The 118,044-nt window shown below is 37.7% G+C and overlaps 1 protein-coding gene, 1 long non-coding RNA gene and 1 pseudogene across 13 annotated transcripts; 2 read left to right on the forward strand and 1 right to left on the reverse strand.

Annotated features, from left to right (window-relative positions):
* Window positions 1–21,925: 21,925 nt before the first annotated feature.
* LOC129518674 (dnaJ homolog subfamily B member 6-like) lies at window positions 21,926–23,496 on the forward strand (annotated as a pseudogene).
* An 8,564-nt stretch (window positions 23,497–32,060) lies between these two features.
* Window positions 32,061–84,798, reverse strand: LOC129517763 (uncharacterized). 12 transcript variants are annotated; one of them, XR_008666101.1, is made up of 7 exons: window positions 84,582–84,798; window positions 74,628–74,767; window positions 73,834–74,012; window positions 42,867–42,987; window positions 42,358–42,493; window positions 37,788–40,815; window positions 32,061–35,790 (listed from the first exon to the last, which is right to left on the reverse strand). It is a non-coding gene; the product is annotated as an uncharacterized LOC129517763 (long non-coding RNA). The 12 variants fall into 12 exon arrangements; XR_008666097.1 differs by having other exon boundaries at window positions 32,061–34,877; window positions 35,655–40,815; XR_008666102.1 differs by having other exon boundaries at window positions 32,061–35,332; window positions 35,655–40,815.
* An 8,130-nt stretch (window positions 84,799–92,928) lies between these two features.
* On the forward strand, window positions 92,929–93,444 carry ZCCHC13 (zinc finger CCHC-type containing 13). The gene has a single exon (XM_055338778.1). The coding sequence runs from the start codon at window positions 92,929–92,931 to the stop codon at window positions 93,442–93,444; it is 516 nt and encodes a 171-aa protein (XP_055194753.1).
* Window positions 93,445–118,044: the final 24,600 nt, after the last annotated feature.

The following is a 118,044-nucleotide window of genomic DNA, read 5'->3' on the forward strand; positions in this document are numbered from 1 at the left end:
CATTTTCAGAGAAAATATTCACAAAACACTAATATGTTACTGGACTTGTGCCTAAAATACATAAATGACCTTTAAACTCAACAATCAAAATGCAAACCATATAGTTAGAAATTGGGGCAAAAGACATGTAAAAGCATTTTACTGATAAGGCTAGAGAAATGTTACTAAGGACACGGAAAGATACTGAAAATTGTTAGCAATTAGGGAAATCTGAACTAATACCATGATGACATAAAATTACATACTTCTTACAAAAGTTAAAATATATAAAATTAACCATACAAAATTCTGATGAAGATGTGGAGAAACTGTAACTCATACATCTCTGATGGGTATATCACATTGTATATCCACTCTTTAGAAACCACTTTAGAAGTTTCTTTTAAAACTGAACACACAGTAACACTCAATAATTGCAGTCATGGGTTTTTATCTAGAGAAATGAAAAGTACCTACCCAAAAGCCTATATTTAAATATTTACAACAGTTTTATTTGGAATACTCACAAGTCAATTTACATTTCCTTCAACAGGTGAATGGTTAAATTTTGTGGTACATCCATACCATGGAATACTACTCAGCAATAAAAAAGAATGAAATATTGACATACACCAAAAATTGGATATTTCTCAGGGGTAGTCTAATGAAGGAAACACTTGTTTCAAATGCTCACATATGCATGATTACTTAATAAAATTATTCAGATGGAAACATTATTGTCATCTGTTAGGTATGGCAGAGGGTATTGGTGAGTGTGATTATAAAGGAGTAGCACGAGGGATATCTTTGCAATAATGGGATAGTTCTGAATTTAGATTGCTGTGGTGGCTACACCAATCTCCATATGAAATAAAATAGCATGGAATTATACACAAATTTTGTATTAATATTGATTTTCTGGATTTGATATTGTACTATAGTTTTGCTAAAATTTTAATTGGGAAAACTAGATGAGAGGTATGAATAACTTTCAATACTGTCTTTGCAATATTATGTGTCTGCATGATTATTTAAATATAACTTGTTAAAAATATAAATCACCCAGAAGAAAAAGAATACTCACTTTAAATAGAATAACAAAGTTATGTTACAAGTAATAGGAAGATAAATTATAAACCTTGTGAACATGAATCAAAAGAAGGATGGCATGACAAGACTTGAGAACAGAGAAAATTACTTATGTTATTCCTAAATTTGGTTGCAGCTAACTGCAGGTTTTCAACATACATGAAACAAAAAATCAAAATAGAAATAGATCCAAAATTATTCTAGGAGACTTTAACTATACTCTCATTATTCATTAATTTATTATCTTTTTTTTCATTTGCTGTCTCATTTTTCTTTATTAAAACATATAGACAGAAAATATAATGGATGTGGAAGTCTGAACACTATCAATCAACTTGACTTAAATGACATTTATGGAATACTCCATTCCACAACAGTAGATTGCAGATTCATTCACTTGAAACATTCAGCAGTATTCACCATATGCCTGACCAAAAGAAAATCTGATCAAATGTAATATAGTCATAGAAAGCATTATTTGTGTCAATAATGGAATTAAGGTAGAATTCAATAACAGAAACATATAATAATTACCACAACATTTGGAAAGTAACCAATCAACCAAAAGCTGATTGGTTTAAGAAATTTCAGTGCAAATTAGAAAATATTTTGTACCAAATGAAAAGGAAATATGATATCAAAACTGGGATGTTTCTAACATAGAACTTGGAGATTTTTAACATTGAGTGCTTATATTGGAATTACAGAAAGGTTTTAAATCAATTGAAACTTTCCTTTGAAAAAGCTAGAAAAAACAAAATGATATGGCAAACAACAGTAATGAATAATAAATATGAGAGCAAAGACCAAGAAGTTGGGAAGTGGGAAACACTGAAGGGAAATTGGTAAAAGCATAAGTTTTTAAAATCATTAATTTGATAAGCTACTAGCCAAAATCTGCAAGAGACAATACAAAATTATTCTAATTAGGAGTAAAAGAGGCGACATTACTAATACCCAAAAAACATTAAAAAATATTAAAACACTATTACAACGCTCCAAAGAACAGAAAATCTAAATAAGTCCATATTAATGAAAGCACTTAAATTTATAGTTAAATAACCTTTCAGCTTCAAAATTCTGGTGGAAAGTCAATGACCTAAATTAGGTGAGAGACATAGTGTGTCCATGAATTGGAAGACTCAGTGTAGTAAGGACGCCAGTTTTCCCCAATTTGATCAGTAGAATAAACAGTATTCTAAACACAATCTCAGAAGTTAGTACAGTGCCCTCCTACTAAGTTGTGTTCGATATTTTTGTATGGTTCAGTAATGAAATCAATGACAAAATGAAAATACAGGGCAGCCTGGGTGGCTCAGTGGTTCAGCGCTGCCTTCCGCCCAGGGCCTGATCCTGGAAACCTGGGGTGGAGTCCCACGTCAGGCTCCCTGCATGGGGCCTGCTTCTCCCTCTGCCTGTGTCTCTGCCTCTCTCTCTGTCTCTGTGTTTCTCATGAATGAATGAATAAATAAATAAATAAAATCTTTTTTAAAAAAGAAAATACATTATAAGTAAACCTTTTATGTAGAACCTATTTTTAAGTTTGAGGCTTCATTGTACATCAGTTTTTCATTTGTTGAATTAATATGTGAGATTTTAGTTTTTAAAAAATTCAATGCAGGGTATCATATGATTATAAAATATATTTAATTGTATTCAGTATCATGACCTAATACCATATATGTTTCATACATATATTTTAAAATTTTATATATTCTATTATACATTTTCTTATTTGTTTACCAGAATGTTTTTTTATTTCTCTATGTTCCCATTGCGGATGTATTTTTTAAATGGAGGATAGATGAGAAGTAATATGTAGTGACTACCATGAGATTAATTTTATGTGTTTTGGGGACTTTTGCTAAACTCCATAAAGTTGCTGCCTCAGCATCCATTTTGTATGGCCAAGAGTCTGCAGGAACCTTGACTGACACTAGTCCTCCCAAGAATGCATGCCCTAGATAACAGCCCATAGAGTTACAACTAAATATAAGTTCCTGATATGACTACCTCAACTGCCCTTTTGATGAGCGTTCTCCCCATCATCCAGAGCCTTCCCCTTGTGCACCTTATATAACACCTCCAAGAAACTGACCAAAACCCTGCTCTTTTTGGTTTGCATTGCCTAATCTGGCCGTAGCCTGAGAACCCCAAAGCACTCTACCTGAAGATCCTAATAAAGGCATGTGCCCCAGCTCCTTCCCTGCTGTCTCTGCCTGCACCCTTCCTGGAACTCTCCTGTGTGGCCCCTTGAGGATGCTATGTACCTCCACCAGGACCTGTGAATAACAAAGTTATCTATTTTACTTCCCCTGGCAGTCTTTTGTTGAGCTGTGAATCACCATTTGACAACCTGCAGTTCTTAACAAATGTTAATTTAACAAAGTTACAGCAGGCTTCAACTTGACTGGGCTAAGTGATGCCCATATAGCTGTTAAAACATTTTTTTCTGAGTGTGGCTGTGAGAGTGTAACCAGAAGAGATTAATATTTGAATGAGTAGGCTACATAATATCTTACAACTCTGTGGATGGGCACCATCCAATCTGTTGAGGGAGTGAATAGAACAGAAAGGCAAAGGAATGCTATGCTCTAACTTTGAAACCAATAATACATTATATGTTAATGATTTTAATTTAAATAATAATAATAATAAAGGCAAAGGAATTCTCTCTCCTTCTCTCAGACATTTGTACAAATGTATACATTTTATGCAGTTGCTTTAAATGCAGCCCTTATAAGCATATGTTTAGCTGTTTGGGACTTGCCTGATCTGCATGCTTTGTAAAGCTGCACTTGTAAATTTGGCCACAGATAAGATAAACCCTGTGCTATAAATGACTCCAAGCCACTGCTGCCCTGTGGAGTCTTGCCCAGCAAGAGTCCCATCTTGCTGCTGAGTGGTATTACATAGACAGTAAGACCCTTTTCCTATTCCCTTATTTCTTTGAAGTTTCTTTGCCTCCTCGTCTTCTGAGTGGTGAGACTCTGAAAGGTCCTATGCTGTAAGGAACTAACCCATTCCCTATTCTTCATAGAAATCTATAAAGTACCACCTGAACAAAGCTCGTGGTATGCTACTGCCACCTTGTGGTCACATATTTTTCCTAGTTTGGCCAGAGACTTCCAAACTCACTACAGAAACTGATTCTGCTTGTAAATGTTGTCTCCTTCTCTATAAAGATCATTTCAGAAGTAGAACAGATAATTGTCAAGAACTATTTCTAGAATCCATTTGAAGAGGCTATGACCTATTCTAATAATATTTTATTAGCACTGGAAACTATTACCATCTAGTATATTTTTCAGGACTACTCTTAAAAGTTTAATCTTTTTTTCTTTATAAGAGGGTTTATGAAATATCTACTGTGATGTAACAAACATTTCCCCAAAATGTAGTGGCTTAAGAGAACAAACACTAATTACATAGTTCGTAGGAGTTAGAAATTTGGGTGTAGCTTAACTGGTATTTCTGGCACAGCATCTCTTGGGCTATTGAAAATAGGGAGTCTGCTCAGACTACAATTATCTTGAAGGTTTGACTATTTGTAAGATTAACTTATAGAATTGTTCAATCACATTAAAGGTCAGCAGGTTTGGCTGAGATAGAGCATTGAGGGCACTGGCCTACTCCTGGAGAGAAGGCAGGCAAACAACCTGGAGGCAGACAGCATGGAAACAGCTATATGAAGAAGACCTGGGGCACACAGAGGGTAGATTATTTGTTCTCCCAGTGCATCCCTGAGAGGCAATATTTACAGAGACACTTCTCCAGGGACTAGGGAGCTGGTTAGCACCATTTCCCTCCGTTGCTCCTCAGGATAAACACAGAGCCATCTGTGGGAAGCATTGCAATTCTGACACTGGCTGCCTAACTTGCTTAAACCAAGCCCCACATACCTGCACCCTGATTGGACTGCCCTTCTTGGTCAAGCTTGCCTCAGTCCCAGTGTGGTGGGATCCTTTCCCAGGAGACCCTGCCTGTAACACACCTCCCAACCAGAGAGTTCTACAGGGCTTCAGTTCTAGTGGAAGTAATTTCAGGTCTCATGTAACAAGCGGGCCAGAGCACACCAACTTAAAACTTGCTGCATTCAGGCCAAGGACTAAATACTGGCCCACTGCAGGCAAGAGATCTTCTGCAGATGACTGGTCTGAAAGATATAGCAGCCAAAATACAATACCAGAGTGCACACAGCACACAATAGAGACATTTCTTGAAGCTCCAGGCCATGGACACTACATGACCTCTTCATAAAGCCATTACTCTCAGGGACAGTAAGCAAAACTGGCATTTCTAACACAGAGAAGAAGGCAGACACTTAGACAAATGCCAAGATGGAGGAATTCATTCCAAATGAAAGAACAAGATAAGGCTACAGCCAGGAGTCTAAATGAAACAAATATAAGTACCATGCCTGATGGAGAAGTTAAAGCATTAGGATTCACTGGGCTTGAGAAAGAATGGAAGACCCTTACCACAGAGATAAAAGAGTTAAAAAAGAATCAGTCAGAAATGAAGAATGTAATAAACAAGATTAGAAATAGATTGGTTGCAATGAACAGCAGGCTGGAAGAAGCAGAGGAAAGAATTAGTGACCAAGAAGACAAAAGAATTAAAATCAATGAAGTTGAACAAAAGAGAGAAGTTATGGAACACATGAGACTAGACTTAGGGAACTCAATGACTCCATCAAACATAATAACATTCATATTATGGGAGTCCCAAAAGAAGAAGAGAGAAACAAGGGTCAGAGAATTTCTTTATTTGAGGAAATCATAACTGAAAACTTCCCTAATCTGGGGAAAGAAAAGACATCCAGATTCAGGAGGCACGGAGAACTCCCATCAAACTAAACAACAGCAGGCCAACACCAAGATATATTGTAATTAAATTTGCAAAATACAGTGATAAAAAATCTCAAAAGCAGCAGCACAACAGTCCTTAACTTACAAGGGAATACCCATAATACTAGCTGGAGATCTCACAACACAAACTTGGCAAGCCAGAAGAAAGTGGCATGATATATTCAACATGCTGAATGGGAATAATCTGCAGTCAAGAATACTCTATCTGGCAAGGTCATCATTTGGAATAGAAGGAGAAAGAGATTCCCAGACAAATGAACAATAAAAGAATTCATCACCATTAAACCAGCCCTGCAAGAAATATTAAAGGAGACTCTCTGAGTGGGAAAGAAAGACCCAAAGTGACAAAGACAAGAAAATGTCAGAGAAAATCTCCAGAAACAATGAAATAACAGGTAATACAATGGCACTAAATTAATATCTATCAATAATCACTCTGAATATAAATGGACTAAATGCTCCAGTCAAAAGACATAAGGTTTCAGAATGGATTTATAAAAAAAAAACCTTTATATGCTGCTTATAAGAGACTCATTTTAGACCTAAAGACACCTGCCAATTGAAATGAGAGGATGAAGAAATATTTACCACACAGAACGATGGCAAAAGGAATAGCAATACTTATACTGGAAAAATTGGACTTTAAAACTAAGACTATAACAAGAGATAAAGGGTACTATATTATGATATAGTATATATAAAGGGGACAATCCAATATGGTCTAACAATTTTAATTATTTATGCACCCAAAATGGGAGACCCAAATATATAAAAACAGTTAATAATAAACATGAAGGAACTCATTCATAATATCATAATAGTAAAGGACTTTAACACCCTACTAACATTGATGGGCAGATCATCACAAAAAATCAGCCAGGAAACAAAGGATTTTAATGACACACTGGACCAGATGGACTTAACAGATATATTCAGAACATTCCATCCTAAAACAGAATACACATTCTTTTCAAGTGCACATGGGACATTCTCCAGAATAGATCACATATTAGGTCAGAAATCAGACCTCAACAAATACAAAAAGGTTGAGATCATACCAGGCAACTTTTCTGATCACAACACTATGAAACTTGAAGTCAACCAGAAGAAAAAATTTGGGAAGACCAAAAATAAATGGAGGTTAAACAACATGCTACTAAGCAATGAATGGGTCAACCAGGAAATCAAAGAAGAAATTTTAAAATACATGGAAGCAAATGAACATGAAAACACAGTGGTACAAAACCTTTGGGATACTGCAAAAGCAGTCCTAAGAGGGAAGTATATAGCAAACAGGCCTACTTCAAGAAACAAGAAAAATCTTAACCTAACACTATATCTAAAGGAGCTATAAAAAGAACAACAAACAAAGCGTAAAGCCAGCAGGAGCGAAATAATAAAGATTAGAGCAGAAATAAATGATATAGAAACTAAACACACAATAGAAAAGATTAATGAAACTAGGAGCTAGTACATGGAGAAAAATAATAAAAGTGATTGACCGCTAAAAACTTGATAAACCTCAAGCTAGCTAGACTTATCAGAAAGAGAAAGGATCCAAGTAAATAAAATCATAAAGGAGAAAGGAGAAAGAAAAACCAACACCACAGAAATACAAAAAAAGAGAGAGAGAGAATATTATGAAAAAATATATGCCAATGAACTGGCGAACCTAGAAGAAATGGATAAATTCCTAGAAACATATAAAATACCTAAAGTGAGGGGAGCCTGGGTGGCTTGGTTGGTTGGGCATCTGCCTTTGGCTCAGGTCATGATCCTGGGATCCTAGGATCCTGGGATCAAATCCCCCATTAGGCTCCCTACTCCATGGGGAGCCTGCTTCTCCCATTCCTGCTCCTCCTGCTTGTTTTCTCTCTCTCTGAAATAAATAAGTATATATATATATATATATATAAATCCTAAACTGAAAGAGGAAGAAATGGAAAACTTGAAAAGACCAATAACCAGTGAAGAAATTGAATCAGTAATCAAAAATCTCCCAACAAACCAAATTCCAGGGCCAGAGAGCCTCACAGGTGAATTCTACCAAACATTTAAAGAATAGTTAGTGCTTTTTCAAACTATTCCAAAAACCAGAAAAGGAAGTAAAACTTCCAAATTCATTCTATAAGGCCAGCATTACCCTGATACCAAAACCAGATAAAAACATGCCTAGCTGGTTCTTTCATTCATTTCATATGAATAGCATATGACTCTTGATCTCAGGGTCATGAGTTTGAGCCCCACATTGGATATAGAGATTACTAAAAAATAAATAACCTAAAAAAAACAGAAAAAGACTCCACTAGAAAAGAGAACTACAATCAATATTCCTGATGAACATGGACGCAAAATTTCTCAATGAAATTCTAGCAAATTGAATCCAACAGTAAAAAGAATCATTCACTGGGATCAAGTGGGATTTATTCCTGGGTTGCAAGGGTGGTTCAGTATTTGCAAATTAATCAACATGATACACTACATTAATAAAAGAAAGGTAAGAACCATATGACCCTTTAAATAGATTCAGAAAAAGCATTTGACAAAATACAACGTCCATTCATGATATAAATACCCTCAATAAAATAAGTTTAGAGGGAATATACCTAACAAAGCCTATTTATGAAAAACACACACCTAGTATCATCCTCAATGGGGAAAGCTGAGAACCTTTCCTCTATGGTCAGGAACAAGATAGGTAAGTCCACTCTTACCAGTGTTATTTAACATGGTACTGGAGGTCCTAGCCATAGCAATCAGACAAGAAGAAGAAGAAGAAGTAAAAAGCATCCAAATCAGCAAGAAGTCAAACTCACTATTTGCAGATGACATAATACTCTATATAGAAAACCCAAAAGACTCCAATAAAATTTTGGTAAATCTGATACATGAATTCAGTAAAATCACAGGATATAAAATCAATATACAGAAATCTGTTACATTTTTATATACCAATAATGAAGCAGCAGAAATAGAAATCAAATAACCAATTCTATTTATAATTGCACCAAAAACCATAAGATACCTACAAATAAACCTAACCAGAGGTGAAAGATCTGTACTCTGAAAACTATAGAACACTTATAAAAGAAAGTAAAAATGACACAAAGAAATGGAAAAACATTCTGTGCTCATGGATTTGAAGAATAAATATTATGAAAATGTCTATACTACCCAAAGCAATCTACACATTGATTGCAATCCCTAACAAAATACCAGTAGCATGTTTCACAGAGCTAGAACAAACAATTCTAAAATCTGTATGGAACCACAAAAGACCCCCAAGTAGCCAAAGCAATCTTTAAAAAGAAAGGCAAAGCTGGAGGCATCACAATTCTGGACTTCAAGTTGTATTACAAATACTGTGGTGATCAAAACAGTATGGTACTGGCACAAAAACAGATACATAGATCAACAGAACAGAACAGAAAATCCAGAATAAACCCACAATTATGACAAAACAGGAAAGAATATCCGATGGGAAAAAGATAGCCTTTTCAACAAATGGTATTGGGAAAACTAGATAGCAACATGCAAAAGAATGAAACTGGACCACTTACTTACACCACATACAAAAATACATTCAAAATGGATTGAAGACCTAAATATGAGATCTGCAACCACTTTTTTTCTGTCTTTGAGGTTACATTAGGATGGGACATTAGGTCCCTAATGTTTTAGGGACCCTCTTGCAGTTTTGGTGGGAATGCAAACTGGTGCAGTCACTCTGGAAAACACTATGGAGGTTCCTCAAAAAGTTAAAAATAGAACTGCTATTGTGATCCAGCAATTGCACTACTAGTTATTTACCCAAAGAATAAAAAAATACTAATTCAAAGGGATATATGCACCCCAATACTCATTATAGCTTTATCTACAATAGCTAAGCTGTGGAAACAGTTTGACCAAAGAGTGGGTAAAGAAGATGTGATGTGTGTGTGTGTGTGTGTGTGAATATTAACTATAAAAAGTAATGAAATCTTGCCATTTGCAATGACATGGATGGAGCTAGAGAGTATTATGCTAAGCAAAATAAGTCAAACAAAGAAAGGCAAATAGTATGTGATTTCACTCATATGTGGAATTTAAGAAACAAATGAGCAAATGGGGGTGGGAATGAGAGAAAGAGATGTGGTACACGAAGAAACAGAATCTTAACTATTGAGAACAAACTGATGGTGACCAGAGGGGAGGTGGGTGAGAGAATGAGTTAAATAGGTGGTGGGGATAAGGAGTGTACTTGTTGTGATGAGCACTGAGTATTGTATGGAAATATTGAATCACTAAATTGTACAACTGAAACTAATAAAAAGATAAAGTAGAAAAAATAAGAAAAAAAAGAAAACTCATCTATATGCTGCCTGCAAAAGATTCACTTCAGATCTGAAGACACACAGAATAAAAGTGAAGGAATAGAAAACCATACATCATGCAAATGGAAGCAAAAAAATAATCGGGGTAGCATTACTTATATCAGACAAAATAGACTTTAAAACAAAGACTGTAGCAAGAGAGAAAGGTGGTACATGATGATAAAGAGATCAGATGAAGAACGGAGTATAACAATTATAAATATCTATGCAAGAAGCATGGGGACACCATGATAGATTTAAAAAATGTGAACAAACATAAAAGTAGAAATTCACAGTAATATAATAATAGTAGTGGATATTAACACCCTACTTACATCAATGGACAGATCATCCAGACAGAAAATCAGTAAGGAAAATGAGGCTTTGAACAACACATTAGAACAGAATGACCTCATAGATATATACAGAACATTGAATAAAAATACAGAGGAATACACATTCATTTCAAGTGCACATGGAACAGTTTCCAGAAGAAATCATATGTTAGGCAACAGAACAATTATCAAGTAATTTTAAAAGATTGAAATCATATCAAGCATCCTTTCTGACCACAGCAGTTTGAAACTAGAAATCAATTGCAAGAAAAAATCTGGAAGGAACACAGATATATGAAGGCTAAACAAAATGCTATTAAACAATGAATAGGTGAACCAACAAATCAAAGAAGAAATTTTAAAAATTTCTTAGACAGGGATCCCTGGGTGGCGCAGCGGTTTGGCGCCTGCCTTTGGCCCAGGGCGCGATCCTGGAGACCCGGGATCGAATCACACGTGGGGCTCCCGGTGCATGGAGCCTGCTTCTCCCTCTGCCTGTGTCTCTGCCTCTCTCTCTCTCTCTGTAACTATCATAAAACAAATAAAAATTTAAAAAAAAATTTCTTAGACAAAAGGAAGTGAAAACACAATGGTCAAAACCTTTAGGATGCAAAGAGAAGCAGTTTTAAAAAGGAAGTTTATAGCAATATAGACCTAGTTCAAGGAACAAGAAAAATCTCCAATAAACAACCTAATGTTAAACCTCAAGGAGATAGAAAAAAGAATGAACAGGGGCACTGGGATAGTTCAGTCAGTTGGACATCTGATCCTTGGTTTTGGCTCAGGTCATAATCTCGGGTTTCATGGGATTGAGCTCTATGTTGGGCTTTGTGCTGGGGGGGGGAGAGTCGGATTGAGATTCTCTTCCTCTGCTCCTCCCCCATTCTTTTTCTCTCTCCCTCTCCCTAAATATTTATTTTAAAAATAAATCTTTTAAAAAATAAACAAAGGCCAAAGGTAGTAAAGGAAATAATAAAGATTTGAGCAGAAATAAACTAGAGACAAAGAAAAATGGAAAAGATCAATGAAACCAAGAGCCAGTTATTTGGAATGATAAAATTGAGAACTCTTTAGCCAGACTTACCAAGAAAAAATGAGAGATGATTCAAATAAAATCAGAAATTAAGGATAAATAACAACCAACGCCACAGAAACAAAGGATTTTAAGAGAATATTATAAAAAACTATATGCCAAAAAAAATTGGACAAGGAAGAAATGAATAGATTCCTAGAAACACAACCTCACAAAACTGAAACAGGGAAAATAGAAAATTTGAACAGGACCAGATGAAATTCTAAGACCAGAATTTGGTGAATGCTGCCATACACTTAAAAAGTTTATACAGGAGGGAGGGGCAAGATGGCGGAAGAGCAGGGTCCCCAAATCGCCTGTCCCCACCAAATTACCTAGATAACCTTCAAACAATCCTGAAAATTTACGAATTCGGCCTGAGATGTAAAGAGAGACCAGCTGGAATGCTACAGTGAGAAGAGTCCGCGCTTCTATCAAGGTAGGAAGACGGGAAAAAGAAATAAAGGAACAAAAGGCCTCCGAGGGGGAGGGGCCCCGCGAGGAGCCGGGCTGAGGCTGGGGCGAGTGTCCCCAGGACAGGAGAGCCCCGACCCGGAGGAGCAGGAGCTGCACCAACCTTCCCGGGCGGAAAGGGGCTCGCAGGGAGTTGGAGCAGGACCCAGGAGGGCGGGGATGCCCTCGGGCTCCCGGGGACACTAACAGACACCTGCGAGCGCAGGAGAGTGCTCCGAGCTCCCTAAGGGCTGCAGCGCGCACGGCGGGACCGGAGCAGCTGGGAGGGGCTCGGGCGGCGGCTCCGCGGAGGGGCCTGCGGGGCGGGAGCGCGAATCCAACAGCGCAGGCCCCGGAGCACAGGGCGCCGGGACACAGCCCAGGATCCCGCCTCCCCCGGGACAGGCAGAGGCCGGGAGGGCCCAGGACAGCGAGGACGCTCCTGCCCGGAGCTGAGCAGATCAGCGGCCCCGCCCCGGAGCCTCCAGGCCCTGCGGACGGAGAGCCGAGAGCCCCGAGCCCCGTAGTTCCTGCGGAGGCTAAATCCAGGCTTCCAGAGTTGCCATAGCAACTGCTGCTGTTCCTCCTGGGGCCCCATGGGGTAAACAACCCCCGCTGAGCCCGGCAGCAGGCAGGGGCAGAGCAGCTCCCCCAAGTGCTAACACCTGAAAATCAGCACAGCAGGCCCCTCCCCCAGAAGACCAGCTAGACGGACCAGTGATACTCCCCCGTGTTCCAATACAACTTGTTTTTGGCCACTCTGCACTGAGCAAAATGACTAGAAGGAAAACCTCACCTCAAAAGAAAGAATCAGAAACAGCCCTCTCTCCCACAGAGTTACAAAATCTGGATTACACTTCAATGTCAGAAAGCCAATTCAGAAGCACTATTCTACAGCTACTGGTGGCTCTAGAAAAAAGCATTAAGGACTCACGAGACTTCATGACTGCAGAATTTAGATCCAATCAGGCAGAAATTAAAAATCAATTGAATGAGATGCAATCCAAACTAGAAGTCCTAACGACGAGGGTTAACGAGGTGGAAGAACGAGTGAGTGACATAGAAGACAAGTTAATGGCAAAGAGGGAAACTGAGGAAAAAAGAGACAATCAATTAAGGGACCATGAAGACAGATTAAGGCAAATAAATGACAGTCTAAGGAAGAAAAACCTACGTTTAATTGGGGTTCCCGAGGGCGCCGAAAGGGCCAGAGGGCCAGAATATGTATTTGAACAAATCCTAGCTGAAAACTTTCCCAATCTGGGAAGGGAAACAGGCATTCAGATCCAGGAAATAGAGAGATCCCCCCCCTAAAATCAATAAAAACCGTTCAACACCTCGACATCTAATAGTGAAGCTTGCAAATTCCAAAGATAAAGAGAAGATCCTTAAAGCAGCAAGAGACAAGAAGTCCCTGACTTTCATGGGGAGGAATATTAGGGTAACAGCAGACCTCTCCACAGAGACGTGGCAGGCCAGAAAGGGCTGGCAGGGTATATTCAGGGTCCTACATGAGAAGAACATGCAACCAAGAATACTTTATCCAGCAAGGCTCTCATTCAGAATGGAAGGAGAGATAAAGAGCTTCCAAGACAGGCAGGAACTGAAAGAATATGTGACCTCCAAACCAGCTCTGCAGGAAATTTTAAGGGGGACTCTTAAAACTCCCCTTTAAGAAGAAGTTCAGTGGAACAATCCACAAAAACAAGGACTAAATAGATATCATGATGACACTAAACTCATATCTGTCAATAGTAACTCTGAACGTGAATGGGCTTAATGACCCCATCAAAAGGCGCAGGGTTTCAGACTGGATAAAAAAGCAGGACCCATCTATTTGCTGTCTACAAGAGACTCATTTTAGACAGAAGGACACCTACAACCTGAAAATAAAAGGTTGGAGAACCATTTACCATTCAAATGGTTCTCAAAATATACCCTAAAAACTATAGAACACTTCTGAAAGAAATTGAGGAAGACACAAAGAGATGGAAAAATATTCCATGCTCATGGATTGGCAGAATTAATATTGTGAAAATGTCAATGTTACCCAGGGCAATTTACACGTATAATGCAATCCCTATCAAAATACCATGGACTTTCTTCAGAGACTTAGAACAAATTATTTTAAGATTTGTGTGGAATCAGAAAAGACCCCAAACAGCCAGGGGAATTTTAAAAAAGAAAACCATATCTGGGGGCATCACAATGCCAGATTTCAGGTTGTACTACAAAGCTGTGGTCATCAAGACAGTGTGGTACTGGCACAAAAACAGACATATAGATCAATGGAACAGAATAGAGAACCCAGAAGTGGACCCTGAACTTTATGGTCAACTAATATTCGATAAAGGAGGAAAGACTATCCATTGGAAGAAAGACAGTCTCTTCAATAAATGGTGCTGGGAAAATTGGACATCCACATGCAGAAGAATGAAACTGGACCACTCTCTTGCACCATACACAAAGATAAACTCAAAATAGATGAAAGATCTAAATGTGAGACAAGATTCCATCAAAATCCCAGAGGAGAACTCAGGCAACACCCTTTTTGAACTTGGCCACAGTAACCGGAGAAGGACAGTGTATGTTCTCATTCATTTGGGGAATATGAATAATAGTGAAAGGGAATATAAGGGAAGGGAGAAGAAATGTGTGAGAAATATCAGAAAGGGAGACAGAACATAAAGACTTCTAACTCTGGGAAATGAACTAGGGGTGGTGGAGGGGGAGGAGGGTGGGGGGTGGGGGTGAATGGGTGACGGGCACTGAGGGGTACACTTGACGGGATGAGCACTGGGTGTTATTCTGTATGTTGGTAAATTGAACACCAATAAAAATTAATTTATAAAAAAAAAGTTTATACATATTCTTCTCAAAGTATTCCAAGATAGAAAAGGAAGGAAAACTTCCAAATTTATATGAAGACATTACTCTGAATTCAACAATACATTAAAAAATCCTCTCCCACAATCAAGTAGGATTTATTCCAGGGACACCAAGGTGGTTCAACATTTGCATATCAATCAATATAATACATCATCTTCATTATATATATACCACATCTTTCTTATCCATTCGTTTATTGATGGACATTTAGACTGCTTCCCTATCTTGGCTATTAAAAATAATGGTGTAATAAACATAGGGGTGCATATATCATTTTGAATTTGTTTAATGAATCAGCAGAAAGAGAAATTAAGAAAACTCCTTTTTACAATTGCGCAAAAATAATAAAATACCTAGGAATAAACTTAACCATGGAAGTGAAAGATCTGTCTCTGGAAACTATAAAACACTGATAAAAGAAATTGAAGGGACACCTGAGTGGCTCAGTGGTTGAGCATCTGCCTTTGGTTCAGGGCATAATCCCAGAGTCCTGGGATCGAGTCCCACATCGGGCTTCCTGCATGGAGCCTGCTTCTCCCTCTGCCTATGTCTCTGCCTCTCTCTGTGTCTCTCATGAATAAATAAAATATTAAAAAAAAAGAAATTAAAGATGACATCAACAAATGGAAAGACAAATGCTCATGGGTTGGAAGAACAAATATTGTAAAAATGTCTATACTATCCAAAGCAATCTACACATTTAATGGAATCTCTATCAAAATACCAAGAGAAAAAAAAAACCAACAGCATTTTTCATAGAACTAGAAGAAACAATCCTAATATTTGTATGGAATCACAAATACCCCAAATAGCTAGGGCAATCTTGAAAAACAAACAGAAACCCACGGGCAGCCTGAGTGGCTCAACGGTTTAGCGCCGCCTTCAGCCCAGGGTGTGATCCTGGAGACTGGGGATGGAGTCCCACCTCAGGCTCCCTGCAGGGAGCCCTGCTTCTCCCTCTGCCTGTGTCTCTGCCTCTCTGTCTTTCTCTGTGTCTGTCGTGAATAAATAAAATATTAAAAAAAGAAGGAAAAACAAACCCAGAAGTATTGTAATTCCAGATTTCAACTCATATAACAAAGCTGTAGTAATCAAAAGAATATGGTACTGGCATAAAATAGACTCATAGATCAATGGAATGGAATATAAATCCCAGATATAAACCAGTGATTATATGATTAATTCATCTTCAACAATGGAGGCAAGAATATGCAATGGGAAAAAAGACAGTTGCTTCAACAAATGGTGCCCCAGGAAAACTGGACAGTTACATGTAGAAGAAGGAAATTAGACCGCTTTCTTACGTCATACACAAAAGTAAACTCAAAATGAATTAAATACCTAAATGTGAGACCTGAAATCATGAAGTCCTAGAAGAGAGCACAGGCAGTAAGTTCTCAGACATTGGCCATAACAACATCTTTATAGGTATGACTTCTGATGCAAGGAAAACAAAAGTGAAAATAAACTATTGGGACTGCATAAAAATAAAGCTTTTTGACAATAAAGGAAACAATGAACAAAACTAAAAGAAAACCTACTGGGGCACCTGGGTGGCTCACTTGGTTAAGCATCAACTTTTGATTTCGGCTTGGGTCATGATCTCAGGGTACTGGAAATGAGCCCTGCATCAGGCCCCCCTGCTCAGTGCGGAGTCTGCTTGTCTCCCTCTTTCTTTTAAATAAATAAATAAATCTTTTAAGAAAGGATTAGTATCCAAAATATATAAAGAACTTATACAAGTCAACACAAAATATACAAATAATCCAAGTAAAAACATGTACAGACATATCTCCAAAGAAGACATACAGATGGCCAAAAAACACAGAAAAGATGCTCAACAACACTATCATCCATGAAATCAAATCAAAAGCACAATGAGGTGTCACTTCACACCTGTCAGAATGGCTAAAATGAAACACAAGAAACAAGTGTTGGCAAGAATATGGAGAAAGGGGAACAGTGATGCACTGTTGGTGGGAATGCAAACTGGTGCAGCCACTATGGAAAACAGTATAGTAGTTCCTCAATAAGTTAATAATACTATTACCATATGATCCAGTAATCACCAGGTTTTTTATTTTTTTTATTTTTTTTAAACTTCTTTTTTATTTATTTATTTATGATAGTCACACACACAGAGAGAGAGAGAGAGGCAGAGACACAGGCAGAGGGAGAAGCAGGCTCCATGCACCGGGAGCCTGATGTGGGATTCGATCCCGGGTCTCCAGGATCGTGCCCTGGGCCAAAGGCAGGCGCAAAACCGCTGCGCCACCCAGGGATCCCACCAGGTTTTTTTTAAAAGATTTTTTAAATTTATTTATTCATAGAGACACACACACAGAGAGAGAGAAAGAGAGAGAGGCAGAGACACAGGCAGAGGGAGAAGCAGGCACCATGCAGAGAGCCTGACGTGGGACTTGATCCAGGGTCTCCAGGATCATGCCCTAGGCTGCAGGTGGCTCTAAACCGCTGCCCCACCAGGGCTGCCCAATCACCAGGTTTTTACACAAATATGAAAACACTGAGTCAAAGTGATATATGCATCCTATGTTTATTGCAGTATTATTTGCAATAGCCAAACTATGAAAGCAGCCCACATGTCTATGGATTGATGAATGGATAAAGAAGATGGAATACTATTCAGCTATAAAATTAATGAAATCCTGCCATTGGCAACAACATGGATGTATCTAAATGGTATAATGCTAAGTCAAATAAGCTAGTCAGAGAAAGACAAATACCATTTGATTTCATTCATATGTAGAATTTAAGAAAAATCAAACAAATGAACAAAGGGAAGAAAAAAGAGAGAGAAACCAAAAAGAAAGAAAAAAAAACAAAACTCAGAGAGAATAAACAGATGGTTAACAGAAGGGAGGTGGGTTGGGGGATGGGGGAAATAGATGGAGGGGATTAAGAGTACACTTCTGCTCCAAAGAAGACATATAGATGGCTAACAGACACATGAAAAGATGCTCAACATCACTTATCATCAGGGAAATACAAATCAAAACTACAATGAGATACCACCTCACATGTGTCAGAATGGCTCAAATGAACAACACAGGAAATAACAGATATGGTGAGGATGTAGAGAAAGGGGAACTCTCTTACGCTGTTGGTAGGTAGGAATGCAAACTGGTGCAGCCACTGTGGAAAATAGCATGGAGGTTCCTCAAAAAGTTAAAAGATAAAAATAGAGCTATCCTACGACCCAGCAATTGCACTACTAGGATACAAAAATACTGATTTGAATGGGCACACGCACCCTAATGTTTACAGCAGCAATGTCCAAATAGCCAAAATATGAAGAGTCTAAAAGTCTATCAACCAATGAATGGGTAAAGAAGTGTTGTGTATATATGTACTATATTAACATTACTCAGCCATAAAAAGAGTGAAATCTTGCCATTTGCAACTATGTGGATGAAGCTAGAGAGCATTATGCTAAGTGAAATAAGTTAGAGAAAGACAAATACAATATGATTTCACTTATATGTAGAATTTAAGAAACAAAACAAATGAGCAAAGGGGAAAAAAGAGAGGCAAACCAAGAATAGACTCCTAACTATAAAGAACAAACTGATGATTACTAGAAGGGAGGAGGGTGGGAGGGATGGGTTAAATAGGTGATGGGGATTAAGGAGTGCATTTGTTCTGATGAGCACTGGGTGTCATATGTAAGTGTTGAATCACTAAATTGTACACCTGAAATTAATATAATTAACATACTAACTGTATATTAACTGTAATTTAAATAAAAACTAAAAAATTGCTACCATTTGTCCTCATACAACACTATCAAAATATCATTGAATATATTCCTTATGCTGTAACTTTTATTCCTCTCTCTCTGTGTGTGTGTGTGTGTGTGTGTGTGTGTGTAGTAAATAATATATGTATGGTAAATAATGCTACAATAAACAAAGAGGTGTATATATCTTTTCAAATTAGTGTTTTAATTTAATTTCAGTAAATACCCAGTAGTGGTATTATTGGATCATATAGTATTTCTATTTTTAATTTTTTGAGGAAACTTCACACTGTTTTTCCACAGTGGATGTACCAATTGACATTTCCACATCTTTGGCAACATTTGTTATTTCTTGTTTGTTTGATTCCAGCCATTCTGATGGGCATGAAGTGATATCTCATTGTGGTTTTGATTTGCATTTCCCTGATGATCAGTGATGGTGAACATCTTTTCATGTGTTTGTTGGGCATCTATATGAGGAGGATGTAACAATTACCCTCCTAATAACAGAGCCTTCAAAATATATCAAGCAAAAATCAACAGAATTGAAGGGAGAAACAATTCTTCAATAAGAACTTTCTATAATGAGGCAATGAAACGCCGGGACACCTGCAACCCGATGTTTCTAGCAGCCATGTCCACAATAGCCAAACTGTGGAAGGAGCCTCGGTGCCCATCGAAAGATGAATGGATAAAGAAGATGTGGTTTATGTATACAATGGAATATTACTCAGCCATTAGAAACGACAAATACCCACCATTTGCTTCAACGTGGATGGAACTGGAGGGTATTATGCTGAGTGAAGTAAGTCAATCGGAGAAAGACAAACAGTGTATGTTCTCATTCATTTGGGGAATATGAATAATAGTGAAAGGGAATATAGGGGAAGGGAGAAGAAATGTGTGGGAGATATCAGAAAGGGAGACAGAACATAAAGACTCCTAACTCTGGGAAATGAACTAGGGGTGGTGGAAGGGGAGGAGGGCGGGGGGTGGGGGTGAATGGGTGACGGGCACGGAGGGGGACACTTGACGGGATGAGCACTGGGTGTTATTCTGTATGTTGGTAAATTGAACACCAATAAAAATTAATTTATTAAAAAAAAGAACTTTCTATAATGGATAGAGCAACCAAACAGAAGATAAGAAAGAGAAGACTCAAACAACTCACTGGACCAAATAAAACTAACACACATATAAAGTACACTCAACTCAAGAATAGGAGAATAAGCATTTTCTCATAGGCACATGGAATATTCTCCAGGATAGAGTACATAGTAAACCACAAAACAAGTTTCAATTGATGTACAAAGATGGATATGATATAAAACATATTAATTGACCACGACAGGATAAAGTTAGAAATCAATAACAGAAGAAACTAGAAAATACATAAATATGTTAAACAACATAAACAATCAATAGGTCAAAGAAGCATTTACAAGGGAAATTAAAAAATACCTAGAGACAAGAGTAAATGAAAACAAGATATATCAAAACAATGGGATGAAGACAAAACAGTTCTCAGAGGGAAATTTATAGCTGTGAATGTCTACATCAAAAAAGAATTAAGATCTCAAATCAATAATCTTATTTCAACCCGAAAGGGACCAGAAAAGGAAGACTGAACTAGCCCAAAGTTAATAGGAAAAAGGAAATAATAAAGATTAAAGTGATGATAAACAAAATAAAGACTGATAAAATAAATGAAATCAAAAGATGATTCTTTGAAAAGTAAAACAAAATCACCAAATGGTTAGCTAGACTAAGAAAAAGAAGACACAAATAACTAAAATGAGAAATGAAAGTGGCAACATTACTACTGACTTTAACAAAATTAAATGAATTGTTAGAAAAATGTTGAATCACTAAATTGTACACTTGAAACTAATATAATTAACATACTATATATTAACTGGAATTAAAAATTGTACATCAACAAATTAGATGACAGAAGAATGGACAAATTCCTTGAAATACACAACTTACTTAAACTAACTCAAGAAGAAATAGAAAATCTCAATAGACCCATAACAAGTAACTGAATAACTAACGTAAAACCCTCCAGCAAAATAAAATCCTGAATTACATGGCTTCACTGGTGATTTCTCTAAACATTTAAAGAAGATATAATACCAGTACTTTTAGAACTCTTTCAAAAAATTAAGAGAAGAGGACACTTCCTACCTTATTCCATAAGGCCAGCATTACTCTGATCCCATGTCAAATAATAACATTACAAGAGGAGCACCTGGGTGGCTCAGTGGGTTGGGTGTGTGACTGTTGGTTTCAGCTCAGGTCATAATCTCAGGGTTGTGGGATCATGGGTTTCCTTGCTCAGCAGGGAGTCTGCTGGAAATCCTCTCCCTTCCCCTCCCTCTGCCCTTCCCCTCATCTCTCAAATAAATAAATAATTTAAAAAAAACACCACAAGAAAGAAAGTTACAAATCAATATCCTTTATGAATATAGATGCAAAAGTATTCAACAAAATATTAGTGAACCAAATCCAGTAGCATGTTAAAAGGATCACTCACCATGACCAAGTGGAATTTATCTCAGCTATGCAAGGGTGTTTCAACATAAGGAAATCAAGGTAAGATATCGCATGGGTAGAGCAAAAGAAGAAATCCTGATGATCATCTTAATTGATTCAGGAAAGGCATTTGACAAAGTCCAACACACTTTCATGATATACACTCTCAGAAAAGTAGTAGAGGGGAAATTTCTCAATGTAAGAAAGGGGACTTACGAGAATCTCACAATTAACATATTCAGTGGTGAAACAATGAAAACTATACTCCTAATGTCACTAGGAAGACAAAAATGCCCATCGTCACCATTTGCAATTCGATGTTTTACCAGAAGTACTAGTCAGAGCTATTAGATAAGAAAAAAGGAAAGGGCATCAGAATTGGAAATAAAGGAGCAAAACTACCTATATTCATAGATTATATGATCCAATTTTTAGAAAATCCCAAAGAATCCACTAGAAAGCTACTAGAACCAAAAGTCAAATTCTTAAAAGTTGCAGGGTACAAATCAACACATAAAAATAATTTGTATTTCTGTACGCCAGCAACAAACATTCCAAAAATGAAGAATGCAGTTCCATTCATAATATTTTAAAATATTAGATCTAAAGGGAGTAAAGCAGAAGAAGCTGTGGCCTCTGATACTGTCATCAGAGCAGCTGTGCCAGAACCGAAGGGAGACCCAGGCTGCCACCCCATTATTCCTCTTTTCTGCTAATTGCTCCTGCATATTCAGACTCATTCCAACAGCCTGTTAAAGCATATGAATTACTATGATGTTCTTAGGCATGCAGAGACACGCTTCAGCCAAGAATAATAAGAAGGCATATTGGATACTGGCACTGAAATGGCATCCAGATAAAAATCCCAAGAATAAAGAAGCAACAGAGAGAAAATTCAAACAGGTGGCTGAGGCATATAAAGTGTTAACAGATTCTTAAAAATGAGACATCTATGACAAATATGCAAAGAAAGATTAAATTATGGAGGTAGAAATGTAAGAAGTCTTTTTGGCAGTCTGCTTCAGTTTGGCTTAATGTTCCATAATCCAGATGACTTTTCAGGGAATTTTGTGGTGGAAGACCCCTGTTTTCATCTGGCTTCCTCAGAAACACTTTTGAAGACTTTTCTGGGAATCAAAAGAGCCCCCTCACTGTAGGAGCAGGAGATAAGGCACAGGGTTGTTTTTCTCTGCCTTCAGTGGATTTTTGCTTTTTGGAGGTGAGTTTTTTCTCTTTTGATTCAAGATTTACTTCCTTTGTTTTACTAGGTCAGAAATGGGGGTGGGGGGCTCACTTCATTTTCTTCCATGTCATTTGGTGGTAGTGGGATGAGCAACTTTAAATCTATCAGCTTCTGGGATCCCTGGGTGGCGCAGCGGTTTAGCGCCTGCCTTTGGCCCAGGGCGCGATCCTGGAGACCCGGGATCGAATCCCACATCGGGCTCCCGGTGCATGGAACCTGCTTCTCCCTCTGCCTGTGTCTCTGCCTTTCTCTCTCTCTCTCTCTCTCTGTGACTATCATAAATAAATAAAAATTAAAAAAAATCTATCAGCTTCTACTAAAATGGCTCATGGCAGAGAAATTACTACAAAGAGAATTGTCAAAAATGCTCAAGAAAAAGAAAGAGGATCAGCTGAAGTTCTTAACAATAAATGGCAAGAAGCAGTGGCTATACTTGGGTAACACGCAATTCAATGCATGCAGTTAACAGAAATGTTAAACTATAATAAGCACCATTTGAGGATTAACAGGAACATTAAAAAAAAGATTTCAAAAGAATTCAACTCTCAGTATAAGTGCACCTCATCTAAAGTTTTTATGAACAGCTCAACAGAGCCCCTAATTGTCATAGACTTTTGGGTTTATTGTTGAGATGATAGTAGCATTTTTTTAATCTTTGAAATTGTTGTAAATCTCTATATGTACTTTGCTTTTTGATTCATGAACACCAGCACAGACCTGCTTTTCCACTGTGTTTCAAATGTGAGCTAAGTAGTGCCAGTGTTCTACTTAATAGTGCCAGGATGAATCTTCCATAAAAATAATTTCACTTATTTTTAGTATTTAGTAGTGAAAAATATTAATTTATTAATGGTAATGCAAGTCTGGCTTAATGTAAATTGAGGATTTTTCTAGTTGCGTGTGAATACTGGCAACTTAGCAAGTTTTGACAGTTGTTTAAATATTTAACATTAAGCTTACGTTTAAAAAAGTGAAACTGGTAAACTAAGTCTTTGTCATTTGCTTAAAAAAAGAAATTTTAATGTGTTTGGTGCATACTTTCCTAAATGAGACCTGTAAAAAAATAAAAAATTAAATCATTAGGAGTAAATCTAGCCAAGGAGGCAAAAGACTTGTACACTAACTATGAAACGTTGCTGAATGAAATTAAAGAAGACCTAAATAATTGCAAAGACATCTTGTGTTTATGGATTGAAAGACTTAATATTATTAAGATGAGAATACTACCCAAGATAATCTACAGATTCAATGTAATCAATATCAAAATTTCCATGACTCTCTTTGTAGAAATAGAAAAACCTATCCTAAAATTCATATAAAATCTCAGGAGACCCATGTTAGTCCAAACAATCTAGAAAGAAATGAATAAATTCAGAGGACTCAGAATTCTGAACTTCCAAACTTACTACAAAGCTACGGTAAGTAAAACAGTATGGTAGAGTTATTATGGACAGACATATAGAACAATGGGATAGGACAAAAATCCCAGAAATAAACTCTCACATATATGATTAATTCATTTTTTACAAAGCTGCCAAGACCATTCAGTGAGAGAAAAGACAGTTTTCACAAATGTGCTTTAAAAACTGGATATTTACAAATAAAAGAAAAAAATTAGATCTTTAACTTACAACATATACACAAATTAACTCAAAAATGCATGAAAGACCTAAAATTATAAGGTAAAACTACAAAACTCTTAGAAGAAAACCCTGCAGAAAATCCTGATAACATCGGATCTGGTGATTTCATGGATGTGATACCAAACACACAAGAAACGAATGAAAGAACAAATTGGATTTCATGAAAATTAGGAAATTTTGTACAACAAAGGATGCTATCAAGAAACCAGAAAAACAACCTTTAAACCATATATCTGATAAGAGATTAGTATCCAGGATATTTAAAGAACACCTAAAATTCGGGATCCCTGGGTGGCGCAGCGGTTTGGCGCCTGCCTTTGGCCCAGGGCGCGATCCTGGAGACCCGGGATCGAATCCCACGTCGGGCTTCCGGTGCATGGAGCCTGCTTGTGTCTCTGCCTCTCTCTCTCTCTCTGTGTGTGTGTGACTGTCATAAATAAATAAAAAAAATTTAAAAAAAAGAACACCTAAAATTCAACAACAAAAAGACAACCCAATTCAAAATTGGTCAAATAACTGACATTTTCCAAATAAGAAATAAATTGCCAGGGCAGCCCGGGTGGCTCAGCGGTTTAGTGCCGCCTTCAGTCCAGGGCATGATCCTGGAGATCCAGGATCGAGTCCCACATCAGGCTCCTTGCATGGAGCCTGCTTCTCCCTCTACCTGTGTCTCTGCCTCTCTCTCTCTCTCTCTCTCTCTCTCTCTCTGTTTCTATGAATAAATAAATAAAATGTTTTTTTAAAAAAGAAGTCAATCGGAGAAGGACAGTGTATGTTCTCATTCATTTGGGGAATATAAATAATAGTGAAAGGGAATATAAGGGAAGGGAGGAGAAATGTGTGGGAAATATCAGAAAGGGAGACAGAACATAAAGACTCCTAACTGGGAAACGAACTAGGGGTGGTGGAAAGGGAGGAGGGCGGGGGGTGGGGGTGAATGGGTGACGGGCACTGAGGGGGCACTTGACAGGATGAGCACTGGGTATTATTCTGTATGTTGGTAAATTGAACACCAATAAAAAATAAATTTATTTAAAAAAAGAAATAAATTTCCAATAAGCTCATGAAAAGATGCTTAACATTATGCATCACTAGGGAAATGTAAATAAAAACTAAAATGAGATGCTATTTCACACCTATAAGGATCTATAGTTAAAAAAAGAAAACAAGTGTTGGCAAGGATATGAAGAATTTGGAACTCTTGTGAATTCACTGCTGGTGGAAATGTAAAAACGCAGAATTGCTGTGGAAAATAGCTTGGCAACTTCTCAAAAGGCTCAACATTGAACTACCATATGACACGGCAATTCCACTCCTAGACATATATCCAAAAGAATTCAAAACATGGACTCAAACAGATACTTGTACAATGTTCATAGCAGCTGTATTCACAATAACCAAAAGATGGAACCAGCATGAATAGAATATTATTCACTCATAAAAAGGAATGAAATTTTGATGTGTGATATAACATGGGTGAGCCTTGAAAACATTATGCTTAGTGAAATGAGCTGGACACAGATGACAAATATTGTGTCCTTTCACTTTTAGACATACCTAGAATAGGCAAGTTCATAGAGACTGATGGTAGAATAGAGGTTACCAGAGACTGGAATGGGGGAAGGTCAAGTCTTTGTTTACCTGGTAGAGAGTTTTTGTTGGGATGATGAAAAAGTTTTGGGTATTTACTTAGTGGTGATCCTTATAGAACATTGTGGAATATATTTAATGCCACTGAATCTTACAAATGGTTAAAATGATTAAAAGATTACATATACTTTACCACAATGAAAAATGAAGGAGAAATTAAGGGATACCCAGACCTATAAAAACCCAGTTTGTCACTACCAGAGCTGCCCTTCCACAAATGGTAAAAAAGGAGTCCTTTATGCTGATATGAAAGGATACTAGATGGTAACTCAACTCCACATAAAGAAATGAAGAACAGCAGGAAAGATAACTAAATAGTTAAATGTAAAAGACAGTATTATTATATTTTGGGCTTATGACACCTTTTCCCTTATACATGTAGCATTTTGTATATATACATGTAAACATGATGGTTTATAGCAGCATTATTCATAATAGCCAAAAATGAAAACAACCTAAATGTTCATCAACTCTTGAGTGGATAAACAAAATGTGGTATAACCATACTGTGGAATATTATTCAGCAATAAAAAGAAATGAAGTGCTGATACATGCTGCAACATAGATAAACCTTGAAAACATTACACTAAGAAAAATAGATACAAAAGGCCATTATTCTGAAATAATCAGAATAGACAAATTCATAGACATAGAATGGATTAGTAATTGCTAGCATATGAGAGGAAAGATGAATTTGGACTAACTGCTAGTAGGTATGGTTCTTTTGGGGGGTTGTCCATTGAAATGATCTGAAGTTAGATAGTGGTGATGGTTGCACTAGTGAATATACCAAAAACCACTGAATTATTTAAAATGGTGAATTTTATGTCATGTAAAATTTATCTGAATTTAAAAACCCTATATGCTTTTCTATGGCCACAAGTTATTTACAACCCTCCCACATGCAAAATACACTCAACTCCTACCAAGGCCCACAAAAGCCTCCTCATTACATCTCATTACACCATTAGCTCAAAGCCTATGATTTCATCATCTAAATCAGATTCATATGCAGATGAAGTTTCTCAGGTGTACTTTGTTAAATAAATCACCTCAAGTATGGTTCCCCAGAATTTGAAGTTGTGTACATTTCATTTATTCAACACACACGGTGAGACTGTATCTAAAGAAAACCCCCATAGACATTCCTATTCAAATAGGGAGAAAATGTGAGGCACAAAGGAATACATAGAAATTCTGAAATGTAAGCAGGAAAATTGTATAAGTTTCTTTATTAGGACGTGGTCCCATTCCTGCCCAAAAGTAATTTCCCATGGTTCTCTCTCAGGGTTCTTTGTTCCAACCTCTATGTTATCCTTCCTTCTTTAAATATGATAGGCAGCCTGTATTTTCAACTGTGTAGCTTTTGCAAAAGGTTTTGGGGGTCCAAAGTCCTGTTTTTCTTTTTGTGGTGTTTCTGTCCTTGTCATTAAAAGTTGGTGATGTGTCTAAAAATAAAATTCTTTCAAAATCATTTTTGATCTGTAAATACACATCACACCCTGAAATCTCTTCCATTCAGTATTTCTTCACTCTGATTTTCTTTTGGGAGGTTTGTATAATAAAGTCTTTACATTTCTTAAAAGCCCTATTGTTTGATGAAGAAATTCTCCTAAGCACACTCTTAAGCTCTTTAAAGTGCTTTTGTCCAACTTAATATTCTGAGGCACAATATTTTATCTCTCTGATACCTTGACAAAAAATTTTAGAGCCATAGCTTCAGCTTCACCTTGAGACCATATTTTCCTGGCAAAACCCTGGATTTGATCATTACTTAGAAGCCATTACTTAACTTTAACATATTTGGCTTTCAGGGGATGCTAAAAAATGTTCAAATCATTAGGTCTAAACTCCTTAGTGACTAATACTCCTTTTAGTTTCATCCTTCACATTTCATCATAAGCATCAAAAAAAACCAGGCAACAACTTTAACACCTTACACATTTTCTTCTTTCCCTGTTATTTCAGGCAACAATGTTGATAAACTGCTATTTTAATTGGGATATGTTCTTTATCAGATGTTTAATTTTGTTATTTTCTCCCAACCTTTGTCTTGACATTTCTTTTCCTTTAAGTGGTGTTTTTTTTTAAAGTCAGAATTGATATAAGGTATTAAAAGAATTGACATTAGGTATATTTGACATATAATAGGGGCACTTGGGTAGCTCAGTCGGTTAAGGTCTGCCTTTGGCTCAGGTCATGATCCCAGAGTCCTGGGATCCAGTCCCGAGTTAGGACCCTTCCTCCCTGCTCATGATCTGTCTCTTAAATAAATAAAATGTCTAAAAAATAATGGACATATAATAAAGTGCATATGTCTAAAATGTACAATTTGATAAGTTTTTACATATGTGAAACTATCATCATTCAAGATAATGAGCACATTATTATTAACTTGTTTTTGGTCAGTTTAGAACAGTTCTCATTTAAAAAATTATGAGTAGAAAACATTGTAAAGAAAATAAAAACACTAATTTTTTTAAAAAATTTATTTATTTATTCATGAGACACAGAGAGAAAGAGAGAGAGAGGCAGAGACACAGGCAGAGGGAGAAGCAGGCTCCATGCAGGGAGCCCGATGTGGGACTCGATCCCGAGACTCTAGGATCACGCCCTGGGCCAAAGGCAGGTGCTAAACCGCTGAGCCACTCAGGGATCCCCCCACCTTTTTAAAAAGATTTCATTTATAAAAACCCTAATTTGAAAAGACACATGCACTCCTATGTTTCTTGAAGCATTATTTGCAATAGCCAAATATGGAAGTAAACCATGTCCATCTAGAAGACTGAATAAAGATACACACACAAATGGAATATTAGTTGTAAGAAAGGATAAAATCTTGTCATTTGTAGGAACATGGATGGGTCTACAGGGTATAATGCCAAGTGAAGTAAGTCAGAGAAAGACAAATTCACTCCTAGGTGGAATTTAAAAAACAAAACAAATTAACAAAGGAAAAAAAGAAACAAAATAGCAGATTCTTAGAGAACAGACTGGTGGTTGCTAGAAGGGAGGTGGGTGGATAGGTAAAGGGGATGATGAACCTGAATAATCTTTTCTTTTTTCTTTATATAAAAAAAAGATTTTATTTGAGAGAGACCACAAGTAGGAGGAGTAGGAGGAGAAGCAGGAGAGGGAGGGCTCAATCCCAGGATTCTGGGATCATGACCTGAGCCAAAGGCAGATGCTTAACCGACTGAGCCACCCAGGCACTCCTTATTAATTTTAAACAAACCTGGGGTTTTATTTCACTTTTAAAAAAACTTTTTAAAAATATTTTATTTATTTACTCATGAGAAACAGAGAGAGAGAAAGAGAGAGAGGCAGAGACACAGGCAGAGAAGCAGGCTCCATGCAGGGAGCCTGACCTGGGACTTGATCCTGTGTCTCCAGGATCATGCCCTGGACTGAAGGTGGCGCTAAACCGCTGAGCCACCCAGGCTGCCTCACTTATTTTTTTTTAAATGTATGGTATGGTTTTGATCTTCTCTAATGTGTCTGTTTTATATTTCATGGACTGATGCTTTTACCTTTAATACCTTTTTCCTTTTCCTATAGTTCTTACTATATTCTTAGCTTGGATACTAGGCTCATTAATTTTTCACCCCCCTTTAAGTATTTAAGGCTATAAATTTCCCTTGGAACATTCTTTCACCATGTCTCACAGGTTTTTTTAAAATTTTTATTTATTTATGATAGTCACACAGAATGAGAGAGAGAGGCAGAGACATAGGCAGAGGGAGAAGCAGGCTCCACGCACCGGGAGCCTGACGTGGGATTCGATTCTGGGTCTCCAGGATCGTGCCCTGGGCCAAAGGCAGGCGCTAAACCGCTGCGCCACCCAGGGATCCCGTCTCACAGGTTTTTAATGTGTTTTCATTATCATTAAATTTTAAGATGTCCCGCATGATTTCTTACTTGATCCATAGAAGGAACCCTCATGCACTGTTGATGGGAAAAAAACCTGCAGCCTTGGTGAAAACAGGATGGGTGTTCCTCAAAAAATTAAAAGATAGAATTACCACATGATCCAGTAATTCCACTACTGGGTATATACATTTTTAAATATTTACTTATTTCAGAGAGAGAGAGAGAGCCAAGTGCACAAGCTGGGGAGACAGGAGAGGGAGAAGCAGACTCCCCACTGAGCAGGAAGCCCGGTGTGGGGCTTGATCTCAGGACCCTGAGATCACGACTTGAGCTGAAAGCAGACACTTAACCAACTGAGCCACCTGGGCACCCCCTACTCCTGGGTATTTACCCACAGAAAATGGCAACACTGATTCAAAAAGGCATGTGAACCCGTTTATTGCATTCTTTACAATAGCCAAGATACGGAAGCAACTCCAGTGTCCATCCAGAGATGAATGGATAAAGAAAATGTGGTATATATACACAATGGAATATTATTCAGACATTAAAAAGCATGAAATCTTGCCTTTTCAACATGGATGGAGCTACAGAGTATAATGCTAAGTGAAATAAACCCAACAGAGAAAAATACTGTATTTAGAAATGTGCTTTAAATTATGAAATACATGTAGATGTTTTATTTACCTTTATTAATATATAACTTAATTGCAGTGTGTAAGACAGCATGAATCCTATGCCAATTCTTTACATTAGTAAATAATTTTTTTCCTGATCTAGTGCAGAATCCGTTCTTGTAACTGTTGCAAATGTCTCAAATGGATTATTTCTAGAATTCTTCAAAACAGAAATGCATATATTTCCATTTCAATTTGGTAAGGCTTGTGAGTTGGGTTGTGTAAATCTTCTGTATGCTATTGATTTGTATATGTGAGTTCTCAATAATTGAAAAGGTGTTGAATTAGTTCACTTGGTGGATTTTCAAGTTCTCCTCAGACTTCTATTAATGCTTTGTATATTGTCAGGCTATTTTTAAATGTATATGCAATATCACATGACATTTTCAAGGAAGTAACATCCCATCAACTTTGCCATACCCTGTTGATTAGAAGCAAGACACAGATCCTGCCCACGTTTAAGGGGAAGAGATCACAGTGTAAGGATCACGATAGATCTTTCAGATCTACCTTTAGAGTCATACTTTTACAATAAATATTTGTTACTATTAAACACCTCCTGGATAATATAAGTGGCTTAGAACACTTCAACTCCATTTATACCCATCCCAACTTACATTGTCCTACATTTGACAAGGTAGACTTCATTAACTTAAAAACTTTTGCTCTGAATAAAGTACTATTAATGGAAAGACAAGCCAGACTCAGAAAACCCATTTCCAAATAACATCTGGCAAGAGACTTGTATCAAGAATATATGAGGATTGCACTCACATGTGGAATTTTAGAAACAAAACAAACAAGCAAAGGGAAAAAAGTAAGAGAGGGAGACAAATCAAGAAACAGACTCTAATTATAGAGAACAAGCTAATGGTTACGAGAGGGGAGGAGGGCGGGGTGGGGGTGGGGAGAGGGGCTGGGTGAAACAGGTGATGGGGATTAAGGAGGGCACTTGTGATGAGCACAGGGTGTTGTACAAAGTGTTAAATCACTATATTGTACACCTGAAACTAATATAACACTGTATGTTAACTGACTGGAATTTTAAAAACTTAAAATAATAGGGGTGCCAGCATGGTGCAGTAGGTTGGCCATCTGACTCTTGGTTTCAGCTCGGGTCATGATCTTGGGGTCATGGCACCAAGCCCTGTGTAGAGGCCCACATGCAGTGTGGATTCTGCTTGGGTTTCTCTCTGCCTCTCCCTCTGCCCCTCCCCCCTCTAAAATAAACAGGTAGATCTTTAAAAAAATTAAGAATATATAAGGAAATCTAAACACTCAATAGTAGGAAAAATACACCCCAATAAAAAGTGGGGAGGTGCGTAAAAGATTTGAACAGATAGTTCACCAAAAAAGATATTCAGATGGCAAATAAGCATATGAAAAGATGCTCAAACTCTTAAGCCATTAGAGAACTGAAAATCAAATCTACAATGAGATAACACTATATACCTAGCAGAATGGCTAAACATTTAAAAAATGTATAATAATACCAAGTTCTGGGGAAGATGTGGAGCAACTGGAACTTGTACTGGTGGGAATGCAAAATGACACAGGAAGTTTGGAAAAGCTTGGTACTCATTCCCACTCCTAGGCATTTACCCTATAGAAATGAACATTTATGTTCACACCACACCAGTACCTGTAAGTTTATAGAAATTTTATTCATAATTGCCCAAACTGGAAACATCTCACATGTCCATCAATTAGTGAATGGATAAAAAACTGTGGTACATTCATGCAATGAAATATAACAATAAAAAGGAATAAACTAATAATTCTCATAACATGGATGGATCTTAAATGCATTTCACTAAGTGAAAGAAACCAGACCAAAATATCTACATATTGCATGATTCCAATCATATGACCTCTGGAAAGGGAAAAACCATAGGGATGGAAAACAAATCAGTGGTTTTCAGGGACTGGTAAAGGGGAAAGAGGTTTACAACAAAAAGAAAAATTGAGAGAAAGTATTAGTAATAAAACTGTTTTTGAATGATACTAAAGTAGTATATATACATGATTATACTTGTCAAAACCCATAGAAATGGGGTGCTTGGGTGGCTCAATGGGTTAAGCATAGGTCTTCAGTTCAGGTCATGATCTAAGGGTCCTGGGATGGAGCCAGCCTCTCTCACCCCATCCCCTGCCCGGTGGAGAGTATGCTTTTCCCTTTGCCTCTCCCCATTGCTCCTGTGTGCTCTCAAAAAAGTAAAATCTTAAAAAAAAATAACCATAGGACTATGAATCAGGGCTGAATTTTACTGTATGTAAATTACAAATAAAAATCTCTAATAGAACAGATATATATTTTTACCTATTCAATGAGCAGAGATTTATGAAGAGAGAGAAAGGTCATATTTTGATGAATGTGTAGAGAAATACACACATTTATACACCACTGATGGGAATATAATTTGTACAACTATATTGGGGACAATTCAACATCTTTCAGATGCCCAAATAATGGTCTCATCACTGAAACTCAGTAATTCCAGTTCTAGAAATTTACTGCAAAGAAATAATTAAGAATGTACATAATGATTAATGTACAATGTTTATTACATTTTATAGGCAAAATTGGTAATATGCAAAATGTCCAGGAGCATGTAATCATCTACCTAAATTTTGTTAGATCCATATGAAATATTATGTAACACTTAATACTGTGTTTTCAAAGGATGCTAATGACATGGAAATACACTGTTGATTTTCAAATGAAAAAAGATGGAGAACAACATACACAGTATGATGTCAATTTTGCTTTAAAATTATACACCTAAAACTAATATAACACTGTATACGAACTGGAATTAAAATAAAAACTTAAAAGGAAACATACTCAAATGCTGAGTTGTTTTCTAGATTATAAGATTATAGGTGTTCTTTATTTTTTAATTTACACCTCTGATTTTTCAACAATGATCATGTTACTTTTATCATCAAGAAAATAAGTATTTTTAAAATTCTGAAACAACAAACAAGCCCAGCCCAATCTAGCCAAGTCCATGATCTTTTCTGTTGCCATCTTTACTTAGAAGACCACACTGTTGTCCCCTGGATGCTTGTTGTCCTCTTGTTCCTTCAAGTACTGGACTCATACTACAGATGAACACCTGTCAAAGCAAGAGAGTGGCAGTATCTCTCCAAGAACATGAAACTTCTATGTTAATACTGGCCTAGTCAGCACACAAGCTGAGAATAGTGTCAATCTCCATGACCTATATAGGGAACAGATGCTTTTAAAAGCTGTAATGGGGATCCCTGGGTGGCGCAGTGGTTTGGCGCCTGCCTTTGGCCCAGGGCGCGATCCTGGAGACCCGGGATCGAATCCCACGTCGGGCTCCCGGTGCATGGAGCCTGCTTCTCCCTCTGCCTGTGTCTCTGCCTCTCTCTCTCTCTCTCTCTCTCTGTATGACTATCATAAATAAATAATAATAATAAAAGCTGTAATGCCCATATGACATAACTGGAAGTTCCCCTTTTTTTAAAAAAAAGATTTATTCATGAGAGACACAGAGAAGGCAGAGACATAGGGAGAGGGAGAAGCAGGCTCCTCGCAGGGAGCCTGATGTGGGACTCGATCCCAGAACTCTAGGATCACGCCCTGAGCCGAAGGTAGATGCTCAACTGCTGAGCCACCCAGGAGTCCCAAGTTCCCCTCTTCTAAATCTCTTCTATGAAAGAATCTTTTATGACTTGTCTCCAAAGCAGCTCTTCTTGTTAGGTATTCTATCATGCTCTAGGGATTGACAAATAATAGGTCTAAGGGTTGATCTTTCATTGTACTGTTTCCTTACAGCTGCCTTACCAGGTGTTTGGAGTTGCCTAGAACCACTGTGCCCTCTGCCCCTACCCCATCCATCCTAGATGAAAAAATCCGAGCTATTTGATACTATTTGTGCTATGTCCTCTGTCCTCAACTCCTTTAAAACTCTGTCACTGATCCAGAGATTTCTAAGTTGCAAACCTTGTTCTGGGTTGTTTCTCAATAGGGGTCACAACAGAAATCTTCACAAAGGCAGCTGTACCTGAGAAGAGTGCTTGGCAGAGACTCTCACACCAAAAGCAATGGAAGTAGTGCAACAACTCATCTTTAATCCACCTTAAAAACTGGTTTATGAAGCAAATCTCAGGGCCTCCTCCTCCACATAAAGGATTTTATGACCTCCCTCACTTTTCTCCCCTCTCTCCATTACTAAGGGTAATAAGGAGTTCATTCCTATCTTCACTCACAAACATCAGAGATCTCAGGTTTGCTTCCTTCATTAATGTAGGTTTCTAGGTTCGGTTATCTACTAAAATGTCAAATTTCTGTTACTCCTGTATGGTATTTCACAGCCTTCTTCTCTCTCCTTATATCCAGAGAAAAACATGGGTGCCACTCCAAACACTCACTGAGGCTTCATTTACTCTTTCACAACAAGGCTCCTCCCAGATGATGGCTGCTACAGATGGCCTGAGGAAAGGAAAAGAAAAAAAAAACACCTGCTGAAATCATCAGGGTAGGCAGGGAATGTAATGTGGTTAGTGAGAGCAAGGAGTGTGCAGAAGGGGGGCAGAAGAGTAGGCCCTCCTACTAGTATTTTGTAATCAGCTGAGACATCAGGATTAAGTCCTGGGGTCCATAGGGTTACTGGCCTTGGCTACAGCTTCTCCAGTAGCTGCCATGATAGCAGGTGGGAGTGGGTATCAGGCTGATTAACATTAGTATTCCCCAACTGCAGAGGCAAGTATGACAAATTCGATCCCGATTCTAGTATTCATGACTCTCTGGGTCTTAAGAGATGGAAGAAGGAAGTGCTAATGAAAGAGAGTGATTCCTAATAGCATATACCGAGGCCAGAAAAGTGCCAGTGGAAGGACAGAGTATGGCTTTGGTTTGCTGTCATCAGTGATCTCTTAGTCAAGGAGCTGAAGGAAAAAGAAATAATATGAGTGCAGGCATAGGGGTTACTTTCAAGTCAATCGACTGTCTTTAGTCCATGAAGCTGGGGTCTTATTGCTGAAACCCAAACTCCTCCCTGGTGGCCTATATTCTAGCAATGGAGATCCAACCATTTTTGACTACTGAAACCTAACAAAGCAAGCCTCATACCTTATTTTAGGTATTTTTTCCCTGTGAAAATGGACTACTCTTTATGGGAAGGGACAGTTCATATATGCACACACAGTACAATTGCTGAACAGAGAAAGTAGCTGAGGGGGCCAAGCAAGTGAAAGTGAAAGGAGCGACCTGTGGTCTGGAGAGTCTCAAGAGATGATCCTTCTGTTGAGTCATGCTTTGTGAAGCTGAGATGAAGACAGGCGGTAGTCATTCTCCACGTCCTTCCTTTTCTTCTGCCTCGCACAAAGTCTTCTACCAGATCCTCCTAAGAAATAAATATAAAGCAGACCCCACAGGAGGGGATGGGCTGTCTGAGGGCCTGCCTGGTCATTCTATCACAGTGGCTCTAAACCTTCATTGAAATATTGACTCATGAAGACTATAACTAAAGAACAATGACCACATGAAATGTCACAGGGTTCATAGGACTCTCTTCTCCTACACTTGGCCTTCAAAGTCCTAAGGGACATCTCTCTGCATCAATCTCCAGCCCTCCTTTGCAAAGGCACAGCTGTTATCTACAGTATGTCCACAAAACTGGATGTATCCTAACTTTAGAGTGGCTTTCACCAAGTGGTTTTGTTTTTCCCCCATCGATGCGAGCTTTCTTTCATCTATCCTTTATCTTAAAAGCTCAATTAGATAACCAGACAGTCTTGTCCTACTTCATCAATATGTGTGTTTTTAAAGTGTTGTGACTGTTTTTTCCTAAAGGACACTACGAGCATCCCCCTCAACTCAGCGACTCAGAAGCCAAAGTTCATTATGGAACGGCCAACACAAGCTTGTACCATGTAATAAAGTTAGGTCAAGGTCAGGGAAAATTTTGATCCTAAAGAAACCTTTTTGGGTCACATCAAGCTGACCAGTCTGCTGAGATATGACCACAGCATTCCATCAGTTCTAAGGGCCAGCAGCTCCCCTAGCTGTCCTTGCTTGGGACTGCGGCTCATTCTTTCACACCTGCTAGGTGACAGACCCAAAAGGGGTAAATGGATTAGCACAGGGCAAGGTGCTGAGGATACAGCAGGCACTCATTCAATAAAGGAGGGGATCATTTTAGCTGGGCATTCTGCAAGCCCACACTGCAATGCAATATGCAAATCATAATTTTTGTAACTTCTAGTAATCCCTACCACCCTTCTGTGGCTCACACTACTATCTCACTACACCCTTTCTTCTTTTGCATCTGCACAGCTGCCATGAGCCAACCTCTAATCATTCCTCAGTCACTGAAGCCTATTATATCTGGCCCACAGCGTCCATTCCCAGCCCTGCTTCTGCTATAATCCTGGGTCACTTCAATATTTATATAACTAACCATCTGACATCCTAGCTTTGCAAGTATCTTGACCATTCCAATTTTGAAATCTCAAGGTTTCAAAATCCACTCTCTGATCGTAGGTCCTATTATTCCAATTTTCCAACCATTCAACACCCATCTTGATCACATTAAGTCCTCTTTTTATTCACAGACTTTGAGCTCACTTCTGACCTAACTGCCTTACATATAGTCTGGATTTTCAAATTCATTTCTGTGTAATCCCTCTCTCGCTAGCTGTCTACTCCTCAAACAGTATAGGTCAGTCCTAGGCAAACAAGTTTACTTGTGACAATGGCCTAAAACCACTTTATTATAATTTCCTGAGTTTCTAATCGAGTTTCAAGCTAGTTTCTCACTTAAACTGAATATATAAGTTGATATAATATAATAGTACCTCACTTTAACATACCAAAAGGCCCAACTCCAGCCTTTTGGTCCGAATATTCCTTAGACTCTGGTTTGTCTCCAAAATCCTGTCGCTGGTCAGCTTTCTCTCCATCATTCACCTCCACAATTACAAATCTTTAACACCCTTATTAGGTACTCTTCCTAAATCCTATCCCTATGCTCCAGTGAGGAGGTAATTTTTTTCAACCAAGGCTATTATTCCTCTCTACCCATATTTTAGAGCCATAGGTTTCACCCTCCCAACCCACATCACCTCTCAGGATCTTATTCCATTTGTTACCAGCTTTCTCTCCCACATCTACGAGGACTCCCTTCTCAGTTTTTCCTGCCCCAAAGTCTGCAATTTTCTCCCACAGTAAAGGGGAAACTTATATGACTCACTGTAGCACCCTGATGGAATCGTTTAACTTGTATTCTAGTTGTCACATCTTCTAACAGAAAGAAGGCTTCTCATGGAATAAGATTAATTAATCATGAAATAAGAAAAGAAATATGAGCCTGTTGGGTGGTGAACGGAAAGGGAGGCCTACCTGTCAGTGTAGGTAAGGGGATAGCTGAGGTAAAGTTGAAAGGGGAAACTGTGAATACCAGCCACAGGAGCAAACCCCAGACTGTGAGGATGAAGTTTCTGATCAATGATCATTTTGGTCCTACCCAAGGAGCAACCAGCAGCAACTGTAGTAGTAGTAGTAGTAGTAGTAGTAGTAGTAGTAGTAGTAGCAGCCATGCAACGTCTGCAAGTAGCCAAGACTAAAATGCAGGCATAGAAACAGAGTATTTCATGGAAAACATAATATCAAATATGACATATATGTGGCACTTGTGCAGCTACTCCCCCTCCTCCCACCCTCAGCAAACATCATTGATCAGTTATAACTCTCTTTCACACTGAACTGATACCTGGCTTCAGAATCCTTTTTATAAAACATAATCAAGGCAGGTGATACCAATCGATTGGAGATGGTACTTGAGAAGAAGTATATTTGCTATCCTTACGCTACACAGAAAAGTCCTCAGCAAAAGGATTAGAAGATAGGAGTAATGAAGCTTCAGGAGAAAGCATACTGAAGACAGCTTGGACGTTGTAGGCAACTGGCAGGGAAAAGCTGAGCCCATGGAGATCACAGAGCAGGCGCCCAATTAATGTCTGTTGATGATTCATTTTTTCATTCAACAAACATTTAATGAGGCCTACAATGTGCACGGGATTAGGCACCGAATACAAAGATGAATAAGGCACTGTCCTTGCCTGTAAGGAATTTAGAGTCTGGTAGACGAGAGCCATAGCCACGGACAATGATAATACAACCTGATAAGTGCTAGGACACTTAGCAGGTTGTATTATATCCATCCGAGTAGGATTTCTTCAGAAGAGCACAACTCCAGGTTGAGGTTGGATCCATGCAGTCCTCCCAGCCACCAGGGCCTGCTGTTGTTTCTGTCACATGGTGAGTATCCCAAGAACTAACAATGATAGCTATAATTCATAGAGTGCTTACGACATACACTTTACTAATATCCTCAAAGAAACCCTGCAAATTAATTATTTTATTAGATAAAGAAACTGAGGTTCAATGAGGTTAAGTAACATGCCTTAGATCACACAGCTAGTAAGTAGTTGAGTCGGGTTACAAGTCCAGTTTTGACCAACTCCAAAGCATTTTTCTACATTTTTAGGATAATCTTTATTCAGGTGTAACACAACTTTTCAACAGGTTTCTATTTGGAAATAAGAGCAAAGGCAATAGATTAGTGATCAGGGCATGGACAAAATTCATCTGGTTTCCAACCTATTTGGCAGAGAAGAAAAAGAAGGCAGAGAATTGACTTCATACTAGCATACCATTGAAAACCTTCATGTCAGTTAGTTTTCCTTTCTTTCTCAAACCCCAGGAGCTTTGTTGACAATGTAAAATATAAGCACCTCTAGTTAACTATCTTCTTTTAATCCTTGTCACGGTCAACATCATTATCAGCAGCAACTATAGTTGATAGAGCATTTAGCATATTTCAGACTTGTTCAAAGCAATTTACACAAGTAATCCCATTAAATCCTTATACCCACCCCCTCAAATCATCGCAAAAAATGATTATTACTCCTATTTAAATAAGACAAAGGACAGTTCCAGAGCGGTGAAAAACCATGCTTGACACCACACTGGTGAATGTAAGAGCAAATCTGAGTCTAGGCTATTTAAGTCCCAAGGCCCAAACTCTTACTGTCCTGCTCAGAGCTTCCTCTCCCAACCCTTCTTCCCTGACTGCCTTCTGTGATGGCTACTTACACAAGGTCGACTGAAAATACATAAGGTCTACTCAAATATAGTCTCCTATTAATCATTCTAATCAGAAATCCATTCTCTGAATCCCCAAGGCCACTATTCTGAACCTAGGTGGAGCATTTTCCAAAGGGCATGTTCATACTGCTTTGAAAAAAGAGGAAATAAACACAACATGTACAGACTTTTGATCAGTGAATAGATTTTGCTTAGAGGTGTAACCATAAGTACTGTGAAATCCCCTAAGCAAAATAAAACAATTGAGACAGTAACAATGAGGGCCCTTTCTTCCCTTGAGTGGGTTTTAGAGATAAAAACCTCCACTTTGACTTTGGGTAACATGTGATAGAGAGGGCTGCTACTGATGAGAAAGACCAGGAACTAAGTGATCCTATTAGAAGTCTGCAACTATTCAGATATTCAGATGTCTGAGAATCAACTTTTCATATACAGCTGCCATCCCAAAAAGAAACTTGCAAAAATGGTAGTTAAGCCCTGGTCCAAAAGAAATCAATAGCGATGCCTATCTAAAAACATGAAAGGATTTCTCATCAAGGCCAGGGATGGAGGTAGGTGAATGCACATTCTCCAGAGTCTGAGAGGCTTAATTTCCCCCTCTATTAATTTTCTTATGTTCTATTATGTCCACATTTTTATAGCCTCTCATTAAGAGGTTATCTCCTTTTCTCTACTCCCATTCCTTCTGGCCTTAGATCATGTATCATCTTAACCCTACTACGGTATCCTTCTAACTAATCTCCCTGTCCAGATCTGAAAATCTTCCAGAACACACTATATAGCACTTCCAGAGTGACCATCAAAAGCATCTCCTACTTAAACACTCAAAATGGGATCTGCATTTCATGGAATACTATGTAAGGATCTATTGTCAGCCTACATTTCTAACCTAATTTCAAGAACTACTTGTAGTTCCCCCAGTTCATCATTCTATTTCCAATGTCCACGACTTTGCTTAAAAGGACCTTCCCTGTTTTCTTCCTGGTCAAGCTTTACTTCTTTTAAGAACCCACTTAAGCTAATTATTTCCTTCAACCTCTGGCATCTCCAAACTAAATCAAATGATTTTTCTCAACCCCATAGTATCTTGTACATACCTCCATTGCAGAGCATACCATACTGTTGTAATTATCTGTGCACACGTCGAACTCTCTCACTAGACTAAGAACTCCTGAGGGCAGGGACTGTGTCTAAGTCCGTCTCCATATCCCCATCATCTAGCACAGTGCCTGGCAGCTCAAAATGCAGCAGAGAGAAGAAACTGAAGATGCAGGAGAGAGAACAATAAGGCAATTATTTTTTTGAGTTGGGGTACAATACAAATATACTGATTAAGTTGAAGCTGTAAAAAAACATATTTCAGCTCAATACTGCACAGAGCTCTTCAAAGAAGAAACAAGCTGACTTAGGAAGAAGTTCCCCATTGCTAACTGACCCACAGGCGAAATTTAAGGCCATTTTGGGGTATAACCCAAAGTATCTTCCACAACCTGCTCTCTAAAGCCTTAAGTTTTCTCCTTAAACCTTAGTGCCTTTGATTAATGTTTGTTAAAATGCCATTTAATCTAATGTGGTGAGTTGGCATTCATCAAGTGTATACGAAACGACAGATAATAGCAACACAATCCCTTCTGTACCCCCACCCCCAGAAATCATCTAGCCTGACCTTTTCCTTCCTCCAACACAAATCAAAGAATACGCACAAAATACACTGATTTTTAATTCTTGTTCTCAGTTTCCTCACTGCGAAATATGGAGATTGTATTGAATGGTCTCCCAGATCCTTCTTACCCCAAAGAAACTCAAAGAGTTTCTAAACCTATGTTTTTCCACTTATAAAAAATAAACATGTGAAGTCTGTTCTTCCAAATTCACAAAATTTTTATAAGGGCCAAATAAAACCATATTTCTGAAAGGTTTCTAGGTCCTATACAAATTTAAGGAATTACTCCTGTAAATTAAGATATACTGGAGGAGATATATTGTAAATTAAGATGTACTAGAGAAGTAAACTCTGCCATTCATTTAATGAGTTATCTTAACAAATTTATTCTACCTCTCTGGGATACCTCAGAGACTTGTAGTGATGATTAAATGGGAACATGTAAAGTAGGCACACAATAATACTCAGTTTCTTTTTTTTTAAAGATTTTATTTATTTATTCATGATAGAGAGAGAAGCAGAGACACAGGCAGAGGGAGAAGCAGGCTCCATGCACGGAGCCCGATGTGGGACTTGATCCCTGGTCTCCAGGATTGTGCCCTGGGCCAAAGACAGGCGCTAAACCACTGTGCCACCCAGGGATCCCCTAATACTCAGTTTCAATTGTCCTTATTGAAATAGTCAGAATGCCAGAAATAAATGTGACCTTTAGTGCATGCAATCCAACCTCTCATTACAATGCAGGGAGATTCTCAAATTCCATTCCAAGTCGTCATAGAAACCACTAAATATCACTTCCAAGAATATTCTCATCTTTGGATGGCTCCTAAATCTGATTATCCATTAACTAGTACTGCCTTCAAAAGCAGCCAAAATCAAAAAAAAAAAAAAAAAAAAAAAAAACAAAAGCAGCCAAAATCAACTATTCCTGACTCTATAAAAGATCTGAAAACAGATGCCCAAAGTCTTTATTTTGGACGTATTGTCTTCCACAATCTAAATAGCACTAATTCCTATAATGCTTCTCATGGATATTATCCAAGCTCAAATCCCTCTCAGAATTCCAGATGTTCTCTAGCTCCCTTTTGGAGGGTGCTATTAAAATCGAAACAGAACCATCAAGTGGAATAGGACTCTTACCTTTCTGATTCTAAACTTTTGTAGTGAGAACACAAGTTAGCCTTATATTGGAGGGCATAATGGTCTTCAGTGGATACATATCCTGTATGCAATGGGCACTAAGCTCCCAGAAGCTTGCAGGATGGAGGAAGCACTTCTAAATGGGAAAGAAGAGGGTCAAAGGGATGCTGACAGCACTAAAAATAAATGGCTTACTACATAATTTCCCTATTATTAGAAATCACCTCTGTAATTAATACAAAACAAGGATATGGAACATTATAAATAATTCAGACTCCTAGGGCCACATGGAAGAAATGTTACCATCATATCAAAAACTACATTTTGTATGACCTTTTATACTGAAGAATCTAGTCTATGCAGATGACATCTTCTGTACTTTTCTCAAAAGAACCTCAGTTCCTAGGACATCTGCCTATTTCTTTCAGAAACTAGGAAAAATATTGAAGATAATAAGTGTAATAGACACACATTAATTATTTAAGACCTGAATAAAAGGAGAAACATACCACATTCATGTATTAGAAGATTATAAAGAGGACAGCTCTTCAAAAATTAATCTGTGCCATTCCAACTGCAATTCTAATGGTATTCATGGTGAGGACTTGACAAGTTGTTTCTAAAGGTCTCCTGGAAGAATAAGCACATGAAGATAAAGACAATTTTAAAAAAATTAGTGTACCATACTAATCACAATGTGATAAAATATACCTTAAATATAATTTTATATGTAATTATAAAGATATATAAGCTTACATATTATATGCTTATATATAATACATACATAATTATATAACACATATGTCATGTATCTATGAGGTAGTTCAGACCAGTAATGAAATTCTTAACATGAAGAATCACAGTAAATAACTATTGGGTCAGAAAAGAAATGTAAATTATGATCAAACACACTTAACAAACAACAAAACAAAAACACCACTTTTGAGATTCAGCCAGTACTACATAGAGCCTTATGTTCCCTTATTTATTAAAAAATAATGAAAAAGAATTACTCAGTAAAGATGACAAGCATAATGGGAGTTAAAGGTGAAAAGAGGACATAAAGAATATGTGAATAAATAACAGCCAAAACTTGCCAGATCTGATGAAAAGTATTAATCTATATACATCATGTAAGAAGATCAATGTATACCAAAAGGATAAATTCGAAGACATTCAAATCAAATCTAGACTCATAATAATCAAATGGTCAAAGTGACTTCAGAGTCTTGAATGCAACAGAACAACTACTCATCATATATAATGGATACTACATAAATTTCCATAAACCATAGAGACCAGAAAATAGTGGGATGATTATATTCAAACTACTGAAGGAAAAAGAAAAGAATGCTGACCAAGAATTCTGTATCCAGCAAAACTAATCTTGAGAAATGAGGGAGAAATTATGACATTCCCAGATAAACCAAAATTAAAAACATTTAGTGCTAACAGACATGTCCTACAAGAGATTTGTGTTCATGTGTTTACATTGCATACAAATGTAACTTGTATAATAATAACAGCACAAAGAGGGGAGGGAACAAAGATATAGTGGGGCAAATTTTGTACACAACTGAAATTAACTTGGTGTTAATCTGAAAATAATTATTTTAAGGTAAGATGCTAATTGAAATACCAGAGCAACCATGAAAAAAATGTTAAAAAACACAGTAAAAGAAACAAAGGAATTAAAATGGTAAAGAAGCTTCTTAACATAAAAGGCAGTAGTAGATGAACAGTTAAACAAAAAGACATAAGGCATGTGGAAAACAAATAAGAAAACAGCAGATATCAGTCCTACCTTATCGGTGTATTTAATTATATTAAACATAAATCTGGGCAGCCTGGGTGGCTCAGCGGTTTGGCATCTGCCTTTGCCCCAGGGCGTGATCCTGGAGACCCGGGATCGAGTCTCACATCGAGCTCCCCACATGGAGCCTGCTTCTCCCTCTGCCTGTGTCTCTGCTTCTCCCTCTCTGTCTCTCATGAATAAATAAAATCTTTAAAAAAACCCAAAAAACATAAATCTGCCCCACCCGTGTGTCTCTCATAAATAAATAAGTAAAATCTTTAAAAAATTAAAAAGGCATTTTATTAAAATGGAAGGATCAATCCATCAAAAAATATAAGCACCATAAAACATATACACACACACACACACACCCCTAACAAAAGAGCAACTAAAGTAAGAAAAAAAAAAGATGGAAACAAGAAAAAATAGATAATTCAGCAATAACAATGGGAGACTAGCTACAGGTTTGTCTTTTATTGTTATGGTTTCAAAAAACCAAATTTAGTTCCCCCGATTTTGTTTTTTTTTTCCTATTCTTTCTTTCATTTATTCCTATTCCAACTGTATTATTTCCGTCTTCCTGATTCACTTGGTTTAGTGTGTTCTTTTTAAATTTCTTAAGGAAGTTTGCTTATTGATTGGAGATCTTCATTTTAATACAGGTAATTACAGCTACAGTATATACAATTACATACTGTGTGTATATATATATATGTTTATGGTGCTTATATTTTTTGATGGATTAATCCTTCTATTTTAATAAAATATCCTTTTTAATTTTTTAAAGATTTTACTTATTTATTCATGAGAGACACACGGGTGGGGCAGATTTATGTTTAATATAGTTAAACATACTGATAAAGTAGGACTGATGTTTGCTGTTTTCCTATTTGTTTTCCACATGTCTTATATCTTTTTGTTTCTCTGTTCATCTAGTACTGCCTTTTATGTTAAGTAGTTTCTTTACCATTTTAATTCCTTTGTTTCTTTTACTGTGTTTTTTAACATTTTTTTCATGGTTGTTCATGAAAAAGAGAGGAAAAGCTCAAATAAATATGACCAGGAATAAGAGAGGAGACATTACCAACCTTACAGGAATAAAAGAATCACAAGGAAATACTATAAAAAAGTGTATGCCAATTAGATATCTTAGATGAAATGGGCACATTCCTTGAAAGACACAAACAACTGAATCTGACTCAAGAAGAAAAATCTGAATAGACTATAAAAATACATTAGATAATCAATCCATAAAAGTCCCCAAGAGTCCTTGAACTCTTTAATGGTAAATTCAGTGAAACGTTTAAAGATTTAATGCCAATTCCTTGCTTAAAGTTCAAAAAAATTTTGAGAAGGAAACTTTCCAACTCATTCTATGAGGTCAGTATTAGTCTGATACCAAAGCCAAAGATAAAATGAGAAAACTACAGAGCAAGCTACCTTTTGAGTACAGATTTCCAAAAATGTCCAGCATAACACTAGCACACTAGATCTAGAAAGAAAATGATTATATACCATGACCAAGTCAGATTTACCTCAGTAAAGCAAAGTTGGTTTAATATCTGAAAACCAATGAATCAAATACACTGTAGTTACAGAATAAAGAGGACATCTCATGATCGTATCAACAAATGTAGAAAAAAAGCATTTGACAAATTTCATGACAACCACTCTTGATTTAAAAAATGAAAACCTCAGCAAACAACAGAAGGGAACTTTCTATACTTGACAAAGGACATCTACAAAAAACATATAGCCATCATTGTGATTTATGGGAGAAAGTAAGTGTATTTCCACCAAGACCAGGAAGACTGCTCTTGCCAATACTGTACAGGAGATTTTTAGCCAGAGTAATTAGGCAGAAAAAAGAAATAAAACTCAATGAGATTAGAAAGAAAGAAGTACAATGATCTGTATTTGTAGGGGATATAATCTTATACATAAAAATCCTAAGGAATCTACCAAAAAAACCATACCCCACCTACTATTAAAACTATTAGAATAAAAAGAAGCAACTCTAAGCAGTTCAAAAAGCTTAGAACACACAATAACAATTGAAAATATTTTTACTTCTATATACTAGCAATGAACAATCAAAATGAAATGAAAACAATTCTATTTTCAATATCATAAGAAAAGCAGAACATTTAGAATACTTTTTTAAACAGAAATGCAATACTTCTTATCCTAAATATTACAAATGTTAAAGGAAATTAAAGACTAAATGAATGGAAAGACATCCCATGTTAACAGACTGAGAGAGTTAACATGGCAATATTCCACAAAGCAATCTACAAGTTTAACGCGACCTTCATCAAAATTCCAGATATTTTATAGCAACTGACAAAATGATCCTAAAATTCATATGGAAACTCAGCATCCAACAATCATGAACCAAGTTGGAGGATTCATACTTCCAGATTTCAAAATTTACTATAAAACTAAAATAATCAAAACTGTGTGATCTGGGTATAAGGATATAGAGACAAATGAAAAAGAACTTACAGGCCCAAAATAAACCCCTGAATTTCGAATCAATGAATTTTCAATACAGGTGTCAAGATAATTCAATAGGATAGTCTTTTCAATTAGTGGTGGTAGGACAATTAAATATCTACATGCGAAAGGATAAAGTTGAACTTCTACCTCACACCACATATAAAAATAAATGCCAAATGGATTAGACTTCAATGTAAGATAATGGTTTGTTTCTTTGTTATGACACCAAAATCAAAAGCGACCAAAAAATAGGTAAAATGGATTTCATCAATATTAAAAATTTACATTCTGTAAACAAAGTTAAAAGACAACATAGAAAATGGGGAAAAATATTTGCAAATCACATACCCAGTAGGAGTCTATTATCCAGTTATATAAAGAATTCTCACAACAATGAACAAAAAGACCTGTAACCCAATTCTAATGAACAAAGGATTTGATTTTTTTTATTTATTTATGATAGTCAGAGAGAGAGAGAGAGAGAGAGAGGCAGAGACACAGGCAGAGGGAGAAGCAGGCTCCATGCATCGGGAGCCCGACGTGGGACTTGATCCCGGGTTGCCAGGATTGCGCCCTGGGCCAAAGGCAGGCGCTAAACCGCTGTGCCACCCAGGGATCCCCGAACAAAGGATTTGAATAAACATTTCTGCAAAGAAATACAAATGGCCAATAAGCAGATAAAAAGTTGCTCAACACAGAAATACTAGTCAAAACCACAAAGAGATACTTCACATCCACTAGGGTGGCTATTATAAAAGAAAGTAACAAGGGGGAAGGGAGTAAGTTGAAATCCTCATACACTGCTGGTGATATTGTAAAATGGTGCAGCCACTTTAATAAGGTTTGTCAAAATTACAACATTAAAACAGAGTTGCCCTATTACAAAGAAATTCCACTGCTAAGTGTATGTATACCAAGGGAAATGAAAATATGTCCACATAAAAACTTGTACGTGAATGTTTACAGCGCTGCTATTTGTAACAGACAAAAGGTGGAAACCCAAATGTCCTTCAACAGATGAATAAATGAAATGAAGTTAAATCCATAAAGTAGAATTTATTCAGATATAAAACAGATGAAGTATGAATATATATATACTATAATATGGATAAACCACCCAAACATGCTAAATGATAGAAGCCAGACATAAAGGCCATATATTCCATTCAAATGAATGTCTAGAATAGACCAATCCATAGGGACAGAAGTTAGATTAGCAGTTGCAGGGATTGTGAAAGAAGAAAATGAGGAATTACCACTAATGGGGCTTCTTTCTGAGGTGATAAAAATGTTTTACAGTAATATAGAAATGATGATTGCAACAATTCTGTGAATATACTAAAAGCCACTGAAATGTGGAGAGTAATCTCATAGTATATGAATTATATCACAATAATAATTCTTTACAAGAAGTTAGTTGCCATATTCAGAGTCACACTGATTAGCAGGGTTGCTAAGATAGACATTTAATCTTATTACAAAATTGAGAGGGCACTTGTTAGCTATAACTCCATTGACTGGTTGCCTCCAAATAGTGGTTACCAGTATCCTGGCCATGAGTGAAAGTAAAGTATTAAGCATCAAACTGCCCGGTAATAGGCATAACATGTAAACATGTAAGCAAAGATTAGAGATAAATACCACACAGAGATCAGCCCTATCATTGAAATGTTTTCATCCACTAGGAGATGTAGGTTTTCCATGACAGTTTTCCATGATGTAAGTTTTAACATCATGAAGTCAAAAGATGATCCCATATTATAATTGGGCTAAATAACAATCAAGTAGTGAAGTAGCAGAGTCAAGACTTGACAAAGAACAGTCACTGAAAGAATCTCAAAAACAGAAGGTATGCCTATATTTGACCACAGGTGGTAAAAAGAAAAATCTCAGCAGGACCATATCTATAATACAGAGGAACTGCTAAATCAATAATTAGCATATATTTCTGGCAACAGATAGGAAAATATGACAACTCACAACCAAACAAGACAACAGAATACCAAAATCTTCTTAATGTGGAAAAAGTCTGAGACTTACCAAATATATTTGAATCATCTTGGTGACTATGGTTTAGATTAATACTATTCAACAAATGATGGCTCACCATGATAAAATTCTGGGTACATTTTTTGATTAAGTGAACAATGGCAGCAGTATTAACAACTTATGGACCTATGGTTTCATAAAACGGCAAATACCAGTACTTCCAGAACCACTCAACCCATAGGTGGCAGATCCTACCTAATACTTAATGTTTTACTAATAGACAAAATCCCAGGCAGTCAACTGAAGGGGGAAAGGGCAGCTAAATAGTTAATACTGTTAGAATTGCAACACTGAACTAAAAGTAAACCATGAACAGTTATATATATGACACATTATAATGTGCTGAGCAACATAGGTGACAACATTAAAGCACAATAATTTGCAGCAAATTCTTTAAAAGCCTCATTGTATTGGCATAGAATTGAGGGATTCTAAGGAAATGCAACTGGAAAATACCCTGAAAAGTTGACATGTAATGCCACCCATAGAGAGACAAGGCAGAGTGGACCATGAGAACTCCATAAAGCCATACTGCTATTTGTAAGTCTTGAGACAACATCGTCAAATAAAGGAAAGAGGACTGAAGTCATAGTATAGGACATTACACTATTTACATTAGTGTAAATACATAAATATGTAAAAGTATAGCTATCTAGGTTTTTGATATTATCTATCATAGTGTCTGATGAGAATGCCAAATTTCCCACAGAATACTGGTATCTGATAGCAAAACTCTGTATTATTGAACTATAAAATCCAGTTAATGTCTCAATATTTTGAAAATGGGTGTCCAATCTGTAACCTTATTGGGCAACATGACTGTACTATTTGCCCAGGATGGAAACAGCCCAACTAGGTAATAGGTTTTCTAAGTAAAATTAAACACTGCACCTAAAAATATAGTGACTGGTGTATTGCTATGTGTTTATATGTATATGAATGAAAAATCAAAAGCCCTTAAGATCCAACAGTCTTTTTTTAAGAAGCAGCAAATTTTTACTAAAATTTTACTAGGAAAAAATGTTTACTAGGTCTAAACTTTGGAACAGAGCTGTGCACTAGAAATTTCCAAAGGACAAGGTCACAATTACATATAAAATATTTATTTGCTTCTCATTTGTCCACAAAGACACCAAAACTGGAAATTCATTACAACCATATACATGGCAAGATAATTATTTGCTGAGTTTAGCTGCTGACCAGGTGTTAAATCCTGTCTGAAGAACGAATTAAGCTAGAAAAATAAAAGCCACACCATGGGCATCCTATTTCAGGACAGCAATTCTCCAGAGGTGGCTGTTGGCAATACAACAAAGCAGTGTCTACAAGAGCATACTTAGGAAGGACAGATGGATAATCAGAAAAGAGGTATGGCAGTAGCACACTTTCAAGAAAACAATATGTTCCAAAAGCATTTATTAAAAAATTGCTAGGCTTAGTTGCACTACCAATGTAGGGAATTGACTATAAAATCTTAACTTTATGAAAATTTAAGTAATATGTCTTAGGCAGGAGAATGCTTGAAAGGAACAATGGCTACTAATAGTAAGAGATGTTAACTTACTAGAAAAACACAACCCAGTCCCATCAGGTGATAGTTGAGAGCCACAGTGTTTAGAAGAACCCCAGTTGGCTACGACCAAAAGTGTTAGCATTTACACTAAAACATCTTCTTGTTTACTTGCAGGAAAATTGTCCTTAAAGCCAATGGGTGGAGATGCTATTGCAATCATATGGTTCCTCCAAAGAGCAGGGGCACTACAGGTGACAAAACTATATTAGAACCTTTTCAGATAGCAAACATGTTGAAGATAGGAACTAATTCTAATTAGGCCTTAAAGAATTTCACTACCTAAAAGACTGTTCCCTATATTTGTTGATGGCAAACTCCCACCCAATGTTTTGCTTTCTAGCTCACTTGAGGAGACATTTTATCAATGCTGTCATTAGGCAATTCTAATTTCTTATTAGTATTGAGGTGTGATGGGAGGTACTTCACAATATGCCGAGGGGTCCTAGAAAGAACCATTGTATGGATGGGTCCCAGACTACTGGGAGACCTACCTTTTTTTAAAAAAATAGATTTTATTTTTTTAAAGATTTATTTATTCATGAGATACACATAGAGAGGCAGAGACATAGGCAAAGGGAGAAGCAGGCTCCCCATGGAAAGCCCAATATGGGACTTGATCCCAGGACCCTGGGATCACACCCCGAACTGAAGGCAGATGCTCAACCACTGAACCTTCTAGGCGCCACTAAAAAAATAGATTAAAAAAAAAGATTTTTACTTACTTGAGAGAGAGTGCAAGAGAACTTATAGGGGGGAGAGGGAGAAGCAGACTTCCCGCTGAGGAGGGAGCCTGTGGAGGGGCTTGATCCCAAGACTCTGAGATCATGACCTGAGCCAAAAGCAGACATTCAACTGACTGAGCCATCCAGGCACCCCAACCTATGTGTTTCGGATTCACATACTCTAGTAAAAAATAGGAAGGGAGCAATGAAGGTAAACTACCTTAGCGGAAGTGTATTCATGAATCCCACCCACACTCCAAGGACATGGTAAAAAGTATATATTCCTCCCTTCTTGCGGAAAGCTTGCCCAGTTTATAGTTAACCCATGCATAAAACCAGATGCTTTTCATTTAAAAATGCCTGTTTTTTCCTTCTCTATTTTGTGGAGTCTAAAACTGACAACTCAGAAGCTGGTTTTATTCCCATCTCTGCCACTATCACTTTTAAAGCTTAAAATAAACCAAATCTTTTTGACAGGTAATTGATGGCGAGATGTGAGCCAGGAAATGAAAGGGAACCTTTCAGGGCCCTTTTAAAAACCAAGCACAGTAAAAGTACCTCATCCAAGGGGCAGACAACTCAATATAGGGAAGGTAAAAGTGAACTGGCCATTCTGGCTGGCAGTTATCAAAAATTACCTTTACCAATGTTTGTGGGCATTAAAAAGCATTTTGGGCTAAGTGTACCACAAACAAAAGGCACCAGGCTTATCCCTCCTCCCGATAAAAGCAGGGCTAGTTTTTGTTCATTTTATTATTGCAAAACTGTTCTGGATTATTCTTTTTTTTTAATTTTTTAATTTATTTATGATAGTCACACAGAGAGAGAGAGAGAGGCAGAGACATAGGCAGAGGGAGAAGCAGGCTCCATGCACCGGGAGCCCGACGTGGGATTCGATCCTGGGTCTCCAGGATCGCGCCCTGGGCCAAAGGCAGGCGCCAAACCGCTGCGCCACTCAGGGATCCCTGTTCTGGATTATTCTTGAGGTCATTGCCCACAACATCCTGCTGGCTAAAAGCCACCTCACTACATTCTTTAAGATTTTATTTATTTATTTATGAGAGACACAGAGAGAGGCAGAGACATAGGCAGAGAAAGGAAAAGCAGGCTCCATGTAGGAGCCCAATGTGGGACTTGATCCTAGAACCCCAGGATCACATCCTGAGCCAAAGGCAGACGCTCAACCACTGAGCCACCCAGGCGTCCCCCTCACTACATTCTTTACCACATGCTCTCATTCTAAAATAAGCTATGGGATTTCTTAAATCTTTTATTTTGGAATTTTATCCAAGATCTCCTTACACACTGCACTACTGCACTTAGTTAAAAGGCACTAGGGTAGTGAGTCCCTGAGATGAACACCAAGCGTTCAGTAAAGCAGCATCTATCTGGACAACCTTCTGGTCCTGATAAGTAGAAGCCAGTCAAAGTACAGCTAAGCCAAGGACGTCCATTCCAAAAGACAGTTGGAATTTCATCAATATATAAGAGAACCCTTAGAAGACCTAGGGCCTTGTTTACATAGTATACCACTCCCAAGGGAACAAACATTGGGTGGTGGTTCCCACTACCTTGTAGAGGCATTCTTATCTTTGAAGAATACTGGCTTCCTATCTCAGGTAAATACAGTTCCAGCTTCAATTCAAACTTCTCAGTAAGTTTACTTCTCTTAACCTTATCCTCCAGTATAAACCGTAGGAACTAAGAAGTGCTTAAAGTCAAGTTACTGAAGCAGATGGCCCACAATCTAATGTCTGTAGTTCTATTTGTTGCTTAAATATCCTGTAAGATTTTTTGAAGCATGAGAAGTCCACAAAAAAATGTTAAGATCTTATCACACCAAATTCCCCATTGTAGTCCTCGACTCCTCTCCCATCAACCTCCAAATTCAACACTGTGGTAGGACACAGCCTGGCCCATCAATCTCATAACGCACGAGACAGGGAAAGGGAGGGAAGGATGCTCAGATATAATGGAGGATTCTCAAGTTGGGACTTGACTATTCCAAGATGATGGTCCACAAACTTTTCAAAATGCTGAGAAGTTTTGGAGTTATAAACTGTGACGTGGCAAAGGAATAGTTTTTTTCATAGTCACTGCTCATAACTACAGTGTCTACTAGATAGAGCTGGGTAACAGAGCTGCAACCATCTTTGACTTTGGGGGCACATATTAGGTGACAAAAACCTGTGCCCCCTGATTCCTACAGGATATGCACCCTTTCTTCCATGCTGCCCCAAACATCTCTGCTGCTCCCCATCACACTCATATCACATCCCCATCCCACAGGAAACCACTTCTCCCCTACTACTCGAGGGGCCTAAGTGACCACCAGAAGTGGTTCCTGTCACAGTCCTTGAATTCACCCAGTTATAGAACATCATTGTCCCACAAATAACATAGAACCATTAAGGAGAGAAGTGAAGCTGGGCCTTGACAAGGAAATGGGGTGATGTGAAGATGGCTGCTGGGATCACATTTCTTCTTGGACTGATGCTTGATTTCTTTAGAACACTGCCTCTCTTCTTTGAAACAAGATCCATCTGGATCCTCCATCCCCTCCTCTTCTTTCTCTCTTGTCTCAAACCCTCAGGCCCTCACCCCTAGACATCTTTCCTACCCAGTAACTCAAATAAAAAGTCTTAATAGCATCAACCTGCATGACTGGAAATGTTGACCAGCTATTCACTATGCCACATTTACTCCCTATTTCCCTCCTGTTTTTTATTAGATGGGAAGCCAAGATTCTAAAAACCCCTTAAACATCAAAAGCAAAAATACTGGAAGGGCTCAGATGGTTTGCTTCAGTTTTTAACTGAGCCCAAGGAAGGCTGGACAAGCTACCCCAAACCTCAGCATTCACACATAAAAACTGCTGAGGCCTAATCACGCAATCATCTATTTAGATGTAATACTCTATAGACTATGGACTTATATTCCTTCTCTCAAACTGCACACCTCTACCTTGAGGCTTGGGAGGAGCACTGTCCAAGCCAAAACAGCTCTGGTAGTGACAGTGACCTAAAAGGACTTTGGACCAATTTCAATCATCTTCTGATATGTACACCTATCCTATAAACTCCTCTGACTGTAACTATTACACTGGCCCAGCATTTACACTTAAAAAAAAAAAAGGCAATTCTTGGGTCGCCTTGGTGGCTCAGTCTGGTTAAGCATCTAAGCTCTTGATTTTGGCTCAGGTCATGATCTCAGGGTTGTGGGATTGAGCCCTGTGTTGGGTTCCATGCTCACCGGGGAGTCTACTTGAGATTCTCTTTCTACCCCACACTCGCTTGCTCTAAAATAAATAAGTATATATATTTTTAAAAGGCAATTCTTAAAAAGAGTTACTGATCTTCCTAGGAGCACAGTCACCACCAGATACTGAAAAGGACCTTTTTTTTAAACTCACAACTGAAGCATCATTGTTAAAAAAGAGAGCCTACAAGAACAGAGACTTTGAGGCCAAAGTGCCTGACTCTGTGACATTTGGGGGCAATGTTACTAAGTGTAACTGACCTCAATTACCTTATATGAAAAAATAGGAGATAATTATTAGAATGTACTTCCTGAGCATTAAAACTGAGTTAATGCCACATACAACAGTGTGTAACGCTTATCACGTGTGTTCAGTTAAGGTGAACTGTTGTTACCAAAAGACTACTATAGAAAAAGAATACTGCATAAAATGGAATGCTGCTGGGATCCCTGGGTGGCTCAGTGGTTTCACGCCTGCCTTTGGCCCAGGGCATGATCCTGGAGTCCCGGGATTGAGTCCTGCATCAGGCTCCCTGCATGGAGCCTGATTCTCCCTCTGCCTGTATCTCTGCCTCCCTCTCTCTCTGTATCTCTCATGAATAAATAATACAATAAAATCTTTTTAAAAAATGGAATGCTGCCTTTCTGAAATAGAACAAATAGATAAGAAGTAACTAAGAAGTACTGAAATGAGAAAAAGAACAGTTGAATTTGGTAGGAAGTGCTGGAAAAACTAACTAAATGGGTAAAATAATCTTATGATCATTAGAAGCATATCATTCTGTGAAAGAGAAAGGAACAGGGGCAGCCTGGGTGGCTTAGCGGTTTAGAACCGCCTTCAGCCCAGGGCCTGATCCTGGAGACATGGGATCGAGTCCCACGTCAGGCTCCCTGGATGGAGCCTGCTTCTCCCTCTGCCTGTGTCTGCCTCTCTCTCTCTATCACGAATAAATAAATAAAATCCTTAAAAAAACCCAAAACCCTGGCAGAATTGACACAAAATAGAATAATGAAAAAGGTCAAGATGGCCTATTTTAGTAAATTGCTGAAGTGAGGAAGTCAGGGATCACAATGCATAGTCATTATTGTGTAGAACCAAGAAATTTGGAATATACGAAACGGCATCACAAATGAATCTAAATATGGACAGGCAGCAAATGGACACAGCTATTAGTAACATTTATAATACTTATAAATCAAAATAATTCCATAACTGTCCCAGGAAAAGAGTTAATGACAGAAACCAGTGAGCCCCAAAGGAGACTCAAATTATGAGAATTTAGTATTTAACATATATAATTTTATTTACTTTTTTTAACATATAATTTTAAATGAGTAAGCAAAGGATAGGTTTTCAATACATAGTACTGGATAAATGGCTGGCCCTTTAAAATCAAATGTGAGATTATATGATGACTGACATCAAAATATGATACAAATGGAGCAGTAATTTTAATTAAACCATAAAAATACTAAAAAGAAGTTCAACTTGTAGAGCTACTCATATGATGGGTTTTCCTTTGACCTACAATGTCCTGTATTATATTCACAGATTTCCTAAAACTGAACCATCCTTGCACTGCTGGCATGAATATCACTTTCCTGTATACTACTCATGAATTTGCTTGTGGATTCTTCTCACCAAATTTATATTTGGGTTCTTTGCTTGTATATCACTATCAGAAGTTGGTCTACAGATTTATTTTTCAGTTTTTATCAGGCTATTTTTCTACAATATGCTGACTTTATAACGACTATTGACTTATACATGCAGAGACTATCTCTGAAATTAGTAACAATACTTGTATCTGGAAAGAAGGAAGATTGAGAAAAAAAAGAAGAAGGAAGATTGAGGACTAGAAAACCAGAGGTGGAAAGGAAACTTTTAACTATATTAACTCTAGTGCAAATTTAATTTTATATTATTTACCATGTGCATGTACTATTGTTTTTGAAAACACTAATAATCTATGAGAGTACAACTGGAACATTTCAAAGGATATCCAGCAACCTAATGAATCAAATTATTAAAACTACATACTCTTTACTCATAAATCATGATATAGAATTACTAGTGCAACTACCCAAAAACAACTATGTAAGATATGTAAAAATATAAATGTGTAACACATTGTTTGCATTTAAGGGATGATACACATAGTATCATATATATATGTATGATACTAATATACATGATACCTATATATATGTATTATAGCCATATTAATGTTTATTCAACATTTAATGAGCATCTACTACATGCTGGGCAGTTTTAAGAGAATCACAACATTCTAAAAGGACAAAAATCCTGTCTACAAATGCACAAATCCTTGTATATATCATCAAGAAGCTTATATATCAGCAACAGCAACCAAATAGCCACTAGGCTACCAAATCAATCAGGTGTTCTACAAAAATACACCAAACATGGCAGGCCACCTTATATAATTCCAACCTAACCAGTCTCAAGTGTTAATGCTTAGTAGACTTCTACAAATTCTAAAATACCTTTGACCTCCAGGACTCTGGTAGAAATTCATTGGTTCTAAGAGATTCATATGACCTATTGAAAGTGGTGAAGTCTATAGCCTACATTACAACGATGTAATTTCAGATTCAGGCTATAATGCTTAGATAATATAACAATTATTCGATCCCAGGTACTGACAGACATATCATGTAGTCTCTTAATTAGAAAATAATCCCGAAGTATCAAATTACCAATTAAAGATCAGTCCCTAAAATTACTACTTGACCCCTTGGGACCTTTACTTGGCCTAATGTCAGAGGGACCATTCTGGGTCAAAGAAATGCCCAAGCAGAACTTAAGTCAGACACTTAACATTACTTCAACAGGTTTTTAAGTTTCTACAAAATGAAAATAATCTGGAAATTACTCCAGGTTACCAAAGTACCATGACTCCGAGAGAAAGGAATGGATGATGACCAACAGCTTAACATGAAATAAAAATGGAAAAAAAAAGAAATAAAAATGGACAAAATTTTATCTAGGGACATCACGAAGAAGGACAAAAAATGGACAAAATTTTATCTAGGGACATCACGAAGGCTTCACTTACGATAGGACATGATTGCTTATGCAAAATTACAGTAATTTTAGCAGAACACCTAATGTACAAAATCAGGTCTTCTGGAACCTCTAAAAGTTGAAATATATATATATATAGTATATATATATATATATATACTATATATATAGTGAAATAAATATATATATATAGTGTGCAAAGTCCATTGTGACAATACCAGAAGTTCTTTAGAGAATATTAAGATCTACTAATGTTAGCCTGCTTAGTTGTTTTCAAAGTGGGATTCTACCTTAGTATGTCACTTTGGTAAAAATTCCCGAGATACAATGTTACAAAGTCTTCCTGTCCTTTCTACCTTGGCTTTATATCTTCTATACTGTTAGGCAACCTTCCTACATACCTTACACTTAACTCTATTATACTTCCCCTAGCTTACTGAACTCTGAGAAAACTTAGAAATTACTACATGCACAGGTGTATGTCCATTAGCCATGGCATGGGAGGCACTGAATTTATACAAGGTGAACAAAAAGCTAGTCAAGTAAATGAGAGACCGTACCTACAATTAAAAAAAAAACACACATATTAGGGACACCTGGGTGGCTCAGTGGTTGGGCATCTGCCTTCAGCTCAGGGTATGGTCCCGGGGATCCAGGATCAAGTCCCACATCAGGCTCCCTGCGGAAGGCCTGCTTCTCCCTCTGCCTGTGTCTCTGCTTCTCTCTTTCTGTGTCTCTAATGAATAAATGAATCAATCTTTAAAATAAAAACAACACATATTAAAGACCAGTAGGTAAAAGAAATCAATAGGTCAGTGAATGCAATCCACTTAGAAATATACACAAATATATGAAAGTTAGAGCAAAAATCAAAGGTGTATTTTGTCACTGGAAACTTCTAAACGTATCAATTCTGCTACCTTCCCCCTCCAAAAAATTATATATAGAAAATCCTTGCCATTATCCTTGGATGCACCCACCCCATTCCCCCAGCAGCAACAGGTAACCACTTTTATATAATCTGTTTTTTTCAAACATAAGCATGTATATTTCACTAGTTTCACTTAAAGACATTCCACTGCCAGACAGCTTCCTCATTCATTTTTACCTAGTATTCCACTGTGTTAATGTACTAGTTTATCTAGTCCCACATGGATGGGCCCCTGGATTGTTTCCAATCTTTTGCTATTATAAAACATTCTTTAATGTTACACAGGCAATCTGTTTCACATTTTCAGATATGTAGGATAATTTCTAGAAGAGGGGCAACTACAATTTTGATAAATATCTCCGGACATGCCCTCTATAAGAATTATACAATTTTGCTCTACAACAAACATTCCATGAATGCCATTTTTCCCATAATTCCTTCCAATAAAGTTCTCAAATGTTAAATTTCTTTAGTTTTATTTTACATTCCTCTTATAAATGAGATTGAACTTTCTTTCATAGGTTTCATTGTCGTTTGTTTTTCTATGAATTGTCTGTTCATGCTCATTGTTCATTTTAAACTATGGTTTCACAAGTATGACTTGGTCTTGGCATTTAGAATTTGTTTCTAAAAATACATCCAGGGGCTCCTGGATGGTTCAGTCAGTTAAGCATCTGCCTTTGGGTCAGGTCATGATCCCAGAGTCCTGGAATCAAGCCCTGTATCAGGCTCCCTGCTTGGCCAGGAGTCTACTTCTCCCTCTCCTTCTGCCCCTTGTCCCCGCATCTGCTCTCTAAAATAAAATCTTAAAAAAAAATACAAAGTCAAACACGGAATATTTCAAAGTTGATTAAATTTTATGTCATGACATTTATCAATCCTTTATATTAAGAATTTTGCTTTTGGTATTATGAAATGATGGACAACCTTAATATCTTTAATATTTTAGGTACTCTTTAAAGAATAATATTTTAATGTTGTTTTAGAAGTGATTTCCATTGTAATAAGCCTGTCTTCCCTTGGCTTCTATGGGAAGTTTCTGTCTCCCGAGCCCAAGACTAGTTATTCCCAATTCCTGGCTGACTAGCCTAGGAGAAAGGGTCACGATGAAAGGCTTACAACTGAAAAGCACTCAAGTTTTAATATGCATAGCGAAGTAAGAACTAAAACTGGATCTACTTGATGAGGAAGAGAAATCATGAATAAGCATTCTAGATACTAACCCTTCATTGGATACGCCATTTGCAAATTAATCTTCTCCCATTCAGTGGGTTGTCTTTTAGTTTTGTTGTTTCCTTTGCTGTGCAGAGGCTTTTTATTGTGATGTAGTCTCAATCACTTATTTTTGCTTTTGTTTTCCTTGTCCAGAAGACCTATCTAGAAAAATGTTGCTATGGCCAATGTCAGAGAAATTACTGCTTGAGCTCTATTGCAGGAATTTTATGGTTTGAGGTTTCACATTTAGGGCCTTAATCCAGTTGAGTTTATTTTGTGTATGGTGTCAGAAAGTGGTCCAGTTTCATTCTTTTGCATGTAGCTGTCCAGTTTTCCCAGCACCATTTGTTGAAGAGACTATCTTTTCCCCATTGTATATTCTTGCCTATTTTGTTGAAAATTAATTGACCATATAATCATGGGTTTGTTTCTGGGCTTTATATCCTGTCCATTGAACTGTGTGTTTATTTTGTATCAGCACCATACGGTTTTGATTACTACAGCTTGTAGTATAACCTGAAACTCTGGAATTGTGATACTTCCAGCTTTTTCAAGATTAAAGCACTTTGGCTATTCAGAGTCTTTTGTGTCCCACACAAATTTTAGGATTGTTTGTTCTAGCTCTGTGAAAAATGCTGTGGCATTCTGATAAGGACTGAATCTGTGGGGCAGCCCCGGTGGCGCAGCGGTTTAGCGCCGCCTGCAGCCCGGGGTGTGATCCTGGAGGCCCGGGATCAAGTCCCACGTCGGGCTCCCTGCTTCTCCCTCTGCCTGTGTCTGTCTTCTCTGGTGTCTCTGCCTCTCTCTCTCTCTTTCTCTGTCTCTGAATCAATTTAAAAAAAAGGACTGAATCTGTGGATTGCTTTGGGCAGTGTGGGTATTTTAACGATTCCTGTTCTTCCAATCCATGAGTATGGAGTATCTTTCCATTTGTGTTATCTTCAATTTCTTTTATCAATGTCTTACAGTTTTCAGAGTATAGATCTTTCACCTCTTTTAAGTTTATTCCTATGTATTTTATTATTTTTGGTGCAGTTGTTAATGGGACTGTTTTCTTAATTCCTCCTTCTGCTGCTTCATTATTAGTGTATAGAAATGCATCTGATAAAGGGTTAGAATAAAAATATATTAAGAATTTACACAACTCAACACAAAAGCCCCCAAATAATCCAATCAAAAATGGGCAGAAGACATGAACAGACATTTCTTCAAAGATATACAGATGACCAACAGACACATGAAAAGACGCTCAACAGCATTCATCATTAGGGAAATACAAGTCAAAACCACAATGAGGTACCACTTCACACCTGTAAGAATGGCTAAAATCAACAACATAAGAAACAAGTGTTGGCAAAGACGGGGAGAAAAAGACTCGATCCTGGGACTCCAGGATCACGCTCTGGGCCGAAGGCACGCGCTAAACCGCTGAGCCACCCAGGGATCCCCAACTGCAGCATTATTTACAGTAGCCAAATTATGGAAGCAGCCCAATTATCTATCTATAGATGAGTGGATAAAGAAGATCTTGTATATATACACAAAGGAATATTATTCAGCCATAAAAAATGATGTAAGAGAATGGTCTAGTTTCATTCTTCTGCATGTGGATGTCCAATTTTCCCAGCACCATTTATTGAAGAGACTGTCTTTTTTCCAGTGGATAGTCTTTCCTGCTTTGTCGAATATTAGTTGACCATAAAGTTGAGGGTCCACTTCTGGATTCTCTATTCTGTTCCATTGATCTATGTGTCTGTTTTTGTGCCAGTACCACACTGTCTTGATGACCACAGCTTTGCAGTACAACCTGAAATCTGGCATTGTGATGCCCGCGGCTCTGGTTTTCTTTTTCAATATTCCCCTGGCTATTCGGGGTCTTTTCTGACTCCACACAAATCTTAAGATGATGTGTTCCAACTCTCTGAAGAAAGTCCATGGTATTTTGATAGGGACTGCATTAAATGTGTACATTGCCCTGGGTAGTGTGGACATTTTCACAAGATAAACTCAAAATGGATGAAAGATCTAAATGTGAGACAAGATTCCATCAAAATCCTAGACAAGAACACAGGCAACACCCTTTTTGAGCTTGGCAACAGCAACTTCTGGCAAGATACATCCATGAAGGCAAGAGAAACAAAAGCAAAAATGAATTATTGGGACTTCATCAAGATAAGAAGCTTCTGCACAGCAAAAGAAAGGAGTCCACAAAACTAAAAGACAACCTACAGAATGGAAGAAGATATCTGCAAATGACCTATCAGATAAAGAGCTAGTATCCAAGATCTATAAAGAATTTATTAACTCAACAGCAAAGAAACAATCAATCCAATCATGAAATGGGCCAAACACATGAACAGAAATTTCACAGAGGAAGACATAGACATGGCCAAGAAGCACATGAGAAAATGCTCCACATCACTGGCCATCAGGGAAATACAAATCCAAACCACAATAAGATAACACCTCACACCAGTGAGAATGGGGAAAATTAACAAGACAGAAAACAACAAATGTTGGAGAGGATGTGGAGAAAGGGGAACCCTCTTGCACTATTGGTGGGAATGTGAACTGGTACAGCCACTCTGGAAAATGGCATGGAGGTTCCTCAAAGAGTTAAAAATAGATCTTCCCTACGACCCAGCAATTGCACTGCTGGGGATTTACCCCAAAGATACAGATGCAGTGAAATGTCAGGACACCTGCACCCCAATGTTTATAGCAGCAATGTCCACAACAGCCAAACTGTGGAAGGAGCCTCGGTGTCCATCAAATGATGAATGGATAAAGAAGATGTGGTCTATGTATACAATGGAATATTACTCAGCCATTAGAAATGACAAATACCCACTATTTGCTTCGACGTGGAGGGACCTGGAGGGTATTATATGCTGAGTAAAATAAGTCAATCGGAAAAGGACATTTTTTGTGGATAATTTATTTTTATTGGCAAAAAGTCAGCAATGCAATAATAAACTCTCAATGTAAAATGTTCAAGCATATAGAAATACATAGAATCTCTTCCTTAGAGCAAACCATTGTTAAACAGGTATATAATTAGCTTCCTAGAACTACCGTAACAAGCTACCACAAAATGAGTGGCTTAAAAAACACAGGATTTTTTCTCTCTCTCAGTTCAGGAGGCTAGAAGTTCAAAGTAAAGTATTGGCAAAGTTGGTTCCTTCTGGCGCCTCTGAGGGAGAATCTGTTCCATGCTTCTCTCCTAATTTCTGGTGGTTGCCATTAGGCCTTGCCATTCATTGACTGGTAGCTAATGTCACACCATGTCTCCATCTTCACATGGCCTTTCTCCTGTAGGTCTTCATATGACCTTTGTATAACAATCATTGGATTGAGGGCCCACCCTAATCCACTGTGACCTCATTTTTACTTAGCTGATTCTATCTGTGAAGACTCTGTTTCTATATAAGTTCACATTTTAGAGTTCCAGAAAGACATGAATTTTTGTGGGACACTATTTAATGCAGTACAAGGTGTGTATGTCAACAGGCTGTTTTCTATGCATTTGCATACATATATCACTTATATTATTTTTACATAATAAATTATTCACTTCACAGTGCCCTAGAAAATCCTCTTGTAGATGTTGTTTCATCCTATAGATTATTGTATTTTTAGATTCCCATCTATTGGTGAATGTTAAAGGCATTTCCATTTCTTTAGTATTTTAAAAAATGCAGAATAAATGACCACCTTTAGACATATTTTTGTGCATGTATAACTATTTCTGTGGGTACTGAGAAGTGAAATTATTTAGGTCAAGGACATGAGTATCTAAAAATAGTAATAGATACTGCTAAATTGATGCTGATTAACATCAGTTACTTTTTTGGCTTCTTTTTTCTTTTTTCTTAATTTATTTTTTATTGGTGTTCAATTTGCCAACATATAGAATAACACCCAGGGCTCATCCCATCAAGTGCCCCCCTCAGTACCTGTCACCCAGTCACCCCCATCCCCCGCCCACCTCCCTTTCTACCACCCAAGTTCGTTTCCCAGAGTTAAGAGTCTCTCATGTTCTGTCTCCCTCTCTGATGAGCATATGGTCTCATTCATTTGGGGAATATAAAAATTAGTGAAAGGGAATAAAGGGAAAAGGAGAGAAAATGAGTGAAAATATCAGTGAGGGTGACAAAACATGAGAGACACCTAACTCTGGGAAATGAACGAGGGGTAGGTGAAAGGGGAAGTGGGCGGGGGGTTGGGGTACTGGGTGATGGGCAATGAGGGGTACTTGGCAGGATGAGCACTGGGTGTTATGCTCTATGTTGGCAAATTGAACTCCAATAAAAAAATTGAAAAAAAAGAAAAAAGAAAAAAAATAAAAGCTGGCTATTTGCAACAACACGGATGGAGCTAGAGAGTATAATATTACGTAAAATGAGTCAGAGAAAGACAAACACCATATGATCTCACTCATATGTGCAATTTAAGAAACAAAGCAAATGAAAAAAAAAGAGAGCCAAAAACAGACTCTTAACTATAGATAACAAATTGGTTACCAGATGGGAGGTGGGTAGGGGATGGGTGAAATAGGTTAAAAAGATTAAGAGTACATTTATCTTGATGAGTACTGAGTACTAAATATATAGTTGTTGAATCGCTCTATGGTATATTTGAAACTAATAACACTATATGTTAATTATTCTGGAATTAAAATGTAACAAATATAATTAAAAAAAGAAACTGTGAGGTAGCAAAAGCTCTATGGTAAAGAAGGACATGGGGGAGGGAACAAAAACAATCAGAGGCAAGGTGATGACAGAGCAGAAATGCAGACCAAATATGGCCAATAAAGTAATATAGAGGGGTTTTCCAAATGTCTCCATTTCCTGATGGTTTTCTAGTTCTCATCTCAGAGAGGTATAACCTACTCACCAGTTCATTTCATGGATTTCCACTAAAATCCCTACCTCCCGTTATCCCCTGTAGCCTTGCAAATTATGACACCCCCTCCCCCACCTCCGGTTGGATGAAACTGTATAATAAGTCTGGTTTTTGTCCCCTTTTGGTAGCTCAGAGCTCCAAAAAACTTTAAAGGAATATTCTTTTGTTATTAATCAGAAGCCCCTTTTGACCACACCTGAGTTTATGCTTATGAGATGGCTCAAGGTGGGCCCTAGGATAGTTTCCAGAGAGAAGGGATGGCCACGCCAGAAAGACCAAGCACAGACTGGAACTTTCAACCCCACCACCTAGACCTCTAAGGAGAGAAGGGCTGGAGACTGCACTTAATGAAGTGGCCAAGGACATAATAAGATGCAATAAATCTCTGGACACCCAGACCTCAAGGAGCTTCCTGATTGGTAAACACATTGATGTGCCAAAAAGGCGATGGTAGTAGAGTCCAAAGCAAGAGAGCACAGAAGCTCCTTATCTATGATGCCCCTGAGACCCTGTTCTGTGTTATCTCTTTCATTTGGCTATTCCTGAGCTGTATCCTTTATAATAAAACTGTTTAAGTATAGAGCTTTGAGAGAGTTCTGAAAATTGTCCTAGCAAATTAACAAACCTGAGATGATCATGGGAACCTCTGAATTTGGCCAGTTGGTCAGAAATACGTGGACCTAAGTAAGACTTGCTGAAGGGAAGGCAGTCTTCAGGAAGATTCTGCCCTTAACTATAGGATGTGGCATTAACTTGGGGTAGTTAGCCTCAGAAATGAACTAATTGCAGGACAGTCAGATGGTGTCAGAACACTATCAATTTCTCATTGTTAAACTACCAAATAAGTACATTATTCACTTTCTCTCAATAGTGTATTTTCACTAAGAATAAGAGAATCAAGGAAACCAAAACACTCTCCCCAAAATAACAATTAATTATCTAATCCCATATCAAAAGATAAGCAATGTGAACATTTTGGTGTGCAGATATCAACATTTTTTAAAGATTTACTTATTTATTTGAGAAAGAGAGAAAACATGAACCAGGGGAGGGGCAGAGAGGAGAGACAAGCAGACTCCCTGATGAGCGGGAGCCTGACCCAGGGCTTGATCCCAGGACCCCAAGATCATGATCCGAATCAAAACCAAGAGTTGGATGTTTAACCAACTGAGCCACCCAGGTTCCTCAACATTTTAAACTTTACCAGGAAAGTGCATCAAAGAGGTTATAGCAAGTCCTTTAATTTCTGATAATGGGAAAGAGGATTACCTCCTAAAGTGAATTATGTCAAGATAGCACAGTTAATCTGTTTTTAAATCTTGTCAAATGGAAAGGCTAGTTATTTTATTTATTTATTTTTAAAGATTTTATTTATTTATTCATGAGAGACACAGAGAGAGGGCAGAGACCTAGGCAGAGGGAGAAGCAGGCTCCCTGTGGGGAGCCCGATGCAGAACTCAATCCCAGGACCCCAGGATCACGACCTGAGCTGAAGGCAGATGCTCAGCTACTGTGTCTCCCAGGTGCCTGTGACCTAGTTTTAAAGAACACTACCTAAGGGAAACTGCCAACCCCCAGGTGAAGTTGAATGGGTAGTGTGACATGCCCATTTTTCACACCATATGTGAAAAAGGTAACACTATGAATAAGCCAAAATTATGAAGCAGCAGAAGCTATGAGGTCATAAAAGCATTTATAAACATGCTGTGTTAGCCTGTGGATTTTTTTTTTAAGCAGACTAATAGCTCAAAGTCAGGCTCCTTGTAGAGAGCTGAAAATCCTGTCAATGTTGGGCTGTTTTCCCACTAGGCAACAATCGAGCCAAGGAATAATAACCTCCTTTGTATCAAAGGTGCCTGTTCCATGGACCCACAATCCCAAACACTCCCTACTAATCCTCTCAGAAGTATCAGCTGCTCTTTACCATCCAATTTGTACTGTTGTTTTTAAGAGTAGAGAAATCCCTTTCCAAGGTCTCTATCAAAAGTAGATAACAAAAGAAAAGCTCCCTGCACCCCCCCACAAAAACCCTTAAGCAGCATTTGAAGAAAAAAGAAAATAAAGATCAGAACCATGTTACACATTGACCCCATAGGCATCTGCAACTGAAACCCCAGAAGGTGGAGAAGCCAGTTGTTAATGGATGCATTAGAAGCCAGAAGAAATGAAGCAGGGCCAAAAACAAGCAGAGTAGTAAGAGTGGACAAACAAATCACTAAACACTCTTAAAAATATAGAGAACAAACTGGTGGTTGACAAAGGGGAGGTGGGTGGGGATATGGGAGAAATGGGTGAAGGAGATTAAAAGAACACTTACAATGATGAGCACGGAGTAATATACAGAATAGCTGAATCATTACATTGTATACCTGAAACTAATAACACTGTATGTTTAATTATACTTGAATAAAAACAAATAAAATAAAAAACAATTTCTATACCAAATTGGGGAAAATATTTGCAACATATAGCAGATTCAAAATCTGAATGAAGGGCAGCCCTGGTGGCACAGTGGTTTAGCGCCGCCTGCAGCCCAGGGCGTGATCCTGGAGACCCCGGATGGAGTCCCACGTCAGGCTCTCTGTATGGTGCCTGCTTCTCCCTCTGCCTGTGTCTCTGCCTCTCTCTCTGTGTCTGTCTCTATGAATAAATAAATAAAATCCTAAAAAAAATTTGAATGAAGAAGAAACTCAAAAAGAAGTCCCAAGGAAGTTTTTTTTATTTTTCTCTCATTCAGAATCAAAGAAATAAAAACTAAGACATCACCTTTGCAATTGGCAGATTTTTACAAAACTCTAATACAGTGTATTGGGAAGGATATGAAAAAAATAGGCATTTTCCTACATTATTAGAGGGAGTGTACATGTAATTAAACCTTAGGAAACAAATATGGATACGTGCAGAGATTTATGTACAGAGAGATTCACACCAGTATCATTTGCATATTAAAAGAGCAGTAATTGAACAAGAACCCAATAAAAATTAAAATTTTTCATTAATGTAGTAGTATATTATGTGTCATTTAAAAAATGTTATTAAAGTATATTTAATGGCATGGCACATGTTTGAGATCTGCTAAGTTGAAAAGATCAGGCAACAAGATTTCATTAATGATCCTAAATTCTACAAAAAATCTGAATGAAAAAGATTGCTGCTCCAACCAAAACAGAAACAAAATAGCAAAAAACAAAAATAAAAAATAACATTAAGAATAGCAAATTTAGGAAACTTACTTAAAAATCCTTGAAAAGTAAAAGCTTTCCTTCTAGAAATGCAAGGTAGGTTCATTATTAAGAAAGCTATTAAATATAATACAACAAAAAGTAAAAAAAATCACTTCCATGTCAAAATAATCACTTATGTGACTGAGATATCTGTTCCTTTCTCCAGATCACAGTTTTGGATATCACTGGAAGGATTAATTTCTCCTATCCCGAATGAGAAATTTAGGTTTTGACACAGCAAATTACCCAAATCACAGCCTCCTACCTTGACTTAGGATAGTGATACATCTAATGTAATTTCTGTGTTAGACTCACTTATGGGCCTAAGTAGTGTAGAATATATAGGCTGGTGAAGAAGGTAAACAAACACTATAGAGTTGATAATGTAAGGATAAGAAAAAAATGGCATATATATTCGGAGTCATGCAAAGAAAAACCTACTGTATTAAAACCAGACAAAGATGCTACAAAAAAAGAAAACTTCAGGCGAATAGCAAATCACACTCAACAATAAAGGATCATTAACCATGATCAAGTGGGATTTATCCCAGGGTGCAAGGATGGTTCAATATTTGCAAAGTCAATGTGATACATCACCATTAACTAAACAAAGGCTAAAAATCATAAGACTGTCTCAATAAATGCAGAAAAAGCACTTGACAAAATTCAACATCCATTCATGATATGAACTCTCAATAAGTGGGTTTAGAGAGAACATATCTCAACATAAATAAAGCCATATATGAAAAACCCTAACATCATACTCAATTGTGAAAACCTGAGAGCTTTTCCACTGAAAGCAGGAACAGGACAAGGACGTCCACTCTTACCACTTTTATTCAACATAGTAGTGAAAGCCCTAGCAACACAGAAATAGGTTCTGTTTCTATACACTAATTATGAAGTAGCAGAAAGAGAAATTAAGAAAACAATCCCATTTACAACTATGCCAAAAATAATACATGCGAATAAACATAACCAAGGAGATGAAAGACCTGTACTTTGAAAACTATAAAATGTTGATAAAAAAAAACAACTGAAGATGACACAAATGGAAGCACATCCCATGCTCACGTAGTGAGAGAATTAATAGTTCAGAGGTCCATGCTACCCAAAGCAATCTACAGATTCAATGTAATTCCTAACAAAATAGCAACAGTATTTTTTATAGAACTAGAACAAATAATACTAAAATTTACATGGGGGGGTGCCTGAGATGCACAGTCAGTTAATTGTTTGACTCTTGGTTTCAGCTCAGGTCGTGATCTCAGGGTGTGTGTGCGCACACGCGCATACACACACACACACACAAATATTACTCAGCCATAGAAAAGAATGGGATCCTGGCATTTGCAACAACTTGGACCTAGAGGGTATGACACTAAGCAGAGTAAGTCAGACAAAGACAAATACCATATGATTCCACTTACATGTGGAATCTAAAAAAACAAACAAATGAACAAAAAGCAGAAAAGGACCTATAAATACAGAGAACAAACTAGTGTTTGCCAGCAGGGAGGAGAGTAGAAGGACAGGCAGAATGGGTGCAGAGGAGTGGGAGATACAGGCTTCCAGTTATGGAAGGAGTAAGTCAGAGGGATAAAAGGTACAGTATAGGGAATACAGTCAATGGTACTGTAACGGCATTGTATAGTGACAGAAGGTAGCTACGCCTGTGGTGAACACAGTGTAACATATAAGCTTGCCAAATCACTATGTTGTATACCTGAGACTAATGTAACATTGTGTCAACTATACTTCATCAAAAAATATATAAAGGAAATTCCATGGCAAGGAAGAGGATCCTCTAAGGGATGGTAATAACATGCCCCCATGAAAATGCTATTACTCTACCAAGAAATCAAGCCAATATTTAGATGACTTTTAAGTCATGCGCATCATGCACAGATCACAAGACACTTTCCAGTGCTGATGCAAGTGCAGTTGTGTTACTGTATCACAGGAGTTATGAATAAAAATCACCCTCAGGGGGATCCCTGGGTGGCGCAGTGGTTTGGCGCCTGCCTTTGGCTCAGGGCGCGATCCTGGAGACCCGGGATCGAATCCCACGTCAGGCTCCCGGTGCATGGAGCCTGTGTCTCTGCGCCTCTCTCTCTCTCTCTCTCTCTCTCTCTCGTAAATAAATAATAATAAAATCACCCTCAGTGTTTGCCTTAATGTATCACCTCAAATCTTCTTGTTCTTCTCATATGTATCATGTAGAGTGGGGATGGCATACCCATGGGCTGAATCCAGGCTGTTTTTGTAAATGACATTTTTCTTGGAATGCAGCCCTGCCCATTTGTTTCCATACTGTCTACATCTGCTTTCATGCTATGGAGTGGGGAGATATATTAAAATTAGATGAAGTCATAATTAGGAAACATGAGTTATAACTTTTTGGATACCTGAGAATGGCTAAGTTTTAAAATGGTTATTCCTGAAAGGGAAAAACTGGGGGAACCATGTATGATAAATTATTAACTACAATGAGGCATATAAAAACAGTTCTTTCTGTATACACAGACCAATTTGGGAATGTGCTGTTTTTGGTGAACTTAATCTGAGTGGGAAGAAATCCAGAGGCAAACTGACCATTATGTACTTTCTAGGATTAGCTAGTTCTAAATTTAAGTCACACAGAAGAGAAAATGGATGGGGGTGAGTGGGGGGAAGACAAAGATTTGTAGACACAGTACATTTAACCTATGCCAGGAGTTGGCAAACTTTCTGTGAAGGGCCAGATGATAATAATTCAGGCTGTGGCCCATACAGCCCATCACAACTACTCAACACTACTGTAACACAAAAGGCAACCATGGACAATAGAGAACAAGCATGATCCTATGTTCCAATGAAACTGTATTTACAAAAACAAGTTGCTGCCATGTGGGCTATAGAATGCTAGACCTTAGTCTATGCCAACTATCTGGACACTATCACTTTACCAGCAACAAAATTTACCTAAGTATTAATTGATAGGTATCCCTGTTATTTTCCACTTGATACATACAGAGTAATTTTATCAGCACTGTTTGCTGGCAGAATGCAATGTTTATGTTGAATTCCAGCTGGGACATACTGATCTGCACAGCAAGCTGCTCTAGCTCTTGATGCACCTGCACCTGAGTTAACATTCTATAAGTAATGGATTTTCAGTTGTGACTCCAACTCTTGCTATTCCTTTTTGTTTGGTATAGAGGAAAACATAACCTCACAGAAATTGTCTGACATAAACATCATGCAGGAGGATGGGGGTAATAATAAAAGGTGAAAAGACAAAGATAAGCACACAGTGCATAGCTGTGGGAAAAAATAAATACTAGTTCATCCAGAGTGGTTATTTCTAGAAACTAAAGGGACCTACACATCCCTCGTGCCATCTCTCTTGCACATCTGAATCCACCTTTGAAAACAAACTCTTCACATGTGCCCCTATGTACTGGAAGAAGACAGTGATAAGGGACCCATGAGGAGGCAGGCATTCTCAACAACGAAGAAATATGCTCGCCACATTCTAGTGCTTCAAGTATAGTAAGGTAGTTAAGATCTTTGGAGTGTGACACATACAGCTCCACCACTGGCTCCCTGTAGCATGTTGGTGACATCACCTTTCCAATTCTCAGTTTTATTATTTGTAAAGTAGGAACAAATCATACTTCCCAGAGTTACTGTTAAGTTAAAATGAGACAACAAATATGTGTAAAGTTCTCGCTTAGAACATTAAAAGGCATTTATAACTAACTGATAATCACTGTTATTATTATGACCTCAGGCAGAAAATTTTCAGAAGTTGTGCATGAGTGCTACTACAGGGGTGATGGCTAATCTAAAGAGAGAGACAAAAGAAAAAAAGAACCACAACAGACTTGCTGTCTCAAAAATAAAGAGCGGAGGTGCCTGGGTGGCTCAGTTGGTTTAAACATCTGCCTCTGGCTTGGGTCATGATCCCATGGTCCTGGTGGCTCCCCTGCACGGTGGGGCGCCTGCTTCTCCTCTCCCTTAGCAGCTTCCCCTCCTTGTGCACTCTGTCCAATAAATAAATAAAAATCTTAAAAAAAATAAAGAGCAGATAATGGGGACAGGGAAACCCCAGGGAAAGAACTGGAGTTCAGATAGAAGCCAGATTTATACAACCGATTTTGGTCCATATAGAGAAAGACGGAAGACTTGTTTTTTGACAGCATGCTAACATTCATATCCTTATACAAAACCAACATCATTTTAATATAAGTTGTGAAGGACATAGAACGTGGAAACTCCCTTTATATCAAAGACTATCGGGCAGCCTGGGTGGCTCAGCGGCTTAGCGCCTTCAGCCCGGGGCATGATCCTGGAGAACCCAGATCGAGTGCCATGTTGGGCTCCCTGCATGGAGCCTGCTTCTCCCTCTGCCTGTGTCTCTGCCTCTCTGTCTGTGTCTCTCATTAATAAATAAAATCTTAAAAAAAAACAAAGACTATCTCAGGCTTCTCCTTAGGGAAAAGACCATTTTCCTATCATTCAGGTTCCCTGTGCAGGCTAATGATCTAACTCTGTTAGTAGGAATTATCCAAATACTCCAGAGAGTTTATAAGGAACTTATGCTATGAAGGCACCATCTCAAGACCATGTTCATAGGAAAAGATGACCCTTATTACTTTTATGAAAAATGGCAGACGCCAAGGAATGATCTGGCATTCCTTAAAAAAGCTTAAAGTAGTGGTGGCCTCTGCAGAGATATCACAGGAATGGTCATATTATATATGCTGTCTATTTTAACTCTGGATCATTTAAGTGCTCCCTGAAGCCTATCAGGGGACTTACCCCTTAGGAGCCAAAAATGAACACCAGTCCAAATGGTTTGAGTGCAATCCAAAAGACCCTGCTGCCTCTGAAATTAGTATTCCAAAGTGCTATATACTTCACTGATGCTGAAATAATGAGCCTCTGCTATGGCCAGAATTTTGACAAGATGTATAAAGTTCCACTCTCAATATAAACTCCCAACAAGTCTGGTTAAAAAGAATAGACTCTCCCCATAAGGAGAGTATAATTAGTATTATTAGTATTATACTTGGGAACCCTTTTAGTTCCAATCCTTTGTAGGGGTGATCACAGACTGGGTAAGCATGTAATTTACCCCCAATTGTTTTGAGGAGGATATACTACAGAATAAACTATAGGCTTTAAAGGTATTGGCTCCTGAAAATGACATTTCTACGAGTTTCCCTGACAGGAGTCAAGGCAATCATCCTTTCTTCCCCTATCTACCTAATTCATTGTGTTACCTTATTCACCAAGAATATCCCCTCTTCTGCTACATGTGGACTCATGTAGAAGAGCTGGTAGACTTTCTAAAACACTTTCCAAAAGACATCTTTCAGAATTCAGTCTAGTGAGGGGTTACAAGAAGGAAAAAGATTGCTTTCATCATCTATGACCCTCCCATTCTTAGCTCGGTCAGCCTCCACTGTACTAAAAGACAGTAGCAAGTATTAAAAGGAAGAATGGAGAGGGGAGAGAGGCGTTCTGTGTGGCTCAGTGAGTTAAGCGTCTGACTCGAGACACTTGATTTTGGTTCAGGTCATGATCTCAGGGTCATGAAATCGAGCGCCATGTGGAGCTCTGAGCTCAGTGGGGCATCTGCTTGAGATTCTCTCTCTCTCTCTCTCTCTCTCAGCCCTTCCCCTAACTCATGCTCACTCACTCGCTCTCTCTCTCAAATAAATAAATCAAATCTTTTAAAAAGAAGGGAGAATGAGGGATCCCTGGGTGGCGCAGCGGTTTGGCGCCTGCCTTTGGCCCAGGGCGCGATCCTGGAGACCCGGGATCGAATCCCACATCGGGCTCCCGGTGCATGGAGCCTGTTTCTCCCTCTGCCTATGTCTCTGCCCTTCTCTCTCTCTCTCTCTGTGACTATCATAAATAAATAAATAAAAAAAAAGAAGGGAGAATGAAAAGCAGAGAAAAAACACAGGTGTTCCTTAGTCCAAACCACCCATTTTAAACATAATTTTTATACCGTAATGGAAAAAATTGTGATGTAACATTTATGATACTTTATGCTTTTAATAGTTCGTTATTCCTTTGTCTACTCTCATGAGAATAAAAGTTCCACGATGGCAGAACTTTGTTAATATCTAGAATGGTCTCTGGCCCCTAGTGAGCACTTAATAACTATCTGTTGAAAGAAGGGAAAAAGTGCCACATCACAACCATCTCTTCTCTACCACCAACTAGGGAACCCCCACCCAAACCACTGGCAACTTACCAAGGCTTCCACCACACAAGGACATCTATGGCGATGGAGGAGATTCATTCTGGCTTGCTGATGAACCCACTGGGCAGGAAACCGCAATGTAAGTGACAGGTAGGTGGTAGTGTTGACTAAGGACAAGGTTTCTGGCTGCCCAGAAATCTGCAGTTTTTAGAGGCATCCTAGGTGATTTTCTGCATAAACAAATTTTACACCATAAACATTTCCTTCATTGGGCAGGAACAATCTCAGAGGCTATTATAGAAAAAATGTTTCACTGTGGAATGAAAACATTTCTTTTTTTTTTTTTAAAAAAAGATTTTATTTATTTATTCATGAAAGACAGAGAAACATAGGTAGAGGGAGAAGCAGGCTCCCCATAGGGAGCCGGATGTGGGACTCAATCCCGGAACCCCAGGATCACGTCCCAAGCCAAAGACAGACGCCCAACAGCTGAGCCATCCAAGCGTCCTGGAATGAAAACATTTCTGTCTCACATGGCTTCCCTGGACTCAAATGGAACCTAAAGGAAGCACTGGGTAGAAGACACAGTACCTGGCTTATATTTAAATCCACTTCCTACACTAGTTATAATCTTAGGCAAGATAAGCAATTCCCCCATCAGCAAAAATGGGAGAATGAAAAAAATGAAAGGTTAGATACATTACTTTCTAGTGTAGTCTAAACATTTTAAGACCTTTTTTATTCATACCACAATGGGGAAAATATCAATTAATTGCCTAATACCTACTAAAATTACCTTCCCTGCACCTTTCCACTACCTGGGCAAGCCTGCCAAAGCCACTTACCAGACTTCACAACGATTTGATAACCATGTGCAGGATGTTGGTTTAAGTCTCTCCCAATTTTCTAGTAACCTCACTGGGCTAGACGGGGCTCAATATACCTCTTCACCAATGGCATGGCTTCTGATCACATCTGGTGTCACCTGTAGGATAAGAAAGAAGGAAGAAGAAACAAATGTAAGGCAGAATAGCCAAGGTTTGAGATATAGCTTCGATTTACTTTAACCACCTTAGTCAAGTAACCCAGCCCATACCATGGACCTCAGACTTTGTTTTTATCTGGCAGACTGCTGCAATACCCACAACTATTTTTCTTCCTACAACTATTTTTTAATCAGGATTCTCATATTCATTTTAAATGAGATAACTTGGGTACAGAGGCACCAAGTAACTGGCTGTCTCAAAGGGTTAGAACTCATCTATTCTAATGCTGATCTTCCTAGCTGCCTGCAAGTCTTTCCCCTCTTCAATATCCCTCCTCTGAGGGAAGATAAACTTGATTTCTTAGGGACTCTTCTGCATCTGGCAATTATGAATGACCCTCCGTTCTATAATCCTGGCTTAAAGAGTTCCCTTAAAGTGGATGAAACCTCCATCTATCTAGCCAGTGGATGGCATTTGGTTCACACTAATGAGGAAAGATAACAAAACCCTGGGCTATGGGCCAAGGCCTGCCATTCACAATCTCAAATCCCACCAGGACTCACTTTCCTTGTATGTTAAAAGGAACTGAACATATCTATTGCCTTATGAGCTGCCTGGGTTACAAAAATGATCAAAGGGCCCTAGGTAGACCAATGGCTACTCCCCTAAGATTCAACAACTAGGAGGAACGGGACTCTAAGACCTAAGACCCACACAGGATAAGTCAAAGATCCCCAAGGGTCCTTTCTTTCTAAGAAAGCAACCTACTGCCTCTAAGTTTCCCAGTCCCTAGCTGCTTAGCATGAAAAGCAACACAGAAATCTGGCAATCCAGCAATGGCTATGAAAATCAGTAGATGCAGAACGGCTGGGTGGCTCAGCAGTTAAAGTGTCTGCCTTCAGCTCAGGGCATGATCCTGGACTCCCAAGATCGAGTCCTGAAGCAGGCTCCATGCAGGGAGCCTGCCTCTCCCTCTCTCTGTGTCTCTCACGAATAAATAAATAAAATCTTTAAAAAAAATCATTAGATGCTGACAACACCAGCTAATGCAAACTTCGTTTCCTGTTACCCAGTTAGGCAGACAACCCTCGAGGCCCAGGAAAATTCAAGGAGCCGTTTCTCAGGGCTCATTTTTAACTGTTTCATTTCCCATCAGCAAACTGTCTTACAATCTACTAATCACAAGGGCCAGGCAGAAAGCTCTCCTGCCATTAAGTGGGGAAGATTTCATGCTGCCAAGCATTGGGGAAGGGGAGCAGAAGCCTTGAGGAGTTTGAGCCATCTCTTTGTTGGATAAAGTAAAGCAGTCATTACTAGAGCAGGATCTGCACACCTACAAAGTGGCAGCTGCCACTAGCAATTATTTAGCTTATTAAAGCCCATGGGGACAAGAATGGGAAAGAAATTTGTGGAGGGCATACTTGGGAAAGAAATGGTAACTGTAAATGTAAATGTGGACTCACTACTGTGAAATGCCTGCACGAAGAAGCCAAGAATAGAATAGTTAGTGCCTTTTTCTGAAGACAGAGATCTGATTTCCACCACTCCTTTCTCCCACTCCACCTGGCTCTTTTCTAAACTAAACTAACGTCTCTGGTTTCCAGCCCCCTTGCTGCCCAATTTATTTCACTTCTGTTTAGGTCAACAGATTTCAAAATAGAAATACTTTCAATGTTTGTCTAACTTTGAAAGTCCTAAATGCACACTGTGAAAAAAAATCCAGAATCCCAGAATGTTTAACACTCAGAGTATGTTCTTCCAATTACTTTCATGAACACAAACACTGATTTTTATTTTACAAAAATTGGCTGAAAACCATACTACTGCTCTCTAGCTCTTTTTCAATTAATATATTTGAAAATATTCCAAGTAAAATATTCATCTACAAGACTACTTTTTACTTTTTATTTTTAACGCCATGTTGTAATATCACATGAATACATCAAAATTTATCTACCCAAATTATTATTCATGAATAGCTAAGTTTTCTTTCCATTTTTATTGCTATGAATGTTGTAAACATTCCCAAACCTACATCTTTTAGAATATCCTTAGAATAGTTCTTCAGGATTTTAGCATATTTCAGGGTATACCCCTAGAAATGAAATTGCATGGTCAAAAGACATACAATATTTATTCTGCTACAACATATATTGCCAAACTGCCCCTACGAAGGATTACACTCAAACTGGATAACCTCACCAATACTAGTATAGCATTTTTTAATAATTGCCCATGTGATAGATATCAAATGCCATAATGCATTTTTTATGAGTACAAACATCTATCACTTAAGAGAATTACAAAGACGAGTAAGATACAGTCTCTGCCCTTGAGCTTAAATGAAGGGAGACAGACACAAACAGGTAACATTTACCATTGTCATGTTCATGATGGAGACAAATTAAAATTTCAGTTCATGGTGCTTCCTAAATTGACTCTGCATCTATTGCTAATAGAAAAGATCTAAAAAAATATTATTTGAAAGTACTCCAAGTTAAAAATCTATCTGCTAAAATTCCAAGGAGTTGTACTAATGCTAAATCACCTCAGTGGTATTTTGATGTGACTTTGTTGTTTTCCTTCATCAAGTCTAAAAGTTAAGCACCAAGTAGAAGCTGCTCAGAAAATGACCTGTCATCCCTCCGCCCAGGCAGTGAAGTGAATGAAATAGGGCAATGTATTATGGGAAAGTTTCACTTGACTCTGGGCCTGGACTTCCATCTTTCCTTTTCCTACCATTTCCAGTAAACAGTGAGCTGTAATCACTTTCTTTCAGACACCAAAAGTCTTCTCTTCCCGCAATCTCACTGCCAGGCAGATCTGCTTATACATTGTTAGGCTGCAGTAGTATCCATTCCAACTTGAAAAATACAGATAAGAATAAAAAGAAACTTTTTCAGTACCACGAGTCAGATACAGATGAGCTCAAATTGGACACTACCACAAGCATTTTAAAAGCCTATCCAACAAAGATGGATGGGTATGCAATAAAGCAAATATAGCAAATTGTTCATTGTAACATCCAGTTGGTAGGTAGATAGGTTTCAATGTACAATTTTTCAACTTCTTTATATGTATATTTGATTTTTCATAAGACAATACAGGGAAAATCCAACAAACAGCTTGAAAAACAAGGCTGTAAGGGCCTTTTGCCCTATTTTACTCCTAGAATGAGACTATATTCTTTCCTTTTTGTTTTGTTTTAGATCTAGCTTTCTTGACTTGGGAGCTCTCAACTTTTTAATGACATGAAATGAATCACAATATACCCACAGGCAGGTTCCCAAGACAATGTGTGGGAGGTTAGGGAGGGTAATGGGGAAGGCCCTAAGCTCTTGGAAGTCCAGGCTTCCTAACTGTATTAAGAAGTCTAAGTAAGTGAACATTTCAGAAACTCCATTTCTTTGTGTATTAGCATTCAGACCCTGTAAACATTTGCCTTGGCCTACCATTCTGCCTTATCTCACATCAGTTTGTTACTTTCCATATTCTCATGGCAAAGAGCTGTGTAGGAAGGGGGGGTGTCAAGGGATAAGGCACCAAGGTATGATATGGTGAACGAAGTGAATTCTTCAGGTTAGGATATAACAAAAGGAATTTCTAGAAATGAAACTCCAAACTTGATGTTGAAGTACATGGTATAACTGACTAACTGTAGGACCCTGGTGAAGGCCTTATAATCAATCTAGTTTGAAGTGTGTTCTAGCAGGCCCACCTGCAAAATAGGAAAAAGACCTGTTATAAGCAATAACAAATGAGGCAAATAAATAAATGAGTTTCTGAGACGCTAAAAATATCTTTGGTGAATGGAGAGGAACATGAAACCATCAGGGAGGCATTCTTTTTCTGTAAAGGACAGGATTTATGTGCCACCAGGTCTGATGTAGTTACTCAACTTTGCTGTCGCAGGCCAAAAAAGGCCACAAGAGGGACGCCTGGGGCTCAGCGGTTGGGGGTCTGCCTTCAGCCCAGGGCATGATCCTGGGGTCCTGGGATTGAGTCCTGCATTGGGCTCCCTGCATCTCTCTCTGCCTCTCTCTCTATCTCTCTGTCTCTTATGAATAAATAAAATTTTTAAAAAGCCACAGAGAAATATCAACAAATAACATGTGTTCCAGTATAACTGTATTTGCAAAACCAAGCAGTCCATGGGTTGTATTTACCTACCCCTGATCTAGAATGTGCAGCTCTACCTAGGAACACCATTTGAAGGATGACATGAGGAGGAGTGAAAAGGAGATGAATCTACAGATAGGAACCATTTAGCAAACACCGGGCAGTGAGGATGAGGCTCCTGATCTGTTACCCAGGCCCCACCAAGGAAGAGATGGTCAGCAGCAGCAACAATAGCAATATCTGTAAATACCAAGGACTGAAATTCAAACACAAAAATAGCATCATCTCAGAAAAACTCCTAAGACAGATACAGAACTAGAAAGAAATAGCAAGCTTCTGACCACATGCATTTTGATTAAACAGTTGACAGTCCAGAGCCTGTGGAGATCACCTTAGCAGGCACACGATAAATGTTTGTTGATGAGTCATTCATTTATTCATCCAATAAACATTTACTGAGGCCTACTAATGTGCCAGGCTGGGCTCTGGAGAAGACATTGTCCCTGCCCTCAAGGAGCTTACAGTCTAGTTGAGAACACAGGAAGGGAGACAGGCATATACACAGACAATTACAATACAACCTGGTAAGTGCTACAACACTTATCAGGTTGTATTATAATGGCCGATGTAAAATTTCTTCCCAGAGGGCGCTGCTCCAGGCTGCTGCTGGCTGTAACATCAAGAGAAGGGTGGAACAAATTATAAATATCAAAAGTTAAAGGCTTTTAGGCTATTTCAAATATTCAGGCTCTCCCTAACTCCTGATCAGAGATGGGTTTGGGAACTAGACACTGGCTTGTTGTAAAATGGGACTCCTACACTTAAAATAAGCAAAGATATCCATTAAAGAATCTTCTCAACCACCTCCTCTACAGTATAAACTCTGCTGTTTTGTTTTGCTTATTATACATCCCTTGACCACCCCCATACATGTAAGCCTCATTTAACATCTGCAACTAACAAAAGGCTGAAAAATGGAGCTTATGTATAACTGGAATAACCCAGTGTAACTGGATGGCAAGGAGCAATAAGTAACAAATCACTTGGCACTTCTAAATCCTATAAATCCCTCCCCTCACTTTTGAAAAAGTGAAAATTGGAATGTTATTAAATATATAAGATAGTACATAGCTCATGTTTTGGGAATGATAATTTAGAAAGGTTTTTAATAAATATAATTAAACAGATTCTCTGAACCACAAATAACAGACCCAGTTTCAGGAAATCTTCTAAGACATCCCACCCCAAAACCTTTAAGAATATCTATTCTAAATTACCTATATAATAAGAAAATAAATAAGAAATAAAACAAGGAGGCAATACAACTCTTCCCAACTGCTTTTCAACATCGAGTGATAATAGTAAGAGACTCCTTGAGGAGAGATTACTGGTGTTAACTAGTCATTTGGTTCAGATGGTTTTATACAAAGGATGGAATTTTTGTGTCCCATACTGTTCTTAATAAGGCCTAGGGTTTTAATGGCTCTTTTGTCCCTTTGCCAGCAAATTGAGCTGATGACATCAACAGATTGTTGCCATTTACACTGAGATCCCGGTCTCTGAGGCCACTATTTTATATGCTTAATATACTATTTTCCCCCCAAAGTCATTATATTGCTTTTGCCTATACTGTTCCATTCTGCCACTGTCAGCCCACACTCACAATGCCTTCTCATGTGTTGCAGTTTGTTCCTACTAGCATTTTACACCCCCAGAGCTTAATGTTACCTATAAATGTGGATGTTACACTATGTCCACATCCTCCTCCAGATCACTCAGAAGTATTCAAAGGAAGATCAGTCCCAGATCAGATGGGGGAGAGGGTTCTGCTTTGTGTCTTGTCTAAGTTGGTTTCTTTTTAAAGACAAGACGTTGCCATGTCTTCTTCCCACACCCATAGCCAAAGACATGGCTCTCTGTTTAAAGGAAGACAAATGTTATCACAAAGTGGATAGCAAGAATCTGACATGTATACCACAAAGCAGTTGTCTTTGGAATCACATCATTTCTTAAGACTCAATGGCAATACATGCCAGAAGTATATGTGCAACAAACCGCTTTTGTCATTTGCAATAAATGACAAGGGATAATAAATCCTTATACAGAACACACAATATACAGCTCTTACAAATACATACATTCAGACCCAAATTGAATAGTTCACAAAGGGAAGAACTAATAATTAACATTTGAGAATCCAGTCTCACCCGGAATCAGAGAAGTGGATAATAAAACAAAGATAACCATTCTCTTACATACAGGGTAGCAAAAAATTCTTCTAAATAACCAGGTACAAAAAAATGACATAATATTCTGGAATGTTACTATAGCAAGTCTTAATAATGTTCAAACTTTTTGATGAACAATTCTAATTCTGGAACTCCATCCTATAAAGAAATAACTCAAAATAGGTAAACAATAAAAACTGAATGAAAATGAAAAGACATTCATCACATCATTTAAAATACTGAAAATTTAAAAATACTTCCATACAACAAGATATCATGAAACCATTAGATGACAATTGCAAAGAATGTTTAATGTGGAAAAATGTATGTTATAATGGTAATCAAAACACAACATAAAATAGTACAAATTTATGATCAACTGTAGAAAAATGCAGGGAATGAAAAGATGTGAACACATTTATAAACACAGGGTTATCTCTAGGAGGTCAAAGTACAGATCCTTTTCCCCCAAACTTGATGGTTATCCTCAGACAAAGCTGCAATGACTATCTACCAATTTCTAGATTGAGGGAACTATTCAAACTTAAACAATGGAAGAAAAATCACAAAATAGGAAAAAGATTTGACCACTTGCTTGAATCTCTCCTAATCCAAAATTTAAATACAACAATTAAAAGGCAAACAATAGCATGGAGTATGTAACATTGCAGAAATCTGAGTAATACCCTTTATTTGAAGAACACTTTCAAACAGATAACAATAACACTAAACTAAAACTCCAACAGATAAATCAGTACAAGATCTGAACTAACATCACATGAAAGAAAATTAAACTGCTAAGAAATAAGTGGAGGAAAAAGGACTCCAAACTCACTAATAACCAAAGAAATGCAAAATTAAAATACTAGTTTTTGTCCATAACATATATATTTTTTTAAAATAAACACCACTCAATGCTTGTTTAAGTAAAAATTGGTACGACCTTTACAGAATGAAATCTGTCAATACATACTGTTAAAGGTGTTGACATAGTAATTCCACTTCAGTGAATCTATTCCAACCAATAATAAAAGAAATGCATGTATTTTCAGTATTTTATTGTAAGAAAAAAAGCAATAACCTTTCCTTTATTATTGGACATTTGTATTACCACACCAAAATATTAATAATGTGTAAGAAAAAAATCTCTACTGCAGCAAAAGACTGCTGTGTCAAAGCATTTGACCAGATCTCAAATCAGGCAAAACAAGAAGGGTGTGTCCAGTCTGCGGCAGTCGGCCATTTTAAACCCTCTGCAGAACAAAAAGCATAGAAGACAAGGGTAGATAAAGATAGCCACCCCAGTAGGCTCCCAACCAACAATTCGTTACTTTTTGTCTTCTACATATGTAACCCTGTATGAGGCACTGAGTAAAAAGTAGCCAAGTGCCAACAGGTCTCCTAGCTTAAAAAGCATAGGTAAATTGCAAACAAAATTTGAAATCATAAAAGGGTCCTTTAAATGTGAACCCTCATCTCAGGCGATTAAAGCATAATTAAGAGCACAGCATTATGGAGTCATACAACCTGGATAAAAATCCAGTTTCAGCCATCCAAATGCATGTAAAGCCTTGGACAAGTTACTTGATCTTGTGTACCCCATATTTCTCATTTGTAAAATATAAATAATAGCACTGCTACTTCATAAGATTGTCAAGGGTACTAAATGAGGTAAGGCATGTGTAAAAAGCACGTAGATCAGTACCTGGCACATAGTTTTAAGTGCTATCGACGTTTAAATTTAATTATTACTATAAGCAGAGAAATAGACCCAGGGAAGGAAAAGAACCAATATGAGATCACAGCCAGGATTACTGGGAAAGAACTGTCTCTTCAATTTTGAATCTTTGTGCTACATATTTAAGTGCTAAACTATTGTTTTTAGCGATTTACAGTAGATCCTCACTGACAGCACTCTGAGATCCACAACGGTACAGCAACCTAAAAAAAAAAATCTTCCCCCTAGGCTAAAGTTTTAGAGAAAAAAATAATTTAGAGGAAAGGATATGAACCCTGGTCACCTTCATACCATCATTACCATTTACCCAAATCCTAGGTTTAAACACAGCCAAATCCTCACCCCTATATTCTGCAAGGGGTGGAAATCAAGGGCTTCTGACCAACATAACAATTCTCACGATACTGCAATCACTGTGTTCTGCTACTCTGATGGGATGAAGAACGTGTCCAGAGCTAAGTACAGCGGCCCAAAGTCTCACAGAGCCCTCCAAATGTGTATTGCTGGAATGTGGCCTGTCTCCAATGCTTCCGTTTTCCACACACAGCCAGCTGCCGAAACCTTTGAGAGTCATCATCGCCTCTGCATTTTCAAACCCAGAGTTATCAATGGGCCACCGAAAGGCTTAGATTCTGGGTTAATTTCTAGTGGATTTGGCCACAGCCTAGGACAACTCTCACTCAGTAGATCACCCAACCAGAAAGGTAGATTCTATTTCTCTGCAGGGCTCCCTAGCCCAAGATGGCCAAGCAAAGACAACTTACCTCCCCCCTCGCCATTTTGCAATCTTAATTACACTAGGGTGCGCGCCTCCCCTCCCCGTCATTCCGTCTGAAACACGCCTGCGCTACTCTCTTCTCCCAAAGCCAACCGTCACAATGTCGTCTCAAACACGCATGCGCTACTTCACTCTCCCAACTGCGGCTGCCAACTGCGTACTAGAAACTTTGCTTTCTTAGATATGCATTTGACGTCCCCCCGCCCCCAACGCCCCAAGCTTGGGCGTGCTTACCTCCCACTCTCCCCAACTGGGGCCCCTTCCCCCTCACATCAGGCCTTCTCAAATATACGAGCTTGATCCCGCGCCTCCCCCCAACCTCTCAAATACACATGCGCAGCAACACGAGCTTCTCCTATTCCCTGCCCTCCCTCGTACGTTTCTTAGATATACACGCCTGATGCTATCTGGACGTATTTCTCGCCATAGTTGTGCCTCACTACTCAAGGAGACACACTACCAGCATTTCCTCATTGGGGTAGGTGTGATAAACTAGGGAAGTGGAATACTGGAAAGACGGCATTGCTGGTAACCACAGAGAGCAAATCTAGACGGAATCCGCCCCGGCCCCCAGGGAGGAGCTGGAGTATCCTCAGACTCCCTAATTAGATCCACCACCCAGAACAAAGGCAGAGAAAGCTCTCATAATTGGATGAGCCTAGTCCTAAAGCCAATCCTTTAAATACACTTTCTGCTGCATACGAGGAACCCCAAATTTTTAAACAGAACATTATGAAAAATACCGACGCTCATGTACCTCAACCCTAATTAGAGAGGAGAGGAGAGGAGTCTATAGCCTTTCACAGTGGAAAGTAAACGCTCAACATCCTTTTGTAGGTCTGAAACCCATGCTCTCCCCCACTTTTTCCTCCTGTGAACCGGAAGAACACACAGATCAAGGATCTCCCTGCTACGAGTTCCCTCCGCCGCCCTCCATGTTCTTTTCCTACCTCCTGGCAGAATCGAGTGTCGTAGCATGAATTCTTAGCGCTTGCTGCCGCAAGACAGGGTACAGGGAGCGGCGGCACAGAGTTCGCAGATCTAGGGCGGCTGCACAGACCAAGGTAGAACTGGACAGTCAACTGAGCGACACCCGCGCCTCCAGCCGCAGCGCTGATGCCAGTTAAAGGACTGCCTCTCCAGGGTCGCCGCAGTTTGCGTCTGGCGCATGCGCTGAGTACGCCCTCTTCTCTCCACCCCCACCCACTACCGCTTTTCCGAGGTTAACCTTTTGGCCCGCTTCACCTTTTCCCCAGGGCCCAGGACCCTAGCCTATCCTGCTTCTTCTCCTTTTCCTCTCCTTGGTCTCATCCCTTCTTTAGCCCATTTTTCCTTTGTCAATCCCTCTCCTATTCTTAGCTCAGCGTTTCATTGCTAAGTCCCCTGTTGGCTGCCTTTATTTGCTCTTTGTATTCTTTTCGTTGTAAGTTTTATTGAGATATAATTTTGTGTCATACAATGCCCCACCTTAAGGTGTACAATGCAATGGATTTTAGTATATTGACATAGTTGTACAGCCATCACCACCACTTTAGAATTTCCTTTAGAAAAAGAAACCTGGGATCCTTGGGTGGCGCAGCGGTTTGGCGCCTGCCTTTGGCCCAGGGCGCGATCCTGGAGACCCGGGATCGAATCCCACGTCGGGCTCCCGGTGCATGGAGCCTGCTTCTCCCTCTGCCTGTGTCTCTGCCTCTCTCTCTCTCTCTCTCTCTCTCTCTCTCTGTGACTATCATAAATAAAAAAAAAAAGAAACCTCACACTATTAACGTATCTTTGTGTTCTTTACATTTTTGTTTAAACATGTAATGTTTTAACATTGACATTTTTGTTTTTATAGCTGTAACAATGTGTCATTCTAACTATTTTTCCATGTTTCTAATTCTCATATTTATCTTTTTAAATAAGTGGGCATTCATTTTTTAAGTATTGTAAAATTGAAGTCAGCATATAATAATTCTTGCAGATGTAGTTACTTGCTCTTTCCACTTCTCTTCCTTTTGATAAAATTCCCCTAATCTACAATGGTTCCATCTGAAAAGAAATTCAAAAAGGCATAAGCTGTAAATTTTGAACCCTATAAAATAGAGTCTTGGGCCTACCTATTTGTCTGAACTGAGGAACTAAGCAGTTCCTCAGAAGTGGTAAAGGAGAAATTTGGAGACCTCTGGTGTATCTGCCCATTTTAGGCTAACATTCTGAGGCTCTATTTCCCTCTTTTCACTCACCTTATACCCTCTCTTAGAGGATGTGATGGTTAATTTTATATGCCAACTTGGCTGGGCCATGGTGCCCAGATACGTGGTCAAATATTATTCTGGATGTTTCTGTGAGGGTGGTTTTGGATGAGATTAACATTTAAATCTGTGGACTTTGAGTGAAGCAGATTACCTTCCATAAGGTGGGTGGCCTTATCCATTAGTTGAAGGCCTGAATAGAAGAAAAGACTAACCTTCCCCAAGCAAGAGAGAATTCTGCCAGCACATAGCCTTTAGACTTGAATTGCAACATCAATTCTTCTAATTGATAAACCCTATTTTACTTCCAGAACTATGGCTACAAATGAGTACAGAAAGTGGACTTTTTGACTTTCCAACTTCCCAAACAAGAAGGATAATTAAGGAACGCCTGGGTGGCATTGGGTGAGAGTCTGCCTTCAGCTCAAGGCATGATCCCAGGGTTCTGGGATCAAGTCCCACATTGGGCTCCCCACAGGGAGCCTGCTTCTCCCTTTGCCTATGTCTCTGCCTCTCTTTCTGTGTCTCTCATGAATAAATAAATAAAATCTTAAAAAAAAAGAAGGATAATTAAATGAAGATTGAGTAAGCCAGTTCAGAGTACCCAGCTCAGTGGTACATACAATAAAGGGATTATTCAACCGGGAGTTGGGAAACAAGAGATGTAGTCCTAGCTCTGTCACTGTCTTAACTTGATCTTGGGAAGATTACTTCTTCTTTTGGGCTTAACAGAGTTTATCTAGTAATTATTGAAGAGAAATATTTTAAGCAAGAGAATGATGTGGTCAACTTTGCATTTTAGAAAATCACTTGGTCAAGAGATAATGTAGACCTGCTTTAGAGGAGTTGTGGGATGAGAGAAATGTTATGCCTTAGAGAAATATTTAAAATGTTAAAGCATTTTGTAATGATAAAGGGGGTGATTTATCAAGAAACTATGACAACTAAAAACATATATGAACCTAACAAAAGATCCCCCAAATGGGAAAAAACAGACAACATTGAATAGATGAATGAATAATCCAACACTAATAATGGGAGACTTTAATATTCTATTCTCAATAATGGATCCTACAAGTAGACGGAAAATCAGCAATGATATAGAAAACTGGAACAATACTACCAGCCAAATTGATCTAATTGACATCTAGAGAATACTCCAAAATAACATGCTAGGGAATGCAGAACAAACATTCTTCTCAAGCACTCATGAAACATTTTCTAAGACAGACCATATGCTAGACCATAAAGCAAGCTTCAATAAATGTAAAATGATTGAAATTATACAAAATATATTCTCTAATCATAATGGAATAAAATTACAAATCGATAATAGAAGGAAATTTTGGGAAATTACAGAAATGTGGAAATTCAATATTGCAGTCCTGAATATCCAATGGCTTAAAAAAGTAATCACAAAGAAAATTAATAAACACTTTGAGATAAATGGAAAAGAAAACACAACATACCAAAATTTGTGGCATGCAGCTCAGAGGACATAGCAGTGAAATATGGGAGTAGTGCTCAGAGGGATATATATAGGTGTAAATGCCCATATAAAAACAGGAGAGGGACAGCCAGGGTGGCTCAGCGGTTTAGCGCCGCCTTCGGCCCAGGGCATGATCCTGAAGACCTGGATCAAGTCCCACATAGGGCTCCCTGCGTGGAGCCTGCTTCTCCCTCTGTCTCTGCCGTTCTCTCTCTCTCATGAATAAATAAATAAAATCTTTAAAAATATATAAATAAAAATAAAAACAGGAGAGATCTCAAGTCAATAACCTAATCCTCCACCTTAAGAAACTGAACATAGAAGACCAAGCTAAGTTTAAAGCAGCAGAAGGAAAGAATAAAGATTAGAGTGAAAATAAATGAAATAAAGAGTTAAAAAAAAGCTAGAGAAAATTGACAAAGCCAAAAGTGGCTTTTTCAAAGATCAGGGAAATTGAAAAAATCTTTAGCTGGACTGGCCACAAAAAAGAGAAAGGTGAAGCAGTGGTGGTGGAGGGGGTTGGGGTGGAGAATTTGAAATGTGTAAGTGTATAAGGTAGACCAAAAGATGGTATAGGTAAGAGAGGGCTAAATGTTCATTCTCTGAAATGAAAAATCATATATAAATTGAAACATCTAAAGTTGTAACATCAAGAACTCATAAGTAGTATTTATAGTTATGACTCTTTAAATCAGTGTGTTTTAAACTGTGAGTTACAATCATTTAATGTATCTGAGAGATCAGTTTAATAGGTCACCACCAGCAGTTACTACAACATGAATAGAAAATATCATAGACAAATTATGGAAAGAACCCAAATGTCCACCAACTGATGAATGGATAAAGAATATGTGGTATATATATAAATATTTCAGTGTGAAGAATGAATTCTTGCCACTTGCAACAAAGTGGATGGAGCTAGAAAGTAGTATGCTAGTGAAATAAGTCAGTCAGAGAAACACAAACACCATATGATTTCACTCATATATAGAATTTAAGAAACAAAACAGAGGAACATAGTGGGGGGGGAGAGGCAAACCAGGAAACAGACTTAACTATGCAGAACAAGCTGAGAGTTACTGAAGGGGAGGTGGGTCAAGGGACAGGTTAAATAGGTGATGGGTATTCAGGAGGGCACTTGTAGTGATGAGCACTGGGTGTTAAACGTAAATGAAGAGTCACTAAATTCTACACCTGAAACTAATATTACACTGTATATTAACTAACTGTAATTTAATTAAAACTTTAAAAAGAAAAAAAATAAAAAGGTATTTGCCTCAAGGGGGGAAAAGAGTTGCGGGTGCTCACAAATTCATCACCTAAATCCAAAATTTCATGTTGTCTTCCCATATATTAAACGGACTTAGATTTTCAGGATCTCAAGTCTCAAGAAAAACAGGAAAGAATATATTTCCTTATAGAAATCATTTGTGGGGCCCTTGGGTGGTTCAGTCGGTTAAGTGTCTGCCTTTGTCTTGGATCATGGTCCAGGAGTCCTGGGATCCAGCCACACATCAGTTGGGCTCTCTGTTCAGCAGGGAGTCTACTTTTCCCTCTGCTCCTCACCCGGCTCTGGCTCTCCCTCTCAAATAAATAAATAAAATCTTTTTTTAAAAAGAAATAATTTGCTCTCCTAATTCAAACTTTATGTCATAGTGTCTAGTGTTCTATACATATAGAATGAATATTATTTCCTCTTTCTTCTTTTCTTACCCAACTGTCCTAGGCTAGGAAACACAGCTGGTGGTATAATGAACCTAAGGTGTATAGATATAGACATATAAATTGCAGAGTTACTTCATCATTTTAAGTTCCCTTTTGCCATATGCACTATTACACATTCCAGTGTGTGTAGCTTACATTATTATATGATCCTAATTTTTAAGTGAGTCTATTTTAAATATATTGGAAATTTCTAAATTAAAAAAAATTTTAAAGGTCTTATGTATTTATTCAAGAGAGACACACAGAGAGAGGCAGAGACATAGGCAGAGGGAGAAGCAGGCTTTATGCAGGGAGCCCGATGTGGGACTCGATCCAGGTCTTCAGGATCATGCCCTGAGCCAAAGACAGGTGCCAAACTGCTGAGCCATGCAGGCATCCCTAAATTTAAAAAAAAAGTTAATGGATAGAGAACTTGTTAGATTTTCTAGTTGTATCAAGTTATGGTAGTTTGTGTATTATAAGAAATTTGTCCATTTTATTAGGTTATCAAATTTATTGGCATAAATAAATGATTCTTTTAATATCTAAAGTAAAAAACATCAAAGTGCTTTGCACACATTAAAAGTACATTTTTTTCTTAAATTTTTTGAGTTCTAACACACATATCTTCTATTGTGATGTAATATGCATATCTTCATGTCTCAAAGTTGTTTGAAAATCAATACTTAAACTATGGACATATATTACTTCTATAAAAGTATAAACCTTAAGGGAGATATAAATGTGATAATTAATAAGGTTAATTTAATAAGTATATATCAAGTTTTGAACCACAGAGAGAATTTTTGCCTTTTGCAACCATTTATGCAGCATCATTTAATTGTTAGGAATAAAACTCTTTTCATTACTATGTATATATGGCAACTGCTCATGCTTTTTGGCTGTAAACATTCATTAATTTTTGAAAATATTTATCTTTACTCAAAATGGATGAAAGATCTAAATGTGAGACAAGATTCCATCAAAATCCTAGACAAGAACACAGGCAACACCCTTTTTGAACTTGGCAACAGCAACTTCTTGCAAGATACATCCATGGAGGCAAGAGAAACAAAAGCAAAAATGAATTATTGGGACTTCATCAAGATAAGAAGCTTCTGCACAGCAAAAGAAACAGTCAACAAAACTAAAAGACATCCTACAGAATGGGAGAAGATATTTGCAAATGACCTATCAGATAAAGGGCTAGTATCCAAGATCTATAAAGAATTTATTAACTCAACAGCAAAGAAACAAACAATCCAATCATGAAATGGGCCAAAGACATGAACAGAAATTTCACAGAGGAAGACATAGACATGGCCAAGAAGCACATGAGAAAATGCTCCACATCATTGGCCATCAGGGAAATACAAATCCAAACCACAATGAGATACCACCTCACACCAGTGAGAATGGGGAAAATTAAGGCAGGAAACAACAAATGTTGGAGAGGATGCGGAGAAAGGGGAACCCTCTTGCACTGTTGGTGGGAACGTGAACTGGTACAGCCACTCTGGAAAATGGTATGGAAGTTCCTCAAAGAGTTAAAAATAGATCTGCCCTATGACCCAGCAATTGCACAGCTGGGGATTTACCCCAAAGATACAGATGCAGTGAAACACTGGGACACCTGCACCCCGATGTTTATAGCAGCAATGTCCACACAGCCAAACTGTGGAAGGGGCCTCGGTGGCCATCGAAAGATGAATGGATAAAGAAGATGTGGTCTATGTATACAATGGAATATTACTCAGCCATTAGAAACGACAAATACCCACCATTTGCTTCAACATGGATGGAACTGGAGGGTATTATGCTGAGTGAAATAAGTCAATCAGAGAAGGACAAACATTATATGGTCTCATTCATTTGGGGAATATAAAAAATAGTGAAAGGGAATAAAGGGAAAGGAGAGAAAATGAGTGAAAATATCAGTGAGGGTGACAAAACATGAGAGACACCTAACTCTGGGAAATCAACAAGGGGCAGTGGAAGGGGAAGTGGGCGGGAGTTTGTGGTGACTGGGTGATGGGCACTGAGGGGGGCACTTGGCAGAATGAGCCCTGGGTGTTATGCTATATGTTGGCAAATTGAACTCCAATAAAAAAATTTAAAAACTAAAAATAAATAAAAAATATTTATCTTTGTCATTGCATTTATGGAACTGGTGGTACATTCCAACCAAGTCATTTTGAAAATAAAGACCAACGGCTACACATGCTATTCTTATGTCTGTGTTTTACCAAATACGTTTGTATTGCCTGTCTGTTAAAAATTCAGATGCAAAACATATAGTTAACTAGTAACTTAAAGAAAAATATTTATTGTGAGTTTTTTAAATTACCAACAAACTAAACTCATTTCAAAAATAGTAAAGTACAGGGAAGGAAAATAAGAAGAAAAAAATTGTATTCAATCATATAAACCCAAAATAGCTATGGTTGATATTTCAGTGTCTAGTATTCTATACTTATTTGTATATCTACATAAATGAACATGTCCGTAAATCTTGATGTAGTTTATATAAGACAATTTAGAAAACAATAAAGAGGAAATGTGTCCAATTTTAAATTATGGTTGTATAACTTATTTTCCAATTAATAATCTGTTCTTTATACTGACTGCTTCACCCCTGTTATGTTTTTTAACTTAAGTGGTGGTGATTATGTTGAAAACTAGGATTCCTTCAATAAAATATGAAAGATTGTGAGTAAATCCCACTGTGGCATTTTATTTATTTATTTATTTTTAATTATTTAAAAATATTTTATTTATTTATTCATGAGAGACAGAGAGAGAGAGAGAGAGAGAGAGAGAGAGAGAGGCAGAGACACAGGCAGAGGGAGAAACAGGCTCCACGCAGAAGTCTGACATGGGACTGATTCCGAGACTCCAGGATCACACCCTGGACTGAAGTCGGAGCTAAACCGCTGAGCCACATGGGATGTCCCTTATTTATTTTTAAAGATTTTATTTATTTATTTGACAGAGAGAGAGGGAGAGAGCAGGAAGCAGGGGGAGAGGCAGAGGGAGAAGCAGATCCCACGCTAAGCAGGGAATCTGACTGGGGGCTGGATCCAGGAACCCAGTGATAATGACCTGAGCCCATGGCGCTTAACTGACTCAGCCACCCAGGTGCCCCTTACCGTGGCATTTTAAAGATTTTTTTCTACCTTACATACCTTACTTATATCTTTATGAACATTTGTATTTTATTTTTTAAAACAAAAAGGACGTTAGTCTAATTTGCTATAATTTGTTTCTTTCCTGGGATCCCTGGGTGGCGCAGCGGTTTAGCGCCTGCCTTTGGCCCAGGGCGCGATCCTGGAGACCCGGGATCGAGTCCCACATCGGGCTCCCGGTGCATGGAGCCTGCTTCTCCCTCTGCCTGTGTCTCTGCCTCTTTCTCTCTGTGTCTATCATACATAAATAAATAAAAACTTTAAAAAATTTTGTTTCTTTCCTTTACTAGATTAATCTCATACAGATTTTTTGTATGTCCGTAGGGAATATACAAAAACGTCATCCACTAGATCACAAAGAAGACCTAACTCTTAATTACAAGGAACCATACAGGGTATATTTTCTGGACTGGGAGGGATTCAAACAAACTTAAAGATCCAAGTGTTTATCATTTTAAAAAACACACCAACACTCAGCCCTGCTTTTGGCTTCAAGGATAGAAAAGGGGGGGAAGGGCAGCTGGAATGCCAGTGACACATAATTGGGGCCATGCGCAAACCTTGTGTGACGTTGCTGAGGCCCCTAGAGAAAAACGGCCACTTGTTTCTAAGCCGCCCTAAGGGGAGTTGCGTCTGAGCCTCCGGGCAGTGGTGGGTCCGCTCACCCTAAGATCTCACTGCCACCATGAGCAGTAAGGAATGTTTCAGGTGTGGACGCTCTGGCCACTGGGCCAGGGGATGCCCTAAAGTAGGAGGGAGTCGAGGGCGCGGAGCTAGAGGCCGTGGCAGAGGTTCTCCGTGCAGTTCCACCAACCTACCTGACATCTGTTACCGCTGTGGTAAGTCTGGTCATCATGCTAAGAATTGTGACCTTCTCGAGGACATCTGCTACAACTGTGGGAGAAGTGGCCACATCGCTAAAGACTGTACTGAACCTAAAAGAGAGAGAGAGCAGTGCTGTTACACTTGTGGCCGACCAGGCCATCTGGCTCGTGATTGTGACCGTCAGGAAGAGCAGAAGTGCTACTCTTGCGGTGAATATGGCCACATTCAGAAAGACTGCACCCAAGTTAAGTGTTACCGTTGTGGCGAGACAGGCCACGTGGCCATCAACTGCAGCAAAACGAGTGAAGTCAACTGTTACCGCTGCGGCGAGTCGGGACATCTGGCCCGGGAATGCCCCATTGAGGCCACCGCTTAAAATTTCCCCTTTGTCTTCCCCCTCTTCCGTTTACTGATTGATAATTGTATTATTTTCTCTGAAACCTCTTCACTGACCAAAAGTTGATAAATGGAGGCTAATCCCAGGTCAGTGAGCTTTAATTACCACGTTGAAGGAGGAAACGGCTGGAAAAATCTCAAAAAAAGTTGTTCACTTTTAGATGTCTTATACTGTAATGTGTTTCCGCGCCACTGGTGAATCTGATTATTGGACAGTCATACTAGGCATTAGGCAACTTCTAGGGTCTTCATACTTTGATTTAACATGTAACAAACTGCTACTGTGTGCCAGCCACTATGGAGGAATTGGGGATATATCAGTGAACAAATCAGATCAAGTTTGGGAACATAGGCCTAGAATCTATTAACAAATAATATAGAGTGTCAGTGAAGATAAATTGCTACAGAGAAAAAAAACACCAGGTAGAAGGATAGAATGTGCTGGGGACGGGACATGTGTTTCTGTCTTAGATGCACAAGGCACCCTGAGGAAGTGACATTTCTTCAGAGATTCATTGATAAATAAAGCTGATTCTAAAAATGTCTATGACCTTGCCAAAGTAATTTTAACTTTACTATATATTGATTGCTTTGAATTATCTGATTTCATTAGCTTTTAAATAATGTTGAAAGATATCTCTATCTGGCCCTACATAGAGTATACACTTTAATGAAAATAAACCAGAAAATGTGTATAATGTATGTAAGTAGTTTTGAAAGAGAGAGAGAGCAATGAGAAATGAAAAAAAAAAAACCTTAACAGCAAGTGGTTGACATAAACATATTTATGACAAAGTTTGGACTTACATATTTTTCAAATCTAAGAAAACAAATATAAACATTGACATTAAACATTGGGACTTTGACGATTAAAAAATACCCATTTGCATAGATAGGAAAATTATATTTAGGAGTTTCTGAAAAGTGTGTTGTCACAGATATAAAAATGTTGTTTCAAATGCTGGAATCTATTCTTAAAAAAATCAAATCTGAGAGATGCCTGGGTGGTTCAGTGGTTAAGCGTCTGCCTTCAGCCCAGGGTGTAATCCTGGAGTCCCGAGATCCAGTCCCGCATCGGGCTCCCTGCGTGGAGCCGCTTCTCTCTGTGTGTCTCTCATGAATAAATAAAATCTTTAAAAAAATCAAATCTGAAAAACAATTGAGAATCTATAACATAGAAAAGGTACTTTTAAATTCTAAATAAAACCTGGGATGGGGGAAGTAACTATAATTGAAGTTGTAATGGAAAAATTATTTGTAAAATAATAACTTCATGTCATGCCTAGGATATGATAGAATTTATATTAGAAAAGATAGTGTACAGGGTACAATTTTTGGTCTATAAACTCATGAGGTCAAGGAAATTTAACTGATTTTATAACTGAAGCCAATTTCTTTTATGAATCTCCATAAAACTTCATGTGTAATCTTTCATTCCCATCTAAAAGATCTCTTCAATGCAGCTGAGTTTCAACTTCTGTGACTGTATTGGGTTCCTAGAAATTGATTCTGTCTTTGTGTGCTGTTGCAACAAGATAAACTCTGGCACACTCACACTCTCAGCCCCTAAGTGAGGCAATCCTCCGTTCAATCTTCCAAGACGCAACATGAAACCCCTACATCACTCTGAGCCAAACAATTCTCCAGTCTTATCACTGAGACTCATGCTGAGCTCTAGGAAAGGAGAAACACAGATCTCTGCATTTGAATCCCCCCAAAAACAATCTGGAGTTTCATTTCCCATGTCCTCAGGAGATTGGCCCAGAGTTGGAGGGGGAAAATACACTATGTTGCTTTTAAAGAACACATTTAACATTGAAGTCTTCTTTACATTCCTTCTGGGCATTTTTTTCTATTTTAGGAGGAAAGGAAGCCTTACTTTGACTCATTAGTATCCCTGTGTCAGAAGTTACAAAATGGTAGCCCTTTTACTAAATCAGATCCATACTATGTTTAGTCTGACCTACACGTTGTTTAATAATATTCATGAATTAGATGCCAACATTTAAAAATTGCAACATTTTCTGTAGAAATTCTCATTTTTGATCTCTCTAGAACATAAAGATCAGGAAGCAATAGTCACCCATTTCTGGGTGGAAGCTTTCAGCTGAAGGTGAGTAGCATTTTCTCCCTATAGGCAAGTCACATGTCCCCATCCACTCTTCCCCATAATCTTCCAAAAACCCAACAAGCAGTTCCTTTCCCATTAACTTTACCTGCCAGGCTCCTCTAGTTGCTTGAGTCTATAACCTTTGCTGTATGCTTGGGGATTAGTGTAAACAACATTCACCACAGAAGTTCAGTTAAAGCTGTTTATATTCTCATATTTGTAGATACAAACTGGAAAGCACATTATCTTAATAGAGGCCAAAAAAATTTTAATCAAATTCAAGTTCCTTTCTAATTTAAAAACAAAATAACAGAACATCTCTTTAACTTAAAATAAGGGGGCACCTCAGTGAGTTGAGCGTCTGCCTTTGGCTCAGGTCATGATCCCAGGGTGCTGGAATCAAGTCCCGCATCAGGCTCCCTGCAGGGAGCCTATGTCTCCCTCTGCCTATGTCTCTGCCTCTCTCTGTGTCTCTCATTAAATAAATAAATAAATAAATAAATAAATAAATAAATAAATAAATCTAAAAATAGGGCTAATGCGGCTTCTTCTTCCAAGAAGATTGAATAGATGCACTTTTACCTATTCCCATTCAGTGCAATAGAAACCTCAAACATTATAAAACAAACATGAGAAGACTCTGAGAGATAGAAAAAGATGGGTAAAGGCCTTTGGATCAAAGGAACTACATTGCAGTGAGTTCCCTGTTTTCTTTTCTTTTCTTTTCTTTTTTTCTTTTTCTTCTTTTTTTTTTTTGCCTCATATATCCTGAACTTGAATCTGAAGAAATTTTAACAGGCACAGAAATAAAAAAGGCCCAACAAAGGCCTGCTTTCACTAGCCAAAGGGCCAGGAGAGAGGCAGCCTAGAAAGATAGAAAACTTTTATACAATAATTGCTTTACTTCAGACGAACATCACAAGTAAAACTATGGCCCCACCCCCCACCAGCGAAAGCCTAATGGGGAGCCTAGGCTTACCCTGATAATGCTGCAACAAAGTGCCCCAGCACCTCAGTTGGAGTGCTGTGCAGAGAAAGCCCATCAGTAATGAAGTGGCTTTTTGAAAAGATTTTAAAAATTGATAAAAGCTCCAGCAAAACTAACCAAGAAAAAAAAAGAGGAGAGATAAATTATCAGTATTGGGCATGAAATATCACTATCAAGCCTGCAGACATCAAAGGAATAATAAAGGATTATGATAAGAAACTATACACACATAAATTGTACAACTTAGATGAAATGGACCAATTCTTTGAAAAACACAAGCTATCACAACTCACCCAATATAAAATGGGTAATGTGACTAGCTCTTCAGCCATTAAGGAAATTGAATTAGTAAATAAATATTCCCCCTCAAAAAAATCTCCAGGCACATATGATGTCACTGTAAAATTCTATCAAATTTTTGAGAAAGAATTCATACCAATTCACACCAATAAAAAGCCTCAAGAGAAGTCCACTTTCACTAGCCAAAGATCCGGGGGGAGGCAGCCTGGGAATATAGAAAATAGAAGAGCAAGGAACATTTCCCAATATATTTTATAGAACTAGAATTACCTTAATAAAAAATTAGACAATGACAGAACAAAAAACAAAACCACAGATCAGTATCTCTTATGAATATAATGCAAAAATCCTTGACAAAATATTAGCAAATAAAATTCAGCAATATATCAAACGAATTACATATCATACCCAAATGAGATTTTTTCCCAAGGACACAAGATTGGTTCAGGATTCAAAAATCCATAAATATAAGCCAATGTATAAATAAACCAAAGAAAAAACCACATACTCATGTAAATTAATGGAGGAAAGGCATTTGATAAAATCCAATATTCATTCATGATATAAGCTCTCAGAAAAATAGGAATATAGGGGAACTTCCTCAACATGATAAAGAACATCTACAAAAAAACTACAGTTAACATATTTAATAGTGAAAGACAATGCTTTTTTTTGAGATCAAGAAAAAGGCAAGGATATCAGCTCTCACGGCTCTTATTCAACATAGTGAAGGTAGTTCAAGTTACTGCAATAAGGTAATAGTGGGAAATGGAAGTCATACAAATTGGAGAGAAACAACTAAAATTCTTCCTGTTGGCAGGTGACATGATTGTCTATGTAGAAAATCCCAAGTAATCTCCAAAAGACCCTTCCTAGAACTAATAATTTCAACAAAGTTGCAAGATAGAAGAAAAACACAAAAATCTATTATATTTCCATATACTAGCAACAAATACTGCAACTAAAAAAGGAATACTAGTTTTAATCACTCAAAAGAGAGAAATATCTAAGTGTCAATTTAATAAACATGTACAATAATTGTATGCTAAAAAAAACAATTGTATGCTGAAAGGTACAAAACGCTGATGAAAGAAATCAAAGGCCTAAATAAATGGAGAAACAAGTTGATGCAAATCCTATAGAAATCTCAGCAAGATTTTTTTTTGTATATATAGATTATTCACTTACAGGCAAAGGGAAAGGAAATAGAATAGCTAAAACAATTTTGAAAAACAAGAATAAAGTGGGAGGAATTGGTCTATCCAGTTTCAAGACTTATTTAATTGCCATAGTAATCAAAACTGAGTGGTATAGGTGGAGATATAGATATGTGTAGATCAATGTAATAGAATAGAAAACACAGAATTCGATTCTTATAAATATGCCCAACTGAACTGTGATAAAGGTGTAGAATCAGGGGATACCTGGGTGGCTCAGTGGTTTAGCGCCTGTCTTCGGCCCAGGGCATGATCCTGGAGTCCCAGGATCGAGTCCCGCATTGGGCTCCTTGCATGGAGCCTGCTTCTCCCTCTTCCTGTGTCTCTTCCTCTCTCTCTCTCTCTGTGTGTGTTTCTCACGAACAAATAAATAAAATCTTTTAAAAAAGGCGTAGAATCAGTTTAATGGAGTAAAGAAAAAGGAATCTTACACAAAAATCAATTAAAAACAACCACACACTCAATTGTAAAATGTAAACTATAAAACTTTTAGGAAAAAAAGTTTTTGGGATCTATGGGTAAGTAATGAGTTCCTAAGCATAACAACAAAAACACAACCAAAGGAAAAATTGATAAATTGGACATGAAATTTTGAAGCTTTTGCTCTGAAATATCCAACAGACAGAATGAAAAGACAAGCTGCAGAATTGTAGAAAATATGTATAAACCACATGTCCAAGAAAGGACTAGTATTTAGAATATATAAAACAACTCTTAAAACTTAACAGTTGCAAATTTGAACAACCCAGTTACAAAATGGGTAAAACACATGAAGAGACTTCTCACTAAAGAAAATATACAGATGTCAAATAAAGAAACATTAAGATATTCAATATCATTATCCACTAGGGAAATGCAAGCTAAAACCACAGTAAGATATCACAACATACTTATCAGGATTGCTAAAATAAAAAAAATAGTGGCAACATCAAATGTTGGCAAGAATGTAGAGAAATTGAATTATTTATACGTTGTTGGTAGGAATATAAAATGGTACAGCCACTCTTGAAAATAGTTCGGCAGCTTCTTTAAAAAGTACACATGCAATCACCATACAACCTAGCAATTGTACTCTTGGGCATGTAACCAGAATAGTGAATATTTCACGTAAAAAAACATGTACACAAATTCTTATAGCAGCTTTATTTGCCAATAAATGGAAACAATGCAGCTGCCCTTCAATGAGTGTATGGTCAAATTGTAGTATAGCCATAATGCATTATTACTCAAAATAAGAAAGAATAAAGTATCAATTCATAAAAAAATGTAGACGAATCTCCAGAGAAATAATATTGACTGAAAAAAAGGCCAATTCCCAAAGATCATATACTGTATGATGCTGTTTATATAACATTTGGGAAATCATACAGTTAGAGAAATGGATAACAAATTAGTGATCATCGAGGATTAAGTAGGGAGTGAGAGTGAGAAGAAAGTGGGTGTGGCTATAGAAGCATAACATAAGGGATGCAAATGGTGATGGAAATGTCTGAGTTTTGACTGTATCAATGCCACTTTTCTAATTGTGATATTGCACTATTTTTTTATGTAACCATTGGGGAAAACTGGGTACATGTGATATTTATGTATTACTTCTAACAACTATATGTAAATCTATGATTGTCCTAAAATGAAAAGTTTAATTTTAAAAAATAGAGCTTCACAATGGAAAAACCTGACAAACACTACCTAAAACAGGTGATCAATTTCAACATGCACAGTCACAAATAATGTTGATAGTAGGTACTCATTTTTAATTAAGTTTTTAATTTTAATTCTAGTATAATTAACATACAGTGTATAGTAGTTTCAGGTGTACAATATAGTGATTCAGCAATTCTGTACATTACTCAGGGCTCATCACAATAAGTATATTCTTTAGTTCCCATTACCTATTTCATCTACCCCCTCACCCATTTCCCTTATGGTAACCATGCTTGTTCTCTAGAGTTTGTTTCTTGGTTTGCCTTTCTCTCTTTTATTGTTGCTTCGCTCATTTGTTTTGTCTCTTAAATTTCACATATGAGTGAGATCAGTCTTTCTCTAATTTATTATGCTTAGCATTATACTCTCTAGTTCCATTCATGTCATTGAAAATGGCAAGATTTCATTCCTTTTTATGGCTGAGTAATATTCCATTATATGTATGTATACACCACATCTTCTTTCTCCATTTACTTCTTGATGGACACTAGGACTGCTTCCATAATTTGGCTATTATAAGTAATACTTCAATAAACATGAGGGTATGTGTATCCCCTTGAATTAGTGTTTTTGTATTTTGGGGGTAAATACCCAGTACTATGATTACTGGTTTGTAGAGTAGTTCTATTTTAAAGCTCTTTGAGGAATCTCCATATTGTTTTCCAGAGTGACTTTACCAGTTTGCATTCCCACCAACAGTGAACAAGGGTTCCTTTTTTTCTCCACATCCTTGCCAAAACTTCTTATTTTTTTGTGTTTTTGATTTTAGCCATTCTGACAGGTGTAAGGTAATATCTCATTGTAGTTTTTGATTTGTAGTTCCATGATGATGAGTGATATTGAAGTATGTTCAATATTTTAAAAATATTTTATTTATTCATGAGAGATACAGAAAGAGAGAGGCAGAGACACAGGCAGAGGGAGAAGCAGGCTCCCCTCAGGAGGTCCCAATGTGGGACTTGATCCCGAACCCCAGGATCACATCGCTGAGCCATCCAGGCATCCCTGTACCCTTTATATAATATGATTAAAACAACACTTTACCTTGCCATCTTTCTCCTACAAACATGTAACCCTAGTCTAATCTTGAGAAAAACATCAGATAAATTCTGAAAGGATTCTTACAAAATACATGACCTGTACTCCCCCAAACTGTCAAAGTCATCAAAAATAAGGGAAGTGTCAAAATGATCACAGTCAAGATGAGTCTAAGGAGACATGACAAGTAAATATAATGAGATATCCTGTATAGAATCTTGGAAGAGAAAAAGGACATTAGTTTAAAAGTAAGGGAATCTGAATGAATTATGGATGTTAGTTAATAATTAAGTATCAATATTGGTTCATTAATTATAACAAATGTACCATACTTATAAAAACTGTTAATAATAGGGGAAACTGGGTGCAAGGTATATGGTGACTCCCTATACTATATTCCCCTTTTTTTGTAAGTCTAACACTTCTAAAAATTAAAGTGTATTAAACATTAGGGCTCTTGGGTGAGAGGATTCCGGGAAGATGGTTGGGTAGGAAGCATCAGGAATCTGTCTTCCCTCCTAGACAACTGCACTGGCAGAAACTGTCTGATGTAACTATTTTGGAATTCTGGAGTCTATTGAAAGATCAAAACTTCCAGGGATCCCTGGGTGGCGCAGCGGTTTAGCGCCTGCCTTTGGCCCAGGGCGCGATCCTGGAGACCCGGGATCGAATCCCACGTCGGGCTCCCGGTGCATGGAGCCTGCTTCTCCCTCTGCCTGTGTCTCTGCCTCTCTCTCTCTTTCTATGTGACTATCATCAATAAATAAAAAATTAAAAAAAAAAAAGATCAAAACTTCCAGGGGAAGGCTTGGATAGCAAATTGAAGTTAATTTTGGTCCATTTCAGCTCTTAAAATGGTAGCAGTCACTCATTTCCCATCCCCAGCCAAAGGCAGGCAACTATGCATGTGTCCCTGGAGCAGTTTACACACAGCTTGCAGGAGCCATGGTAGGCAAAAAAGACCATGTTCTCCAACTATCAGGGATCTGCCTTCTGATCATCAACTGTTGGTTTGAATCATAGAGATACAGACAAAAAAGCAGTGGCCACTGTTGTTGCATCTCCCTGTATTGTTACAAATCCCATCCTCTTTGGCTGAAGTGACTCTCAGTGGATTTAAAGGGCTGGTGCCTTTTCCCCACCTCTCCCCTTTGATTCCTCATTTTTCTCCTTTAGAGAGCCAGATATTAGAGATCAGAAAATGTAAAAACAACTTTATGTATGGGGAAATTAGAAAGTGAGCATGCATGCCCACAGAAAGGCTCAAAAAAGACATGAGAAGATCTTAAGTTCCTACCACAGGCTGAACCTCAGCATAGAGACAGCCTAAAACAGTTATAGAAAAAGACAGCAAAACCTGTGGAAGAGGGAGAATCTGATTTTTGGAATTACTACATTATTAGATTCAAATGTCTAGTTTTCAACAACAAAAAATCACAAGCCATATAAAGAAAAGAAGTATTCAAAGGGAAAAAAATCAACAAAAATTGTCCCTGAAAAACACTTGATGTCAAATCTACTAGAAAAATATTTTAAGCAACAGTCTTAAAGATGTTCAGTTAATTAAAGGAAGAAGTGGAGAAAGTCATAAAAATAATGAATAGCAAAATGGAAGTATCAATAAGGAGACAGAAAATCTAAAAAGGGGGATCCCTGGGTGGTTCAGCGGTTTAGCGCCTGCCTTTGGCCCAGGGTGTGATCCTGGAGTCCTGGGATCTAGTCCCACATCAGGCTCCCTGCATGGAGCCTGCTTCTCCCTCTGCTTGCGTCTCTGCCCCCTTCTCTCTCTGTGTGTAGGTCTCTCATGAATAAATAAATAAAATCTTAAAAAAAGAAAAAATCTAAAAAGAAACCAAAAAAGAAATTCTGGAGCTGAAAAGCACAATAACTAAAATTTAAAAATCACCAGAAGGATTCAAAGGAAGATTTGAACAGACATAAAAAATAATCAGTAAACTTCAAGATGGGGCAATGGAAGGTATTGAGTTTGATTAACAGAAATAAAAAGAATAATGAAAAGTGAACATGAGCTGAAGGAAACTGTGAGATGCCATTAAGAAGCTTTTTTACACATTGTGGGAGTTTCAGAGGGAGAAGAGAGAAGAAAGGAGCAGAGAGATTATTTGAAGAAATAATGGCTGGAGATATCCCAAATTTGATGAAAGATATGAAAACAAACATCCAAGATGCTCAAAGAATTCTAAGTAAGACGAACTCAAAGGGATCAAACTTACAAATGCCAAAGGAAAAGAGAATATTGAAAGCAGCAAGAGAGAAGCAACTCATCACATACAAGGGAATCTTCAATACATATTATCAGCAGGTTTCTCATCAAAAACTTTGGAGATCAGAGGTGGTATCCTGATACATTCAAAGAAAAGTCCCAGGAAGCAAGGATTCTATATTCAGTAAAATTGTCCTTCAAAAGTGAGGGAGAAATTAAGACATTCCCAGATAAACAAAAGCTGAGTTTTTAAAAAAAGAATTTATGTATTTATTCATGAGAGACACACAGAGAGAAAGAAGCAGAGACACGAGCAGAGGGAGAAGCAGGCTCCATGCAGGAAGCCTGATGTGGGACTGGATCCCAGGACTCCAGGACCACGCCCTGAGCCAAAGGCAGACGCTCAACCGCTGAGCCACCCAGGCATCCCTAAAGATTTTAATAATAGACAATTATAAGAGGTACTATTATTATAACTTTGATTTGTAACTCCAAAATTTTTTCTACATGATTTAAGAAGCTAAAACATTTTAAAAGATTATTAGTTTGTGTTTTGTGATAATTTTGTCACATTGACAACTGAAAGAGGTGGAGATAGAGTTGTGAAGGAACAGAATTTTTGTATGTTATCAAAGTTAAGCAGTTATTTTTTTAAAGATTGTATTTATTCATGATAGAGAGAGAGATAGAGAGAGAGAGAGATAGAGAGGCAGAGACACAGGCAGAGAGAGAAGCAGGCTCCATGCCAGGAGCCCGACGCGGGACTCGATCCCGGGACTCCAGGATCGCGCCCTGGGCCAAAGGCAGGCGCCAAACCGCTGAGCCACCCAGGGATCCCCAAGTTAAGCAGTTATATATTAAAATTAGGATACTGGGATCCCTGGGTGGCGCAGCGGTTTGGCGCCTGCCTTTGGCCCAGGGCGCGATCCTGGAGACCCGGGATCGAATCCCACGTCAGGCTCCCGGTGCATGGAGCCTGCTTCTCCCTCTGCCTGTGTCTCTGCCTCCCTCTCTCTCTCTCTCTCTCTCTCTCTCTCTCTGTATGACTATTGTAAATAAATAAATAAAAATTTAAAAAAAAAATAAAATTAGGATACTAAATGTAACCCTTGGTAACCGCAAATTAAATAGCTACAGAAAATACATAAAAGGAAATGAGGAAGGAAATTAAAAATTTCACTACAAAAATCAACTAAACACAAAATAATACAGTAATGCATGCAACGAGGGACAAAAGCTATAAGATATATAGAAAACAGATTGTAAAATGACAGAAGTCCCTCCTTATCAGTAATTACCTTAAGTGTAAATGGTTAAACTCTGTCAAAAGGAAAGAATGGATAAAAACACACGAGCCAACTATATACTGTCTACAAGAGATTAATTTTTAAATTAATTAATTAATTAATTAAAAGTTTTTATTTTAATTTCACTCAGTTAACAGTGTTATATTAGTTTCATGTGATTCAACAATTCTATACATGACTCAGTGCTCATCAGAACAAGTGGACTTGTTAATCCCCATCACCTGTTTAACCCATTCTGCTACTCTCCTCCCCTCTGGTAACCATCAGTTTGTTCTTACAAGAGACTCATTTTAGATATAAAGATACAAATACATTGGAAGTGAAAGCATGGAAAAAGGTATTCCATGCAAATTATAACCAAAAGAGATCAGGGATGACCATACTAATATCAGCCAAAATAGACTTAATTTATTTTTATTTTTAAAAACGGTTTTTACAAATATTTTATTTATTTATTTATTTATTTATTTATTTATTTATTTACTTTTATTTGAGAGAGAGAGAGAAAGCACAACCAGGGACGGGGCAGAGGGAGAAGCAGACTTCCTGCTGAGCAGGGAGCCTGACGTGGGGCTTGATTCCAGGACCCTGAGATCATGACCTGAGCCAAAGACAGCTGCCTAACTGACTGAGCCATCCAGGTGCCCCCAAAATAGTCTTTAAATCAAGAAACTTTACAGGAGACAAAAATATAATTATATATTAATAAAAGATTCAGTACAGTTATATCTTATTGACTAAGGTATGAAGAAATGAAGATAGAGAATGAGTCACTGCCAGAGAAGCTGCCCAAAATTCAGAGAAATGCCAAAAATAGAATAGTTTTGAGGGCAAACACAGCCTGGAGCAGCACAGACTTCAAAAAGCTGCACCCCAGGGACAAGAGTGAACAAGAAGTAACATATCCCCTTTCATTACAGCTCATTAGACCACTGCTCCATTTTAAATACAGATGACTCTAAGCCACTATATTCATAACAGAGTACAAGTTAGACCATCTGGAACTATGTTGGAAGAATTAATGTCGTGATTGATAAGATGACTGGCACAGCATCATATTTTCCCCCACTTTTTCTTCTTACCATATATTTGTAGAGCCATGTATTTTGTTGTGCTTTAGATAGTCATAAAAAAACTTTTCTAGGGTTTTTAAAAAATTGTGATAAAAAGCGTTAACATAAATTTTACCATCTTAATCACTTTTAAGTGTATAGTTCAGTAGTGTTAAGTATATTCACAGAGATTGAAAGAATGGATAAAAACACACAATCCAGTCAGAAGTTTTTCATCTTACAAAACTAAAATTCCACACCCACTAAACAAGAACTCTCAAAAATAAAATAAAATAAAATAAAAAATAAACAATAACTCTCTATTTCCCCCCAATCCTCAGTCCCTGGTAACCACCATTTTTACTTTCTGTTTCTATGAATTCCTCACGGATTTTATACATACACATGCATACACACACACACACACGAACAGAGAGACATTAAATAAAATATGACAAGATGTTAACATTTGTTGAATTCACATAGTGGTATACAGAGTACACTGCATTATTCTTTTAGCTTTTCTGTGTTTGAATTTTTTCATAATAAAAATGTGAATAAAAAGTAAATGATTTGGCATGACAAAAATAGTAGTGATAAGATAAAAATGGACATGTCCAGTGAAACAAAAACTGAAAGATTTTGCCACTAGAACAGTGGAACTAAAGGAAGTTCTAAAGAATGTTCTTCAAGAAGAGAAAAATGATATCAGATGCTAGATCAGATATAATGAATTGATGAAGAGCAGTGAAAACTGTGTGCACTTTGTGAAAATAGTAATGTCATTGACACTAGAGATGAAGGTGATATATTATTTGAGGGTAGCAGTGATTCAGTTTTTAATTCAGTGAATGCCTAAAATTAAGAAAGTTCTCTACATACACTGGTGATAAAACATCTTGCCCTAGAGGTAGTGATTTCCTGGGCTTTGAGGATAAAGACAAAAAGTTTTCAAAGATAAAATAAAGATAAAAATCTAGTATGGCAGCTCCTCAAAAAATTAAAAATAATATTAGCATATGACTCAGCAATTCCACTTTTGGGGATATATCCAAAATAATTGAAAGTAGGGTTCTGAAGAAATATTTGTATGTAGCATATTTAATCCACAGTAGTATTGTTCACAGTAGCTAAGAGGTGGAAGCAACCAAAGTGCCCATCAACGAGGAATAAATCAACAAAATGTGGCATATACATACAATGGAATATTATTCAGCCTTAACAAGGAAGGAAATTCTGACATGTACCATGAGATGGATGGACCCTGAAGATATTATGCTAAGCGAAATAACCCAGACATATAAGGGCAAATTTTACATGGTTCAACAAAATGAAAAGGCAACCTACAAAATGGGAAAAAATATTTGCACACTATGTATCTGATAAAGGGTTAATATCCAAAATATATAAAACATTTATACAATGAATTAAATAGCAAAAAATAATCGATTAAAAATGGACAAAGGACTTGAATATCTTTCCAAAGATATACAAATGGCTAACAGGTTATATGAAATATTGCTCAATATCACTAAACATCATGGAAATGTAAATCAAAATCACAATGAAATATTATCTGACAGAATTGTTAATATAAAAAAGAAAAAAGATATCAAGTATTGTCAAGGATGTGGAGAAAATAGAACCCCTGTACACTGGTAGAAATGTAAGTTGATAGTCATTTTTTTTTCAAAAAAATGTAAAGTATAATTACACTGTGATACAGCAATCCCACTTTTGGGTGTATAACCAAAGGAAATGAAAACAGGATTTCAAAGATATATCTGCACCCCCATGTTGACTAAAGCATCATTCACAGTAGCCAAGACATGGAAACAAAGTGTTGTATGGATGAGGAAAATGAGGGTCACGGAGATGAAAATACAGCATAAAGAATACAGTCAATGATATTATAATGACATTGTATATGACAGATGTTGACTACACTTATTGTGCAGCATTAAGTAGCATATAGACTTGCTAAATTAATGTGTTCTACACCTGAAACTAATATAATATTGTGTCTCCATTATACTTTAATAAAAAAAGAAAATTTGAACATTATTTGGTCGTGAAAAAGAAGGAAATTCTGCTATTTGCATCAACATAGATGAAACTGGAGAGCATTATGAAGCGAAGAAAGCTGGAAAGAGAAAGACAAATACTGTGTGGTATCATCTATATGTGGAATCTTAAAAAAAAAAGTAAACTCACAGAAGCAAATAGTACAATGATGGTTACCAGTAGCTGAGTGGTGGGGCATATATGGGGAGATATTGGTGAAAGGATACAAACATTCAATTATAAAATGAATAAGTTCTGAGGATCTAGTGTGCAACTTAGTGGCTGTAGTTATAACATTGTATTGTGTTCTTGAAACTTGCTAAGAGAATAGATCGTGAGCATGCTAACCAAAAATAAATAAATAAATAAATAAATAAAAAGGCGATTGTGAGGTTATTTGTTAATTAACTTGATTGTCGTAATCATTTTACAATGCATATGTACATTAAATCATCAAGTTGTACACATTAAATATATATGTAATTTGGGGCACCTGGGTGGCTCAGTGGTTGAGCTCTGCCTTTAGCTCATATCGTGATCCTGAGGTCTTGGGATCAAGTCCCTCATCAGGCTCCACACAGGGAGTCTGCTTCTCCCTCTGCCTGTGTCTCTGCCTCTCTCTCTGCGTCTCTCATGAATAAATACATACATAAAATCTTTAAAAAAAATAAGGGGATTCCCGGGTGGCTCAGCGGCTTAGCACCTGCCTTCGGCCTAGGGCGTCACCCTGGAGACCGGGGATCATCGAGTCAGGCTCCCTGCATGGAGCCTGCTTCTCCCTCTGCCTATGTCTCTCCCTCTCTCTCTCTCTCTCTGGCTCTCGTGAATAAATAAATAAATAAAATTTTAAAAAAATAAATAAATAATAAATAATAAATATATGTAATTTTATATGTTCATTATACCTTAATAAAGCTGGAAAAATGGTTGAGATGGTAAATATTATATGAATTAAGAATTAATTCTTTAATTAATTGAGAATAAACAATAGTGAAAGTAATACTTCTAGTTGTATTTCTAGTGTGGGTAAATGAACGTTGATTTGTTTTTATTATTACTGTATATGTTAAAAATATGCTCTATAAGAGCAGAGCATCTATGTATATTTCATGATAATAATTTTCAGAAAATAATTTATAAAGATGTCAATTTTTCTTAATTGACAATTTAACAGGTCCTAACAAATATACTTACATGGTTTCTTTATTTGATTGGTTTTTGAACTAGACAACCTGATCCCTTAAATCATGTGGAAAAATATACATGTAAAAAGATGCAAGAAAGGAACAGAGAAAATCTCTCCAGGACCAATGACAAAAAAAGTGATAAAATGGCAGTAAATACATATGCATAAATAATTAAGCTGAATGTAAATGGACTAAACACTCTAATCAAAAGACATGGAGCATCAGAATGGATTAAAGAAATAAGACCCATCTATATGCTGCCTACAAGACACTCATTTTAGACCTAGGGTACCTGCCAATTGAAAGTGAAGGGATGGGACGCCTGGATGACTCAGTGGTTGAGCATCTGCCTTTGGCTCAGGTCCTGATCCCAGGATCCGGTATTGAGTCCCATATCAGGCTCCTTGTGGGGAGCCAGCTTCTCCCTCTGCCTATGTCTCTGCCTCTCTCTCTCTCTCTCTCTCTCTCTCTATGTCTCTCATGAATAAATAAATAAAATCTTTAAAAAATGAAAGTGAAGGGATGGAGAAATATTTATCACATAAATGGATATCAAAAGAAAGCTGGGGTAACAATACTTACACCAGAGAAACTAAACTTTAAAACAAAGACTATAACAAGAGATGAAGAAAGGCATTATATCATAATAAAGGGGACAATCCAACAAGAAATACTAACAATTACAAATCTATATGCACCCTACATGGAGCACTCAAATATATAAAACAGTTAATTACAAATATAAAGGAACTCATTCATAATAATACCATAATAGTAGGACTTTAATACCTCACTTACATCAATGGACAGATCGTCTACTAAACAGAAAATCAACTAGGAAACCATGGCTTTGAGTGACATACTGGACCAGATGGACTTAAAAGATATATACAGAACATTTCTTTTTTAAAAAAGATTTTATTTATTTATTCATGAGACACACACACACACACACACACAGAGGCAGAGACACAGGCAGAGGGGGAAGCAGGCTCCATGCAGGAAGCCTGATGTGGGACTTGATCCCGGGTCTCTAGGATCAGGCCCTGGGCTGAAGGCGGCACTAAATCGCCGAGCCACCCGGGTTGCCCTATATAGAACATTTCATTCTAAAACAGCAGAATACACATTCTTTTCAAGTGCTCATGGGACATTCTCCAGAATAGATCACATACTAGGTCACAAATCAGGCCTCAACAAATATAAAAGATTGAAATCATACCATGCATCTTTTCTGACCATAAGGCTATGAAACTAGAAAGAAACCACAAGAAAATATTTAGAAAAACACAAATACAGGGATGCCTGGTGGCTTTGTTTGGGTAAGCATCTGTCTTCTGCTCAGGTCATGATCCTAGGGTCCTGGGCTCAAGTGTTGGGCTCAGCTCCCTTCTTTGCAGGGAGCCTGCTTCTCCCTCTGCCTCTGTCATTGCCTCTGCTGTGCTCTCTTAATGTCTCTCTCTCTCTCTCTCAAATAAATAAAATAATTTAAAAAAAGAAAAAACAAATACATGGAGGTTAAATAACATGCTACTAAAGAATGAATGGGTCAACTGGGAAATCAAAGAAGAAATTAAAAAAAAAAACATGTGGAAATAAATGAAACTGAAAACACAATGGTCTAAAACCTTTGGGAGGCAGCAAAAGCAATCCTAAGAGGGAAGTACGGCAATACAGACATACCTTAAGAAGGAAGAAAAATCTCAAATAAACAGCCTAACTACACCTCAAGGAGCTGGAAAAAGAACAACGGATAAAGCTAAAGCCAGCAGAAGGAAGGAAATAATAAGGATAAGAGCAGAAATAGATGACATAGAAACTAAAACAAAAACAATAGAACACATCAATGAGGGACACCTGGATGGCTCAGTGGTTGAGCATCTGCCTTTGGCTCAGGGCGTGATCCCAGGATCCGGGATCAAGTCCCACATTGGGCTCCTTGTGGGGAGCCTGATTCTTCCTCTGCCTATGTCTCTGCCTCTCTCTCTCTGTCTCTAATAAATAAATAAATAAATAAATAAATAAATAAACAAACAAATAAATAATCTAAAAAAAGAGAACACATCAATGAAACCAGGAGCTGGTTAGTTGAAAAACTTAGTAAAATTGATAAGCCCATAGCCAGACTTATCAAAAAGAACAGAGAAAGGCCCTAAATAAATAAAATCAGTAATGAGAGAGGAGAAATAACAACCAACACCACAGAAATACAAACAACTATAGAAGAATATTACGAAAAAACATATGCCAACAAATTGGGCAACCTGGAAGAAATGGATAAATTCTTAGAAACATATAAACTATCAAAATTAAAATAGGAAGAACTAGAAAATTTGAATTGACCAATAACAACCAAAGAAATTGAGTCAGTAATCAAAAATCTCGCAACAAAGTCCAGGGCCAGAAGTCTTCATAGGGGAATTCCACCAAATATTTAAAGAAGAGTTAATACCTATTCTTCTCAAACTATATTGAAAAATAGAAATGGAAGGAAAACTTCCAAATTTGTTCTATGATGTCAGCACTACCTTGATACCAAAACCAGATAAAGACTCCACTAAGAAGTAGAACTCATTCAGTTCCCTCTCCTTCCCTTATGATCCCCTTGCATTATTCCTCCTTATATTCCACATATGAGTAAAACCATATAATTGTCTTGCCTTGATTGGCTTATTTCACTTAGCATTATACCCTTCAGTTTCATTCATGTTGATGTAAATGGGGGAAAATCAGAGAGGAAGACAAACTGTGAGATTGCTGAAGGGGAGTTTGGCTGGGGGGATGGGGTAACTGGGTGATGGGCATTAAGGAGGGTACATGATGTGATGAGCACTGGGTGCTATACTATATGTTGGCAAATTGAAATTTAATTTAAAAATTAAATAAAAAAGAGAAGTCCAGGGCAATATCCCTGATGAACATGGATGCAAAAATTCTTTTTTTTAAAGATTTTATTTATTTATTCATGAGAGACACAGAAAGAGAGAGAGGCAGAGACACAGGCAGAGGGAGAAGCAGGCTCCATGCACCGGGAGCCCGACGTGGGATTCGATCCCGGGTCTCCAGGATCGCGCCCCGGGCCAAAGGCAGGCGCTAAACCGCTGCGCCCCCCAGGGATCCCTGGATGCAAAAATTCTTAATAAAATACTAGCAAACTTAATCCAATGATACATTAAAAGAATCATTCACCACTATCAAGTGGAATTTATTCCTGGGTAGCAAGGGGGTTCAATAATTGCAAATCTATCAACATGATACACCACATTTTAATAAAAGAACCACATGATCCATTCAATAGATGCAGAAAAAAGCATTTGACAAAGTACAACATCAATTTATAATAAAAACCCTCAACAGAGTTAGAGTGAACATACCTCAACATAATAACGGCCACCCACAGAAAACCCACAGCTAATATCATCCTCAATGGGGAAAGACTGAGAGCTTTTCCTCTATGGTCAGGAACAAGACAGGGATATCCACTCTTAGCACTCTTATTTAACATAGTACTGGAAGGCCTAGCCACCAATCAGACAACAAAAAGAAATAAAAGGAATCCAAATCAGCAAGGAAGAAGTAAAACTGTCACTATTTGCAGAAGACATGATACACTTTTTTTAAAGATTTTATTTATGTATTAGAGAGAGAGAGAGGCAGAGACACAGTCAGAGGGAGAAGCAGGCTCCATGCAGGGAGCCCAACGTGGGACTCAATCCCAGAACTCTGGGATCACACCCTTGGCCAAAGGCAACGCTAAACCGCTGAGCCCTCCAGGCTGCCCGAAATGATATTCTTATACAGAAAACCCAAAAGACTGCGCCAAAAAATTGCTGGAACTGATAAATGAATTCAGTAAAGTTGCAGGACACAAAATCAACCTACAGAAATCTGTTGCATTTCTGTAAACAATAATGAAGCAGCAGAAATAGAAATCAAGGAATCAATCCCATTTATAATTGCACCAAAACCCCTAAGATACCTAGGAATAAACATAACCAAAGAGGTAAAAGACCTGTACTCTGAAAACTATAGAATGCAGATGTAAGAAATTGAAGATGACAGAAAGAAATGGAAAGACATTCCATAATCATGGATTGGAAGAGTAAATATGGTAAAAATGTTTATATTACTCTAAGCGATCACTACACCTAATTGCATTTAATATAATCCCTATCAAAACACCCACAGCATTTTTCACGGAGGTAGAACTAACAATCCTAAAATTTGTATGGAACCATAAGGACTCTGAATATACAAAGGAATCTTGAAAAAGAAAAGCAAAGCTTGAGGCAAAACAATTCCAGATTTTAAGTTATATTACAAAGCTGTCATGATCAAAACAGTATGGTACTGGCAGAAAACTAGACACATACTTCAATGGAACAGAATAGAAAACTCAGATATAAACCCACAACTATATGGTCAATTAATCCTCAACAAAGCAAGAAGGAATATTCAATGGAAAAAAAATCTCTTCAACAAATGGTGTTGGGAAAACGGGGCAGCAACATGTAAAAGAATGAAACTGTACCACTTTCCTACATCATACACAAAAATAAATACAAAATGGATTAAAGACCTAAATGTAAGACAGGGAATCATTAAAATCCTAGAGGAGAACACAAGCAGTAACCTTTTTGACATTGGCCATAGCAACTTTTTAGATATGTTTCCTGAGGCAAGGGAAACAAAAGCAAAAATAAACTATTGGGACTTTACCCAAATAAAAATGTTCTGCACAGTGAAGGAAATAATCAACAAAATCAAAAGGCAACCTACAGAATGGGGAACGATATTTGCAAATGACATATCTGATAAAGGGCTAGTCTCCAAAATATATAAAGAACTTAGAAAATGCAACACCCACAAAAATGAATGATCTAATTTAAAAATGGGCAGAAAGCATGAATAGGCATTTTCCCAAAGAAGACATGAAGGTGGTCAAGAGACACATGAAAAGATGCTCAATATCACTTACCATCAGGGAAATAAAAATAAAAAAAACTACCAAGAATTATCACCTCACACCTGTCAGAATGGCCAAAATCAACAACACAAGATACAAATGTCAGTGAAGATGTGGAAAAAAGGGAAACCTTTTGCACTGTTGGTGGGAATGCAAACTGATGTGGCCACTCTGGAACACAATATGTAGTTTTCCCAAAAAGTTAAAAATAGAATTACCCTATAAGCCAGCAAATGCACTAGTGGGTATTTACCTAAAGAATACAAAAATACTAATTTGAATGGATACATGTACAGTGATGTTTATAGCAGCATTATCCACAATAGCCAAATTACAGGAACAGTCTAAATGTCCATCAACTGCTGAATGGATAAAGAGGTAATATGTATGTACATAAGTGCATACATACATACATACAATGGAATATTACTGAGCCATTAAAAAGGATGAAATCCTGCCATTTGCAATCATGTGGTTGGAGCTAGAGAGTATTATGCTAAGTGAAATAAGTTAGAGAAACAAATGTCATATGATTCACTCATATTTGGAATTTCAGAAACAAACCAAATGAGCATAAGGAAAAGAAGACAGAGGCAAACCAAGAAACAGACGCTTAACTATAGAGAACAAACTGATGGTTACCAGAAGGAGGTGGGTGGGTTTTAAATAGGTGATGGAGGTTAAGTAGTGAACTTGTGGTGGGCAGTGGGCATTGTATGGAAGTGTTGAATCACTATATTGTACACTTGAAACTTGTACACATGCTAACTAATGAATTTCAATAAAAATTTTTAAAAAAGAAAAAACATGCTTCCTTAAATGAGTAGTTCTTCTTGAATGTTCCTGGAAGGTCAGGATCATACAATGACACTGTTCTAAATTCTATTCAACGATGAATGAAACCTTATTTCTAGCTCATAGCTTACCTTTTAAAGTTACTCTAATTCTTGTTGATTTTGAGATGTATGTTTGATGATAGTATTGTGGTTATGCTTAAAAAGGAGAATCCTTGCTTTTTAGAAGTACATACCAAAATTTTTACCGGTAAAATTATATGTCTGGAATTTGCTTCAAAATATTCTGAACATTGGAGTGGGGCAGTGATGATATGAAGGATTAGTGGAGATGTGGAATAAGCAAGATTGGCCATGATGTGATGATTGCTGAAGTTGGGTGATTGGGTTCATTTTGATATTCTGTCTGTGTTTATCTGTGCTTAATGAGTAATCACTGATATCAGAGTTTTCTTTCCCTACCCTGTCAGGATTTCCCCACCCCCTCCTCCAGCAGCCTTATGACTGGGCACATTAGAAACTGCCTCAGGCTAGGTATGGTATACACTAATTAACTCATGGAGAATGTATAGAGAATGCAACTAAATATAGTTCTGAAGGTGCTGGTGTAGATAATGAACCAAAATTTTAAAGAGGTTGAAAATGACCCTAATGAATGCAGTACATTCTGTTCAATCGCAAGTCTCCCACTGGAGAGATGTCTACACTTCTTCTCCCCTCCATAATTCCTTCTACACTTTAGCTCCAAGTTATATGCACTTATGCCATAAATTCCCAATTCTAGTAAGTCTTGAAAGGGAACAGATGTCACTCAGAATGATGGAAAAATGATAGAATCTGGACATTTCAGAGAAGGTGGACCAAATATTCCAGAAAACTCACAAAAATGACAGCAATGGGATATTATGAAGGTGTAAGTCTACTACATTCTAGAGAGAAGGAGACAAATAACAGCAACATAATTTTGGAAGAAGGAAACAATGAAACTGACTTTGCATACCTGAGACAGCTGAATCCCAAGTAATGGAGAAAACTTAAAGTAATCCAATTCACCCTGAGAAACCCCCAAAAGGGTCAGGAATTGGCAGCACTGAGTATTCCTGAGTATGAGAATGAAGATGATGATAAAAAGCAATGGTTGATTGTCTAAATTTTATCTAAAATTAGTTAAATTTCTGGATTCCCACCCCACTGAGCACAGCCAGTCAACTTCCTTTCTTCCAACTTGGCTAAAGATTGGAGATTCATTCTTCAGAGGAGGTAAATAAAACAATTTCTGGAGCAGGGAACCCCAGCACAACTGAAGTGAGAAGTACTATATTTAAAATCATAAAATTAATTTTATGAAAGTTTACATACTCAATATTGATACCCACCTCATCCCAGTCTCTGAGATTATTGCCATTTAGATTTACTACAGGGGAAAAATTGAATGGCTCTTTGTGAGGAATCTGATCACTCCAACAGAAAAAGACTAAAAGATGTTGACATGGGGAGTTGCTCCCCAAAGTAGAGCAATCAGAACACCTACAGAGTAAATTAATCTCTAAATCCCATCCACGTGCACAGAACCTCTAATCAGCTTCCTAGTATTCAAATCTTAAGTACAAGTAGTGAACCATGGATCATTATGCATTTGAGGAAATATGAATATAAATAATACGAAAGAGGACCAAAATCAATAGAGAAAGTAACTTTGGAAAAAACAGAGGCCATACATGGAAAGGAAAACTTAAGGAAATCTAAACATTCCATTTCTCTAACATTTCTTTAGCATGTTTCATGGTGTGTCTTCCTTTTTTGGGACCCACTTTATCACCTCAGCAAAATCCTGAGTCACCTTCATTAAATTTTTTTTAATTTATTTTTTGATAGTCACAGAGAGAGAGAGAGAGAGAGGCAGAGACACAGGCAGAGGGAGAAGCAGGCTCCGTGCACTGGGAGCCCGATGTGGGATTCGATCCCGGGTCTCCAGGATCGCGCCCTGGGCCAAAGGCGCACCCTGGGCCAAAGCTGAGTCACCTTCAAATCTGGTGTGTGCTAGATATTCCTACCTCTAGTAAATTGCTCATGTATGTGCCTTGCCTATCTGGAAGCAATTGAACTTTTTTTTAAAAATTTGCATCTTAATTAAGTATTTAGAAATAAAGGGCCTTGACATCTATAATTTATTCTCAAGTGACTTAACAATAGCAACAACAACAGCGTAAGGTATATGGGAATTCCTTGTACTATTACTGCAACTTTTCTACAGAAAACTTTTACATTTACATTACACGAACATTTTCATTTACAAAAACACAAGTTTTACATTTAAAAAAAACAAAAGGTAAAAAAAAACTGTGTTAGAGAACACATATATACCTACAGCTCTATGTGACAACCTTCCCTTGGGATTTACCACAGGAAATTTTATTTAGAAACTGCTCAGCTGGTACAGTTCCAATTTCCCATTTGAAATACTCTCTTCCTGCACCCCAATGTTTACAGCAGCAATGTCTGCAATAGCCAAACTGTGGAAGGAGCCTCAGTGTATCATTCATCTTTTGATGAATGGATAAAGAAGATGTGGTCTATATATACAATGGAATATTACTCAGCCATTAGAAACGAAGAATACCCACGATTTGCTTCAACGTGGATAGAATTGGATGAAGGGTATTATGCTGAATGAAGTAAGTCAATCAGAGAAGGACAAACATTATATGGTTTCATTCATTCGGGGAATATAAAAAATAGTGAAAGGGATTAAAGGGGAAAGGAGAGAAAATGAGTGGGAAATATCAGAGAGGGTGACAGAACGAACATGAGAGAATCCTAACTCTGGAAAATGAACAAGGGGTAGTGGAAGGGGAGGTGGGCAGGGGGATGGGGTAACTGGGTGATGGGCACTGTGGGGGACACTGGACCAGATAAGCACCGTGTGTTATACTATATGTTGACAAATTGAACTCCAATTAAATAAAATGGATATGATCTTTAAAAAAAATGAAATACTATCTCTTGAAGGTCACTGCACCCAGTGATTCTAAGGGAAAGAATTCAGCTATCATATCCCTCTCCCTTTGAAAGAATATTTCAAACACCCTCGCAGCTGATGCCAAGTTCATCTTGATTTCTTTGTGTGATTTTTCAAACAATCTGAATGCCAGAAATGTACATTTCTTGGCTCAGACTTAAGGTATGTTTAGATTTAGGTCATGTTGAATATGACTCTATAGTTCCATTATCATGGAAAAGCCCCCAAAAGGTAATCATTATAAATACTGCACCCATGTGGGTCCAACTGTTTCAAGGAGTTGTATTCAAGTAAGATATTCAAAAGATCTTAAATAATTTAAAAATATTTTACATTTTTGTCTTATGTCCCTTTCAGAATATGAAATGGAATCCAATTTATACATGCCAGCAATACTTTTTAAAAATTAGATTTAAATTCAATTTACTTAACATATAGTGTATTATTAGTTTTTGGGGTAGAATTTAGTGATTTATCAGTTGCATATAACACCCAGTGCTCGTTCCATCAAGTGCATCCTTAATGCCCATCACCCAATTACCCCATCTCCCCACCCGCCTCCCCTCCAGCAACCCTGTTTGTTTCCTATAGTTAAGAGTCTCATGGTTTG

Source organism: Nyctereutes procyonoides, unplaced genomic scaffold, assembly GCF_905146905.1.
Source record: "Nyctereutes procyonoides isolate TBG_1078 unplaced genomic scaffold, NYPRO_anot_genome, whole genome shotgun sequence".
Lineage (NCBI taxonomy): Eukaryota > Metazoa > Chordata > Mammalia > Carnivora > Canidae > Nyctereutes > Nyctereutes procyonoides.

What these genes read in the sequence shown, in the direction of transcription:
- ZCCHC13 (XM_055338778.1), top strand. Translation starts at nt 92,929, where the DNA reads ATGAGCAGTAAGGAATGTTTCAGGTGTGGACGCTCTGGCCACTGGGCC.